General features: G+C 39.0%; 2 protein-coding genes across 2 annotated transcripts; one reads left to right on the top strand and one right to left on the bottom strand.

Moving 5' to 3' along the window:
* Positions 1 to 31,325: 31,325 nt before the first annotated feature.
* Positions 31,326 to 43,776, bottom strand: LOC124163813 (lipase member H-like). Its single transcript, XM_046540907.1, has 6 exons — positions 43,637 to 43,776; positions 42,116 to 42,264; positions 39,629 to 39,886; positions 37,871 to 38,056; positions 33,421 to 33,586; positions 31,326 to 32,589 (listed from the first exon to the last, which is right to left on the bottom strand). The coding sequence occupies exons 1-6, from the start codon at positions 43,774 to 43,776 to the stop codon at positions 32,529 to 32,531; spliced, it is 960 nt and encodes a 319-aa protein (XP_046396863.1). The 3' UTR covers positions 31,326 to 32,528.
* A 16,683-nt stretch (positions 43,777 to 60,459) lies between these two features.
* LOC124163570 lies at positions 60,460 to 87,702 on the top strand. Its single transcript, XM_046540559.1, has 3 exons — positions 60,460 to 60,615; positions 74,642 to 74,925; positions 83,830 to 87,702. The coding sequence occupies exons 2-3, from the start codon at positions 74,672 to 74,674 to the stop codon at positions 87,074 to 87,076; spliced, it is 3,501 nt and encodes a 1,166-aa protein (XP_046396515.1). The 5' UTR covers positions 60,460 to 60,615; positions 74,642 to 74,671; the 3' UTR covers positions 87,077 to 87,702.
* Positions 87,703 to 116,044: the final 28,342 nt, after the last annotated feature.

Below are 116,044 nucleotides of genomic sequence, written 5' to 3'. Positions count from 1 at the left end.
AAATCGTATTTCAATGTTTTTGGTTAATTTCCATTGTTAAGGTCTGAAACTGGGGAAACACATAATTTTTGATGCACATTAAGTGCATATTTTTTATTTTTCAAAATACCTGGGGGCACTTTTCACCATCATAAACTGCTAGACCCTTTAAATTTTATTAGATACTGTTATGATATGGTTTTATACTTTTTACGTGGACATGAAACTATCTTGCGCAATATGCTTAGTGCCAAAAGCAGTCATTTGAATACAATCGTTATAGTTTTGAATGTTGTCCAAGACGGCAAGGGTGATCTAACCTAAATAGAGGGGAGCAAGCCGTCCAAGTTGTATCACATAAAGGTTAAATAAACCAAAATTTCGAGAAAATAACAGCAATTTATTAATTTTGAAAATAATTTTCCCGTTTGTAATTGTTGTGGTGAGGGGGATTGGTGGACGTGAGAATGTTTTTCCTAATGTTATCTGCCACTAGTTGCTCCGTGCCGTTCTTCTCCCTCCATAGCGATATTTCACAGTCCACTATCAAATTTTTCACTCGAGTGTGGGACAACTGTCTGTGTGGTGCGAACTTCATACCTTTATTCAGAATCTCCTCTTCTGGGGTGGTGAAGTTGTGACTTGAATAAAGGTATGAACCACCACAACAATGTAACTTCTTCCTCCACCATTCACAACATAATAGACTCAGTAAAAAGTAAAAACCTAGTGATCGCATAATCAGATAAAGGGAACTCCATAGTGATATTGGATAGAAATGTTTATGTCGATAAGTGTTTAGATTTCATTAGAGGCAACGAATTCAAACTTCTACACAAAGATCCCACGAACTCATTCCAAAAGGAAACCCACGACGTGATCCACAGGAGCGACGGATTGTTCAGCTACAAAGAAAAGATTTGGCTATTGCAAAAAAATCCTCTCCCGCCCCGGTTGTATGGTTTGATCAAATTACACAAAGCTAACTTCCCAGTCCGGCCAGTGATCTCAAGTACTCCTTCACCTACTCATAAACTAGCAGCAAAACTGAACCACCTGATTAAAGATTACACGAAATTCATCCCAAAGTATGGCATAAAAAACTCATTAGACTTGATTGAGAGAATCAAGGATGAAAAAGTACCACACAATGCCAAACTGATCTCCTTTGATATCAACAGTTTATTCACGAATATCCCAAAAAATGAAGTGCCACCAACCATTAGAGACCACCTACAAAATAACCATGTCAATCCCGTATTAATTGAAGAAATATTGGAACTTACTTACACATGCCTCAAACAAAACTACTTCCTATTTGATAATAATTATTATCAACAATTAGAAGGACTTGCCATGGGATCACCCCTTTCACCCCTGCTCGCAGAAATGTTTCTGGACAATTTTGAGTCAAAATTATTTGATTCGAATCACGTTCTAATTAAACATGTTCACTATTGGTACAGATATGTGGACGACGTGCTATGCTGTTGGACCGGCACCACTAGGCAGAACGATTCTTCACATTTATCAACTCCCAGAACAGCAATATTAAATTTACTGTGGAAGTAGGAAATAATTCAATTAACTATCTAGATTTAAATATTCAACTAAATGAAGGAATACATCTTTTTGATATTTACCGAAAACCCACCTCCACCGACGTTACCATTCCCGCGGACTCATGCCACCCCTTCCAACACAAGACAGCAGCGTTCCATCATTTAATCAATAGACTCATCAAAATTCCCCTCAATAAACAGAACTACAACAAGGAATGGAAAATCATTCAACACATTGCAAAGGTTAATGGCTATCAACCAGCAGTAATTGACAACATCCTCAAAAAAGTGCGGAAGAAACAGGCCTTATCAAATGGTGTCCTCTCTCTCTCCCATCCATTGGTGCAGGATTCCCTTCCTAGGAAAAATTTCTCATTCCGTTACCTCTTGCTTCCCGAGAGAAAAATACAGAATCGCCTATTACACCCCCTCAACTCTCAAAACATTGCTGCCCAACTGCAAAGATCGTTTCCCACCAGAAAGAAGAAGTGGAATTTACTGCCTGAAGTGCGACGATTGTGACATGAAATACATCGGCAGAACGGAGAGAAGTGTTAATATCAGAGTGAGTGAGCATCGCAACTGCTTCAAAAAGAAGAAAGATCAATCCAACTTCGCCAATCATTTATTAGATGGTAAACACAAGAGTGATTTTAAGCTGGATATCCTACAGTCAGAAAGAAACAGGAGGAGACTCGATGCCCTGGAAACGTTGGAGATTATACAACATTTAAAGAACAACACCCCCCTTGCCAACGAACAAGTTCTCCCCTTCCACTCCCCTCTCTTTTCCATCCCCATAAATGAACTCCTACAGTGACAAACTTTAAATTTTCAAGTGCCTATCCACCTGTGTGCCGTTAAAATTTCCAAGAACAAATACTAAGCAGTGCCTTTACCAAAATTCCCCCAGTGACCCATGTCCTTCCACAGCCGGACTCAACGACCATCCATAGACTATTGTCATTTAGAAAACTCAATGTACCCCGCTAATCCTCTCTTTCTTCCCCAACACCGCCACCTTCTTTAGCTCTCGTCTCCTCATCCACTTTAACCCCGCCCTCCCCTGGCTGGTCAGATACCTATCCTCACAGGAAAAACCCTCGTCCCAAATCAAGGCTGCCCCTTCTCCCTTCTCCCCCCCCCCCCTCTCCCTATTTCAGTCCGTGTTTAACCCTCACCCCCGCCTTCCCACTAGTCCTTTTCCTTTCCGACAGATGTCCTCACAGTCACTGGTGCACTTTGTGTATGATGCATGCAGGTTCAGTCACCTGAGGATGTAACTAACGTTGTAAGTTACGAAACCCGGGTCGTGACCTTAATTAAACAACAGTGAATCTTACAAAGTTTTATTTCCTTTATTCCAGTTAAGTAGTAAGTATCTCAATAAATCATTCCATACAGGCGTACCTCGAATTTTTAGTCCAGAATTTCGGAACTGTAATATTTTAGCCTGTATAACTTATATTTAAGTACCTAATTATATTTTTTATCTAAAATTTCGACAATTAATCTTACGTGAGAATACCAGTGAACAATGGATGAAATTTCGGATAAGGTTTTCAACACTAGATATTCAAGATGCGCCTGCGTGGAATGGTTTTTTTGAAATACTACTTTACGGGTAGGAGAGGTCGATATTAGGTATAGCCCTTTCCGACGTTTACTTGCCTGGTATAAAGGACAAACGCCACGTCGTCCCTCGTGGCCTCCACGTAGTACGCTCTACCGTATATTCTCCCTGGGATGGGCTCGTCGTTCGCGTCAGGGAAATACATGATCTCTGGCCATGGATCTTCGGCGTCCGGCTGGCTTATCGCTAGAATTCGTCTGGCACCTGCGTATATATAAAAAGAAGGCAGCCATCACTCCTTACGTGAACCAAATTAGCAAACAACTTCAAGTCCAGGCTCGAAGCAACCAAAAACATACTACTTACAGACATATGGGATTACGATCCAACAATCCCCACCACATACAAACTGCCTCAGCAAATCACTCGTCTATGAGTCTATCCTATGTCTTTCTTTCCTGTAGATTTAGTCTTGATCAGTAAAAGGTATTATAAATGTCTCAACGTATGAAGGTATTACAAATGTTTCTTTCCAAATATTGTGTGTTAAAAAAAATGAAAATGATAATGATGAAAAAGAAAAGAAAAAAATGAAAAGAAAACATGAAAAAAATATTTTAAAAATACTTAAAACAATTGAGAAAAAGAAAAAAATGACAATTAAAATTATGTCAACCCAAATATATGTACATATATCAAAAGAAAATATATATGTAAATATATTGTTCAAAGAAATGAATAATGAAAAAGAGAAAAAAATATATATGCATATTCATCATAAGTATTATAACAAAATTGTTAATTTAACACATATTCTAATGTAACCTAAGCCTATTAATATATGTACCTAAATATATTGTCAATGTATCAAATCCAAAAAATGTTATTGTTAAATTACTCATTTATTAGTTAAAAGTTTCTGCTCACACAAACAGAACACTACCCCCACAACATAAAAAATTGCGCACAAAACCAATCAATTGTCATCTGGCTGGTTAGGGTGAACTGGTCCACCGGGACAGCGGGAACGCGCCTGCGGCGCATCAATTAATGAGTGGACTCCTTACGTGATGTTTTGTTATCCCCCACGTGGACTGCATCGACAAACACAGCAATCAGAATGCCTTCAATGGTTTACCAGCTAACGTTTAGGAACCAAGACTTTTTTCCGGTTCGATGTGTCTGTGGGGATTTTTACATTTTTTACAACAGAGGGAGGAACTGAATAAAGTAAAGATTGCATTGCAAAATTACTTAAGGCCGTTTTACACGGGGCACGGAATTGCGCAGGTTAGAGCTGCATTCATTTATAAAATGGCGTGGAATTGCGAGAATGCATGAACGAAATTAGAACAGGGGCTATTTTGCCGTCTCGCATCCACGCATTATCGCATGTGTTCTGGCAATTCACCGCTTTACACGACGCAATTTTGATTGCGCCATCGCACGCACGTCAGATTGCGCAATTCCGTGTACCGTGTAAAACGGCCTTTACACGACGCAATTTTGATTGCGCCTTCGCACGTACGTCAGATTGCGCAATTCCGTGTACCGTGTAAAACGGCCTTTAGATAATTTGGTACTTGAGCACCAAAAAAAATATCACAGACGACTAATTCGGGAGGCAATTGAAATTGAGAAATGCCCCCAGGTTTTCAACCGAGTGGACGGCGTAAAACTAAGCCAGACGTGGAAGAGAATCTTCCGAAAGAAGCAACGGCGAGGATGTTTCCAGTTCAGCTATTCACGGCGCTCGCCGCACAAGGACAGGGCTGAGGTTCTTCTGACGTCAGCGTCACCCTCCTCCCCCACTACTCCGGTGGAGGGAGGAGGATTCACGAGTATATTAATTGAAAACTTTTTCCAATTCCTCATTCATCGCCTGATGATGCTACCTGCAATGGCCGCGAAGGCTCCCGTGATAAAGCGCAATACGCAGTTGCTTCCGAGAGCCGTCGATAACAATGAATCTCGCTGCGAAATCCTACGTTTCAAGCTTGAGCACCAAAGCCTTTAACGAAGCTTTGAAGCAAATTTGTATGCAATCTTTCAAGTGCGTAGCCCCCCAAATTGAGTTTCTCTTTAAAATTCAATGCAAAAACGTGTGCATTTATAGCAATATATTTTTTAATGGTAAAATTATATCTATATTCTGAAAAATATGCTGAAAATTTATTGAAATGACGTACGTGGATAGTTATTGCATATTTTTTATGCATGAATATCTTATGCCGCGTATATTGTATTTTCCTGTATTTTGCATTTGTATATTGCATTATATTGCTTTGTTTCAAATTATTGATTTATTTTTAACTATAGTTATGAGGTGTGCAAACTTTTTACTATTCATCATTAATCGTCTGTACAGGTGAAAATTGTACCGAACTGATATGATAGGACGTAGCATATTGTAAATATGATAAACAAGTCTGCCTCTATAAATTTAAAATGATATTAAACCAAAAGCAGATAATTTCCACTGAGGTGCATAATTCCACGTTGCACTTAGAAACTCTAATTCTGTTCCATTTTTGTCACATATGGTGAAATAGAATATTTATTAAAAATAACGCTGGAATTTAAACAACGAATTTAATTTCCACTGCGCGAAGTGAAGGAAAAAAATCATACAGTTTGAGAAGAACCTGAAGCATGGCGCTCCATTTCCTATTTGCCTCTTCAACCGAACAAAAAAGACGACATTCAAATCTCGGCGTCAAATTTCGCAGCCTCCGCATGTTACTGCCGGCGTTAAAAATAATTTATGCCGCTGTACTTTGAAATGCATATATAGGTTTATGTGGATACTAAGATAGGGCGTCATTTTAAATAAAATTTCATTGTAATTCTGATTTTGTTTTTGTTTAATGACAAAGTCAAAAATGTTGACACGTCAGTGCAATAAAAAACTCCGCGCTCGATAAAATTAGCCGTTTTGTCCACTTTGTGAACTTTGAAACTCAACCTACGGGAAACTACAGTCTACAGCATTTATCTTCCACAATAACTTGTGAACATAAATGGGTGTATGAGTCATTTCTAGTAGCAAACAGACCTAAGTTAACATTATAACATGAAGTTACTGTTTTCCTTACGTTGGGCCAAAGTTATTTCATTTACTGCCCGCCAGAATTAAAAAAAATAAATCCTCAAATGTAATGTTAAGACTTGCTAAAGACTGGCTTTTCTCGCAAGAAATAATTGAAAATTTATTTTGACGTTATTTATTTAAATCACTCATGTATCATTTGCTGCATAATTATTTTTTTATTGGCATACATATTGTTATTTGATGATGGCTCAATTCTGGTCCTGTGACTTTGGAGACCACCTAAAGCTCCTTCTCTTATTATTCTTTTATTCAGATGTAAAAACAAAATGTGGGAGCAAATGAATTATTATTATCATTATTATTATAAAATGGCTTTGGCGTATTTTCAAAACGCATATTTTGTTGTTAATTAAGGAAAATGTTTAAACACTTTCTATTCCTACACCCTAACCCGGAAGAAAAAATTGAGCTGGTATAAAGTCTTTTCAATTTGTTTCTAATTTTTCTGTGATCCATAAACTATACAAATATAATTATTATTGAATGTTAATAAATTTATTACTGCCATGTTGCCAAACGGGGCCGCGTCGTGCCACTGCCAGTTCCCCGGAAGAAAGGCTCTTTCAAAATATTAGTCTCGGTGACAATTAGACCCACCTGTCGCTCCAGCTTCCATGGTGACGCAGGCGGCAACCAGCGTGATCCAAAGCGTGATTTTTCCTGACATCTCCGCTTCTTATTCTTCAAATGACTGCCAAATATCGTACGGCTCAAGCCACGTGGTCACGTATCCTGCTGTAAGGTCTTCAGGCCGGCCCTCGGGGTATGACACTTGAATAATCACTGCTCTCGTCTCTTAAAGCTCCTTAGATTCCTTTTGTATCAACGTACCAGTGCGTTTTAATTGGTCGACGCATTTTCCGGCTTGACATTAAAACCAATTCCTCCAATCAAATGAATTATCCTCCGATCACTTCTAATCAGTGATCCGTGAACTTCAATAACCCAGTCATCTTTGGATGCATTCTCCTTATCAGCTTTACCCTCAATATAGCTATATCAAGGGTATAGCTATGAGGGAAATCAATAAGGAAAATGCAATAGAATCGCGGACGCGGTGGACGGGAAGGATCCCACGGCCTTTCGAGAAAGGCCGTGGGATTCAGCATCAGCAACGCAGTGGTGGCCATCAGAATCGGAATTCAAACTACTATCGTGGCCGCGGTGGTATGAATAATAATAATAGAGGCATTTATAAAACTAATTTTACACATATGAGAGCCAATACTAATTTAAATTACCAAACTGATGAACTAAATAGCGAAGAAATAACTTATAATTTTGTAACTAAAGTTAAAGCGTGCTATATTGATGGTAAAGCTGATAAGGAGAATGCATCGAAAGGTTACTGAGTTATGGACTCAGGTGCATCTGAACATTTGGTAAGAACTGATACTCTATAGCTACTAATAAAGGAATTCTTGAAAAATCAGTGAAAATACTCATTCCCAGAACCAAATATGTCTAATTATCAAAGATATGTGACGAATTAAAGATTTCACAATTTCTGAAAAGAAATGTGACATTCATGCTTCCACAATATCAAATTGTAAGATTATAAACATTAATTTCTTAGATTTTTTGCTGGTTGACCAATTGAAGTGCAATTTGCTTTCTATTTCCAAACTTGAAGACAAAGGTAATAAAATGTTCTTTGATGATGGTGAATTTACAATTTTTTCTAATAAACTTAAAAGAGTTGTAGGAGGAGTTGGTGCAAGAGATTGTACTCTGTATAAATTAGAGTTGAATCTAACTGATCAGAGTTATAAGGATACATAGTGAGAATAAAGTGATCTCGGCATGTGATGTTATATTTAATGAAAATAAGACTAAATTTAATGGGAAAAATTATGTAGAACTCCAGAATGGAGTAAGAATGAAAATTTAGAAGAAAGAGTTAGTCAAACTAAGAATGAGGAAGAAGATCAAGGATTGATGAGCAAAAGAGTAGTAAAAAGGTCTGCTTATCTTGGAGGTTATGTGACGTAAGCTTATAATGACTTTATAATGACTCAGAGAGAGGATCAAAATAAAAGAGAACACTGCTTGTTGACTCATTTTCTTACTGGTGAAAGCACTTAACCTCTATCCCTCGCGATTGAAGAAAATATTAGTACAGATTTAAATGCAATAGCTTTTTCTGAGAGTCTTCCTGAAACGTTTGATGAAATAAAAGGTAGGAGTGATACTAAGGAATGGATGAGGGATGTTCAAGAGGAAATTAATGCACTTCACAAAACTAAAACTTGGGAATTAGTTCAATGTACACCAGATAGAAAACCGATTAAATGTAATCATAAGTTAGTAGGCTACACTACAAGTCAACTAACCTATTAACTACTAGTTATTGAATCCTAACGCTGCCGTTATAGTTTCTTATCGATCGCAGACAAAATATCATTTTAAATCTGTTTGTTCTACAATCGGTCTCTCTTATTTTATTTTTATGGCCTGTGCAAATACAATTATTTTAAAATACGTATTTGAAATACATTTGTAACTCGAATTTGGTATTTCAAATACACTGCCGCAATGTATCTTGTATTTTGTATTTCTAATTTAGATTTTTTTTTCACATTCTAAAATAAAAAATATATTTGTGAAGCACTTTTAAAGTGGTTCCGATAACTCTTCTGCATTTTTGTAAAATTCAGCCAATTAGTTTTACATAAACGCCGAAACAAAGTAGATACCTACTTCCGCCTAGTGACTTATACCACATCTATATATGAATTTTCTACATTGCGAATCTAAAATAAAATTCTGCTCATACTTGTAACCATGGATATTACAATAGAGTATCCTCAAGTTTGCCTCTTAATGTGTTGCCGAGCACCGCGCAGTTAAATAAGTTTACAGAAGTCGCCACTCGCGTCGCTGACGGACACATTGATCCGAGTTTCACGGGGAAATATGGTATAATTAGGGGTGTCAACCGAAATAAATATTCATGATGATGTTATCAAATTCATAACTCTTCCATGCTATTCCTCGCAATTAAAACTTCATAATGCAAAACATTGGAAAAAAAGTGTATCGCATGGCACTCATCACCGCGGACATTTTTGAAAATCGATTAAAATGCAATCGAAACGGCAACACAACTTAACCTCCTGTGGGATGGAATTGGGCCTCCTCTATGCGGTCCCCTTACCAGTGGCTGGTACAGAAAAAAATCAAGGGGGACGCAAAATATATATTGAGCTACCTTTCCTTTTATCGTAATGAAAAATAAGTCCCATGCAAAGTTTAAGAATGATTTTTTAATATCTTGTATGATGTTAGGCACGATGAGGTGAAATTTCTTAATATAAGTGAAATTGGACATTGCAATATTTCCACTGAGTTTTATTTTTGGCACTACGCGTTTCGTTGCCACAAACAACATTATCGAGTGTGATAATGTTGATACTGTTACACTTGATAATTTTGTTTGCAGCAACGAAACGCGTACTGTCAAAAATAAAACTTAGTGGAAATATTGCCATGTGCAATTTTACTTATGATTTATTTAGACTGATTATTACCAGGGATGTGATCCGATACGAAAAAGCACCTTAAAGCACGAAATTTCAATAGTTTCGGACCGCTGCCACTTTAAGGCACTAAACCGAAAAGGCACTAAACCGAAATTGCACGAAATGGAATGGCACGAAATCTCCTCAAACCCGAAATGGCACTTTACGAAAAAAACTGCCGATCCGAAAAGGCACCATAGTTTCGTGCCATATAGTTGTTTTAGAGGGTTTGGGCATCGGATGAAGACGTAGTTAAAGAGATAATTGAAGTGGTCCAGAGTCTGTGGCGTCTGGGGATAATGAGAGGGAATACCCAAGGGGTTAAGGACAGACGAGAAGCGCAAGGGAAGGATAAAACAAGGTGGAAGGGGGTTGGGGTTTCCAACGCTAGAAGTGAGCGGCTACGGATAGGAGAAGGCGAAAAATAAACCAAGTATGAGAATTGATATTGGACACTTTTACGGTAGGATAACGGTCTGGGGAAGTAGTATCTTTATTTGAGAATGGAATGTTGAGGAGACGTGGGTGGTTTTAAAAAAGTTGACCATTCAATGAATTAATTTTATGAGACAGTACAATACAATATTCCCCTAGAACGTCCAATCTTTTTTTTTCCTTTCTCTCTGGATGAATTACCTCTAATGCAAACTTTGAATAGAATTTCAGCATCCATGTGACTTTGCACTGCACTCCTTTGCAAATTCACATGTATGCTACGAGTTTATCAGCTGTTTTGCAGGGAGAAATGAATCTTTTTGTGATTGTCAGCAGCTGTTATGCTCTAATTCTTTCATTCAGGTGGCGACCTTTCTTCTTACCTGTCCGAAGTAGATCATAAATTTGAGCATTTTACTTAGTAAACACCCCATCGGAGAAGGTGGGAATATGTCTGTATTTTTGCACAGTAAATTTCCGAGAGTTGTTCTCGGAGTTGAAATGCATTGTATGGTAAATAAATACTGTGGAAAATGCAAACAGTTTTATTGTGGTAGACCAGTTGCCAACAAACTGATAGCGAAAAATAACTCTTCTCTTTCACCCTTTCTTGAAGAAACTATCCCGTTCTTGATGCCATCTCTCATAATAGATACATAAAAAAATTATTATGCAAAAGTTATTATTTTGCTTTCCCAGTTAAATATTATGAGGTGGCGAAAACTTAAACTCGGATGCTGTTGTGTCGTACGAAAGTGGATCGTGAACAATCAAAAAGCGTGATGTCATTATTGTTGACACCTTTTGTGAAAGTTCTTCCAACAGTTTGACAGAGCCCTAATTAATAGTTCACACAATGAAAAATTAATCCTGATATTACAGTGCCCTAGTGACATAGTGAGCGCTCATAGAAAAATTAGCGCGGAAATCGGGTAAATTAACGGAAAAAAAATTAACTTAGATGGATTGTATCTGCGTAAACAGCGCTTTTATTTTCTTTATATAAAAAAATAATAATTGACTGAATCGTCTAACACAGTAGTAGCCATCCATGGATGAAAAATAGCATGTTTATTATAAAATAAGATCAAATAATATTAATATATATTATAATAATGTTTTCAGAACAAATTAAAATTTGGGATTCTTTTTTAACACTTTCGTGCTGGAGCCCCATTATGAGGCATTATGAGCCCCTTGAAAATCTTTTGTACTCCGCTGTAGCGAGCACTCTCGCGTCGAAGGAAAGCAAAGGTTCGCAACTGCCCTAAGACAGGGACGCAACTCAGCGGGTCGCCGATCCTTTTCCTCTGCCTCAGTCCCAGACCCTCGAATGATTAAATGACTCCTTCACAGTGCTAGTCCACGGTCAATTGACTGAAATAGTTGTGTTTTATATTATCAAGTATTTGCTGTTCCCATCGATTATTTAATATAAAATGAATTCCCTGAGTTTTTCTGAGCGTGAAGAAATTTTAAGCGAAGTTCTAACGATCATATTGACGGATTTAGAATATTTCTATTCCATATCGGATGACTTGAAATTGAAATGAACTCCGTTGAAATTAACGCTAGAACTCCGATTGAAATTTCCATGTAATAAGCGAAAAATGAGGAATCCATTTCTAACATCAGAAATATAAGGTAAGCTACGAATATATTTTTGGAACAAAAAACGCAAATAGCAGAAGATGACCCCGCAGAGGAGATAGAAAAGGGTCGTTCAGTTCGAGGAAGGGCTGGGCTCGAAGGGCATCCACTACAAATTGACGAAATAGCGAAAGAAAGCGGACATAAAGTGCTGAGAATCCCCCCCCTATCATTGTCATTACAACGCTATAGAGTTAATTTGGGCTCAGGTGAAAAGTTACGTTGCGGAACGGAATAAAACTTTTAAAATTCGAGATGTGATGACATTGACTCAAGAGGCTATTTCTGAGGTGAATGACTCGAAGTGGAAAAAAGTGGTCCTCAATATTTCTCGAGTGATTGAAGAGGCGATCACGACCGAATGTGTTGTGGAAACCAACGTGGAGCAACTAATCATCAGTCTTAACGGGGGTAGTGACAGCAGCTCCGAGAATACGTCTGATGAATCCCGCTCTTCAGAGGACTTAGATATATCTTCCCCCACGAAAAGGTATAGATTTTTCATTTCAATACTAAATTTCTCTACGCATATATTTTTTTTCATCCACATAACCACTTTATGAATGACTTTCCACTCCAGATATGTGCGTGAGTGAGATACCAACAGAACTCGAAGGCGTATATCCTTTAGAGTGATGAGTAGTAGGCGCAGCTACGTTTCTGGGTTGTCCTACGCGTCGATTAATCTTCGTGACGACAGTTTCGCCGGCGTTGCAGCAGCCGTTTTCAGGTTTGAGAAGAGCTTCAAGTGTGATGTGTCTGTTGCTGGCGCCGCAGTAAGTAAACCAAAGAAAAATTCCTAAGAAAGTTTTTGTTTCTCGAAGGAAGGGATTACTCTCAATTATGTTGCGTTTTAAAAGCATAGGATAAAACGAATAGAAGGAAAATTACTTGCTTTATTTAATGTCAAATGAGAAACTGCATTTGGTTCACTGGAGTCTTTTCTATGATTGGTTTTTTCGTAGAGTTATCATTTACACCCCGGCATTTAAATTAGCAGCATTTTTCTATAATTACTTCAATTGCCAGTTCGTTGGAGGGAAATTCGTGATATTTGCGCGATCGCTATTTTTCTCCATGAGGGCAGAGTAGTAGGAAAGAAAAGGATAAAAAGGTAATGCTGACCGCGACTCTTTCGTTGGCCTTACACGCCCGTCTTCCCTTCTGGCTCCTTTCTTCAAGGAACCCTTTTGTTTACATGTGAGGTGGGCGTTTCCCTTTCTGACCTGGCAACGTTGCCCCCTACCCCTTCTAGCTATCAACGGACAACTCTCGGCGGCCGGACTGTAAGCCGGCCTATTGTGTCCGCATCCGTCCCTTTCGCCATCGGACCCATCGTGGCACATACGCACGGCCAGGCACTTTAACCACTTTTTCGGATAATTTCGTCCCACCCGGCACGAAACTATACGACGCAGAAAATAAAGTGTATGGGATCCTATATAAACTTTTAAAAGTGAAAAGTTTCGTGCCAGCCTGGTCCGAAATGAATCGGATCGTTTAGTGCCCGGTCATCGAATCATCGAGTCATTTACGATTATTACACTCGTATTACACGCATGTACAAGACAATGCCATCTAATGATATAAAAAAATTACAATGGTGGTTCTACAATGTTAGGCAATGCGGGCGGCCCCGCAAGCGGTGAGGGGCGCGCGCCCCCCATGTTTATCCGCCACTGCCCCTTGTTTGCAACCTCAAATTTTACTTCGCCTTTTCGCGCGTGCGGTCGGCTTCAGTTCTGGCCGGCAGCGGCGGAGAGTACGGCGACGTGGCAAGCGTGTGGATGCGATAAATTCAATTCTCCATCTCAATAATCGATATAATAGTGATAGAAAATAGTCGAGATAAAGTAAAATTAATGAAAGGGCATAGCCGAATAAGAGGGTGAAAAGTTCCCCCTCCGGGATTTTTCCCGGACTTAGGGCATAGGATTTGGGATCAAAAAGGACTAACCTCCCCACACTTCCAGCCCGCTAGAGGCCCACCACGGCCGGCTATCTTGAAAATTCTATTTCCACTGTTTTTTTTAATATCTCGGGGTAGAAAGCATACTTTTCAAGGCAGTTTGCGGCATTTGAGGGCTTTGTTAATGGAGCAAATACTCAATATTTTTCACAACTTTTCAGTGGCATAAGAAGAAATGAGGTCGATTTGAAAATTTCAAACGCTAGTTTTCATAAAATATTTTTGAGAGGGCCACAAAGAAAAAATGTGTTTCGAAGGAGTATTTAAATGCCTTTTGGCTTATGTAATGAAAAAAGAATATTTAGGTCGTGGAACACCGCTAAAAAAATAAAATGTGCGATTTTAGCCATTTTTTGCTGTTTTCTCCATGACCTGTGCCCCCATAACACCCGTTTCATACCATCCTGCACATATTTAATCATATCACTAACTTGCTATATTAATACGTTTTGTTAAGAAAATACGTTTTACTTCATAATCATATTACGTTCTGACCAATTTTTTTCAAGATATCTAGTGTTTTTTTTCTGTGCCTCCTATCCCAATTGCAGATGAATCAATAATATTTCGTGTGGCCAAGCTGTAAGCCAAGTAAAGTTACATTTACTTGCAAGTCACCACATGTTTTCCACTTATATTTTTCGTGGTTAATTTTTTCCAGTAGTAACTGCATATTCTCGTTAGATTTTTTATGTCAGTTCCATGACCTAACAGTATTGAGGGGAGCTCTTTGACATTTTGTAAGGGAATAGCCTTGGAGGAGTTAACCTTGGAGGTATCAATGAAAAACGCCAATCATGCTTGGTACTTTGAGTACCTGTCTTGGTGCTTGAAGAGTACATTATTCTTATCCAGTAAGTTAATTTAGTTTATATCCTTGATTTAAAGTAGTATATAACTATTCCTCATGCAGCATAATGTGCATGTTGCTTTAGCTAAGCCAGTGTAGGTGGACGTCATATCGTATGCTTTCAGGGTTGTAGCGAGAGAACGAAAAGGAGGGCATAAATTGTGTTATTTTTGTCTATGCATTGTTTGTACGGTAAAATATTTCTAAGAAATAACAATCTTGTCAGCAGCGCAGTTAATTAAGAATAACGACTACGATATGTACGTAAGAGATTTAAATCAATACTTTAAATTTAGCATAATGCATAAATTAAAATTAACTGTATTTCATTGAAAGCATACATTATCCGATGTAAGTATTATGCCTTTCGAGCCTTCTACAGCTAGCAGGAGTCCATATTAAAAACAAGGTCGAAGGGCTCCGCCCTACAACAATACTATAAAACGACCGTTGTCAGCAGGCCTTTAAATATGTATGGGAGGTTAGGAAGTGGAGGCCATGGATCATCGACGGCCCTTGCCTAGAAATAGAGTTTGTTTGTTAATAAAAGAGTCCGTTTCCCTACTTTAAGCACACGGTTTAAGTCCATTCTCCGTAGTAGTTTATGGAATGCACTCAAAGAAAGAAGCCTTTCAGTGCACCTCTTGCAGTGCCCAGCGATTGCATAAGAAGAGTCATTCGTAGCAATATTTATTAATTTTCAAATCCATGAAATTTCGCTTTTCAGCATCATCAGGTGGTGAAAAAGGTCAGCATCATCAGCACCTGATGATGCTGAAAAGCGAAACCGGTAGTATTAGTAAATTTTAAAATTGTGGAAATTGCTCCTGCTTTTTCATTTTTAATTGTGTCACGTTTCCACTCCATCTCGCCTGAAACCTCAGACTATAAACTAAACGGAAGTCAAAAACAGTAAAATTTCAATAGTTTCGTTCCCAGGAGCGAGATGTAGGAACGAAACGAACTGGATTTAACCCGGGAGTGGTCGCCGCGGGTCGCTCCGACCCGCACGCAACTATTTATATCTGTCCTGAATGTACAAAGTAACGAACGGTCTTCACTTTCCGTGTAGCTGCTTCTCTAAAACCCTCCTACCATACCCTGTTGAGTTTCTTCAGTTTCCGCTCGTTTGTTGACCTAGTCGTGCATGTGCGGGTCACCCTGACCCGCAGCGACCATTAGCGTTGTCAAAAATTGTGGTTTGGACCTTAGGGTTGGGGTGAGTGGAGGTCGCGATGATGGATGTATGAGTTGAGGACTGGGTTAGGGGCCTTCGGTGGGGTCGGGGGTGGAGGCCCTGGTGTGACATGACTTAGTGCAAGGGCTGCACCTTCAGAGACAGAGACAAGGGGGCAGTGTTTGGCGTGACATCAACCGAGAAGCATCTATTCTGTAATGTGAACCATTTCTATTGTTAATACAATCCACTAAGTATCTTTACGCGTCTTTCATTTCATTAAAGTTACCACCAAATATGGCCGAGATCGTGACTGTAAAAACACCACAGTTGAAGAAACTATAGCCCTGTTGGGTTTATTGTATTACGCAGGTGTGTTGAAGGCTTCACATCTGAACGCAGAAGAGTTGTGGGAAGAAGTGCGTCTATTCAAATGTGTAATGTCTTTGAATCGATATAAAATTTTTGCTTCGAATGCTAAGATTCGATGATAAAAGAACCCGAGTGCAGAGGATGGAAGTGGACAAGTTAGCAACTTTCAGGGATGTTTTTGAATTTGTTGTAAAGGATTGTAAATCAAACTTTTCTGTTGGTGAGTACACAACAATTGACGAAATGTTGTGGGCCTTCCGTGGAAGGTGCGGTTTCAGGCAGTATATGCGGAATAAGCCTGCGAAATATGGTTTGAAGGTGTTTTCATTGGTTGACTCACGAACATTTTATGCACTCAACATGGAAGTATATCTTGGAAAACAACGCCCGGGACCTCATGAACACACAAGTCAAACACCATCTCCAGTAGTAGTCAGGCTTGTCGAACCATAAGTGGAAGCAACAGAAACGTCACTTATGATAACTGGTTTTCTAGTACTGCCCTTTCTAATGATCTCTTGCAAAATCAAAAACTCACCACTGTTGGGACAATCAGGAAAAACAAAAAAGAGATACCTCCAGAGTTTTTGAGAACTAAGAATCGAGAAGTACACTCGTCAATTTTTGGTTTTGCCAAAAACTTGACAACACTCGTATCTTATGTCCCGAATAAGAACAAGGTTGTTCTATTGACCTCCACCATGCATCACAGTAAAAGTATTGACAATGCCACAGGAGAACAAAAGAAACCAGAGATAATAACATTTTACAACCCCACAAAAGGAGTTGATGAAATGTGTGGCAATTACTCTGTCGCCAGAAAGACAAATTGTTGGCCCCTCACAGCATTTTACCATATTTTAGACATCATAGGACTAAACTCTCTCATCATTTGCTACTGAAATAACAAAGAAAGATAACTTGTACGAAGGAAATGGCTCAAAGAGTTGGCTACGGAACTAGTTACACCTCACCTTAGAACTCGTCTTCAAGGATCTCTGTCAAAGTCAACCCGTATCAATATTTTGGACATACTAAAAGAAGACATTGTTCGCCCTCCAGTAGAAGTCCTGAACAAGAGAAAGCGGTGTGGACTTTGCGACCGTCAAGGCAACAAGTCGGCTCACAACTGTGCGTCATGCAACATCCCTGTCTGTGGCTAACACTCCAAGCCCACTTGTCTCAACTGTATTGACATGGAATAAATGGTGAGTTTTTTTATATTATACACATAGGAACTACACAATATTTTTACACCTGAAAGTTTTGATGTGCTTCTATAAAAAATAAATTTGTGTATCTAATCAAGTTGTGGGTTTTGTAGGTTCACGCGTGGCCAAGATACCTCAACTATACTGACTTTGGGATGCAACTAAACCAATAACTGGACATTTGTAGTGACATAAAGTTGTGGAAGTATATATTAGTTCTTATTGGAAAAATATTATGAAGTAATAGTTGAAGTTTTCTTTTAATCTATGTGATAAACCATGGCTCATTGATATTTCGTTTTTTTTTTGAAGAAAATATGTACAACATTTTCATGCTTCAATAACTTGAAAACTTTTCCTTATAACAATAAGCCATATATTAATCTTTTATTTCTTTATAACCTATGTTCAATATTAAAGAGTAAAAAATTATTGTAAGTAAGCTAGTTAGCCGTAAAATTACTAAAAAACTTATACTATGACAAAAATCTCATTTTTTGTGATACTTTTTCTTTAATTCCGAAAAAAATATAAAAGCAATAAAATGTCTTTTTTAAACACATGGTTTGAGTTTATATACCTTGGAACTGAAATGTATAAAGCTATAAAGTAAACAAAAATGTAAATTAAGCTTTAAAACAATTTCTTTTAGTGCGGGTCAGAGTGACCCGCAGCGACCACGTAAGGCTACATGTTAGGCGCGACTACTCCCGGGTTAAATCCGGGGAGCTGAACTCAGGGTCAAAACGAAATCGGAGTCAAAACTACTTCGGGTCGACACTATAAACTAACTCTTGGACGAAACGAAACACAGATTATGTTTCGCACTGGAAGGACCACGGGCTTCACCTTCGAACGGTTTAGTTTCGACCCACACACCGAGTACGAAGTATGGTTGAATGAAGTAGAGGTTCGGCCTACTGCCATTAGATGCATGGGGCACTCATATTTTTACCACAAACAGGTGAACGGTGAACGCAAACTGGCCAATCGATTTATAAGCTCAATGCTTTAGCCTCTTTACACGTATGTGAAACGTAATGGGTCGAAACTATGCCCTCTTATTGCCCACCACACAACTTTTGGAAACGAAACTTAACCTAAGCCTCGTATTTTCGTTTCTCTTCGGGTCGAAACGAAACATTTTCGTTTTTTTTCACTTGCCATTCCTTCCTACCACCCATCGCCAGTTTGCCTTCCTTCCACCCTTCTTCATCTAACAATTCCAGAAACCTCCTTCTACTACACTCTACCACTGAATCACCACCAGCTAATTGAAAGGCATAAACAGGCTGTCATCCAAAAATCGTGTACCTTGAAAATGGCATTCTGTACTGAAACCTTGGTCGGAAGAGTGCCGAAAGGGGGCAAAGTGATTTTATTTTGGTAAACATGGAGATATTGTTAACTCATGTCATGCCCTGAATATACTGGGAGAGGTCGTGTGCTTGCCCATCGGCGTGACACAATTCTGAGGTCAGGGTGGATGAGACTGAGTGACAGATAAGAGAGACAGATACGCCAACGACTGTGGAAACGAAACGCATGTGGTATCTTAAAAACCGTAACTATCTATACATTATTTTAAAAAAACATCGTATATTCTTCGTGCAGATATGGTAATTTTTGAAGTTCGTGTTTTTTTTGTTGCCCTCACTTTTTATACCATACAGCATGTCCACCCTGGTTCACTTTTCATAGATGCAATCTTTTCATAACTTTATGTAAAAACGTTTGAAAAATTCGTTTATAATGAGCAATACGTTGTGTCCGAAATCGCACACTCATAGCTAGAGATGCGTGAAAATCGCAAATGCGATAAATACGATATGGATGCGATGCGCGCAGATAAATGCGACATAGATGCGATGACTGGAATTTTATGATATTTTTACGCAAATTTGCCTTTTCGACATCAAAATTCGTACATTTTGTGCCGAGCGCAGTTTAAATGCTCCGCCGACACTCACCGCTTAAAGCATGTGAGCGACTGGCCAGCTGCTATAGTTGGCTGGGACTCTGCGTGGCCGCGAACTACAAGTGGGCGCGGGCAAGCTACACCTCCGCCACTATATGTCTTATTACTTAATTTATTATTGTTCTACAACATAATTATTTAAAATATTCTGTATTTTGCCATATAACTGTGTTTCACTACATCTTATCGTCATCTCCCTCATTATGAAAATAAAAAATAGACGCTACAAAATGCGATAAACTATTATTGAAAGTGCGATAAAATAAAAAAATAGAGTGCGATTTTCACGCATCTCTACTCATAGCCTGTCGAAGAAAACTACGAACTCCTCAAATATATAACCTTCACGTTTGTTATCTGATCACCCTTTCATCATAGTAGGCGAAAACTGATCTGTATAGCGGTTATCTAGTTATCTTCAAGCGCACTCTATCTTTTGTTTAATTTCTGCATAGGTCGAAAAATAGGTACACTAACGTCGACCGAAACTAAACGGTTGTTTGCTCGTAAAAACCATATCGGCCATCAATTAAGTTTTCTTCTTGCGTACAGTATCTATTGCTTCGTGGAGTTTTAACATAGGTGCTTCAGAATCCGCAGCGGCGTGGTTCAGGAAGCCATGTTTGAAGGTTGTTCGTCCGTGCATTTATTGTTTCCGTCGACCTAGGTAACCATACTGACCATCTGACGTAGCTTCCTTCTCGCGCGTGCTATCATTTTCTCGTTACATTTGGCTTAAAAATAATCGATGTTTAAAATTAATAGTGCTTTTTGATCAAATATGGGACCCATCACGAAACGCTGACTATCACACTTGTAAAATCAATTTTTCATTTTCGAATCATTAACACCCTCTCGATGAATTAGCGCTCTAATTTTGACCTTGTGAGATGGATGCAGCAATTTTCTGAGCATTCACAAATTAAGAGAACGACACTTTATGATTACTGAATAAGAGGTATTGTTGATATCGCGATAACTACACTCTAATTATAAGTTTGTCTGTTAAACGTGCTTTCAAATTATTGCACACTCCAAATGTGAATAATTTTTTTCTCAGAGCGTTTTTTATTGCTCGTTTCGTTGGTGTCATCGGACGTGCGTGACTCGGATTATTCTTTGATAAACCTCTTCCCCTGTGTCCTTGTCTAAAGATCTAAGGTTCAAGTAAAACACTGTCTTGTCATTTTCAGTATTCCGAGTGTTTGTATTTTAGAGGACCCATTTTCGATTTACTGCTCAGTTCGCACTTCCTGCTAATCACACCAGAAATACAATATCAGACAAAAAGGTATTTAAGATGTTCTGGAAATCTAAAGCAATAATTATGTTAGTTACACCGTCAAGGCATTTTAATCAGACCTTACTGTATTTGAGTAGCCGTTATGTATCGCTTTCACCGTTTTTTGCAGAATGTGAGTGTGATAGAGTACTATTTTATTATTCTCTAGGGGCTTCGGCGACTGCCTCGCGAGGCGTCTACTTTCCCTGTTGCCACATTCACTTGCTGTTCTTCTTTGACTAACATATCGTGATTGCTTTTATTAACTCTATTCTAGCTACAGCCAAATAAGTCAAATATCGTTCAAATAAATTATGATTTATAAACTAAATTTTTAGCATGCTTTACTGTAACTTGGAAAAGAGTGAAATTGGGGATGAAGTACAAGAATCTTATAATTTCAGTACTATGAAATGATAATACCAGCCAATGCCACGAATAATTTACGTTAATTTCGCTTATTCGACGCATTTTTTTTTGAGAAACCAATCGAGTTCACTCCGCGTGTTTCATCTGTTCTCACTTACCTACCGATTCGATCGATAGATTTTTCTTCCTCATAGGAAAATCTACTAGGATTGGTGGCATATTAATTGCGTAAGCTTGGTTTCGCTGTTAGTAGGGCCCGCCCGCCTTTGTGACGGTGCGGGAATCCTCGCCCCTTCCCTTCCTTTCCTATCCTTCCCCTGGAGGTATCGTCGGGCTCTCATCGCGGCGATGCCTCCATTCCTTTTTCCTTCCTCTGTCCTCCCCCTCTCGAGAGGCACGGGCGTATAATCAGGCCCGTATCATAAAAGTCCCCTCGAAGCCGGCCTCCACCTCATTGTCGTCAGGAGGAGGAGATACGATATCATAAAACCGACCTCAACCTCAAAAACGTCGAATTTTGAGGCCAGCCTCAGCTCAAACTTTGAGGTTAGATTATTGTCGGCTCAAAGCGTTTGAGGTGACTTCCGCCATTGCGAGAAGATGATGATTATTCATCCACGATTATTAAACTCTTCCGTTATTTTGTGCCAGCATCTTGCCTTGCTTAAAACGGACTCCGCATCCGAGCGCTTACACTCAATTACGTCCTTGTACTTGACCACCAAATTGCACAAAATTTCCTGCTCCTGCCTGGCCATGCGCTCCGACTTACAAGGGGAATACACGACCTTCGGGTGGCCGATTGAGCTCAAATTTTCTGATTCGGCAGAGCACGGCTATCAATTAAATATGCCGAAGCAAGACGACGCACTTCTCAAAACTTTTCGAGAAAAAAGCAATTAAAATCTTAAAAAACGGGTCTACGGTATATATCCGGTATTTCCTTACATTTACTTCAAGACAGCGGTGGCCCAGTGGTGACGGTGGTTGACTGTGGATGTAAGGACTGGGAGTTCGATCCTCACTCACGGTACTTCTTTTATTTTACTAAATTCTTCGTTTGCAAGTTTCGGGATACTACTCGAACAAACGGAGAACGTGTTCTTTCCTCCGCCGCATCGACTGCCCTGTATTTTTGACGGCATACACGTGTCATTCATGCTTACGAATAATTTTCTCAATTAAAATCCCAATGAAAGCATAATCCGTCGATAGGGTGGATTTCCCTCCCAATTAATAATTTAAATGTCATTATTCTGACCCCACCCCTACAGAAGACAATTTACACTTGCAATACCCTAATATACCTAGAGAGAACAAATAAAGACAAAATCGCCCTTGGAAAGGCTATTATATAGCCCTTGCTTCATTTTATACCCCTTTCAGCACTTATTATTGTTTAAAAAAATGAATTAAAAATATTTTCATTGAGCTAACGAAGATAAGAAAACAATCTTTAAAAATGCAAACAATAAAATCCTTGAATAATAAAATAAAAAAAGGACCGTGAGTGAGGATCGAATTTGCCATCCTATTACATCCACAGTCAACCACCGTTACCACTGGGCCACCGCTGTCTTTAAGTAAATATAAGGAAATACCGCATATATACCGTAGACCCGTTTTTTACGATTTTTAATTGCTTTTTTCTCGAAAAGTTTTGAGAAGTGCGTCGCCTTGCTTCGGCATATTTAGTTGATAGCCGTGATCTACCGAATCAGAAAATTTGAGCTCAATCGGCCAACCCAGTCGTCAGGTCGTGTATTCCCCTTGTTAGCCATTTCTGTTTCTATTGTTGATATTGGCGGGTATATCCCCGGCCGCATTCGGTATATCGCTACTGCGCATGTCTGCGCAAATACGATTCGAAAAAATGAACATGGAACAATGCTGGAAGACTGTCAACTCTGAAACCAGAAACATCGTCCTCAACAATGCGTCATTTCCGCTGGCTCAAACCCCTCCTCCTATGAGCCGAGCTGGAGGAGACTTTTATGATATGATGCGATCGAGGGATCTCCTCGTCGAGCTAGGCCGGCTTCAAACGAGACCATCCTCGACTCAAACTTCGAGGGGACTTTTATGATACGGGCCTCAGACTTGGTTCCCGGTCCTCGAGAGGTATCCTGGCGGGGCCCGCCCTGGGACCCCCGTATCCACTGTTCTCACTTCTAAAACTCAATCAAATGCATCAGCATACAAAGACGACGTACGAGAAACTCAACCACGAATTCGACGTATGTCTTAGCCAGCGGCTCCCATGGACTGGGGTTCACTTTGTCGGGGTATCTACGAACCTAACCGATGCACTTGCTTTTGCCCCCAGTTTGAATTCGTTAACACATTATAACCCAATGTTGCTTCCAAGCAACATCAAACATTTATTGGATCTCAGTTCTATTTCAGAAGTATCTAAACTACGTGTTATTTTGTGGTGTAAAGCTTAATGACGAAATATATAGCTCCCATAATAATCAAGATTGAGTGCAAAATTTTCAAGCTTTCGAGATGAAAAAACTTGAAATTTGCTTTCTTCGTAAATCTTCCATAATAGGAAACCGTAAATAGGATGGTTTCCTATTATTTTTTTATTGCCTAAATCAAAAGATTATTACTCCTGGAGTACGCATTTCACGCATTTAGATTTTTAAATGACGATATCTATTTTTCGCGATTAGATGAAAAGTCAAAATTTTCAAGCGCGCGAAAACGCGACGGCTAAGTATTAATGCTGGGAAAAGCCCGTGTGACGTCATCCTGGTTCCCGCTGCCGCATTGTGAGCTGACCTTGGGGCAAGGATGTGTGCGCCGCTGCGATGCAGGCTGCTAGCAGGTAGCAGAGTACCCTGCTAGCAGGTACTTAAATAAGGATTAAATAAGGATTATTAATACCTTATCAAACGAAGGAAGCTTCCGACCATAGGCAATTTTAATAAGTGATTATTAAGAGATATTTCCCTGAGATATGTGCCTCATGCATGCATTAGTAATCTCAGACGATGTAAAACTCCTATCTACTCGTATAGAAACTAGGTCCCTATGACGTCACGTGGTGTAGCATCGCATGGGCGACAATCTAGCCTTTTTCAAATGCGGTTAAAATTGACCATTGCCATTCGGCTAAACTGGGATATTTAGAACCAAATAATTTGTATATTATGAATACAGTGAGTCCTCGTTCTACGTCACCCCGTTTAACGTCATTTCGCGATAACGTCACGAAAATTTTACGACCGTGATTCGTTTATCGCCCCTTCGCTTCGCGATAACGTCACGAATTTTAAATTTCGCGCGAGAAAAAAGGCGAACTGGCAGGCGTTACAGGTTGTTTGTTTCGTGGGCGGTAATACGGTCAGTCTATTCAAAGTGTAAAACGGTGTGTATTGTTAATTGCGATTACGGTTTTGGCAAATTTTAGCATCAGAGACATTTCCGCGACAATGTCCAAGAAAACAATGTTCACAATAATTTTGGTTCCTGTTACTGCGACGATGTTTCAGCGATGATGATGCCCAGGCGACGCCCGTCCGCCTCAAACCATCTCTTCGATTTCATAATCCCAGTTTGCCCGCCCTCGCTCATTTGCGCCATTTTGATTTCGTTCCTGACCGGTCCGAAAAGAAATTCTCGTAGCGAGGGTAAGGCCATGGACCGGAGCACCGGATCCCCGGTCTGTAGCGTCTGGTAGCATTCATTGGACCGCGAAGCCGAAAAGCAAGTGCGGGAAGGTACAAAAATGGAGAAGGATTTACGTCACTGCTGCTATTGTCATCGATGAAGACAGGAACTCGTATTTATGCCATAGTTTGGCATTCCCATCGTAAAAAATGCCCCAGATATGATACGGTAAATTTTTTTCGCGTAAGAATTGTGAGGTCTAGGAACCGATATTCAATTTTTTCATTGTTTTTATGGGATATTATGCTTCGATTAACGTCATTTCGTTTATCGTCACATTTTTCAGGAACGGTAGGTGACGTTAAACGAGGACTCACTGTACACTATTGTTGGGTAACGAATCGCAATCAATGCCTTTCGTTTTCTTTGATGAAGGAAACTACCCTACTCTAGCATTGCTTTGACGTAGCTACCCATTTCGATCTTCTGTCAGCCGTCCGCTATATATCAATGCTCCAATAAAATGGTATTATATCCCCATTTCACATTTACAGGGACTCTTCTACTCCTTTGCGTGGCCCGAAGGAGAGCACGGAAGGGTATATTTTACCAATCAATACTCGCCATTATATTGGGTTGCTTTTTTGGTTGGTTGCACAAATCTAGTATTTTTTATTGTTAAAGGTACTACGCACGTTCCGACCAAACCACCGAACTGTCGGGACCAACTCCGTTGGCACCGACGGTTCGGTGCAGTCGGGCCCGACGCGTCGGGCGGTTGGTCCTGTCAGACCATCCAACCGCCGACCGCCCTACCCCGATTTCGGTGGCGTCGCAACGTCTGTACCGTTATCGGCTAATTTTTTCTATCGATTTGAGGTTTGATTTTTCCAATCAACTCCATGAAACGTACTTCGCCCATCCTCAAGTAATTTCGGAAATCATTTTCATCCAATTCTCGAAGTAAATTCATGTGGGTGAAACTTCAAGCAGCCACTTCTTGGCCCATACTCTTCTCTTTTTTATGTCATCAATGAGAAATTAATTGGCTAAAGCCGAATACTTGGCAAAATCCGAAAATTACGGAGCCATTGATACCAAAAGTCGAAACCAACTTCACTCCACGCGATCACGTTCCACAGGGGTCCCAAATCGAAAAAAGCAGGCCAAAATTAATAATTACCGTAATTTTACCTAAATAGCAACAAAAGTGGAAGTCTCTTCCTGATTTTGATCGTCTGAATCTCATTTTGGTATTATTTTTACTATATCTCTTCATTTTAACATTTTTTGAGCTGTAATTATTTAAACAATTATATAAAATCTCGATATAGATGTCATTGCGATTGGCGATAACTTGGTGTTAATGGAGAGATTAAAACGGTATAATTTTAAGGTATAAGATGTATAAATTATAGCTAAAACCCATTATAGAATTTACGACGTCAAATTGGTGAGATTCGAACCCGCGATCATAGTCGGTGAGATACCAAAATCGGAAAAAATACTCACACTCACTCATTTTTGGCTTCCATGTATTTGATAAGTCACATTAGATGAAATAAAATGGCTGATATTAAGAACATTGAGGAAATTAATGATCGAATTTCAATAAATTCGCTTTCATGTATCACAAAAAACGAATTATAAAAGAATCGTCTTCCGATATCACCCCATTGGACTCATTGTCGTTCTGCGAATCACTTAAAATTAGCAAATTTTCACCTCACCTGATAGGCTGACCTCGTTATTTTTGTAACTCCTGATGTAATTAAAATGTATGATTCAGATATTTAAAGGAGTCCTCGAAAGATATCTTCATTATTTAACATTCTTGAGGATTTTCTTGTTCGCTGCTCTCGGAATTTCCTCATGTCTATGTTCCTGGCCTCCAATGCTTCCTCCGTTAAAACTTCAATTGTACGAAAGGATTCTTTGGAAATTGATGTTCCATGTATTAGCACTTTATGTACCATTAGTAGCATATAATACCAACCATAATCGATGTACAGCTCAGCTATTTCCATGCAATACTGGCTGAAGGCTTCATTATTTATCTCATCGCCGCAGGATAGAGATTTTAATATCACTGAAGGTCTATGGATAAGTCTTTCATCGATACCTGTCGTGAAAATTGCAAATCACATTAATAATTATATTTCATACACACAAAGCATTTGTTCGTTGATTTTTTAAACTCGTGGAAACGGTTCCAATATTTCTTCCTTATTGATTAAATTTTATATTTACACGTAATTTCATCTTATCTGAAATGAAATCCTGAATTAAAGCTCCACTTTAAAAATATGATGATTGAGATTAATGAGTGATTATTTTTATACACTGCATATATTCGCCGACTGTGTATACGCTGTAATCATGTACTTGTTACATTTGTTGAACACCCCGGTGTAAAATGGCCAATAGGAGCTGTATCCGGTGGTTTGAGAATAAAATAAAATAAAAATAAAATAAAAGATATACAAGCTTATATAGACTTGCCTCTGAGTTTCCGGCGCATCCTGAAATTTGAATGCCAAACATTGGCAAACCTAGTGCTCTAATTATCTGGACAGAGAAGTTTCCCGAGTTAGCCGTTTTAACACAATTCGAAGCACAGCACTTGTTCACTAAAAAAATTATTAAATAAAACTGAGTGGGAAATATTCACCACATCCATGCAATGGCTCTGGTAAGGGAAGCCGTCATCCTCATTCCATTATTATTTTTTTTAAATGCACTTGCAAGATGCACGCTCCCTTGGGTGGTTTAGGCGAATTTTTCCCTCCGATTTCCATCTTATCTACGTCTATGGGCTATTTAAATGATCCTGTGAACAATTCTTGGCATAAGGGAGCATTTATTTTTCTTAGCGCCAAGACCTGATTTCGGAATAACATGCTGACAACGCTGTACAGCATGTAAGGGATCTCTTCTCTATAAAAATATCAGGAACGTTTTGAAGAGAAAAGCATCTTGTGGTCACTGTAAGGTTCTCGCATAGTGACTTAAGTAGTTACTTTTGATCACTCACAATTTTTCTCATTAAGAGCATGAAAACCGGCCCACAATGGTTTCATGAATATTTGAAGGTGAGTGCACAAACGAGAAGTGTGCATACGATAGGCGTGAAGCACTTGATGTGCGTAATCTTACAGGATGTAGAATTATGCTAAGAATACACCATGCAGGTTCGACCACCGGTACAAAAATATTTTAGCGATAATGCCATTAGGTCTTCCGCAGGCCACCGGCCAGCCGCCCTCGGCGGAGCGGTGCACCGCTCAACTTAAAACCCTCAAGATGTCGGATAGGCAAGTATAGGCAAGATTTTTTTCTCCATCTTGTTCTAAATACTCTTCCCAAGGATTCTGCATAGAAATCTTTGAGGAGCACGGAGGAGTACAAAACTATATCGACACATTTGACTAAAAATAGGCCCAAAAATAGCTAACATTATAAATAATTAAATATTGTTATAAAAAATTCTGAAACGAACAAATAATACTATAATATTGTGAAAAAATATGCAAACTTACCGTATTAAAATTGACAGATGAATCCCATGAAATTAAAATAGTCATTTATTAAGTTGAATTACCCTAAAATCGACTATTTCTACGCCTCGGGCGTTTTAGGCTGAAAATGCCCAGGTTTGACGGGTTACACAGGTCAACATAATAATCTCACAGACCTATCAGGTACGAAATATTTTAGGCCATATCCTGTAGAATCCAAATATATAATTCAAAACTTCCTCTTAAAAAGTCGAAAAAATGACTTTTGGCCAGCTTTTTTCGATTTGGGACCACTCTCAAGTAAAGATTTCTCCCTTGAAACTTGACTGAAACTGGGCTGAAACTACCTTGAAACTCACTGCCTTGCTTCTATGCTGAAACTGCATTGAAATTGAAACAAACCAGTGGAGTTTGGAAGAGGGATGGCAGTGCAGTAGCAGTGGGTTAAGAACTCCAGCTACTCCAATGAAACTCCCTTGGCCGACTAAACTGAAACTCCCTTGGCTAGCTACACTGAAACTCCCTTGGCCACCAACTACACTAAAACTCCCTTGGCTACCAGCTAGACTGAAACTCCCTTGGCCAGCTAGACTGAAACTCCATTGGATAGTTAGCCTGAAACTCCCTTGCATGCCAGGCTGAAACTCCCTTGTTTGGCTGAATACATTTCCCCTACCCAATCCATTCACACTCCCTTGTCAAATCATATGAAACACAGTAAATTAACAACTTGCGCAACCCAGCCAACAGTGGATGATCACATAACAGATTTCACCCACAATTTTGCATGCATGATAAAATATAAAGGGTGGACAGGTGATTGCGATCAACAATAGTTATAACTGCAATGACCACAACATTTTTCAAGACACAATTTATTAGAACATGAAAATACATCAATAAATTAATAACTGTTAAAAGCACATACAAAAATATTACAAATGAAAGAAGTCATGGAAGTTGGATGCTCCTGCAATAGAGAAGAAACATGACTGATGAGAGTCACAAACGACTTAACTCAAAATCAAATTAGCAAAATTGCACATAAAAAACTCTCCTTTACTTGGCTTATTAGTTATATGGTGCATTAATGTGAAGCATTCAAATTATAGAAAGCAAAACTTAAATTATCACTAGGGAAGCATGCGCTTTGCATCATAGTTCAATGAAAAACGAAGCGATGACTCGTTACTTAGGCTATGTGTGAACTCCAAACGAAAACCACGCAAGCTTCCAAAACTATCAGCAGTAACTAATAAGTATAAGCAGTAAATATACATTGCACTATAGCGAAACCCACCCGCATTCGTTATTTCTTCGAAAGCCCACTCGAGCTCACTGAGTCCGGTCCTCCGCAGGATGACTAACGGACGGCGCGGCATCCGCGGCATTGATGACCGGTCGGTGTATTATCCTCCTCGTCTGCGGTATCCATGAGGCAGGAAAAGTGGACGGCAGTCGCCAACGTGTTGAAAGAAGAATTCGTTATTGGCTGCATGACCCCCGAAAAAGGAGCTTGAAATCCTTAAACGTGCGTGGATTAAAACACGAATTCAATATCAGCGTTCTCATGGCTAAACATGGAAGGAATAAACATGCCACCAGAGAAGTTAAAACGCTCACCTCCAATTATGACTGCAGTCACCACCACCGACCTCGTTCTCCCCTTCACCTTAATTTCGATTAATTCTTGCCGTTAACAACGGTCGAAGTACCGAGAAAATATTTATGACATCAATCTTTCCATGCCAAAACCCACGCTCACCACTCGTCTTTCGCTCCTAGCAACTTAAGAGAAATAACGGCAACGGACAGCTTGACGCGCGGGAAAAGATATACGTGTTGCCAACAGCTAAATTAAAAAAATACATTGCCGCTGAAAACAGGGGTCGCGTATATGTCCGGTAGAAGGGTTCCGTATGTTGGCAAAACTTACGATGAGTAGCACACGCACAGCAAGGGAGAAGCAGTTCAAATTCATGGGGGAGAGGGGATACCCAAACGCTGCAGCAGCTCTGTGGCAGGGCAGTTAAGACATTCGGCAAGAGAGATTCAGTTGAGTTATTAAGTTGGCCTGGCCTTTGAGCCTACCGTCCAGCTCAGTGCCAGGAGAGCTCATGTGCAGCAAGGGAGAAGCAGTTCAAATCCATGAGGGAGAGGGGATACCCAAATGCTGCAGCAGCTCTGTGGCAAGGCAGTAAAGACATGCGGCAAGAGAGGTGCAGTGGAGTCAAATTCGGCCTGGCCTGAGCCTATTGTCCAGTTCAGTATCAGTGGGGCACACATGCAGCAAGGGAGAAGCAGTTCAAATGCAATGGACTTGCAAGGGAGAATGGTATCAGAGTTTCAGTTGAGTGCTCTTTTTCTTGTTGAGGACAAGGCAGTGCAGTGCAGCTACAAGGTTGTTTCAAGGCAGTTTTAACACATTCAGTGGAGTTTCAGCCAAGAATCAGCTCTGTTTCAAGGGAGAAATTTTTACTTGAGCTGTGCGTTGTGTATTGAGGAATACTTGGTAAGTTGGTCGGGTGGATTGGTTTGGACGTCTTTAGAGCTGGCCCCGACAGGGATGGTCTGGGAGTTCGGTCGTGTCGTATGGTCGGGTCTGAACGTGTGTAGCGCCTTTTTTAAGCTACAGCAAAAAACAACAGTGGTCTTTCTTACCATTTACATCGCCAATACCTGTTCTATGTAATTTATTCGGGAAAATCTTCTCCCCTTCTTCCTGTCCACCTGTCCTTCGACGACGGCTTTCATCATGCCTCTTGAGGTAGCCAAATAACTTGTCCAGTCATGTACTTAGGGTTTTTAGAAGACTTCTCTCTTCTCTCACTCCTTTTAGTATTTCCTCATTGCTTACTAGGATGATACCAGGGCCGGTTTTTTAGTGTGAGCGTACAACATTCAAGATCAAAAATAACCTGAGTTGTAGTAGGGATACTCTCTGGAGATACAATTTTTAAATTAATACAATTACTCTAGTAATAAGGGTCAAAACTTACATATCATCGTGAAATTATCACGTGCTTGCTTGTATATGTTGAATGTGATATTTTTAGTGCTTAAAAATCAATTATATATAAATACTCAGAATAAAAATGTAAATAAACCATTACGGTATACTTAGTACACTAAGAAGAGATATTTTGGGGTATTGGTATCCGGGAATTTTACGATATATACTTATTTCTACAATAACTTTATGGGATAAATCAACCCTCAACATTTAGTCCTTGTTTGAATAGAACTGAACATTGGACTGAGCGCTTAGCCGCCCTTTTTTGCTTGGCGTCCTGCGCGAGCGCATACTTTGCTTACCGCGTAAACCGGCCCTAAATGGTACCCGAGGAAAAGACAAATCTTGAAATGGGTATACACTCCCTATGCTTAGAAATTCCTTTTGATAGCGTAAGTTTTTTAAGTACTTTTATTAAATGTTATGTGGAAATCGAGCTTCAGTTAGAACCATTGGGTCTACCGCGGTATGAAAATATTTACAATAAGAAAACTTATGCGGGTTAACTTTTTCATTAAAAACACTCAAGGTTAATGCAAGGGCTGAATTCTCATCAGCATAGTAATTGCTTTTCATCACAAATTTTCAGTTTGGTTTCCACTGCGCATGGTCCATTCATAGTCACACAAGATCGATGAATTTCGTCAGAAGTTGATTTTCAGTACTTCCCATACTCCTGATCGATTGAATAGTAGTAATCGATAAATATCACCTCCTTAGTGCTAAAAGGGTGCTGGAACTTATCACTTATTGATGATGGAGTACCTGATTGATTATTTACGTGCACAAATAAATACGTGAGTGCTAGAGTGATTTTAAGAGAATTAAAATGGTTGTTCATTTACTACAATGATAACAGTGAATGCCCTCATGGAACCAACGCAACCAGACGTCAGAATTGCATTAATAGAATGAGTGCATTGAATGTTTTGTGTATAAAAAAGAAATAATTTAACTTTTTGGAGCATTTATCGTGAAATCTATCTTTATACCTTTATTGCGACGTTATTTTTTTATATAACACGGAATCATGAAAAATTAACGATGAAAACAGCATAAGGATTGGTTAATATTAAATGATTGCTAATTATTTGGAGCGCACTTTGTCGTATTCATTTGTTTCATGCGCAATTCTTCCGTACTTTGATATCGCAAACCTGAAATTATTAATTACTCCGACGCACTCTATGTTTGCGAATGGAGCGTCCCATGAGAGTTCATAGTAATATAAAAGCGTGGAACGAAGTATTGCACACTCCAACATGGCGAAGACAGCAGTAGGTACATCTTCTATCACCTGTTGTCAGCCGAACACCATTCGCTTCCGTTCAGCGAAGAACTAGCCACCAAGAGCGAAAGGTTTTGCGCTGGCAGTGTTCAGGAAGTAGTTCCCAATGATCCTGCAAAGAAAACCGTGTGAGGTTTAAGCCATTTAGGTAGGTGTTTGACACCACAATATGAAATATTTTTTGTGCGTTATGGCAGGTTACATTTGTGGAGAAATGACACACTGTTGTCACATTCACTTGCTGTCCTTCTTTAACTAACATATAGTGATTGCTTTTATTAACTCTGTACTAGCTACAGCCAAATAAATCAAATATCGTTGAAATAAATTATGATTCATAAATTAAATCTTTGGCATGCTTTACTGTAGCTTGGGAAAGAGTGAAATTGGGGATGAAGTACAAGAATCTTAGAATTTCAGAACTATGAAATGATAATACCAGCCAATTCCACTAATTGTTTACGTATTTTACGTATTTAAGAAAGGACGGAGATTAGACGCCTTGGAAGAGAAGTATCTGGTTAACGGCCACCTTTACACTTCTCGCTCCCCCTCCTCCACTTTCCCACTTACTCATCCTCCCCTTCACCCACCCCACCCACAGTGACGCCTAACCTAACTCCAAGCCCTAACCCTACCTGCCCCTAACCAACGGCTCCCGGTAATTTCCCTACCCAACCTTCTGCTATATATACTGTCAATTTACCTGCATTTTTCACCTTGATAAAGTTACTCTGTAACGAAACCATGGTCGGTCTCAATAAATTACTATAGTGGAAATAGCAAAGTTGTTGATCCCTCTATTCCTGCGATAACGGATTTCCACCAAGTTACGCCCGCTACAATTAATTATATTAATTATGTTCACTTATATTTCACTTATTCGACGCATTTCTTTTGAGAAACAAATCGAGTTCGCTCCGCGTGTTTCATCTGTTCTCACCTTGCTGGAGCCGGCATTCCCATGGGAGCCTTCAGCGGAATGTTGCAGTTTCTGCGATTCTTGAAGTCGTCGTAACTTGTGCAAGGCAGCGACATGAAATCGGCTGAGTTAATGGACTCGGCGTAGAACTGCCAGGCGCGGCTGTGCGAACAAATTCCCAGCTTCACTGCGGTTGGAAATTGGTGCATAGAAGGGAAAAAGGTCATGAGTCTTTTTTTTCTATTTTCTTTTCATCCCACGGTACTCATATCTGAGATAATTTAGAAGACTAGAAATGAAACAGGAAAGCAAAAGGTTTTATGTCTACTTTGAATCCGATTAAAAAGAAAAGTTCATCTGCATCTACATACTACCCCACAAACTGCCTAATAAGGCGTTTGGCTGGAGGTGTTAGGACATATTGTTATTTTAAATACCTTTTAAAATACAAAATACACATGCATGGACACTAAGAGATCTTAAATAAACATAACCTGCCTTGGCATTTCCTTTTTATTCCATGACGCTCATATTTGAGATAATTTAGAAGACTAGAAATGAAACTGGGAAAAAGAAAAGTTCGCCTAAATGAACATACTACCCCAAAATCCGCCTAAAAAGGCGTGTGGTAGGGGATGTCAGGACATATTGTTATTTTAAATAAAAAATAAAAAATAAATTTCTATGTGAACTAAGAGATCTTAAAAAATATATATGGCCCACCTTGGCACGCTATGGATAGTTGCTGACATCAAGAAAACGAATATTACGAAAAGGAAGTCATTTCTTCATCAAACTGTAAAAGAAATGTTACCAGAGCTATTTCAAAAGTATTTTACGGGTGTATTTTTTATTTTATAATGGGAAAATACCAAAAATATGCATTCCAAGCACAGAGTACAAGATACATTCACATCGTGTAATTTTAAAAACCAAATACGTATCACAAATGTATTTCAAACATGTCTTTCAAAATATTTGTTTTTGAAATCCTGCCCAGCCCTAACTCCGATCAGAGAATAGTGAGGAGTTTCACGTATAAACGTTAAACACGGTAGAAAAATGAAGTCGATCGAGCGCTTGGCGGGAATACCAGGGTTGTTCAATAAGTTTTTAGAAAAAGGTAGAAAAACAAATTATTTTCGGTCATTTTTTTTATCTTTCAAATGTAACTCCTTTCAGCTCTGTACATTTTTAATAGCATTTTTTAAAACCATTTTTAGCCGTCCAAAGAGTAGAATTTCGGGATCTCCTCAAAATATGCATTATTTTGGGCGATTACCTGCTCCATGGACGTATATTTTTGTCTGCAAAGCTATTTCTTTGAGTTGAGAAATGATAAAGAGTCGCAGGGAGTCAACTCTTGCGGATACGGTGAATTTTGTAGCAATTATAACTTTAGTTCCGTAATTTTGGCCAATACGACTGCATAGGTGTGCAACCGTTCATTGTCTTGTTGAAGGAGGAACTTTTTCTCTTTAAAATGAGAGCACATTTCTTGATTTCTACCAACAACCGGTCCAATAACGATGCATAATACTCTTCTGCTATCGCTTTTCTCTTTCATAAGAAATCGGTGCATATTATTCAGCATCCATGCCGACATTTTGTCACCATTGTGTCGCTAAATGTCGCTACCGGCCCATTTCCCCATCTTTATTTTTCAAGCCAATAATTTCGTCATAATAATTCCTTCGCCTTCTTTGGAATCTGTTCACCTTCGGAATTACATTGTTTCGACCTTTTTTGTCTCTCTAGTGTAGTGATGAATCCATATTTCATAAAAAGTTAGGCATTGACGGGGAAAATCTTCAGGAATACGGCGGAAAAGCTCCAAAACAGCCTCGGAGTTGACCACACGATTTCGTTAATTTTCCACGGCGAGCAAACGCGGAAGCCATATTGCCAAGATTTTTTTCACACCCAATTTTTCGAGAAAACTTGAAGTGATTGTGTATTGCGATATGCCTGTGGCCTCAACTATATCGCGCACGTTGATCTGTATATAACTTAGAATCATATCATGGATTTTTGTCCCATCATTTCGGGGGTAGACACTTCCTAAGGGCGTCCGGAACCATGTTCATTGTTTTGGATACACGGCCACGTTTTAATTCACTTACACATTTGTAAATAGTGCAAACACAAAATCAGATGTGACATGAACTTCATACAGCTCATCTTTGATTTATTTCTGCTTTAACCCTTTTAAAAACAAGTATTTGATCACCGCACGAAACTCAGTTTTATTCATTTTTTTTAAACAAATGAAAGTTGTTCACTACAATCGGCACCAACGATTAAACTATGGTATGAATTCAGTTGAAACTCAAACAGCTGACTAATCAAGAGTACTGCTTCCTGGGAAAAATTAATTTTTGCTCTTAAGTGTGTATTTTCTCGTAAATTCTAAGGACTTATTGAACGACCCTCATACAATAAAAATAATGACAGCGTGAGACATGGTCTCACATGTTGCACCTTAAACCTTTTTATTTACTGTTATGAGAATCGAGGAAGCCGCCTCAATCGCATCGGCCTTATCACCAGAGGGAGTTCGTTGACCTATGCCCTTGACCCTGAATATTTAGAGCAGCGACTCTTCCCTCTTCCCGCTTCGTCTTACATGCCGCCTACATATTTTATGCGCAAGGAAAGAAAAGCACCAAGTGATGGAAAAGTGAAACCAGTGGCGGCTCGTGAGTCAAATGCAAGGGGGGGACACACTCCACCGGGGGGTCAAAAGTTTTGAATATGTTAGTGATTTTTTCAGGCAATCTAGGTTCTAAATTTGTGGTCGAACCATATGTTCCGTTTTTTTCAACGAAAATACTTAGTTTTCCTAATGAAGCTTGATTAATAAATACTATATGCAGTACACTCTTGGTCATATGGATCGACCTAGTCCGGACTCTCGATTGTACGGATAAATGATCTTAAAAAATAAAAATATATTTTCTGGAATATTTAGCAAATAAAAACGAAAATACGTAACTTTATTTTATGTTTCCAATGACGTGGGTTTTATTATTAGTAATGGAATAAAGAACCTGGAACAAAGGATCGAGCTCAACCCCCTAGGCCTATACTAAATATAAATCAACAACAAAAGCCCTCTAAAGCACGAAACAGTTTCGTTCGGAAAATTTCCAATAATTTGTACAACCTTGCTGATTGGTCGTGTGGGTCCAAAGTTAAACATTTTCTTTTTTTCTATTCTTGTCTGGTAATGGAGTTGTAGACTGTGCACGTACGGTGGATGGTGTCTCGGATTTAAAATATTTAAATGATAAAGTCAAAAAACATAAATTGAGTGAAAAAATATTAATGCTTGCATTTCCGTGTTCGGTAAAGTTGACAAAAGAGTCCAATTAAGGTCTGTTCACTTTATCTTTGCGGGTGAGCTGGTGTGGCTTAACCGAGTTGGGGTGAGAGGAGGGAAAGTTTATCTACACGTGACTTTCCCTCTGCCAATCAGCAGACAGTAGGCGTGGTCTAGCACTTCGGAACGTCAGTCGCTCTCAGACCTCCGTCGTGTCAACTTCGTGAATCTGCTAGCTGTGTTGCCAAATCCTTTTCCCTTGCACTCCCCGTTTATAAGAATGTTACGCCTATGTATGCCTTTCACCAGCGGTCTCGCATTTAGCGGACAATATCCTGGCTTCTGAGATGGGATTATTCTCAGTACATTGTATGCATTGTTTCGCCGCCGGGCCCAAAATATCTGTGGCCGCGTGTGAGTCACACCTTTTCAGTGAGACACAAGGGCGGCTATGTACATTTGGCAACGTTAAGGTCGCTCCTGCTCTCTCTCTCTCGGTACTACCCCTTCCCCTTCAGCGAGGCCCCTCCCCCTTCAGCGAGGCCCTCCGAGAGTGTCCGGGATTTCACGAAAGTTGACCCGCAGAGATAAAATGAACAGATAATATATAGTGCGTACAGATTAAGAATTCAAAAAATAAATGAAGAAGTGTAAAAAAAACGTTAAGTATTAAGTAATTAGATAGGTAGATGCCAATAGTATAATTAAGCTTTAGTATATCTAATAGTATTTTTTAACCGAGCTTTATTAGGAAAACTGGGTATTTTTGTTTGAAAAAAAACGGAACATATGGCATCACAAATTTAATACCCAGTGCCTTAAAAACTCACTGAAATACTCAAAATATTCAAAAATGTTGACCCCCCGGTGGAGTGTCCCCCCCCCCCCCCCATAATTTGACTCACGAGCCGCTACTGACACTGAGGGGCAGGCACAATAGTTCTAGCACGCGAATTTCACCTGATTCGATAAAGAAGAGCATATAGTTTAAGTGTTGAATAATTGCACGGATTATGCAAACTTGGATACTATCAACTAGCAATCGTAAATACAAACGCAAACGTAGAACAAACCAACCCCTTTTGGCCTTCTACTCGGTGGTCGTCAGTATGTTATCCTCCATTCACACCCTTTGCTTTGTTCACTCACTTCTGTCCAAGGAACAGCCTGGCTGTCTCGAGCCTCCGTTGGGGAAGAAATCCACCCTGCCAATGGGTGAAGTGAACCCCAGCCACCCTGCGCAAGTATGGATGATGTCAACGAACTCGCCGTCTCCGCGGTCTATCCTGGTGGAAGGGTCGTTCAACTTGAAGAGGGGACCAGCTGGGTCCAGACCTGTGATAGGAGACAGTAATGGACTATTAACGTACGAGATATTCTTATATATTATCTTGTAATATAGATTAAAATGTTAAGAGACCGGTATTTTCTCTGACAGTATATGCGTGGTGATGAATTTTGCATATTTGGTATCGGAAACGCCGGTGATGGGGGCAAAAAATGCCACGAATTATCCTGGTTGGTTTATATAAACTTCAGTGTTGAATTGTATCGCGTTATTGCCGTCAATTTGGAAAGATAAAATTTTCCTTTTATCGCTATATTCTCCCTTGCTAAAACGTTTTCAGTGATATACCTCAAAGTTCAAAATCAAATTCCGGCCATGTTTAATGGAGAAAGTTAGCTCGGGAAATTACAGTGCCTACAGTCACGCAAAAATTATAGTAATTCTTTAAAGTCCATTGCGCGTCATTGATTAAGGCTATTTTACACGGGGCAGTGGCGTAGCAGTTTTAGGGGATAAACTCCCCCCCAGAGCTCAGAGAAATTTTTAAGTTTATTCCATTTTACTTAATTGGATTGGTAATACTAATATAATAGTGTAATGATTAATAAAATATCCCTCAGAAGGCCGTAAAACTCACCATTTTGAATCGTTTATCTTAAACTTCCGCAATTTTTTAATCTCGCACCTACCGCTTCTCCTGGTGGGTATACCACACCCCCACACACCCCGGTATTAGTTGCACCTAAACCACCCCCAGCCTTAATTCCTGGCTGCGCCCCTGATGTCTTGTATCTTATGGCTTCTGAGGCAAATTGCCTTGATAAGCAGTTGTAAATTTTTGGCTTTGCAGAAATGTTGAAGTGTAATTTGTTAGTATGCGTAGCATTTTTATGGCCGTGTGGTGTGCATATGGGAATCCTCTTGCTTCTTGTATGCTGGTGATTGGTCACCCCCTGCCAAACACCCTAGATGTTGCACGCAGGGTATTCTGTAGGTGTAGATGCGTCACCGCATCTCCCATCCTCCTTGGCCTCGCGAATCGGAATCACGTTTTTCGATGTTGTGTTGACTCTTTTGAGCGATTCTTAACTTTCTTGAGTGCTTTTAACCATATATATTAACCGGCTGCCGTGTCCTCATTTTTGGCATACTAACTAGGGATGGATGGATCCAGGATCTTTTCGGATCCGGATTCGGATCGGATCGTTGATTTTCGGAGCCGGATCATTCGGATCGGATATTTTCGGATCCAAATGTATTTTCCTGCAATTCCTGCTATTAAACGAAGTAATAATTCAAGTTTATTCTGGGTACTTACAATCGAAGGAATGATTTTTAGATTTTCATACACATTTTAATATTTTACAAATAAAAAATCATTTTTATAGGCTTTCAAGTTGTTTTTTTTAACATCTTTACATGCTCAGGACCTAACTGTTACGCTTGGGTTTGGAAATGAAAATAGGAAAATAGGAAAAAATTTCGGATCCAGATCCGATGTCTTCCGCGACTTTGGATCCGATGTATCCGATGAAGGGCAATATCCGCGGATATTTGGATCCGAGGTATCCGATCCGACCATCCCTAATAATAATAATATTCCTGGTTTTCACACTCACCGGTGATGCGACCAACTTTCCTGGGCTGATTCCTGAACGCTTTTCCCGCGATCCCCATAACGTGTGCGCCCAGGCTGTGGCCGATCAGGTGGATGTTTCCGAGATCAACTCTGCCCCACACTTGCAGGAAATGCACGAATTCGGCCACGATCCCACCAACGGGGATCGTCTGATGCTTCACGACGAAGTAGTTAATGCTTGAGGCGATCCGCGACCAATCCACTGCAATCAAGTTGACCTCGTGGAAACCCATGTACACTGCATATGAAGGAGGGAAAGAGAGTAGAAAAATATGAAGTCGTAGCAGCAATACATTTTATCAACATGATCTATCTAAATATTTATTGTATGTGTTAGAGTAGAATGTTAGGGAAACGAGGGAAGGGAAGGAAAAGAATAGGATTTTTAGATAGATTGAAAGAGAGTAGGCCTTACAGTGAACTGAAGAAGGCAATGCTGGAAGGAAAGGGAGGGTCCCAGATCACTTCTTTAATACTCCATGGAAACCTACCTTAATCGGTAGAATACTACCACTGGCGCAGCGAGGGGGGGTTTTGGGGGATAAACCCCCCCCCCCCCAGGGCTCAGAGAATTTTAAATGTTAATCCATTTTACTTAATTGGATCAATATTACTTACAGAATAATGTAAGGATAATACAATTGTCCCTCAGAAGGCCGTAAAACTTACCATTTTGAACCATTTATCTTAAATTTTTCTGGGGGAGTGCCCCCCCGCACCTCCCGCCTCCCCTGGTGGGTATTCCACACCCCAAACTCCCCAGTATTAGTTGTGCCTAAAACCCCCCCCTAGCCTCAAGCTGCGCCCTTGAATACTACTATATGTATATTAGGTTTCTAGCTAGTAAGTCTGTCCGCATTTTGTGCAGTCACCTTTTAGAGTCTATCTCAGTCGTACCAAGTGCTAAAGGGGTAAAGTTCAGTGCGTTGGACGCAGAATCTCTGTTCTCACAGTTAGACTTGGTCCCAGTGCTGTAGCTGTTTGGTTTGATTTGACTCGTACGTTAAAGGCAAAAAGATGAATTTTTTAACTACTCAAACAAATAAAAAAATGTATGATCTTAGGTTTTCCCGGCGTATCAGTTGCAGAAATGTTTCTCGGGTTTTCCACCGGTTGATGTCGTCCATGTCTTCCGAACGGAAGATCCCCTGAGGATGATCAGCAAGTCGCGGATCGAAACGTCGGGAGACATGGACGACATCAACCGGTGGAAAACCCGAGAAACTTTTCTGCAAATAAAAAAATACCTGTTTTTCTCACGTGCAAGTATTTGTCACATGCATTATTAAATAAATATGTGGACGAGATTTTAAGAAAAGGAAGCCGTCAACTCAGAGTCAAACGCCAAAGTTATCACATTATCTTCAAGTTCCTTTGAGATATTTCTACATATTTGTGCATATATATCCGAACAAATAGGTACGAAGACAATAGGCCATTGACATTTCATGCTACAGAGATGACAGCAGATTCACCACGCATTGGTAATTTGCAAGAAAATGGAAAGAGAAGAACATAAGAGTAGCCAAAATAAGGGAATAGTCATCCAAAATAGAGCATGACAGTAGAACCTGAGGGATAAAATGAAAAATAGCAATGAATTAAATTTTGTTCGCTACATGTTTATTTTTCATTAGCAGTAGCTGTTAGCTACAGCAGTAGCTGTAGTTTTCAAAAGCAAATTTACAGGAAACTTTGTTAGAGGAAAACCTAGCATGTGTTATACATAACAGTCAACTTACGCTTTCCTAGTATTCCATCCGAGAATATTAGCGATTTGAAAGTACTATATGAATAAAGAAGGCTTGTGCTGCTAGTGCCACAGTCAAACGCCAAAGTTATCACAATGTTCTGCTCCAAGAGCCACAAAAGAAGGAAGTAGGGGTAATCAATAAACCGATGCCCTCTTTTTAAATAGCCGCCGGGATCTCTGTTACCAGCATCGCAAAACGAAAACCACTACACCGACTTCGCCTAAATTACGCAAATATGTTTAGTTTTACGGCTTTTTTATTCGTCACTCCGGGTCTTACGTATCTTTTGTAATTTATAATATATGTTTATTTAGGGTTTAATACTTAGATTGTGAATATTTAGTCAAGGTGTGCCGTCAACAGTTCAGTGTGCAAAGATTCGAAATAGTGTTGCAACTAGTCAAGCTGTCTGCTGTAAATATCTTTTTAAAAATCATTTTTGACGTTTGCATTGTACTGAGGTGCAAAATTGTAGTCGCATTTCATACCTTATCATGTTTTCTTTTGTTTAATTTTTTTGGCGACTCTTTTGCGTAAATAATAGGTAGTTCGATTACAACACTTAACTTCAGCCGATGCCGCTCTCATGGAGAGTATACTCTGTGGCCCTAACTACTTTAAGAGAGGATGATGATGCGACTTGTTTGAATTTTTATCTTCAAAATTCCATCTGATAATAACACATGCCTTCAGGGAGGAGAGTGAGAACTCACTGTTCTTGATGCCCTGTACGCAAAGGGACTGGGCCGACGATTGAAAGCCGTGAGTCACGAAAACGGTTGGCTTCAAGCGGTCGAACGATGATCTCCTCAGCATCTCTGCGTCTCCCAACTTCAGAATCTCACCGGTTGCTGGCCCTCGCCTGTTCCGAGAGAAAAAACACAATGATGTAGAAAAACCCATTGGCAAGGACAGATTCCGCAATAAGCAATGCATGTTGCAAGTAAAAGGTGGTTCCTTAATCTAATTTAGGGTGCTTTCCAACCGCGTATCTGCGCTGATCTGTTTTAAACTGTTTAGCCCAGGGCGTGTTCCAATCGCAGCTGTGATGTCATCTGCGCTAAACAGATGGAAACACATCCCGCACCGTTGTTCGTCTTGTGATGGCGGGAAAATATCTTGCTGACGGAAAATGAATTACACCATCTTAAAGATAAATATGATGACCATTTGAGAAAAATAAACAACGATTTGGTCTATACGTCTTAAATAAGTTTAACCTCGTAATTTGGGAAATATAATATTTTCTTTGCAAACATAAAGACTCATTAGAACAAAGGACAATAGCAAGAGGAGGCTAGATTTTCTCGAGTAATTGTCCTCATTAAAAAAATTAGGAATGGAAAATATAAGCTGAAATAAAATGTTACATTGCTTAGATTCTAAGCAGATTAATTTCATTAACTTATATGGATACCCTATAAGCTGGGCGTATTTTAGACCAAATTTCCTTTAACGTTCATGTGGCGTTAATTGAATTCCATTAATTGTAATTCAGGGCTGGAAAATTACTATAGAATCACTTATGGGAGGGAATTACGCGTCAGATATGCGGTTGTAAGATAGTTATGTTAATTTAACACTAATTTATAAAATACACTATTCTGGTATAGATTTTTATCGTAGTTCAAAAGACTAAGTTACGAACCAAAGTGTAATGAGTAAATTAAAAATGAGTTGCTTGTTACCTTTACCTATCAATAAAAATGTTTCCAGCAAGCCGCCGAATGGTTACTAAAAATTTCTTCATATACAGCCGACTATTTCCTTTTCACTTTCTGAAGAGGGATTTACTTCCATGATTTCCAACATAATTCTCGGGAAACTGTTATTGGACATAGAATTTTGAGCAAAGCATTGCATTACTGAATTGAAGACAGACAATCAATTTCTCGGATGTTTCAAAGTGGCTAAAAATGCTCTATCATTCTGCTTTGAGTAACTCTAGGAGTTTTCCCTTGAACCTTGGGGAAGAAGCGTAGGCCGTGACACACCGCACAAGCAGCTAATGCGTGGGGCCTTGAAGCGGGGCTGGACGACGCGGAAATGGTAGTCAAAATTCACTCCACAGTCAACTGCCTCAACGGTTATGCAATATGGGAGTTTAATTTCAACAAATAAATTAGCATGTTAGAATTTAGCAGCCATGGAACATCCTCTGGACCTTGTGATGGGTTCTGCGAAGTTTTTAGATCAGAAAATGTCCACAGTGCGTGGGCAGGATTATCGGTCACTGAGATTTGATCCGAGAAACCTCCGAGTCGTTGCATGATACTTTACCCATTACACCACCGGAACGATTGTTCCCTGAGGCAGTTTCAATACCTAATATGTCGACCTCGTCCACAGATGTCCCGACGAGAGTAAACTCCATTCTAAGTGAGTCGTGGGTGAAGCATTCTTCGGAGGATATTGGGAAGAATTCGTAGCTGGATCTCTCACGGGTTTTCGTAATGCGGCAGATATGATTATTTCCCCGGTATAAGGGGTACATAGCTTTTAAAATTTCCGGTTGTAAGAAAGCATTACTGGGGCAAAATTTTGGAAGACAAGTAGCCGCTTTCAGACGCCAATGAGCTTTGCATTAATTTTTTTCACCACTGTACATGAGAAGTTAGATGTCGCAAGGACAGTACAAGTATTCCAGAATGTATCGACCGTTTGTAACCGTAATGTAGTATCTCAAAAAATCATTACAATCTGGCGTATCTCGAATTTTTAGTCCAGAAAATCGTAACGGTAATATTTGAGTCTCTATAGTTTATATTTGAGTTTCTGAAATTTCGTCGATAAATATTACGTCAGAATACCAGTCAACAATGGACGAATTTTCAGATACGATTTTCTGGACTAGATATTCAAGATACGCCTGTATGGACTGATTTTTTGAGATACTACTTTACGGTTAGGAGCGGCAGATATTTATTTCACGTCTTGCCTCGTGTACTTGCCTGGTGTACAGGACAAACGCCACGTCGTCCTTCGTGGCCTGCACATAGACCGCTTCACCGTATATTTTCCCTGGAACGGGCTCGTCATTCGCGTCAGGGAAATACATGATCTCTGGCCATTGAAAGTCGTCGTCCGGCACGCTTACCAATATAGTTAGGTGGTCATCTGCAGATGTGAAAAGAAAGCACTCATCACTCCCTATTTGATGTTTTGCTGTCTCCCACGTGGACTGCATCGGCAAACACAGCAACCAGAATGCCTTCAATGGTTTACCAGCTAGCGTTGAAGAACCAAGATTTTTTCCGGTTAAATGCGTCTATAAGGTTTTTGAGATTTGTTACAGTAGAGGGAGAAACTAAATGGAATAGAGGTCATGTTAAAAAATACTTAGATAATTTGGTACTTGAACACCAAATTCTAACAAAGCTTTTAAGCGATTTTTAGGAAAATTTAAAGAAACTTATGCAAACGTTCAAGTACTTTGCTCCCAAATTGTGTCACTCATTACCATTAAATGCAAAAACTTGTGCAATTATAGCAATATTTAAAAAAATGGTAAAATGATGTCTATTTTCTGAAATATATATTAAAAATTTATTGAAATAACGTAAATTGCATACTTTTACTGCATGAATATCTTATCCTGTGTATATTTCATAACTCCTGCTTCAAATTATTGATTTTTTTTCCTTTAGCTGTAAAAGTGTAAAAAATATATTATTCTCAATTAATCGTCTGTGAAAATGAAAATTGTACTGAACTGATATGCTGAGACGTAGGTATATTGTAAATATGATAAACAAGTCTGCCTCTATAAATTTAAAATGATAGAAAACCCTAAAACAGATAATTTCTACTGAGGTGCATAAGTCCACGTTGCACTTAGAAACTGTAATCCAGTTCCATTTGTATAAAAAAATGCTGGAATAGAGTATTAATTAAAAATAACACTGAAATTTAAACAATGAATGTTAATATCCACTCCTGGTGACTGAAGGCGAGAAATTATGCAGTTTGAGAAGAACCTGAAGTATTGTGCTCAATTTTCTATTTGCCTTTTTAAGCAGACTAAAATACGACATTAAATCTTGGTGTAAACTTTCGCAGCCTCCGCTTGTTAATGTAGGCGTTAACATGATATGCCGCAGTACTTTGCAAATTTATGTCTGGGCTTGTGTGAATGCTAAAATCGGGAATTATACGTCATTTAAAATAAAGTTTCATTTTTAATTCTAATAATGTTTAATTTTTAATTCCGCGCACCATAAAATTAGCCGTTTTGTCAACTTCGTGAACTTTGAAACTCAACCTAGGTAAAACTTGAATGTCAACAATATTTGTCTTCCACAGTAAGTTGTGAACAATAATGGAGATATATAAAATGTCTTTAGTGTATTTTCAAAACGCATATTTTGTTGTTAATTAAAGAAAATATTTAAACACTATCTTTTCCTACAGTTTAACCCGTAAGAAAATAATGAACTGGTATAAAGTTTTTTAAATTTAATTGTAGTTTCTCTATGATCCATTGCCTAAAAAAATGTAACTATTATTCAATGTAAATAAATTCTAATACTGCCATGTTGCCAAACGGGGCCGCGTCGTGCCACTGCCAGTTCCCCGGAAGGAAAACTGTGACGCGTGAATAAAAAAGCGTACAAAGTTACTTGTATGGGTGGACTGGGGATACCTCTTTCAAAATATTAGTCTCGGTGACAATTAGACCCACCTGCCGCTCCAAATTCCATGGTGACGCAGGCGGCGACCAGCGTGATCCAAAGGGTGAGTTTTGTCGACATCTCCGGTGCTTAATCTTCAAAGGGCTGCCAAATATCGTAGAACTCAAGCCGCGTGATCACGTATCTCGCTGTAACGTCTTCAGGCCGGCCCTAAGAGTGTGATGCTTGAACGATTACTGCTCTCGTCTCTTAAAGCTCCCTGGGTTCCTTTTATATCAACGGTACCAGTGCGTTTTCATTGGTCGACGCATTTTCCGGCTTGATATAATTTAAAAGTAATTCCTCCAATGAAATGAATTATCCTCGTATCATTTCTTATCAGTGATCCGTGAACTTCTCGAAAAATCTCGTGGTTGTTTACTTTCTCCTTTTCTCTGAAAGTAATTTTTTCTTATTTTGGTTGGAATGGTCTAGGAGTATCGTATCGTTTTAAGGAAAGTATATATTTCAAAAACCCAATAAGAAATGTTTGTTTCATTGGATGATATTCCCTAATGACTTAATGATGCAAGATTAGGGATTCACGCGAACGGTCATAAATAAAACCATTTAATGAATTAGAAGAAAATCAAAACGGCTCGTTCTGGCTACTTAGTTATCAATTTCATAGTCAGAATCAAACAAGGAAAGTGTTCCAGCCGTACGTTTGACCTATTATTGCACTGAAAAGTGTTTGATCCTTCCTATCATGCTAGGCATAAATTCATACCATTCAAATCTTTCGAAGACAAATCTCTCGCTAAAATTTCTTGAAAGTCGAAAAAGTCAACCTCATTTGCAAACCTTACATTGGTGATGCCTGGTCTTTCAGACTTGCAATTTGACCCTGGCCACCACTCTGGCTCCCTGGACATTTTTTAGGCCCTCTACAACCACTATGAATTTTTCAGCTGAATTAACTAAACAGTTGCCTCCATTCCAACAGTAATACAATGACTTACAATTAGTTTACATCCCGGTTGGAAAAAATTAGTGACGTGGGCAGAAAATACATCTACATAATACCCCGCAAGCCGCCTAAAAGGCGTGTGGCAGGGGGTGTTAGGACACCAGCCGTTTACAGCTAAAAATGAAGCGCTCTAACGAAGTTGGGACTAGCGTTTATTAAATTCCTTTATGGTTCGGGGGAAAAACGAATTCCCATATCTATCCGTTCGGCAAAACATCTCTCTTAATTTATCGCTTCTATCGGACCTGGAAATATAGTGTGGCTCTAATATTATGTTCTCTGTGTCGCTCTTAAAGATATCCATTCTCAATTGTTCAAGCAATCTAAGCCTAGCGCACAGCCTCCGAGTCTTCAGCGGCTCCCAGCCTATTTCGCTTAACATTTGCGTAACGCTGTCTGTACGCCCGTAGCCAGGGGCACAGCTAGGAATTAAGGCTGGGGGGGATGTAGGTGCAACTAATACCGGGGTGTGTGGGGGTATGGAATACCCACCAGGATAAGCGGTAGGTGCGAGATTAATAAATTGCGGAATTTTAAGATAAACGGTTCAAAATGGTGAGTTTTACGGCTTTCTGAGGGATATTTTATTTATCCTTACACTATTCTATTAGTAGATAATATCAATCCAATTAAGTAAAATGGATGAAACTTAAATATTTCTCTGAGCTCTGGGGGGGGGGGGGGGTTAACCCCCCAAACCTCCCCCCCCTCCCTACGCCACTGCCCGTAGCAGTTTTTGACGAAACGTGCAGCCTTCATTTGTATTTTATTCAGTTCGCGGATTAAGGCTTTCTGCACCGGATCCAATACGCTCGCTGCATATTCAAGGTGCGGTCGGACCAGAGTGAAATAGCACCTTTCTTTTACTTTCTCATCCGAAAATATTCCCACAATACGCTTGACGAATCCTAATTTCTTAAGGGCTATGCCGCAAATATTCTTTATATGCGTTCCCCACGTGAGGTTCGAGGTTATCGTAACTCCCAGACTTCGTCTGTTGCCTTTATGTTAATACCATCCACTGCATGAACATGGTTAGAGTCAGACGAATTCCGCAAGAAATGTACCGCCATGCATTTGCTCAGATTAAGTTCAAGTCCCCACTCTTGGCTCCACAAATGAACGTTGTTTAAGTCAGATGATAGAATTTCATAGTCAGAGTGATCAATAATTTCGCCATGGATGACAGCGTCGTCAGCAAATAAACGTATTTTACTGCTAATGCGGGAGCAGAGATCATTAATGTATATAATGAACAACAGGGGGCCGATTACGCTTCCTTGTGGAACACCTGATGTAACTTTTACAACATCAGAGCTAATTCCGTCAAGAAATACTTTTTGTTTACGATCTCTGAAAAAGCCGCGTATCCAGTTTACAAGTGTTTCGTTTAATCCGCATGACTGTAATTTGTATAAAAGTTTGTTGTGAGGTACAGTGTCGAAAGCTTTCTTAAAATCTAGAAATAGTGCGTCAACTTGTCTTTTCGATTCACCAGATTTTATAACGTCGCGACGCGTCGTGGGGAAAGAGCGCGAGCTGTGTTTCGCATGATCTACCTTTTCGGAATCCGTGCTGACAGTCATGGGGGAAGTTACGTCTGTCCAAGAAAGTCATGACATTGCTAACGATGATATGCTCAAGTATCTTGCCTATAATCGATGTCAATGAAATCGGACGGTAGTTGCCTGGGTCATGTCTGTTTCCCTTTTTGAATATGGGTGTAACGCTTGCAATTTTCCAGTCTAGCGGTAACTTCCCTTCGGAGAGAGACTTCTTGAATATGATCTTTAATAAAAAAATAATCTCTAGTGAAAAAATCTCTAACAAAAAGGTCGACAACATTGTAAAAGGACTGTTTTTAGTAAACAAGGTTTATAGTCAATTAATAGGATAGCAAATTAATAGGATGCCAGTTGCCATGTTAATTTACTGTTCTTAAGGTACAGATGTTGACAGTGCCGGATTTACCCAAAGTTACGCTACAGGCATCTCTCCATTGAGCGCCCCTCCTCACTTGAGCCCCCCACCCCCACCCGATTTTTATGATAAGGCAGAGCCACTCGTAGGAGGTGACAGAAGGCGCCCCTTGGACTGCGACGCCCCTAGGCACTTGCCTATTTTGCCTTTCGGTAAATCCGGCCCTGGATGTGGAAGCATAAACTTTTCAAGGAACGGCGGATTCCGGTTTTTGTGAAATATTTCTGATGAAGTAGCTGTGGGCGAAGTCGGAATATATTTGGAAATTAAATGGTTTTATTTTCTTACATGATTCTAATTTTTCAGTTTTACTTCGTATCAGTGGGCTTAAACTTATTTTGGGTGCCCTTACGTTACAAAAGGCAAACGACCTTTTTAAGTGACTTTTCGTAAGAAATGGATTGAAGCCTGCGTTTTATACCTCACGTAGATTAGCGAGTTTGGTCAAGTCGACAGTTTCTAGTTTCTGCTGTTTATTTTAGCAACATGTCTCAATTCGGGCCTTCCTTTTTATTTGCTTCCAGTAAACTGATTACATATAAACCTTTAGGTGAGCATTTTTTCCATTGGTTTTCATAAAACGTTTTTTGATGGATATTTTGAAATGAATTTTATATTTATTCATCATACATTGGCTTTGAAAATTATTTTTCTATTGTGCAAAATTATTTAAGGTTACTTTTTACACCTCTCAGAAACAATTCACGTTCACTCACTTTAACCTAATATAACCTGTTTTTTCGAGGTATATGTCATAAATATGAAATACAGCTCTACGAGAACTTTTTGGGTTGTATGTACGTTAAACTAATGGCCGATTTGTAAATTTGGTTAATTCGATAGTTTCTCTTGCGAGGCAGAGGTGATGAAGTTTATTTTGTTAGCAATATGTTCCAGTTTGGGCCTTCTTGATTTGGGCCTTCTTGATTGGGCCTATTTGATTTCAGTCGCTTGATTATATTGATATCATTACCTTGGTATTCTTTCCGTTGGTTGCCATACAACTTTCCTTTAGCAGTACTGTCAATCGTTATTTTTAAATACATTTGATAATTTCCCATGAATTGGATTTGAAAAGTTTTTCCCTATTCTACCAACGTTTATCATGCCTCTTTTTAAATTTCTCGGAATCAATTCACATTCACAGCTTTATTGCACCAACATTACGAAATCCAGCTCCACGAGATTTATTTAATTGCACGAACTCCTAATGCATTTGATGTATGATAGTAGTTTGAATGAAGTCAGCAAAAACGTAAACATTATCTATGGAACCTTTCAGCTTTCTCTATATCAGGCATCATCACTTACCTCGCCTTTTTCTTTGACTTACAATTAGTTATTTTCATTGAAATGGTATTTTTTAACCTATTAATCAGATTTTACAACGCAGCGTTGAATACTAGTTCATTCTCATTGCAAATTCATGTGGAATTACTTTCACCAGATTATATTTACTATGAAAGAAGTTAGACTTCTTTTTGCATCTCTAGTACAATTATCTGGAGCAATTTTTACATTGTGAGGTGGAAGGGGGGTGATGGATCTGTGAAAGAGATATTAGCGGTTCAAACGGTTCCTACCCTAGCCGACCACACCCGTTCTTTTCGCTTCTCGTCTCTCCTTAGCCCCTTGGTTTTCCCCACTCATGACCCACCCCCTCCCCGTCGCCTCACACTATCTCTTGCTGGACAACTCATGCCTCTATTTCCTCCGTCTTTTCTATTCTTTCACCCGGCACCCGAATCTTCCCAAACAATCCGTTTGCCCTTTCCATATAATCCCTCAATGGAGTTCCGAAAACCCTCTCTCTCCCGCCCCTTCCATTTTCCTTCCTCGCGGTATTCCCCGCCTCCTTCCCAGGGACATGCGACCGAAATGTTTTTAATGAAACTGTGGGAAAGGCACGTGTGTGGGGAAGGAGAAGGAGAGGGCCTCATTGTACGCAGGGCGAAGGTTTGAACAGAGGATAATACAAACAAACAAAGGAAATTGGGAAGCCCAGCCGTTGGAATGTTGGAAGGAAAGAAGCCGCGACACGTTCACTGCTTCTGCACAGTGTTATGCACCGCAGGTGGCGGGGGAAAGGGCAAGGGTTGTTCCGAGTACCTGGCCTCCTGCGCACAGTGATCGGAACGGCTTGTCTGGCTGGAAAAATTGTGTTAGGCCCCTATACTGCACGCAGAGCTGCCTTATTTCTTGAAAAATTATTTATTTGTTTGTTTATTTAATTATTTATTTAAATATTTATTTGTTTATTTATTTATTTAATCAAGTCCAAAGCAGCACGAGGCCAATTACAGAGGACTCTTAATAGCAGGAGAAACAATTTAATATTAAGCAACGTAACCAATAACGAACAAAAGATTTTCTACAGTATTTACCAATAAAAAACAAAGAATAGTAAATTTCATCGGGTGGTACGAGGAATAGGGGGAAAATTACGATAGTGATGGTGCAAGATGGACGGGGGATGAAAAAAAGGATCAAAATTTGGAACACTTTTGGCATAGGAGTTAATGGAAGAAGGGAGTCTGAATTGAAAAGAACGTTTAGAGACATAAAGGCGGGGGTGAAACAATGAAATAAGTCACTCGACCTTGTCGTGTGCGAAGGAACACTAAGCGGAAAAAAAGAAAGAAGGTCAGATGATCTGTATTTGAGATGAAATTTGAGAGATATTTATTTGTATAAAATGTCTTCATTATCAATAACTTTACTTAGTTGAATGATTTAAAATCATTTTATTGCGGCCTAAGGTGAAATCAGGGTAGGGGGAGTTATCTCTGATTTTCATTATGTTGAATATTAATTATTAGGTGAAATTATTTTCCTTTCAAGCAAATGAATCCCTAAGCAGTCAAATATTTTATCATCTTCCATTTGCGTTAGTTTAAAATAAATTTTGCCATCCTTGAACAAGGGTTCACGGCAATGGGTATTAGTCCCTTTCCATAATTTTTTTTGTGGAAGAGTGCTACCATATTTTATTTGTTTAAATATGTCGAACTTCCACCATATAACGCCTGGATCTGTTGAAGTTAATAGGGTAGTTTCCTTCATCAAAGAAAACGAAAGGCATTGATTGCGATTCTTTACCCCCCATTAGTGTATTCGTGATATACAAATTATTTGGTTTTAGAAATACCGGTTTAGACGATAAGCAAGGGTCAATTTTATCCTCATTTGAAAAAGGCCAGATTTGCGCCTATGTGATGCCACTCCCCGTGACGTAACAGAGACCTAGTTTCTACACGAGAGGATAGGATTTTTTCATCGTCTGAGGTTACCAATGCATGCATGAGGCACAGAGCTCAGGGAAACATCTCTTAATAATCACCCATTAAAATTACCTAAGTTCGGAAAGTTTTCATCGTTTAATAAGGTATTAATAATCCTTATTTAAACCAAGCGCTACCAGCTAGCATGGTACTCTGCTGTTTTCCCGGCATTCATACTTACCCGTCGCATTTTCGCGCGCTTGAAAATTTTCACTTTTCATTCAATCGCGAAAAATAGATATCGTCATTTAAAAATCTAAAAGCGTGAAATACGTACTCCAGGAGTAATAATCTTTCGATTTAGGCAATAAAAACCACCCTCTTGTCAGGAGCAAATGACGTAAAGACATTCTAATGACATAAAATTTACTATTGCTAACCCGAATTAGTCCCACATAAAGCCAGTGAAGTCATAATATTCATTTATCGAAGGCAATAGAAGATTCATTACTTCGGGTGGGTAAGGGGCATTCTTCACTTTGGCAAGGTTCTCTGGATGATATTACGGGGTCAGCATACATTAAAAGTATGTTCAAGCGATCTCCATTGACCGTAGCGTTGGAAATTTTTCTGGCGTTTCCTTCCCTGTAGCGCCTGCATAATATCCTTAAGTAATGCCCACCAAAAAGAATATCACCTGCATGAATTAGTACTTTCCTCAATGAGATGGCATATAATACTATCCTTTAACTCCACGCACATCCTTGCCGTTCTCAGAGCATATTTATGTAACTCTTCCGCGTTTATTGCGCGTGTTGATGCCACTGTTGTCGAAACAACGCCTTATCTTTTCATAAGTTACTTGTTCCTGGGTACTTTTTTTTTCTTTCTGAAAGGGTAGTTTAATTATCGCCTGTATTAATTTGCTATTTCCTTACGTCAATTGTCTATGATAAATGAAGCATATACGCAAAGCTCCTTACCCAGGTATGAAGAGGTGAAAGACCATACTCGAAAACATCTGCGTTTACGGGTCGTAATAGTAATTGAATGAAATTGTTCATTTGGCAAGGAATTGTTATCCAAACATTTCAAGTCTGCGAATATTTGCCCGTCAGAGGACTTTAAATTATCTTTAAGTTATACAGCTTTACACCAAGGGATTGTTAATTGCCACGGTGTTAGCGTGTGACAGTGATAATGCATCACGGAATTCCCATTGACAATGAAACATATTTCGCGGTAGGTCAGGACACTGTCTTTACGCGGATAGTTTTAGTGTCCACTTCTTCAAAATCGTATCATGCTATTGGTTACTACTAAAAATAAGTGTTTGCATCAGGTGAAAAAGCAACCGTAACAATGTAGGTTTGATTGAAACAAAGATACCTGATATTGTGGGGCATTTTTCAGAGGTTACCAACATGTAACGTGCATGAAGTAGCTGATGTGGGTTTCAAGGTAGTCTGAGTGTTTTTCTAACAAATTTTCTGAATTTATAATATATTTTACTGGTAAATTATCGTGTCTCCTTTGTTTGATCCGCTTACCTTCGACGAAGGATTTTTTCCGGCTACCATTGCGTCGAAGTCGGGTTTTCAGTTGGAAAATCTAAGGTCACGGATTTTACTCCCGGCCTGTTAGAACCAACTATTCCCGCAGTTTGATTGCATTTATGCTTCCCGTTGGGGCTACGCGTAGTGACCACAGCACCCATATCTTCATACCAACTAGTAAACTAAGTGATATAATCACTCAGCATCTAAAGTAATAATAATTTAAATGTACATTGTAAATTTATTTTGTAAAATATATGCAAAAATATGTTCACATGAACAAAGTAATCACATATTCCCTTCCAAGAACAATGTGGCCTGATTCAGTTTCAAATTGCGCGCGTATCTCACGATTTCTCGCGTGTATCTCAATTTTAATGAACCAAGACGCAAGTAGTCGTAACCTATTTTTGCACAACACGTTGTATATCCTCTATCATCCACAATATTGCGCTATAATTGCACCGGAGTCATGTAAGTGTTTTTAATACGAACACAGCACGCCGATTACAATTCTGGTTAGTTAGTTTTCAACAATGACATTCTTCGGATTAAGGATAAATGTTTTATAAAGGATACATTAAATATTAAGATATTTCTATATTCTTATTATTTCATGACAATATCTTATTTCCATGCTTTCGGTGTCATTAAAGCTGACGCATACAAGTCTTAACCATCACTGGAATACAAGACCAGTCCTACGTCGAACTAATTAGGAATTACTGTGGATAACATAAATGATAAATCCTTAAAAGCAGCACGTTATCTTAAAGTAACTCGTTACCTCTTGAATTTGCGCGTTTCCCTGTTATTTTCCCTAACTTAAAAATTCCCGACTGAAAATTGATTTTGTCCAGCCTGATCGGCCTTTTCGACTTCGGCGCCCTGGTAACCCATGTTGTAGAATGGGATGGTTTTCCCTTTTTAGGTGTTCTATGTGGATAATGCCGTAGGTTAGTGGCGTAACTATGGGGGGGGGGGGGTGAGGGAATGTATCCCTCCCAAAGCCTCAGAGAAATCAAAAAATAATTTAAATTTCTTGTCTGGATTTGATATATACTAACTTCGTCTGCTTAAAGTTAAATTTTAAGTGGCAAAATGATGTACAATGCATTCTCAGGCATGTTATTTTTCAAAATTTTTCCTTAAATATCCGTTTCCAAGGGGGGTTGCACCCATTAATCCCTCTTATATCCCCCCACAGTCCCTACATCCCCCACGTCCCCCCCAAAACCCCCACGTCCCCCCAAAGCCCCCTCATCTCCCCTCAAAGCACATTCCTAGTTATGCCAATGCCGTAGGGGTACAAATGGTGTCGGTGCTGCATATGGGAAGGGGGCTGGTTGGGAAAATCCGTACTTTTCGGGAGACACGCGCGGACAATGCACCCACGGGGAGGTGGAAGGGAGGTCAGCGACGTGATGGATCTGTGAAAGAGGTAGTTGCGGTTCAAACGGTTCCTACCCCAGCCGACCACACCCGTTCTTTTCGCTTCTCGTCTCTCCTAAGCCCCTTGGTTTTCCCCACTCATTACCCACCCCCTCCCCGTCGCCTCACGCTATCTCTTGCTGGACAACTCATGCCTCTATTTCCTCCGTCTTTTCTATTCTTTCACCCGGCACCAAAATCTTCTCAAACAATCCGTTTGCCCTTTCCATACAATCCCTCAATGGAGTTCCGAAAACCCTCTCTCTCCCTCCCCTTCCATTTTCCTCCCTCGCGGTATTCCCCAGTTCGAACCACCTTCCCAGGGACATGCGACCGAAATGTTTTCAATGAAATTGTGAGAAAGTGCCTCAGTTTTTTTCTACCCTACCGCTGGATTTGGCAGTATCTGATTTACAGCGGAAGAGTACACATCGCTTGTGATCGTCGACGTGGTTCTAGACGGTGGTTAGTGGCTTCAGTGGTGCTTCCGAGTTTATCGAGCTTAGAAGTCTGAATCTAAAGTATTGAAAAGTTTTCGTGTCATCTTATATTGGCTTGGAGTAATTCCCTGAAGTGAACAGTTTGTTAACGCGTGATTGAAGATTATTTTAGCTTCGGGGTTTCTTCAGCCGGAAAACCAGGTAAGTCTGCATTATTGTCTTATTTTTTAAACACATATTTTAGAATGATAACGCGTCGTTATAATTCACGTGACGTTTTTTCTGTGATAGAATAAGGGCCGCTTAACAGCTCTGCGTTGCTTCGACGCCACAATAGCTCCCGCCCCGCCAGCAAATTTTCACCTTCGCAGCTCTGTTTTACGAAAGCAAATGAAAGGCAAAAAGCGCAAAAAGCAGGCAAAAAGCGTCGGCTCGCAAAAATCGGTCCGGGAGCATATCATCTTATGATTTCGAGCCAAACGCACAATACATATGTTGTTTTGTGCCTTTTTACGAGATTTATTTCTTCAAATATTCTTTTTAACCATAAATAGCATTTGAAGTTAACTGCAGCTCGATTCCGTAAATGTGATATCTGTGCTTCGCGTGCTTCGAACCACAGTGGAGTTCTCACGCCTCTCACCGTGAAAGACGTTTAAGCGATCCTGCAAGCCTGTGTCGTGAGATGTTTGACGGATTGCGAACGATCACTTCAGTTTCTTATGCTGGTAGCTGTGCGGATGCGAGGAACGAATCAGAATCTCCGACACAAACTAACTTCAGCGGCCAACTGCAACTTCAGTTACCATAAAGAAACATATACAATTCCGTGGAATATTCACTCCCAAAGTAAATAATACTTCTTTACTCAATTTTGAGTGAGGTCTTTTCTTTTAAAAGTACATATTAATGATAAGTTACGGTTGCTTAATTATTTTATAGCTATAAACTGTATATTACCTCTTTTATATGTTGTCAAGTGCTGCGTATCAAAGTCAGTTGTCACGTAGCGGGCTCGTAATTGCACAATTAGCTCTAATTTCCTCATAATATGGAGCTAATGCTTACGCGGAATGAGAACAAGTGTTATTTTATTATTTAATAATGGTTTATTCTCGTATGCGTTTGAGCTGTTCTCATCATTTCAGTACATAATTTTAAATGCGCTGTGGTGCGTATACATATATGTTGATTGTGCAAGCACATGCCACTATTCACGATTTATACTGATGAAAATGTTTCTGGCGCGAATACGAGTAGATTATTAACAGTTTCTGCTAGAGGACGAGATGTTTACATGTCTTAGTATTTCTATTATGTCAACAGAAAAACGAATCATGTTGGCCGTGTTACTGAACGGCAGCAATAATGCATGGAAGAGATGTAATAGATGATCAATGTTTATATTAACGTACTAAAGTATGCCCCGGCAAGCCATCTAAACGTCTATGAATTAATCGTGGTGTGAACTCAGTGATCCATCGCCAATCTCGCGTCTCGAAGGGATTGTTGATAACGCGTATCTGCCGCCGAAGTATGTACATCTATTGCCTCCGTCGACATTGGTGCTCATGCAACAGTAGCGGAGGTATGTAAAGAGCCTCCATTCTCGTTAATAAAAACAAATCGAAGGCTTGAACTTACGAAACAAATATTAAATAAATCTGTTTACATTCAATACCGCACAATACTTATACCGTTGGTTCTACTCCAAATTATTATGAACATTAAGTTGTGAGTATTTTACTTGTACATTCTAGAAGATGCACAAATATAAGATAATTGTCAAACCCTCAGCGCAAGGTTCCCACCAACTTTAATCGCAATGAAGGCCAATCAATTTAAATAGGACGCGATATAAATTAACCTTTACGCATTTCTTTTATTTGTTTTTAAAACATATTACTTATGGGAAGTGACAATATGAAATAGCCACCATCGTAATTAATGAATAATGTGCTATTAATTATCAATAACAGCGTAAATTCATAATGAAAAATTAGAGCGCATTGCCGCGACGAATCTACCACGGGCCCTCTTGGACGTGAATACTTTCACGGACGCGGCTGTGAGAGTGACGTCACTAAAAAGTTTCAGAATCGCTCCAGCGTCAAAGCCGTGAATACATTGACGAAATCCGCTTGTGACGGCCATATCACATTTACAGAATCGAGCTGCCAGGAATATTTATTTATGATACCTGTTGTTCAAACATATTGTCTTAGTCATGTTATCTAAATAGCTTAAACTGAGCAGATCATGAGGGCACAATTATCAGCTATAAATTGGAATTTAAACGACCGTAGTCACCAACAAGGAGCTCTCCCGCTGTGTTTTGCTTGTGATACAATTGACGGGTATATGTTATGCTAATCTATGCTCCTCAGTGATTGCAATTGCTAATTTAGGGTTAACAGGAGGGGAAGTACAATGGGAGTGTGGGGGAGAGTAGACAAGTCCGGACTTGATCCTTGCAAAGTTCGGAGGCGACTCGCTTGGCCTTATTTCATTTCACACCTTGTTTCGTGTAATCAGTGCCTGCGGGCAATTTCTTCTTGTAGATGAAGGATCATCAGTGGCGCCGACTCCATGGGGCCTGAGGGGACCCGAACCCACTCAAAAATTCGTTACGGGGGAGAGGAAAAGATGTGTCAGGCTTGTCCATTTTCCCCGGAGTGTCGAGTCATTGAGAGTCGAGGTTTCGGTGTTCTAATGTTGATCATATGAGTCTCCTAAAATGCAAAACAAAATTTAACACTCACTATTTATAAAAATTTTCGGGGCAAGACCCCCACTTTGGGCCCCCCTAAAATTTTTTTAAATCATCATCCCAGTGGCGTAGCCAGGGGGGAAGGTTCAGGGTGTCCAGACCCCCCCCCCAAATATAAAACTCAATAGTTTTTCTTCATAAGATAAAACAAAATATTGAAAAATCATGAATTTACAAAATATATTTTAACAAATGAAGATTTTTTGATAATGAAAAGTCTGAAACCCAATACTTAGTACCCCGTTTTTCAAAAATTTTCTCCCCTGGTTTTGGACCCCCCCCGAACGAAATTCCTGGCTACGCCCCTGCATCACTACTTGTAGATGTAGAATCATTAAAGTATTCCTCCTGTTAAAGTCTGGTTACACGTTACGCTAACATGTCTGTTTGCATGAATGATTTTTGTGGAAAGGAATATTTACGAATCCAAGATCCAAAGGAGAACAGGTTCTATTTTCCGCTAATGCGCTCACGCAATTTTGGTGGTTACACGGTGTATTTTCTTGTTCATGCTTACGAAATTTTTTTGGTAGATAGTGGCGTAACTATGGAGGGGATGAGGTGATACATCCCTCCCAAAGCCTAAAGGCCGTTTTACACGGGGCACGAAAAACGACGCAATTTTGATTGCGCCGAGTATAGCGGTGAATTGATAGAACACATGCGAGAATGTGTGGATGCGAGACGGCAAAATAGCCCGTTCTAATTTCGTTCATGTGTTCGCGCAATTCCACGCCATTTTTGTAATTAAAGCAGCTCTAACCTACGCAATTCCGTGCCCCGTGTAAAACGCCCTTTAAGGGGAATAAAAAAAATATTTAAAACTAATGTCTATAGACTATAGTGTTGACGTATGAATACTGCATCTGCTTAAAGTTGAATTTTAAGTAAGTAAATGACGTAAAAAGTATTTCCAGTCATCTCATTTTTCAAAATTTTCCCGGAACCCCAGTTGCCTGGAGGAGGGATCATCCCCTATGCCACTCCATCAACCCTTCCCCCCCCTCCCAAGGAGTGGCGGATTCAGATGGAGGACGCAGAGGGCGCACGCCCCCCCCCTTGTGGGGCCGCGCGTATTGCCAAACATTGCAGAACCACAATTTTAACTTTTTTGTAAAGGCAACTCAAGGTATCTTTTGCGTCCCCCCTTGAGTTTTTCTGCTGCTGCCCCCAAAGGATATTCCTAGTTATGCCACTGGATAGATATGTATGGTCTTTATTATAAATAGAACTCGTGAATATTTTCCGGTCATGGCTTTGCAGTTGAACTGCATTTTGGAGGCTGAATATATTAAAGAAGGACAATTAATGACAAAAATAATATTGATGATTTGGCGCCGCTATAACTGTTGAGGAATGAGTTCTAGGAGGTGGTGATAATACGGTATTTATTCAATTCAATTGATTATCAGGTTTGGTAGGGGAGGGTAATTCATCGAGCCCATGGCCGGTCCTTCAGATTTACTTATATTTTTTTTACTAGTACTTTACCGTCATTTTTTTACGTGTAAGACGATATTTCTGCATTCGACAGGGTCAAAAATTTTATGCGAACGGAGAAATTGTTATGTTCTATTGACAGTCTCTTTGCGACCATACGCTCGATATAGGATCAATAATGTAAACATCATGTCAGTGTTTTACGGTTCGGCGTAGATTTGATGCAATATGGCTACTTTTATCAGGGTCCAAAAAGATGACGCAACTGTCCGAGAAGGGGTTCGGAGGGGGAAAGGGAGAGAACAGGAGGGGGTCCGTCTGACCGTGGGAAATAGTAGGATATCGAATCTTAGATTATGTCATTTAAGCCTATACAGAAGATACTATTTTAAAAATGTATATCATGAATATTATAAAAATATTTTAATTTTCCGATATCAAATGGAGCAGTGGCTTCATAATTGACGATATTCTCAGCCGTATATCGATTTAGCTGACCATCGATACTCTGTCCAAACATATATCGCAAATTCCCCTCCTCCTCATTTCCTGATCGAGACTTGAAGGTTCGCTGGAATTGGCTGCGGTTCTACGTGCGACTTGGATCCGCTGCATAACATTTGCAATTGGTGTTCGTGTCCCTTAATTGTCATTCACAAAGGCTACATTACGGCATTCCTATTTTCCGTGAAGAAGTCATCTGTCTTCCACTGGCTGTCAAAGTCGACCAAAAAGGTAACTTCGTGCGACAGTGTCCCGGTAGTATAGCGTCGCTGTTGAATGCGAATTGTACTTCCGTTGTTAGCCTATTTTATTACTTGGTAGTCTCGTCTTGTATCTGCCGATGTTTAACTGGGATATGTTTGGTGTGAATGTGCGTCGAGTTCAATTCTTTCCTCAAATACAGCTTGCGACAGCTTGCCTGTGAGCACGTGTCCTTACAACATGTCAGCGGTGGAAGTTAGCGCATGTTTTTTTTTATTTCTATACAAGAGTTTCTATTTTCATAGTTATTCATGAGCCCTTTTTGGAAATATATGTCTTTTCGAATTATGGGATAAATCGGTGAAATTTCTACGATATGTGTGTGAAACCTTCGATTAAGCCGTGTGCTTTCCCACACAGCACATCGTTGCCAGAGGACGTCCGCTGCGCGTCCGTCGCGTCCTCTCAGTGTCCGCGGATTTTCAGGACAGCCAGAGGACATCCGCCGGCTGTCCTGGCCATCCGTCCGCACACTGTCCTATCTCGAATGTCCAGCGGACGTCCAGCTAGTGTCCCATTACGCAGGGTTTGGGAGTTTTGGTTTCCTCTTAAAACACTCACCTCCTCAAGGAGGAACTCCGAGAGAAAGTCTCGTGATCCTCCTCCGAGTAGGGAGTATAGGAGAAGGGAGAAAGAAAAAAAACTCTCTCTCGTTTCTGAAGCCAGAATACTTCCTCCCGATCGAGGAAGAGGAAAGTTTTCGTGGAGGAAGAGATATTTTGAGGATTATTTTAGGTAACCAAATGTAATCCTCTTGTTGGAGTGTGGACTCGGAGGAAATTATAAACTATTTAACGAAAAAAAAATTGACATTTTTACCGCTTCTATAGTTTAAGAACAACAAATGTACGCTATTTTTAAGTTTTATATTGTTTATAACAATTAATTAAGTTTAAACAAAGTTAGCAACAATTTAAGTAACATTTACGAGCGTTAAAAATTTCTACATGCCTCACGGGTTAAACAACAACAATTGAACGAACTTATGACTCTCTACATTATTTATAACAATTTTTAAAGTTTAAATAAATTTAGCAACAATTTTAGAAACTTTCAAAAAATTAAAAATTTCCGTATGTTGTACGGTTGAGAAGCGTTGGATGAACAATAAACCCGTACTTTTCATGATTATAAAAATTACTTAAATTTAAACAAATTTAGCAACTTTTACAAAAATTAACAACAGGAATAATGGAATTTATCGATTTTTACTGAAATTTTATATTATGTACCAATGTCCTGCGGACGTCGCGTAGCCGTCTCGGGGACATTCCATTCCTACAGGTTAAATGAACTCTTTCAACTTATTGATTAATTAATATTTACTCTCTAGGGATTAAAAAATCTCAGAGGCGATTGATTGGAAAGTATTTTAATGAAACATAACGCTTTAAATTCATTTTAATTTTTAATGGTAAGAATTCTCCTAAAATTATCACGGCATCGATGGCCTCATTCCCAGATTAGAAATTGTAATTGTCCAATTTAAGGATAGGCAAGTAGAAGAAGTAGTAGAAGATAGAAGGTAAGTACTGCCGTACCTTTACTTTATATCGAAATTCTAGTTTTTTTGGTGGCGAACGAATTTTGAATCTACCGCTACTCCGCGATTCAGGAAGGTGTTCTACCATGGTTCTCCACATTCCTCCGTTCCTCCTTTCCAACAGAGGTACCGGAACGGAACACCGGAGACAGCATGGTGGTTTGGCGGTTACAAAGATGCTGCTGCAAGTAAGTTTGATGTGACTTCTAAATAATTTTTTCTTGGCGTTCACTGGCGGCAGTATAGTGTTTCCGCATGCTCCTTATATTTCTTATAACTCAGCCTGTAACATCTCGAGGAAAAATATGGCTCTGCTTGGAACAACATTACCGTCTTGGTAAAACCGTTACTTGGCAACTAAAGGTAGCGTCTTTTTCCGTTGTTCATGGTGAAATTTTCGCTTTTGTTCCTTGTTTACATGATATAATTTAAAGTGGAAGTTCTTGTACTATAGTCTCTGTACGCGAGAACGTATAGGAAATAATGTAAGTGCTAGCGCATAAAATAGAACCTGTTGTTTTGATAGCGTAGGCTACGGCTGAATTTGTTGGAAGTCCCAACGGTCCGTTTGGTTCCGTTCCTAAATCAAATCAAGTAGGGTTCTTGGCAATAAATATAACTAGGAATTGTACTTACGTGTAACCGGGGGATTTTGCAACACGCATGTATGATTAATAGGTTTCACGTAAATTATTAATTCTTTGAAATCGGACTACACCGTGTGATTTCTTTCGATATGTATAGTTACGCACGCATCGAAAAAGAACAATAATGTTATGATAGGATAACCACCAATGTTTAGCCTTTTTACAAAAAGTTTTTATACTCTTTATCTGTTTGATGGAACTAGGTTAATAATTAAAAATTTTAGGTCCTAAATAAATAAATGATCTATTATGTCAGTAAAGATAAGGCTTAGGGATTGAAAAATTACAATGCCGACGTAACTTTTATAGCGTTTATTATATTTTTTCTGCCAAACTTTGCTAACCTAATAAAATATAAACTAATTTAACTACAAACTAAGTAACTGTGCTATTAGTCATCCATGCATTTAATTTAGTGGAAACTATAGGACGACTGTAAGAAACTCGGGATGAATCTAAACAAGGTCTAATTGTAAGTGATATATTGTGTAAACAAACCTTAAGGCTATGTTTCATGGTTCATTTATTTGCTCAAACTGCTGCATGAAATCTTATACCCAGAAAATAGAACTTGTGCATCTTTTCGTACAGCCATCGGTACACATTTTGGTTTAGAGTATCGTGAACCTGATATATTTACCTGGAGGCATTTACTGACTATAGCTTTCATGTAGTGGAGTTTGTATGTCTCTCTTCTTATAATTGTCTGTATACTTATTTGTCTTCATTCTTTACAGATGTTGCATTTAACCAGGACGATACAGCCACCAATTCTAGTGTGGAAGTTACAGTGAAGAGTTGGCTGGAACATGCTAAAGCGAGGCATGTGAGAGAGGTGTAAGTATTCGTTTGATTATTATATAGGTTTGAGCAAGGAGGAATAATTTTGGTCTGGATACTTTTTTGACAAATTGCTCCTGTAAAGGGAGCTCATATAAAGTAAATTTAAATAATTATTAAACATCTTGTAATACAAGGTTCACCCTTCCATGCTAAAGGTAGAGAAAATAGTATTGTTATGTATTATTTTCAGATGCAGATTCCACTACCAAGTAATTCAAACATTTGAAAACAATTTTTGTTCTGCATATGGGAGGTATAATTACCAAAAACGTGGTTGAAAAGGATCTCATGCTCTATAAAAGTTCGATGTATAGCACCTGTAGAACTTAAGAATGGGATAACTTATTCAACAGGGATGGTAGTTGCACAGTACTACAGAAGCTACTATTTTCTAGTAGCTCTAGCTAACTAAGATGTTTTGAAGTAGGTATTTTTGTAGGAGCTATAGAAATTTCAGTAGCTCACAGCAGGCCTTAGCTGCTATTCCCCTGTTATGTCTCTGTCGAAATGTGAATATTGCCAGTGAGCTAGGTTGTCACTTTTGCCTTGATACCAGACTACATTAGAAGATCTATTTTAATTATTAAGATTGGAAGAATTCGGAGATCTAAATCATGGAATGGCCTTAACTACAGCAAGTTTTTGCTAGTTTTTCAAAGTTTCTATTTTTTTAAGTTGCATCTCGGCCAATGCAGCTAAGTGGTTTGTGTGCCAAATCAGTGTGGCTGTTTTCACACTAATCCCAAGAGATCTAGTTCACTTAAACTTCCTCCTTTAAATTTTCTAGTTTCCTTTACTCCTATATCATATTCAGCTCTTCTGCATTAGTCTTCCTTAGCTCCAGCTTATGTAACACTTTTCTTCACCTCCACAATTCACTCTAGTGTAGTCATAATCTTCAAGGGGAGACCAATTGTTCAGAAATATTATCCTCCATTTGAATGCTTTTTCCAATATCTTTTTCGAGACCTCTACTAAGCTGTCTGGCAAGGATGGATCAAAGAATTTTTTTCTAGATGGTGCACCAGGGTCTAACAGGCAACAGTCTTCTCATATTTGGGATTAAAATCTAGTTCAACAATTGTTCTATGAAAAATGTTCTTAATCATAATATATACATTACTAACACATTAATAATTGTACTCAAAATCTTTTCTTATTTTAGAACAAGAAAAAGTCAAAGAAAAGTTTGTAAAATGTATTCAGCCTGTAATGGACAGGTTTCCTAATTTTGAAACCTTAAGAATGTTAAACATGTGACTAATAAGACTGTAGCGTCCTGTCTTATGTAATCTGCTTGTTACGTACAAGATACAATTTCTTGCTACAATGAAATGTTTATATACTTCATTATTACAGGAGCAGTGCAGGAGAGCAAGACAGCCCCTGAAAAGGATGTGGAGGTTGCCATCCAAAGCTGGCTAAGGCACGCCAAGGAGAGGTTACAGGGGAAGAAGAAAGTTAAATAAATCGTATGTAGTTTCTGGCATTGTACTGTTTTAAGAAGCCAAATAAATATTGTGCATGAAATTGATGCCTTATTTATTTAAATTCTTGTCTGGACCTATTATTTATTAGTATCGAACAAAATGCAATCCTAACCTAAACGTGTCCTGAAGGTGTCCAGAGCGGACAATTTCAGGTCGTCCATAGGCCACCTTTTTTACTGACATGCGGACTTGCAGCGGACATCATTTTGTATGAATTCGGCTGTCCGTAGGATGTCCATAGGCCACTTGGCGGACAATCACCGGATGTCCGAAAGGTGTCCGTGTGCTGTGTGGGTTAGTCGCGCCGTGAATTTCATGTGAAATTCCAGGTCTCACTTACTGTGTGTGACATAAGGATGATAATTATGAACAGTGTTAAGCCACCATACATGGCGATTAGAGCGCTAGTACCCAACCATTAAGGCCTGGTTACACGATACATTAACACGTACGGGCTAATGTCTAAATGTATGAAAGCGAGAATGAACGCCAAAATGCACCGTGTAACCACCCAACTTGTGCGAATGCATGAACGGAAAATAGAACCTGTTCTAATTTGGTTCATGCATTCGTACATGTTCCGTTCCGGTCCACCAAAATCATTCACGCAAACGTACATTAACTTGTACGTGTTAATGTACCGTGTAACCAGGCCTTTAAAGTAGGCACGTAACCCGCGGAGGGCACAAAATTTTTGTATCACGTCTTTTGGGGTCACATCGGGGCTTAAAAGTAACCCCCCACCCCAATTTTTTTTCTTTTTTGCACAATATATTAAGCCCGGCCTATTAAAATACAACACTATTTAGCATATGGTCAAATGTATTAAAGATTGGTGTCTTTATCAAATTCATATTTCCAGTTTCGCGGAAATCTTCGAATGAAATAGTGTACCAATGGTATTTGTAAAGGGAACGGTTGACTGACAACAGACAAATTTTAACCCCCCTATATAAATTTCTGGCTACGCGCCTGACTAGTCGATTTCGAATCCCCTCCGTGGCTCTTTTTCGTTTGTTCAATTTTTTGCATTCACCCAGGTAGATTGTTAATGAATTGTAAGGGTTGGCCAAAGAGTTTTTTTTCACTACCTATGTTTAATGTTTTGTTTTTCAGTTAATGCGTTAGAAAAACATTTGCAATTATAGGCGGATCTAGGGGAGGACGGACACGGGGGCACGTGTCCCCCCTCAGACACTCAAAAAATGTTCAAGATTTTTTTACGGACCCATTATCATTGCGCTCGTTATGTATTACGAGGTATCCTTCCCCCCCAGCCCAGAACAAATTCTTGGATACGGCCTTGCTTGTGCCCCCTCAGAAAGAAATCCTGGATCCACATGAAGTTCACAGGTTTTTTCTGATTCCATTTAGATTTCACGGTTTAAAAAAAAAATTTAAATCATGTTTCGTAGGACATGGGTACGGAAATCACAACAAACTTTTACGTGCAACTCGTGCGGGAAAGAGTCGAATGTATTCTTGTGTAGTTTAATCCATATTACCCATGGAAAATCACGAGAGATAATTTCCCTCGAGCAATTGAGCAAACATATGTCATTGGAAGGGAATATGATCGACGATTGGGTGGATTAATTATTTTGTGAGTGCCGGTTTCAAATCTGTGTGATATCTGTGGACACTTGTGCGCGGCATATATTTTTAATTTGTCTTGGATTTTTTGAAAATTCTTACTCAAATGTGCTAAGGCCTGTGTGCAAGGGGGCAGGGGGACATGATTGTTCCTAGACCACTCTTTCACACCCGTAAATGAGGATAATAGTAAGCTATATTATTTTTGCTGGTTAATTATTTGAAATCGTTTGCTACCAGGTGAGTGAAGGGTGTGATTGGACCTAAAATTATTCCTGATCAAGAAAGTACTCATCAAATGTTTGCTTAATGATGGGGTGAGAAGCCAAGGAGTACAAGTGATTTTTTTTTTCTTAACAGAGTTTGGTACAGAATTTGTTAACACTGAGCATCCCGGCCCAAAAACTGCAGGTCATCATGTGTGGTGGCCGCTTTTTCTACTTCGCAAAAATCTATTACAATATTATAATATAACTCATCATCATCGTCACTGGTCAACAATCCTAGGATTGGTTTGATGCAGCTCTCCACTCAAGTTCTCCTATCAGCTAATCTTTTCACATCTACGTATTTCTTCTCTTTCACATCTCTCTTTACTTGTTCCATATATTTTGTTCGGGGTCTTCCTTTTCCATTCTTGCCTTCCACTTGTCCTTCGACGATTGTCTTCATCAGGCCATCATGTCTCAAGATGTGGCCTATAAGGTTGTTCCGTCTTCTTATTAAGGTTTTCATGAGGCTTCTCTTCTCTCCTACCCTTCTTAGGACTTCCTCGTTACTAACTCGGTCGATCCATTTGATTTTCATCATTCTTCTGTAGCACCACATTTCAAAGGCCTCTATCCTTGCTTTCTCCGCTGCGGTCATTGTCCATGCCTCACTTCCGTATAGGAGCATACTCCAGATGTAGGTTCTTATAAATTGTTTCTTTACTTCCATATTTAAGTTTCCCGCTGTAAGCAGGTCTCTCTATTGGTGGAATGCTCTCTTCGCCTGGGCTATTCTGCTGATAATTTCTTTCTTGCTTCTCCCGTCACTAGTTATCTTGCTTCCCAAATAACAGAATTCATCCACCTCTACTCATTGATATCTACTCATTACCCTACCCATATTAACCAGAATATTTTTCAAATCCTTCTCTGTTTCTGCTATAAGGGCTATGTCATCGGCAAATCTTAGCATGCTAATTTTTTCTCCATGGATATTCACTCCCAATTCCTTTTCTTTGATTTCATTAATGGCTTTCTCAATGTAAACGTTGAAAATTACGGGTGACTATGTACAGCCTTGTCGCACTCCTTTCTTAATTCTTCCTTCTTCACAGCTGGGCCCTGATTTTATCACGGCTACTTGGTTTTTGTATAAACTGTGGATGATTCTTCTGTCATTATAAAGAACCCCAATTTCCTTGACAAGCATGACAATTGAAAACATTATATTTCTGCATGCATATGCTATATATAGGCTTTGAGTTGAACTAACTATACCAAGGAAACAACAAGGACACACAGATTACGTTTAATGATGGAATAACTATTTAAATGTTGTGTGAAAGAACATTCAGTCAATTGACGTGAAAAGCTGTATTTAATTTGTCTCACCATTCTGTAAGTTGATGTGATTGGCGTTTGGACTGTAAGTGTTAAAAGAAATTTACAAAAAGTAGGTATGGCCAAGGAGTATAAGTGAATCTCTTGTTCGGTGCTGACATCGAGTGGAAGATCAAATGCTCTCCTATGTATTAGTTGATCTAATTTGCCTTCTTTGCCTAATTTCTGTACATGACTCTGTGTTGGAGACAAAATCACATTTACACCTTGGCATCTCACCCCCTCAAGTAATGATTTATGTGGAGAGAATTAAGCTGACATTGTTAATCCATGGTTGGAAATTCATTTCTGACTGAATATCTAAATTTACTATGCATAGTCAATTTAATTTAAAATTGTGAAATTTAGGAAATAAGGAGTCAAAAATTTTGGCAGAAACCTAGATTGTTGCTCTCCCCTGTATCTATAATTGGCTTATGTATTGCATTATTGGTTGATAGTTTTTATCTGTCTGTCCTCTCATGAAACTTATATTAATATTCCCTCTCACTCTTTTTAACATTTACTGTGCTCACCTCAGTATTGTAGATCTGTACCTCGGTGCTGGCAATTTTTAACGCTTTGTTCTGTTAAAAATTCCAATTTCTGTTTTCACTTCCGGAAAGCTCAAGCTGATGTACCCTTGTAATTGTACTGTGTAGTAATATTATCTAGCGATTCGATCGATGGATTTTTCTTCCTCGTAGGAAAATCCACTAGGATCGCTAGAACATAAATTGCTTATGCTTGGTTTCACTAATAGTAGGGCCCCCTTCGCTTCTATAGCGTTGGGGTGTTTTTCCCTCGTCCCGTCCCTTCCGTACCTATCCCTATCTCAGAGGCGTCGGCGGGCTCCCATGGCGGCGGCGCCCCTTTCCTTTTTCCTTCCTCTCCAGGGTTCCCACTCAACCGTGAAAACCTTAAAACCATGAATAAGCTGTGAATTTAGTCTACCATGAAAAAACCCGGAAAAAGCCGTGAATTTCGTCATATAGCCTTAAAAATCGCTCAAACTTGATTGTAGAACTACCATTGAAAGAGCAAAAGAAAAATTGATGTGTCGATGTTTCATGTTTCTAAGTCAGTCATACGTAGGCACTGTCCACGCATTTATCTGCGCACGTATATTCTAAGCGTAATTATTGGTCCGTGTGCCATGACGACGTGTACCAAAGCCAGAAGACTGGTTACCAAAGTGTTCATTAACCCTGGCGAAAATTCAGACACTTCCTAATTTCCCTGGCATCCTGGTCCCTCCATTTTCCCGCTCACAAACTTAAGCCGGAGCTGAATTAGCGACGCCAAGAGAGGTAGCACTTCCATTGCTGCCTTTGCATTCGCGGCGTCTGTCGCGTTTGTTAAATTTTTAGTTAACGTGCGGCCGATGATCGTAAGGCGATCAATATTTCTGCCTAAAATGGTTTTTCTACAGACCATGAATTTGAAGACATCTAGACCGTGAAAACCTGGAAAAAACCGTGAATCTTATATTTCAGTATGGGTGGGAACCATGCTCTCCAGCCCCTCCCTGGGTGATCAGGCGCATAAGCCACGGGCTTGGTTCCCGGCCCCAGTGCGGTATCCGTCGAAGGGTTGGCCCAGAAACCTCATACTCTCTGTGTAGTAATATTATTCAATATAATAATGTATAGCAATTTTTACAGAACACTAAATATTGCATAAGTATTACCATTTCCTGAGGAATGAAAAACATTCATATAATGTCTAGTATAAGATTGAAAGTTACTCAGAACACTGGTGTCGATCCTGTAGTGTTAGTTGGGGAGGCCCCTCAAATTTTGATGTATTGGTTATTTATCATGTGCCCAAAAAATTTAACCTTGTAGTATTTCTCGTGACAGGGTATAAAAAGGGGAAAAAGTGCTTTAAAATCACAATAGGGTGGTTTCTTATTATTTTTTTATTGCCTTAATCGAAAGATAATTACTCCTCGAGTACGTATTTCATGCTTTTAGATTTTTATATGACGATATCTATTTTTCGCGATTAAATGAAAAGTGGAAATTGTCAAGTGCGCGAAAACGCGACGGCTAAGTATATATGCTGGGAAAACTCCGTGTGACGTCGTTCTGGTTCCTCAAGTGAGGTGACCTTGGGGGGAGGCTTTGAGCACTGATACGACGCAGAATGCTAGCAGGTAGCAGAGTACCCTGCTAGCAGGTAGCGCTTGGCTTAAATAAGGATTATTAATACCTTATTAAAAAACTTTCCTTAGGAAAGTTTTTTTATAAGGTATTAGAGGAAAACTTTCCGAACTTAGGTAATTTTAATGGGTGATTATTAAGAGATGTTTCCCTGAGCTCTGTGCCTCATGCATGCATTGGTAACCTCAGACGATGTAAAACTCCTATTTACTCGTATAGAAACTAGTTCTCTGTGACGTCACGTGGAGTGGCATCGCATGGGCGCCAATCTGGCCTTTTTCAAATGAGGATAAAATTGACCCTTGCCATTCCTCTAAACCGGTATTTCTAAAACCAAATAATTTGTATATTACGAATACACTAATGGTGGGTAACGAATCGCAATCAATGCCTTTCGTTTTCTTTGATGAAGGAAACTACCCTATTTCCATTATTCATTTTTTTAAATATCCGGAGGAAGACCTTGGGAGGTACTTTACATCCACAGCCAAATTAAACCGTCTATATTTTCTCGTAATGGAGTGAAAAATGTTTTAAGATCACAATTTCCATGGTTCGTTTATTTTCCTGGATTTGGCTGCAGAATGAAAATTAACATTTGTTTGGTAGAATTTTGTAGGCATTAACGTTTCAAGGTGGTTCACAGTTAGCTTGTGAAAATGCCATTCCAAGTAAGGTGGACGAAAGAGTTAAAAAGTAATTAATTGAAGTAATACTTCTAATTTTAGCTTGTAATAACAGGTGTGCATGCCTCAATCATATCCTTAACTCTACATATTTTCCCGTAAAATGCATGTAACTTTTTGATTGAATTTCTTACTTGTCAATGTGTAGTAACAGTTATTGTACGAATACTTGTATGCCAATAGTTTTTGCAGAAAAACAGCTCCATGTTATTTATGAGGATTAATGATGAGTACTGTAATATTTTTTTAAGATTATCTAGATTCAATTCATTATTAACTTTCTCTTCACCTACCTACATACATAAACATAAATATTCTGCCTAAAATTTTTATCAAAGATAACCATAGATAAATAGTTAAAATTCAATAAATACAATTTAATAGTTACAACCCAGTCAGCACAAAAGATAATTTAGACAGAAATTATTTTGGTAATTTGGGGCAAATTTACCCTAGTAACCTTTACCCTTTCTTTACCTCGTAATTACTTACATGCAGAATTGCCAACAATGAAGTATAAAAAATATATATTGAGGCATTAACTTAATTGTATGAGGTTGAGAAAAGTAAAGTTCAATATATCCACTGCAACATTGTAGTGATATTTTTCAAATTACATATTTTAGATTTCATTTTGCATTTAGTTTTACATTTTACATTATGTACACACTATCGATGAAAGGCTATTGTCATTAACAAAAATTTCATTTAAAAAAATCAAGTATTTAAAAATTACCTGATTATTTTCGTTAATAAAAGAGGAGAGCTCTAATTTTCATCGGATAATTATTTTCATTAAAATAATTTTATTTAAGATTGAATTCACATCTTGATGGTTGGCTATTCTGGATCCTCAACTACTATTTGCGACTAGTGGACTGTAACGTTGGCTACGAGTGGACAAATAAACAATGAAGGAAAAACATGAACGCGACTGCAAGTGCCAAAGTAATGTGCCTGGCAATTATAATTTCTAATTATTACTGGAGCATGAAGTAAACTAAACTAAGTTACCTGATATAATGCTGAAAATAGTAAAATTTAATTCAGGGAAAATTTGACCAGAGAGTTACATCACTTTTTGTTGTGACGCCATGGTGAGACAATATACTTTTTAATAACCTATATAGCTGAAATTTGGTTCCCTCATCCTCTGTGAAAGTGTAATGCTCTTTATTTAAACTGATTCCACTGAAAAATTCAGGTGAAAAAGTTTGGAAAAGCAGTTTTTAGGATTCTCGTTTGGGCAAATTTGTTTCCTCGTAATCATGCCCTATGAGGAGTTTGGTGCAGAAGCTGTTGTCACCGAGTGCTCAACGAAAGAAAATTTGTTCCAAGTTTAACATTTTTATTTTAAAAGAAATCAAATCGGAAATTCCTCGTAAAACATAACTGTTATTTATTTTGGTCATTTCTCTTTCTTCTGGTATATGTCCTTATGAATGTGGGTTCTATTTTTGTTATTATTTCTCTTTCGCCAAGTGGTTATTTCCTAGTATAAATGTTGTATTTGTATATTTAGTCACTTTTCGTCGTTCAATAAACAGTTATTCTTCAATATCAATTTCGATTTATCGTGCATATGAACACTTATAGTGCACTAAAGCTATGTGCTGCTAGTTCACAATCGCACAGATAGAGAGAGTGTCGTCATGTTTATTTTTAAGCTCCACTGATGGCTATGATGTCGCTTCGGGAAGTTATAACCGGAAAAGTACGAATTTTACCAATGGTTTACCTCCAAATTACCCAAATTTTACCACTTCAATTTATGTATATTTTACCCGTTAACATGCAGGTTACATCTTTGACCACAATTTACCAGTGTAAAATTAGGGGAATAATGGGGTAAAATGTCTTTTGTGCTGCCTAGGAATATTATGCTGCAAATTGAAAAATATTAGTACGGAATGAATTGTAAAGATTAGGCTTTCCACTCCATCATTAGTCTATTTCCTTTGAGTGTGAACAATAGTTTTGCATGTCATTCAAACCAACCTACGTAGTTCTTTCTCTTAATATAAAGTCATATCATATTATTGTTTCTGTGATGACTTCCTCCATGGACTTTGGGAATATCCATGGCTACACTTTTTCAAAATTCAAAACAAATACACAGCCTTAACTACCGGCACTGAAATTAAATGCGTATATAATGCCAAAGAGACACAAATGAAAGCAGAATGAGGTCATGAACACATTCATTCATTGGAGGAGCAAGAAATTTATTAATAACTATCATGAAACACCTTACATTGAATTGTAACAAAATAATTATATCCATCTCTCCAAGGTCAGCATCAATGTAACACTAAACTCTCTTCACACAATCACTTCACAGCAAAGATTGTAGCTGAAAATGCACGGGAAAGTTAATCATAAATGTATAGACACTTGCAAAAATAAGACATCCATCTCTGTGCAGTAGATACATTGGCATTGGTAATGATTTCAATGCATCAATTTGTACCGTCACTGCAACACACTATCTCTCGCAACATCAGTAGTAATCACTGCATTCGAGTTTTGTCTTCTCACTAGTAATGACTTCATGCAAAATAAGATTTCACGTGAAATAAAATAATTAAAAGCAACATTTTTCTTCTCCAAATAATGATATCAACTAGTTGACGTGGTCAATAGTTCACTCCGAAACATATGTGTTTAGTCACAAAATTTATCACTCATTCCCACTACTTTGTTAAGAATACAATAATTGAAGGCTTCAAATAATTTACGCAGCATTCCCGACCTAATTAAAGAAAATAATTAGGGAAAACAACAAAAATAGTCAACACTTTTCTTGTTTACCACTCCATCGCTAGCCGTGCCAAGAAAAATACTGATGGGATAGAATAAAAGATTAGCAACATGCGCCACTTGGTTCACGGAATAGGTTCATAGGAATTCCCTATGTATTTCGATGGTAGCTAGCTGAAGCGTGGAGTCCCGAGGGCGCACTTCGCGAAGCTACCGTGGTATCTAGATTAAAGCAACGGAAGTAGCTTCACAGCCCATAGAGGATAAGGGTTGGAGCCTAACAAGCTACTGGTAGCTTCTGCTAGCTCCTTCACCGGAGCTTCAGCGTTAGAGAATACAAGTGGGAGCAAGTAGCTTAATTAAGCATCTCTCCACCAGAAAGCTACCGCGCCTCGAGTTAGAGAATAGACCCCCTGATTCCGCTTTAGACCAAATTCAGTCATATCAGTCATGTTTTTTGCCAAGAGTAAATCAGTAGTATGAAGTTGACTTATCAAGAAATGGAAAAATATAGTTACCTTTATTTTTTAAACTCTATCTCTATCAAAACTTTAAGAAAAAATTTGTGGGAGACAATTAAAACACAGATGGTGGGTGGTATGTTGAAATCATTGGAATATGATTTCTTCGGTTGATGTATTCTAACTTGTTTTATTTATTAAATTTTTCGCTAACTACAGATCTTACATGCAGTCCTGTTGCTGGCTACCATGGAGGAAGATAAGTGCCCCAGAGACAATGTGAAGGATGCATCACAGGCAGAAGTAATTGATTCCCAGCCAGTAGACTGTTCTCAGTTGCACACAAACTTGTTGGCAATGCTTGCATTAAAGTTCATGCTAGAAGAGGAGATCACAGACTTGAGAATGATTACATTGAAGACAGTGCAAGGAGTCAGCCAGTCTCCTGTTGACAATGTGGTCTTCACTTGTAAAAGGCATAAGGATGAAAGCAAACAAGAGCGGTGAGTGAAATAGGTTTTTATTTCCATTAATGACATCACAGTAAGCCCTCTACTTACGAACATTCGACTTGAAAACTTTCCGAGACATGAACATTTAAAAATTCAAGCGTGGCCAAAATTTCAAATTTGGCTCCTTTGAGGTTGGGTGATGCATTGTGGTGTGGATTAGAGCAACTCACACGTTGAGCAAAATAAAGCATCAATTAAACTGTTGTGAAGTCAGGAATTGGTCAGTGTGTAGCATCTGTTTCCTTCCTGCGGGCAGCAAAATATTTTGGCTACAACCACGATGCACGCGCTGCAAGGTTAGTTTGTTACATTACAACACAACGCGAGTTAATGCAAATTTATAAAGCTGTGTTGCATTCTGCAGGATGACTACCCTTAAGGATGCCTTGTTGAGATATTTCGACTTGCGAAAAAGGTCTGGGAATGCATCTTTTTCATATGCTGAGGGCTTACTGTATCTATTAGATGGGTATCCTTAAGTGCCTTTTTTATCAGATGCTTTGGCAAGAGAAAACTTTTCTGTAAAAACATGTGGTCTATCACACTGTGAAGGTTATATGCTATCTAGTGGTGACACTTATGTGCCTTTTTTATTAGTCAGAAAATATTTTCTGGGCTGAGATGGGGTCTGAATGGAGAATGCTAGTGGTGTATTTCAATTCGTTGGGCAAGAATGGCTGTGAAATTTACATAAATTCCATAGGAGCAATGTCCCCAGGACTGGGAATCATACCCCAGACCTTCAGTTTTCTGACCAAAGTGCATTTAAACAGGTGCATTGATTCCCATGACAAGTACCCAAAGTTCATGGTGCCAGTTGTCAACCCTAGAATCGCAGTCAGCGGTCCTAGGGTTGACAACAGCGGACCTGTAAGTGTTTCCTCTCGTTGTGGTGGTGTGTGTAAACAATTTCTTTCGTATATTCTATTTTTAAGTATGTATTTTGAACTTAAATTTGGCAAAAATATTCAGGCGATAAGTAAAATTTTGAAGCAATATAGTTTTTCAACTTAAACACAAACTTCGTTGGGCAAACTCTGAGGTAATCTGTGCAATGATCCTGTGATATATCTGCATTGCACTAAAATAGAAATTGAATAGTAGCATGCTGAAAATCAGTTGTGAAATCAATCTGCTAATGTGACCATTTGAAATTCAAAAACTAACAAAATACCGCTGTGGTACTTCTAATGTTGAGCTTCTGCGATCTGTCTAGGACTAGCTTCCAAGAACCCACTAACAAAGGTGAACCTCTAAGGTGAAGGTCTAAGGCCGTGCTTGACTGTAATTGTGGTATATATTTTGTCGCAACTCCCACGACGTCCTGGGGTGATAGGGAGGCCCATCCCGGCACACGCGATCAGGTAATCATGGTGTGGGGTAAAGAAATTGATGGGTATTTTAAAACACCCGGGGGGTTTATTGGTTTCCCATAGGTATTCATTACAGGGCCCACTTGCGAGGGTGGGTGATGGCCACGGCCCACAGTGTTCCCAAATCGAAAAAAGCTGGCCAAAATTAATAACGTCGTAATTTTACCTAAATTAGAAACAAAAATTAAAGTTCTACATTGATTTTGATTGCCTTAATCTTATTTTGGCATTATTTTTACGCTATCTCTTCATTTTAGCATTTTTTGAGCTGTTATTATTTAAACATTTTTTAGAAAATCTCGATATAGATGTCATTGCATTTGGCGATAACTTGCTGTTAATGGAGAACTTTAAATATTATAATTTTAAAGTAAAGGATATAGAAAATTGTATTTAATAGCCATGATAGAACTTACGACATTAAATTGGCAACATTCAAACCACGAACATCAGCATAGTCGGCTAGATACCAAAATTGGAAAAACTACTCACACTTATACATTTTCGGCTTCCATGTATTTGAAAAGTCACATTAGATTAAATAAATTGACTATTATTAAGGAAATTGAGGAGAATAATGCTTAAATTTCAATAAAATCACTTTAATGTATCCCAAAATAACAAATTTTAAAAGAATCCTCGTTCCATGTCACCCCACCTGACTCTTTGTCGTTCTGCAAATCACTTAAAATTAGCAGATTTTCACCCCACCTGATAGGCTGGCCTCATTTTATTAGAACTTCTGATGTAATTAAAATGTATAGGTCAGATATTAAAAGGAGATTTCGAAAGATACTTTTATTATTAAAGACTCTTGAGGATTATCTTGCACAGTGCTCTCGGAATTTCCTCATGTCTTTGTTCCTGGCCATCAATGCTTCATCTGTTAAAACTCCAATAGGAAGAAAGGACTCTTAACAAATTTCTGTTCCATGTATCAGTATTTTATGTACCATGGGCGGCATGTCATACCAACCACATAGCTCGGTGTACAGCTCAGCTGTTTACATGCAATATTGTTTGAAGGCTTCATTATTTATCTCATAACCACAGTATAGGGATTTAAATATCACTCCGGTGTGAGTCTTAACCTTCTGATATTTACTAGGAATGGTTGTATCAATTACCTCGAATCCAAATATCAACAGATAATGCCTCTCACCGTGTACTCCGCATCCAAATTCGTGGAAGAAATTGAATCTGAATGCAAAATTTTAAATCAATGCCTTTGTGAATGTAATGACCTATTAGAGGGAGTAGAAAGAGTTCCGATCCTCTCTTCGCATGTATGCCGTTGTTCAACGATGCTTGTCCTACTCACAAACAATTTTGTTTAAAAGCTCTCGGAGTATTGCTATAGAATAGCAGCCGTGGAAAATATTAAGGCAAAACACGACAGGCACATAGCGTGAATCTTCCCAAGAGATAGAACAATCGGGGGAATCTCAGTGCCGTAGGATAATAACCACATCATAGATTTCACGGAAGCACACTCGGCCATCCATCAGCCAATGCCTCGGCTGTTTTTTTTTTCTTTCCAAGACCCCACAGACCATAAATCATTTGCCTCAAAGGAAAATATCAAGTTACTGGGGAATATGGAGACATGTTTCATCCCTACCCCGTCTCACCAACTGAACTTTTTCGGTCTACCAGGTTCAATTCTCCCAGTTTCTGGAGACCAAATGCTAGGTGAGTCACCTGCTGAGCTCAAATATATCTCAATAGAAAGAGTTCCGATCCTCTCATCGCAAAGGCTGTTGCATCACAATGTTTTTCCTATTCAAGAACAATTTTGTTTAAAAGCTCTCATGGGAGTATAGCAATAGAATTTCAGCTGTGGAAAATCTTAAAGCAAAACACGACATGCACATAGCGTGAATCGTTTCAAGAGATTGAACAACAATTTGGGGAATCTCAGTGCTGTAAGATAATAGCAACGTCGTAGATTTAACAAAATCACCCTTGGTCCTCCATCAGCCCATGCCTCTGATGATATTTTTCCTTTTCAAGAACCCACAAACCATCACTTGCCTCAAAGGAAAATAACTAGTTACAGGGGAACAATGGAAACATATTTCATCCCTACTAATGAATGTAAGAATGCCAAAGGCTGATAATAATAAATTAAATCATGAATTTGAAGGTTTACAACCCTTATGAAGATACTGGAGAACAAATTGCGGGTTGCGTCAGGGCAAGCAATTGAGCGTACTAACCAGGAAAGCGCAATTTTTTCAAACGTACTAACCAAATATGTACTTGTACCTGTATTTTGTTCGGATGGTACCGGGACCAAGAGAAATCGCTGTACTAAGGAGGAACGCACTAACCAAGTTCCACTGTACTTGGAAAGATAGATGTTGACTATTAACCAGGTATTGTCCTTCAAAACTACATGTTTCTCGATGAAGCGATTACTATTTGCAGTATGAATGCCGCGGTATGTCCACTCACAGCAGTAAATTGAGCGCACCCTACGGAGAAGAAAACCCCTCATGATCTTTTCCATGTTTATCTCTGAGGTACTGACATGACGGCGCAATGCTTTCAAGTAAGAAACGCAAACAGGAAAATCGTAAAAATATGTCACTAAGGGAGAAACTCCCCTTCCTCCCGCTTGTTTTTGGCCTTGGTTTTGAGATGACTGAAACGCTGAAAACCAAGGACATTAATTTGCGACCGGGGAAGGGAAAAGGGATGATAAGAAGTTTTTGTAAGAGACGCAGCCCCATTTTTGGCTGCAATTCTTGGAAATTAGGTGCGTCTCACACACGTGCTTATACGGTAATTGCGTTCAGGCTCTTGTGCACAATATTTGAGATCCCTGCGTGTCCCTGGCTAGGTTGTTAGCGAATGTTTAAAGCATGTGCTAACTTCCTACTTGTCCTAGAACAAGAAGGCTCTGAGAGTGGTGCCAGGAGGTGGTAAGTCGAAACACTGCACAGAGGAATTTTCAAACACTCCGGATTTCTAGTTTTCGAGGTTTCTGGATACCGTATTCGAGGTCCTCAACTGTATTTCATCACTTTTGAATGAACAGTGGTAAAACTCACATTAATACTACAAAAAAAATTCTGTTGGAACAGGAACCAAAGAAGTCAACGATGACTTTTCCGGTAAGTGTGCAGACCACTAAGCTTTTTTAGTTCCTTGATTGGAATTGGAATTTGAGTACTTAGGCTCATAATGCCACATGTTAAGGCCTTTGGGGTCCATTGAAGACTGGAGTGGAAGGAATAAGGGCTTTCAAAAAGCCTCTTACAATGGTGAACCCCATTCCAGTAGATAAGTTTCACTTTGTGGTGTGTGGTATATGGCAAGCCTGCCAAGTGAAGGGTGGTGAAATTCACGAAAATGCCTTGGGGAAAAATTGTCCTTGATGGTGAATCAAACCACAGGTCTTTGGCTTTCCGGGCCACTGTGCAGACTCTTAAGCTATTCAGAATCCTTGATTCTCATTGCAATATACACCTAAGTTCATAGTGCTAGATATTAGAACGTTAAAATCAGGTTTGCAAGTTCAGAAGTGACAGTAAAGGGGCACAAGGGCTTCCGCTTAGTGGTCTAAAATGCCTAAGTAGCAATAATTCTCTTATTTTTTATATTAAATATTTCAGAGAAAGAAATGTTGTTGTTTTGCCTTGTGTAAACTTGTAATCTTCCTAATTTAATCGATACAGTCGAATCCGGATTTAACGTCTTTGCATTGAACGTTTTTCCACATTTAGCATTGATTTTTTTGGGTCCCGATTCATTCCCTATTAGAACAATGTAAAAAGTATCCGTATACACCCATGTCTCGTATAGCGCAATTTCGATTAGCGCAATTCGATATAGCGCAAATACGTTCCTCGCGGAAACATTGCAACGCAGTGTAGCCTAATCAAAAATCTTAAAGGCTTTCGTGATAAAATGTGAACTTGCGTGAAGTACACACGAAATTTCTATCATTTTACGCATATTAATATTATTGCTTGCCTCAAAGCTTCTTTTTTGTTTATATATTAATCGAAATCCATTGCTGTGCAATGGCCAAAAGTGTTACTCATCATTGGGTCCAGATAGCCGGCCTACCGAAGTAATTTATCTCTTCTCCTTAACAGAATGATAATAAATAATTTAGATCGTTAATTAAGCGTGGGGCTAGTGGAAATGATTTTTTTTCAGCAATACGGTTTGAGACGTATTTTTGCCGTCATAGGTTATCGAGCGATTGACTTCCAGGTAGAGGGTCTATGCCGTCTACGCTAAAGCCTTCAAGGTCATCGGTATTTACGTGGGAGAAATGGAGCGGTGGCCGAGTTGCGCATGAATAGCATCAACACATAAAAGGGTCCGCTATAGAGAATCAAACACAATGGCTTCGTTCCCTCCCCGCAGTCATAGGCCTTCTGCGTCTCAGGAATACAGTTCAGCAGTGGAAGGTGATTTAGATAGAGCCATACAGAGTAAAAACCAAGAGAATATGGCAAAAAATAGGAATGTGTGTAGAAAAATCAAGAATTTATCAAGAAAAACTATAAACCTAGAAGAGGAATTGAAAGAGGTCAATTGCTTTGAAAATGGAGAGCGTCAAAGCGATATTGCGCGGAAGTTTAAACGCACGATGCCTTATTCTGAATAAAGACGAAGTTAAAACATCAGTGACCTCAGCCGCACCAACTTCAAAAAAGCGGTCTACACATACGGAAAGTTCATAGAGAATCAGTACAAAGAGACGAGAGTGGTAATCGCTCCGAGACATTTAGTGAAAGCTCCGGTTGGTTCCAGAATTTAAACGGCAAGCAGGTATTTTCAGTGCAGCGATATCAGGTGAATATGCAAGTGTTGATAGCGCAGTCACCGCAACATTTTCTGATGAACTCCAAGCTGTGATTGAAAGTGGCTCCTTTCCCCCTCAACCAGTTTTTAGTGTTGACGAGACGATATTGTTTTGGAAAAGAATTCAATCTCGTTCATTCATTTTCAGGGAAGGAAAACCTGGGTCAGGTTTCAAGGCATTTAAAGACTGTTTCACGTAGCTGCTAATGAATCGGAGGACTTCAAATTAAAATGATTTATCATTCATAAACTCCGCTAGCTATGAAATGGCATTCAAAGTAGCATTTTCCTGTCATTTCGATGAGCGACAAAAGGGCCTGGGTGACCCAATAGTTGTTTTTAGACTAGTTTGAAAAATCGTCAACTGCCGGCAACGCATTACGAACCCCTGAGATAGCAGATGTTAGCCCACCCGCACGTCAGGAGGGAATTTCAAAAGCACGTAAGAATTTTTTTGACGTGAATAAAAGTCTTCAAATGCATGCATACTATCTTTAAAGATGTTTTAAACTATAAACATTTATATAAATAATGTTTTCTAAGGCTATTTATGGGAATATATATGTTTTAGAGGAAATTCAATACCCAAGACCTATGCTACCAGGAACGCATCCCTATCTTCCCAATGTTAAAACGCTCTCGTATAACGCAAATTCGTATAGCGCAAAGACCCCGAGGAACGCATCTCTTGCGCTATACGAGACATGGGTGTATAGTGTTTCTGCATTTTGTGTTTTTCCACAGTTATGGTGGTAAAATTTTTCCTGAACAAATTTATTTTGCCTGATTTAACGTTTTTTTGTTACGGTTCATGCAAATGATTGTCCAAATCTTCGAATTTCTGCTCATCAACAAGAAGAGTCTCATGAAAGTTTACCAAGAGTGGATAGAATCTACCGGGGAACTCTTCTTCAACTCCTTTCTTCCGCAAACGCAGCGCTGGGACTTCTCGTAATTCTCGTAATGTTTCGCTCCCCTTCTGATCCAAACACCAGGCACTTTTTGTATCAGATCCGATCTAATGGAGCAAAGTCATCCCTTAATAATCTAAAACTACTTTATCCTTCACTTCTTGAACTTGACTTCGATGATATGTGACGACTGATGACACGTTATCCTCCGAGGGCCGCTAAAATTATGGTTTTTTTCGTAATGATTTCAAATGATGGCTTATGCCCTTTCAACTCTACTCCCTACGGGCAGTCCATTGCTAGCCCAATATTTTTCAAGTCTGCTACTTTCCCTTTTCAAAAGAGGAGGTCCAATATCATTTGCGCAGTTCACTGGAAGTTCTTTCTACAATCCATTCCAATGTCAGTTTCCACGGAGGAACAGCAAAAGAACCGAGGAAGTGATTCCCCTGTCATGATCGTGAGTGAGAGCATTCTTTCCCTACCGAACAACATTATTTTACATTGTAATTTAGATATCCTGGAGCCCATTTACCGACATGCGGCTGGTTGATATCGCTGTCAATTCAAAGATATTTATCTGGTGCTAATTTATGTCAAAAGAGAATGACAATCTGAGTTTTGACGAACTATCACAGTCCATGACTCTAAATAAAGCGCTCATGCTGGAAAAAAATCTCCGCTTACAGTAAAATAGAAGAGCACAGTAAAATATGAAAATCTGGCAGGTATCCCTTGGTGGCTGACTTCGACATCATAACCCTGACGAAATTGCCAAACTCCAGAGGCACTGGCAATTTTTCAGATGAAATCCAGTTCTGTTGAAGATTAAACCTTTTCACTTTACAGAGTTTAGCTAATCGTTATTCAAGGTCCAATCAAATTTCATTAAAAGCTGCTGAGAAACAAGGTGAGTCGGAGTCAAGGTGATCAGTGTACCGCGTAAGCAACTTCTCCCGGCTCCATTCGACCTGCATGAGGCCGCTGATATATGACAACGAATATGGTGTCACTATCGAGTTGAATCACCATCGACTTGTACACATACTAGAAATAAGATTGTCCTTTTTTGGATGACCTCGAGGCTTTTTAATGACTCACAAATCCCTCATTTCGCCGAGGCCCCAGAAAAAGTTAAGTTGGCAAAATTCCAGAAAACCTCCCTTTCACTAGATATTCGGTAGTTTAGAATTCGGGATTAGCGATCTTCTGCTGTCCCTTTATTTCACTCATCTTTATTGATGCAATGACGATTTTTCGAGTACCTACTTACACCTTTTCTTATTATATTAGAATAATGCTATAGTCACCAAGCTCATCGAGACAACTGAAATTTGTGTAAAAATGGAATCAGTAATTTCCATAATAATATTCTGTGTGGGAATGCTTATAAGTTGATGCTTATTATAATTTTCTTAAAATATTTCATTAAAGCAATTGTCATCCTCTCATTACTTATTTTTAATACCCATTTTTAAAATCTGATTCCTGAAAAGTATTATCCAACCTTCATTGGGAAGAGAACACTTGATCAATGAATATTATGCTGAGTGCAGCATGTTTTAGTACCTTAAAATAATATTTTTTATTCATACAAAGCCATTCCAATCATTACAGACCCTAAAACCTGAAAAAAATGGCAGGTCCTCATTTAGTGTTTTAAATTTTGTCACCCCTGAAAGGCGTTAAATCAGGATTCTACTGTATATGTATCTCGGACTCATGTCTGCAAAAATCTCTATCAAATTCATATTTGTAATAAAATTCTTTCCATTAATGTCTTTCAGATCTTGCCTTATCATGCCATGTCATGAACTGTCATTGGAGGGAAAATCAGAAACGGCTAATCAAGACCTTTGTAGTTATTTCACGGAGCTTTTCAAGAGGTATACCACTCTGATGGAAGAAACTGATCAAGGCTTCAATCTGGGAAATATCCAGGAAGTTTTAATTTATTTTAATAATTCCAGTGGTATGTACTCACAAAATATGTTGCTGGAGTCAGAAGTTAGAGATTTCATTTTTGGTTCAAAGCTATTCAAGTGGAAGAGTGATTTTGGCGTGAGGAAAGAACTTTTGGCTAGAGTCTCAATTCAGCTAAATCCTAATGTTTTTGTGAACTCTTTGGAAAATTCGTGTAGTTTTCCTGAGTCAAGCATATTACAATTTCATGATAAGGTTGCTTTCGTAAGAGGTCCTGATCCAATGCAATTGGTGACATCAGCGAAACTAGTGGTTGATAAGTATGCTAGCAATATGGACTCTGATAGCACGGTTGAAAGTTTGATGGCAATTATAAGAAATCTGTGGAAGAACAGGAAAGTGGAGAAACAAAATCTCTTCACTAGCACCGATTTTAAACAGTTGTTTGCAGAAGTTTTTTCCGGCTTGGGGAAAGGAAATAAGGTTGGCATGAAGTATAATTTGAGTGGTCCAGTCTCAGATTTTGTTGGTAGGGAAAGCCAGCTGAAACAGTTGATGGAAATTCTTCAGACAGAGAACTCAAGTTCAAAAGCTAGTTCTTGCACCAAGGTAGTGTTGGTTGGATTGGGTGGTGTGGGTAAGAGTGAGTTGGTCAGAGAATACTGTAGAAGACACTTTATTTCACATTATGATAATATTCTTTGGATAAATGCAGAGAGTGCTGAAGCTATTGAGGCTTGTTTCAAGACTCTGGCATTCCAGGAACTGGGAATTGAGGCTACGACCTCTGGTGGTAAATTAAAGAGTATCTTTGCAGTCATTCAGGAGATGATTGGGAAAATAAGAAACCAGCGGACTCTGTTGGTATATGACAAAGCCAGGTCACTCAAGATAATCAGGAAGTATCTTCCTTGTAATGCAAAGTTTTGCAATCACAATTTTCCTCACATAATCATAACCTCTCAATTTCAAGACTGGGAGGGTTTACCCATGATCACTTTGGGCTGTTTCAAACCCGAGGAAGCTGTAGCTGTTTTGAAAAGGTCTCTTGGTCAAATGACAAGCTGGAAGGAAGAGGATGGAAAGGTTCTCTGTAGGGAACTTGGGTATTATCCCCTTGCCATAAAGCAGGCCATTTCTTACATTCACGAAAAAATTGTGCAAGATGGACCCAAGGACACTGATAGGGTACTAAGATCGCCCATCACGGATTATCTTCAATTGTTGAAGGAAAATTGTGAAGTTGTGTTGGACCATCCATTTAAAAAAGGTGTTGTTGGCAATGCGGAAACCACCTTCAACACACTATTGAACACCATAGATCATCTCAAGAAATCCCTTAATGGTCAAGTTGCCATCACCTTTTTGAACATTGCGTCATATCTGTCCCCAGACAGCATTAATATTGAATACATGTCAAGAGCGGATCCGAAGTACAGCTTTGGAGTTATGGAGAAGAGCTTCTTACTTCTGTCAAAGCTGTTTGTTATGTCCATTGATGGGAGCAACGCCAGAGTCCATCGGCTAATCCAGTTGGTGAATCGTATCAGGCTAAGGAAATTGGGTTTAGAGATGGATGTGCTGCGAAGTACTATGAATCTTGCTCTAAAAATGGATGCTCAACATGTTATGAATGTTTGGGAAATTTTTAAGGAATATCCACTTTTGGTGAAAGAATATGCTTCGAGTCTTGCTGATGTTTGTGAGGACCTTAATTGTAATAGAAACTATGAAACTGCCTTGAATTTTTCCCAGGCAGCACTGCCCATTCTCACAACCCAGCTTGGAGATAGTGCAGAAGAAGTGATAAGGTTTGAAACTCATAAGGCTCAGTGTTACTTTGTTCTTGGACAATATGATGATGCTGAAAGGTTCCTCAAGGGTCATTTATATAAATGGAAGAATACGACTTTGCATGGTGATGATCCATACTTTCTTGGAATGTTTTTGTGGGGCTCTTTGTTTGAAGTTCGGGGTAGACTCGATGAAGCTTTGGATATCTTCAATGAGTTATGCTTCAGAGAAGGAAATCATCCGCCTAGAATCTCTCTTTTTAGGCTGAAAAGAATCACTTTAATGCTTAAAAAAGGTGTGTTTGATGAGAAGGAGTGGACTTTTATTGAAGAAACCAGTCAATTAGCCTACAACACCATTCGTTCTCGAATTGAAATGATGGGATATGACCAAGGCGCGAGTGCTTCATTATCTTCACCAGGAATTCCAAGAGTTTTTTCCAAGTCAATACTTGGAAAATTCAATAGTGCATTAGATGATGTCATTATAATGGTCTTTCATTGCTATCAAAGTTTGCCCATGAAGACTGATAAGTGGGAAGAAGCGTACAAGGTTTCTAAGTGGTGTTTAGATGTCTTGTCTAAGTATGGCCATAATTGTCGGTTTATTGTTGAAAGGGGAAGACTGCAGTTGGTAATGATGCTGGGTAAACTACAGAATCTAAAATTTGTTTACAATGAATTGATGGAGCTCTCATCCAAGGTTAATGCTGATGACAATGAGGAAGCTTACTCTATTGTCAATGCGATGATGGGAAGAGTTTTTTGTTTACTTGGTAGATTTGATGAAGGCATACCCAAACTTCTTAATTCATGCTTCAGCAGGTCTCGTGACGTTATCATCGATGATGCATTAGAGTTTTTCTGGTACACAGTGAATGAAGTGTCTATGTCTGGAAATTCCGATAAAGTGTCCTTCATTGTAGACAAAATGCTGTCCGAAATGCTTAAGAATGTTGGTGAGAAAGCATTGCCTTTGGTTTTCCTGGAGAATTGTGCTAATGTATGCAATAAACTGTTTCTTGAATACTCAAGGAAGCTTGAAGCAATGAATCTATTGAAACGCATTTATCAGTGTCTGAAAATAAAGGTTGGAGAGAACCATCCTGTAACACTGCAAGCAAAAATCTTGTTTGCTATGTTCTATTTCGGGTTTGGTAAGAAGAGAACAATAAAGAAGGGAATTTTGTATCTTCAGGAAGTAAGAGATTTACTCTTGGTCATGAGTCATACTAAGGATCTCACTTACCTAAACATGCTAAGGGAAGTTGACGTGAATCTCAGACTGTTCATTCTTGCTTTGGAAGCAAATTCTTAAATTTAAAAATGTTCAGTCCTGCTATTTGGTAGTTGATGGAGGCATCGGTTTTTCTGATCAAAATTTATCTTTTCCACATAATATTTAAAGATTGTAATAGAGATTGAAAAACTTGCACAGCCTCCATATGATACGCACACTTACCCATACCTTTGTCCATATTCCATATTGTGTTCAAAACATGTTATATCTCATTCATGTTGAAAACATTAGGATTACTTTTAACGATAGCTCCTCAATTGGGTACTTTAGTAATTCTGAATAATGTCACCCCCTGCTGCAATAACATGTGAATGAAGTGAGCATCTTTTAATGTATCATTCATTAATTTTCAGTCCTTCTATATGTAATCAGTGAATAAGGGTGTTATATTTTACCATATATTATGTGTCGTCTTAATTTTATTTTACCTGATGTGTGAGCTAGATATGTTTTACTTATGTGTACATTCAAATCAAGTTTTGTGAAAGTGATCGAGATAGCCAAATTAGTGGTTTTTGTAGTTTTTATATTTTTTAAATCTTTTTTATGGAAATTTTTATACCATTTCACTTATATTGCATTCATCTATTGATCGAACAGGAAAGCTGTACTCTAATAGATCCTGTGAAATAAATTTAATTTTGGAAAAATTTTGTGGTTTTAAATCATTTTGCTATGTATAGGTGGAATCATCACAGAAAACACACTTTTGGCTAAATGTATATGATTTAATCTCACTAAATACATGAAGACTTAGTAACCTGTGTGAAAATTTTGCTCTTTCATGCTATCAGGAAATAACCCTGCCAATCAAAAGTGTTTGGAAAATGTTGCGAAAACATTGCGCTGCAACCAACATGGAGTTGCTGCAATGTAATCGCAAGGTTGCAAAACCAGTCAAAAGTCCTCTACCACATTTTTTCAATGTATTCGCAACTTCTGGTGAGACATATTTACAACAATAATGACATCCTACAATGCACTTGCAACAATAATGCACCCCTTTCAAATTATGATCAAAATATCCCTTAAAAGAAAAAAATTATTTATATATGACATGACAGATTTTTACACTCATTTCATCATTCCTTAGATGCCTTAAATTCGCATGTCTCAGCCAATCTATCACGTTCTACTCTATATCCTTGTGGCTATAGGATATATGCCAATGTTGGCTTCAAGTGAAAGCATATTAAATGAAAGATTTATCCTCTTGCTAAAATATCATGCTATAAAATTTTTCAGACCAAATGAGTGTATCAAGCGACGTTGCCTAACAAGAAATGTTGCCTAACCCTAGCTGCTTCCTGCAACCTCATGCAACCCTTTTGCAGCGTTTCCGCAACACATTGTGGTTAATGGGAAGTATGTTAAGGAAAACTGTGTTATTGGGTTTTAAATAGAGATGGTGTATCATGTGATGAAAGAGATGTCGAACAATAAGAATAATATACTGACGGTCGTCAAGGGGACAGTAATCCAAAAGTGCCAAAATTCAGCATTTTTGTGATTTTTTCAAAATTCACTGTACATCAACTGGAAAACGAAATTCAAATGCAAGAATAAGAATGTTTATTTATTTTTCTCTCCAGTGTATACTTCTATACCTGACCATTATCACTAATTTAAATATGCAAAAGAAAAAAAGGTCTGCAGGCATTAATAACGAACTTAACATGTATTTCCTATGGAAACCATTAATGGTGAAATTTGAGATAGTAATTTTCATCGAAGCTGGTGAGTAAACGTATAAAATAATATCTCATTTATCACTGAAGGTGCAGTATTAACGGAGTATTTATGGAATGACAGAAATGGACCTTTATGTAATATTAATGGATTACTCAAAGTATAATGATTTCCTCGCGGCTGAGCTTTAAGCCACCGAGTGCGTCCACCGGGTTGCGGATGGTGGGTCAACCTCTAGATATTCGCGATTCCAGCCCGGAAGACGCCAACTACCGGCGAAAAATGTAAGCAGCGCGATGGTGATAGAGTGAACTGTTTACGTGTAACTCATATGCCGAATATAGGCTGTGTTGTGCCTTATAGTAATCCCTGACGCCTGTTGGCTTCTTGCCTGACAATCATCCCTCTTAAATAGATCTTTCGCTAATTGTCTCGCATTTCTGTCATACATCCAAAACTGTATATTTCATGTAACTCTTAACTGTAACGTTACTGAATTTTTTTAATCACAGCTCAGCCTCTCACGTATTCGAACTTTGCTTGCAGTCTTTTCCATTATTTCGTCTCGCGAATTAACTGTAATAACCTCTTAGTAAGTCTCGGGCATTTATAGTTTAATTTCTTCATTCCTTCGTCTTTCTTTTTCTGTCGTCGTACACTTTCATTTATATACTATATTTCATTCAAGAGGAAAATGAGCGGCAAGGCAACTGTCCTTCGGCGTCATTGACGCGTTTTTTGGTGGAAATTCTTCCTCAAGAAATATTAATTAGGGAGAATGTGTCGTCAAAGCTAGGCGTAGGTATAGTTCCTGTTGGCGCTAAGCTGAAGAGAGAGGATCGCGATCCAAAACACATTCATTGTATTTTGATATCCTAATTGGAGACGTGATGCTTTGAAATAAGTTGAAACAGTTCATTAGATTAATAACTTTTCTTACCTAATAACATTCTTCGATTGAGAACTCAGCGTTAACTTCGCCTCATAAAATCAAAGATTCCTTATAGTTTTCAGCACTTTATCAAGCACGATCATTAAATTATCTACATTAAGGTTAATATCCCCATCTGGAGTACGATACACAGATGACAACAATATATAAAGAAATAAACTTTACAATCGAAAATTCAAAAACATTGTGCATGGGAATCACATTTTTACGGCTAATTGATTGAAAAAAAAACAAAAACATTTCTAACTCTTGCAAACGTTCCTCCATTTTCAATCTCAGTTCTGCAGAAGTAGCTTCCCACCAAAAAAACCAAGTGATATTAATAGTTAACCCTCCTTTAGGGCATTCATATCATATTCTTTGTAACTCCTCAAAGTATATAATATTTGAAGTAGAAATCATTTTTAAAAGTACCTAGTTAAAATATTTTCTATTTGTTAATCTCCCCACTGTGTGAGCAAAATAATAAACCACTACCTTTGGTGATAATAATGTATCTTATTGTAGCCATACGTCATGTAGGTACCATTTGGTTCACTGTGCTTCTTATATATGCTCCTATTTCCTTGCTCCTTTTACCTAGAAGAAGCTTCTCAGTATCAATAGGTACTCATATAGTTCTATGATAGTTGTTCTGCAGACACTCTGATACTGATAGTTGTGTGTTGATTAATATAATCTCAAATAATGACTTGAAGTCAGGTCCATTCTTATAAGGCCAGCAGAATACCTTAATATTATTTATGTCTTTTTGATGAGAAGTGCTTATCTATAAGTCTCTGACGAAGAGTAAGGTGGATTGGAGATGTTAAATTAGGTGGAAGTGCAATATGGATATGGTGGCTGAGTAAGCCAATGCAATCATTTCTTCCAATTGCACCGCCTCCTTCATCACTCCATCCACTCAAAGCTTATTTCACCTCTCCACCAACATATTTTTTGGTCTTTCTATGGTCATTATGAACTAAACATCCAGTTGACATGCTTAAGTACAGACCTGACCTAATGGTATCATGCAGCTGCTGTACTAGTGAGTAACCATTCCAGCCCACTAAATCCTTTCTTACTTCCTACTCACTGGCCCCTTTACCTACAAATTACTCAAAATAGACTCAACTTCAACGATTCTACTCTCTAATGTTGACTAAGCAATTTTGACTTGATGCTTCCTATCATTGGTGGTGAATACAAGTTACAAGTGGGGATGGCAATAAAATATTTAGGGAGAGTTTACAGTTACAGAGAGGTCTGAGAAGTACAGAGTTTTCTGATTATTGGTGGGCAATCCTTATCCCTAATTCCTACAACTGCTTCACTTTTTTAAATTGATGTGCTGAAATTGGTAAATTATAATGCAACAAACCCCAACTGAACTGATAATACAGTCCTAATTATAAACATTAATGACACCCCTAAAAAGCCTATTTGGACCCTACATTAGGTATTTAAAAAATTAATTATGTACAATCACAACCACCCATGCACTGGAGAGGAAAACTGTCTCAGGCAGTTCTTGAACCCATGACCCTCAGCTTGCAAAGCAAAGCCTTTGTCCCACTCAACGAGGCAAGAATTATTGTGTTTAATTTACAAATACCCTTCGATGGCTGTCACTCAGTGTGACTGGACTCTTATCAAGTGATGGTGGAGTGGATAGATTGAATAAAGTAAAGGTGCAACATGCAGACAATAACCTATATTGACTCAGGATCAACTTTGTGAACACAACTTATTTTAACATTAAAGGATAAAAACAAAGTTTTTCTTTTCATCTATGATACAGTGAAAATTACTAAATTGGACTTAAATCTTCTCCATACTGCAACACTTTGTTTACAAGTACATACCTACCTTAACAGCAACTTTTTTCACCACTCCACTTTTCATCATTACAGCCCACTAACTACCTACTTTCTGTCAATCTCCTCTACTCTGTCCCCCATTATTCATCAAAATTAGCTGACAACAAGTGACCAGGTAAAATACATTCCATGAACTAAGGTACCCGCAATATCACAGAAAATTAGGATGGCCTTAAGCAAAATTGAAGAAAATTTTATGTGAATTCATTTCTTTAATTATACTTTTTGGACATTTTAAAAACAGGATACAAGGAAGAGGTAGCTAGAGAGTATGTACCAAGGTTATGAAGATTACATGAGTGTTGACTCTTAAGGAAGAATCAAGTGATGGGTTTCCTACTTAGATCAGGGACGTAAACTTGGGGGGGGGGGGGAGAAAAAACATATGTGGTACACTACATAGAAAAGTGGCTGGTGGATAACATAAGGGCTTCGAAGTCAATATAAAATAGTTCAGTTAGCAAGTTCGTTCATAAATACAAAACCATTGAACCATTAAATAGAATGTTGGCAACCACAAACCAATGGTTGCCAACACTCTATTTAAGAATCACATGCGAAGAAGATACACATGGAAAATGCCAGGAGACAAAAGAAGATTTCAGCTAGGCTATATTTTAGTGAAGCAGAGGTTTAGAAACCAGATAAAGGACTGTAAAAGCTACCCGGGGGCAGATATAGACAGTGATCATAATCTAGTGATGATGAAATGCCATCTGAAATTCAAGAAATTGAAGAAATCAGCAAAGAACACCTGGCAATTAGAGAAACTTAAGGAGCCAAAAAATCAACAGGCCTTTCAAGAAGTAGTGGAGCACAAGATAGGACTAGATCAGTCTGAAAACTCAGTTGAGAATAACTGGACTACCATAAAAAGTGGATTTCAGGAGGCGGCTAGAGAAGTTCTAGGGATAAGAAAATGTGTTAAGAAAAAGCCATGGATCACGGATGAAATCCTAGACCTCATTGAAGAAAGGAGAAAGTATACGAATACTGAGGAAGGACAGGCTTGCTACAAGAGAATAAGGAATGAGATTTGCCGCCAAGCGAGGAAAGCCAGAGAAGCGTGGATGAGGAACATATGTGAGGACGTACAAAATAACCTCGTAAAAGGGAAAGTGGAAGCGGCCTATAGAATAGTGAGGAACCATTTCAAGGAACGAAACACAAAATGTAATAGCATAAGGGACAGGAATGGAAACATTCTAATTGAAAACGAAGACAAAGCCGAGAGATGGAAGGAATACCTGGAGGAATTATACAACGGGAGCAAACTTAGCTCAAAAGTAATCGAAGAGGAAAGTGAAGTTGAAAAGGATAATATTGGAGCAAGCATCTTAAGATCGGAATTTGACGCTGCAGTAAGAGACCTGCGAAAGAATAAGGCCCCAGGAATAGATGAGGTTCCAGCAGAGTTATTAAAAAATGCAGGAGAAAAGGTCTTAACTCAACTGTATAAAACTATCTGCGATATGTACTCAACAGGAGATTTACCTAGTGACTTTGAGAAGAAAATCATCATTCCCATACCCAAAAAGAAGAGAGCTGAGAAGTGCGAAGAATTTAGGACGGTCAAAATTCTGACAACACATGCGTCGAAGATTCTGACAAGAATCATTTACAGGAGAATTGAACGAAGAGCAGAAGAATTCCTGGATGAGGACAAATTCGGATTTAGGAAAAGCAAGGGCACAAGGGAAGCAATTTTGGCTCTTAGGATGATCATAGAGAAGAGAATGGAGAAAAACAAACCAACCTTCATTGCATTTGTCGATTTAGAGAAGGCCTTTGATAACGTGGAATGGAATTCAATGCTTAGAATTTTGAAAGAAATCGGCGTACTCTACAATGATCGTAGAATTATTCATAGTTTGTATAAAAACCAAGTAGGTATGATCAAATGTGGACCAAATGGTGCAGAAGCGAGAATAAGAAAAGGGGTGAGACAAGGTTGTGCGCTTTCCCCCTTAATTTTTAATGTTTACATAGAGAAAGCCATCAACGAAATCAAGCAGAAAGCTTCGGGTGTCAATATCCACGGAGAAAAAATTAGTATGCTGCGATTTGCTGACGACATAGCAGTCATAGCCGAGACAGAGAAGGATTTGAAGAAGACGTTGACAAACATGGAAAGGACAATGGCCAGATATCAGCTGAATATCAACAAAAAGAAGACTAAGATATTAGTTTGCAGTAAAAGAGAGGAGGCTGAAACAAACATCAACAAAAAGAAGACTAAGATATTAGTTTGCAGTAAAAGAGAGGAGGCTAAAACAAACATCAACCTAGGAAAGCATAAGCTTGAAGAGGTGAACGAGCTCTCTTACCTGGGAAGCTGAATTACCAGCGATGGACGGAGCAAGAAAGAAATACACAGTAGAATAGCGCAGGCGAAGAGGGCTTTCTACAAAAAGAAGAATCTTCTTACAGCTGAAAATACCAGCATAGAAGTAAGGAAACAATTCATCTGATGCTACATATGGAGTATGTTTCTCTATGGAAGCGAGGCTTGGACGTTGACAGCAGCAGAGAAGTCAAGAGTGGAAGCATTCGAAATGTGGTGCTACCGAAGAATGATGAAGATAAAATGGATTGACTGTGTGAGTAACCAGGAAGTGCTTAGGAGAGTAGGAGAAAAGAGAAGCCTCCTAAAAACATTAAGCAGAAGAAGGGACAACTTAGTTGGCCACATTTTGAGGCACGATGGTCTGATGAAGACAATCGTTGAAGGACAAGTGGAAGGGAAAAAGGGCAAGGGATGGCCCCGAATGAGTTATATAAGACAGGTTATAAAGGATGTAAAAGAGAATAAATATGTAGCTATGAAGAGATTAGCGGATAGGAGAGAGAAATGGAGAGCTGCGTCAAACCAATCTTAGGATTGCTGACTAATGATGATGATGATAATGATTTCATCCCAAATGATATTTCATCCCAAGTAGCAAAATCTTGTGATGAAAATATATTAACATATATTGTAAGAACATTTTAAAATTATCTTGAAAACATATTAACTTAACTCTCTCTGTTTCAAGTTGTAAAATATTTTTAAATTTTTCAAAATGATTTAGCATAAGTTTCAAACATATCTAACTCTTGAAGGAGCTAAACCCCTATGATAAAATTGTATAAAAATTTTGTATGTATTCCGTACAGAATTTTATACAGGTTGTATACCGTCAATACAGGTTTTCTACAAGTAACATACAAAAATGAGTGTACATTTTATACTAATTACGTATTGGCTGTTTACGAATTGTATACGGGCACATTTAACCCCCTTATTACCCAATTTTGCTTATAAGCAACATCAAAAATGTACTTATTATATGCTCTGTTTAGGAAATATGTAAACTAGGCATTATTTTGTGTTGTTAATTGTAGTGACGAAAAATTCAGCTGCCACGATAATTATGATTGATTGCAAAATTTTCAACTTTTCATCATGGAAAATCTTGAATTTTGAATTCTCCCAAAAGTAGCCCTGGGTTAGAAAAGGTTAAGAGTTCCATTTGAAATCCATAAATTAATATGAAATTTTAAAAAAATCGTGAAATAACTACATAAAAACGAATGGGGATGAGTTGTAATAGTGATTTCAATAAATCATAAGAGAGGAAAGAAATTGCCGACACCGGGATGCGAAACCAGGGACGCACTCACGTCTGGGACCTGCGCCCTTGACCGTTCCGCCACCACCGCAGTTCCGTCGTCTCACAATCGCCTCAAAGGTACGAGAATTTTGAAAGTTTTATTTTATAACTTTGGTGTGACTAAGATTATGTACCAATGAAAATTCATATGAGGGTTTTAAAATTATTTAAAAAACATTATCTAATTATTTTAAAATTATGTTAAAATGATTTTAAATATTGGCTCATTGTGTTAAAATGTATGAAAAATAATTTTGAAATACATAATATTAACTTATAATTTTTCTATGAATTACAAAAAGTACACTGTGCAAAAAAAAACGCAATTACTTCCTACATATCCATGTACAATGGGGGAAACATGTATCCCAACAAATGTTGTGCCGCCACTATCGCTCCGTGGGTCTCCTTTCCAGTGGGTTGTTATTCTTTGGACAGTGTGGGAAATTCAATCAAGGCAAACCATTTTCTTTCTTCGTCGTCCAACTATGCGACCGACCATGGTCTCATAGCAACGAATTTCTCAGAGACGTCTCACCATGGTCTCCAACATCGCATATGTGTCAGAGATGTAATTGTGAGACGTTCAGAAAATTTTTTTAAAACTTATTTAAATGCCATCAACCCCTTACATACCTATTTTTCAGTGCATTTGTGTAGTTGTGATAATTAAAATCACGACATTTCTTACAGTTGTGACAGTTAAAGTCACGACTATTATTTTCAAAATGTCACCCATCAAAAATTTATCGCTATAAATGACCGAGAAAAGTAGGCCATAACTGTATTTAATTTGCATTTAATTATTTTTTGCCTAATTTTAAAGCATAAAGAGTAATGAGCATTTTTAGAATCCGATGTGGTGAAAATGTTATTGTATTCATACTTTTAATAAAATTTCATTTAAAAATGAAATGTCATATTTTTCACGTATTTTTAACATTGTGTTGGGGATAACTTAAATGTTTTCACATAAGTAGGTACGCGAAATGTTTTAAACCACATTATTGAAGAAAGCATCAACTTTAATTCTCAAAAGGAAAGTCCTGACTTGCCACTCCACCTCCACTATCAATAGTTATGTGAGTGAGTCCACATATGCAACCGCCTGATGGAAATATTTTAATATTTGTACCCAAAACAATGGAACATGTTTCATAATTCAGATTTTTAAGGAGGTTTATTTGTATTGCAATTATTTTTGTCAATTTTGAGGGTAATTTTGTCATATTCAATCCATTTTCATTTGTTTAAAATATCATTTTTTTCACTAATTTTTTACTTAATACTAGGTTTAAAGTTGTTAACGACGCTTCCATGTATTCATGGATGACTACACAGGCGGCAACATTCTACGAAGATAGTATGCTAATACTTATGCCACGCTATGACTAATACCTGGAAAATCACGGGATCTTGGTTGAAAAATCGTGTAAGAGTGGTTGAGTTTGTGCAGTAGCGGATGCAGAAAAAACTCAAAGGGGAGGGGGGGGGGGGGGGCACAAAAGAAATCTGTAGCTACCTTAACTTTTATCGTATTAACAAAATCAAGTCACGTGCAACGTTTTAGAAATTTTTATTTAACCGTTTTTGTGCCGTTTTGATCCATTGGCCCGGGTAGTATATGCGAAGAGTGTCAAGGGCCTATCTATCGGCCGGGCTTATTTTGCACTGATGCCTTTTATTTTTTGAGCTTTGTGTAGATTTTGTCTCTATTTTTTAGTATTTATCATGCTTTAACATACCCGTAAGTACTGAGAGTCAACAAAAAAAAATAGTTTCAGAAAATGCATAATAGGCTTTACATAATTTTTTTAGTGCAAACCTACAAATTCAGCGGCAAAAGGCCTGGCATTCTTCAGCAAACCAGGAAAAATGGGCTGGCACTAAAAGGGATAAACTGATGATACTCATATACAAGACAATGCAATGTTATGATTTAAAAAGTTACAATTGCATTGGGGGGTACTCAATACCAAACCCCTCGGTAGGGAGGCGACACAAACAGCAATTATAGCCGGGCTAAGTATTTTGCCTTGAGCGGACACTGCCCATATGAAAAGACTAACCTGCTCACTGAGAAGCGCTTTCCTTATTTTATCCTCCCGCCTTAGCTCATTGTGCTTGCTGGGGTAGCAGACACCTTTGTCCACAGGGAGTCTTTATTAATAACCGGAGATAAGGTAATTGAGGTAAATTTAATAATTTTATCATAATTTTTAATAATTATTGTCTATATGTGATACATGAATTTGAGTTAACGTGTCCGTTGAACTATAATTTATTTTTGTAGGCACACTTTGTTTGAGGCCTTCGGTTATTGCTTATCAAGTATAGTGGGATAATGGCAAGCAGAAAAAAAACCATACAACTTGACACATCCGAAGGGTAGCAATGTATTCCATCGTTTTGTGAGCATTAAAGATGAAATTCCTAATGGCATAACTGAAGAGGGATTTACCACAACCAGTTCCAGTTTTGAGATTATGAGTAATTGATTGATCGGAGAGTGTCTTCGCTGGGAAATGGGGCTTTGTGGAGTGAATAGTATTTAAAGTACCCTCTAGAGATGGTCCTGTATTCATGTAAACTTTTGAAATTTAATTTTATCATAAGCACATTCGTAGACCACTTATCAACTCATATTTTCATTCATGGACTTCTTTTTCATGACTTTCCAAATGGTATATTTTGTGACGGATACTCATGCTTTTGTTAATTACACAGGGGACCGGGGAAAAATGTTGAGGTACCTTCAAACAATGGTATAAAATCAGGCAGATATGAGAATAAATTTGAATGCCATTCAAGAGGCGATGACGGATATTTATAGGAGTCTGGATGGCTTTGAAGGAGGCTCACACCGTGTTGCATTACACGAAATGGGGGAGATCTTTCCAATCAGTTCCTTGGAGCAGGGGTGCAGCTAGGAATTAAGGCTGGGGGGGTTGGTGCAAGTAATATTGGGGTGTGTGGGGGTATGGAATACCCATCAGGATAAGCGGTAGGTGCGAGTTTAATAAATTGTGGACTTTTAAGATAAATGGTTCACAGTGGTGAGGTTTACGGCTTTTTGAGGGATATTTTATTAATCCTTACTCTATTCTATTACTAATATCAAATCAATTAAGTAAAATGGATGAAACTTAAAAAAATCTCTGAGATCTGGGGGGTTTATCCCCTCGTTGCGCCAATGCCTTGGAGGACCTGATGGAATTGGAAAAAAGTGAAAGATAAGAGCTTTGAAAGCTCTGTGGTGAGTCAATCGTAGAATTGCTTTCTCGTCACTTTTGAAATTAAAATGATTAATTGATTTCTTGTACTGTCATTCAACATTCATTCCTGATTCAGATTGCAGACCTATCTACACATGGAGGGAGTTACCCAAAAGGGATTGTGATAAACATTTTGAGCAGATGCCTCTCAAAGGAAGTAGCTAACCCCTTTAGTTGTGAGGAAAGGAAGCAGAAGGAGGTATTTTCCACTTTGGGATTTACCAAAATAATGTTTCGTAAGTTTCATGACTCTGTGATTCATATAATTTGCTACAATAAATAACAATTTTTCGTGTACAGAAATGGCGGATCTAAGAGGGGATTCGGGGACTATAGCCTCCCTTGGTTGTCCAATTTACACTAGATAGAACGGTAATTTTTTTCGGAACCCCGCTACTGCTGGGACCCCCTAGTGATTACCCCTAGTGTTGCCGCGAGACGAGACTTGCGCCAGTCTCGTCTCAGTCTCGTTTTCTGACCTCGGGTATCGTCTCGTCTCGTTACCCCCAAAATAAATTTAAAAAGCCGTTTCCTTAGCGTACTTAATCGCTGAATCGGTACCTCGAAATAGGAAAGCCATTAATATGAATTTTAAATATATATTGATCTGACTCCAATCAGGTCAGTGCATGTAAAATTATTGATTTTATTGATACTCAATGAATAAACTCATAGCTCGAAATGAAAAATTTCAAAAAGGGATCGTCGACACAAATTTACTACAGAGAAATCCACAGAAGGCTTAAGGTAGGATTCCAAGGAGTACTTGAAAAGAAATCTGGGGTCCTCCTTACCATCATCCACTTCCCTCTTCAATTCACAATAAGGCTTACTCCCTTTCATTCTATCTAAAAATCCTATTCTTTCCCTTCCTCTCCCTCGTTTACCCAACATTCTACCCTCTAACACTGTTTTCAACATCCCCTCCCCGCTAAGTACTCGCTCCATCCATACCTTCTGTCTCCTCCGTATCTCGTAAATCTGCCTCTCCGCTCCCACCATGTCCAGCACTTCATCGTTCCTCCTCCTCTCCGTCCACTTCACCTCCTCCATTCTTCGCCACACCCACATCTCGAATGCCTCCACTCTTTTCTCGTCCTCCTTCCGAAGTGCCCATAAAATATATATTGCGCTACTCTATGATAATTTTTCAAGCAATTTTAATAAATATTTATTGTTTTATGCATCTCGTTCTCTAAACTAATTAATAGATTTTCAGTTTTCAATGATTTAAATGTAGTTTAGATTTAGCTGCGAGATCTCTAGCAATCCATGCATTTTTTTTATAATTATATGACGTATTTTAGTGATTAGGGGTGGAAATTTTCATAATTAATTGGATATTTTCGATAAGATAACCCGTTTCGCCTACTTGAAAATTCATAACTTCGCCCATTTATTTGACTTTGTTCTATTATTACCGAATATTTCATATAGGCACCCACATTCTGTTGTTTGAAACGTCAATATGAAAATTTTCAAATGACTTTACCTAAGTAATTCTGCTTTGTATGACATGATTGGAAGCAATTCATGCATAAGCTCACTGCACATTGTTCACACCAGTACACGCTGTCTCTTATTTTCCTGTGATTAGCACAAACTGCACACCTCCTTCGGGGGTTTTCTTCGCAGCAGCATGAATTCTACTAACGAAATGTCTTTCGGTGAGTCTTGGTACTAAATTGTCAAAGGCGTGAAGGCCATGTCCATACCAGGGGCGGTCTAGGGTGATTGGGGGCCCTCGGCTGGCGCTCATGATCCCCTCAGCGGAGGATTCACCCGCCTACCCCACCCCTCCGGAAAATTTTAGGATTTTGCATTCCCGGTAATGGATTTTTAACGCTATTCTGGCGCTAAAAATAAGATAAAGTTTTGTAAGAAAAAATATAATGAAAAGTAGAAACTTCACAGCTTAATATAAAATTTAATTATGTTTTATGGTTCTATTATCTATATACTGAATTTGCTACTTGAAAATGCCCTAAAATTAAAGGACCTCTAAAATAAAATTTTCAAATAACGCTTTTAAAGAGCAAAAAAATTTCAAATATTACGAAGCAAATTTTGGAGCCATAAAAAGACATTTGGTGTTATGCGTTAACTATGTCTAATTAATTTTTTCATGGCATATAGATGTCACAAGTACGTCGCTTTTATCCATACTCGTTGGCTATTGTTTCAAAGTGTAGATAAAAACTTGTGCAAAAATTGTTTTACTAATTTTGTAGAAAAATTTAAACCTGTATTGACAAACATCTCAAACTGTTTTTTTAAGGTTAATGTTTAGCGATTTGTTTCAGCTGGACTATTAAAACTGTCGGGGGGAGAAAAAAACAACAGGTTACATATTAGGATACATTTTTTTATCTTTTAACTTATTTTGATTTTGATATTTATATTAAAAACCTGATGTTGAAAAAGTATTTTTATCAGTAACTATCAAATATTAATGGACCCGATCGACAATTCAATTATTTTTTGTGCTTTCCTTCTAAGTCATTATGTGTTCAGGGACAGTGGCGCACGAGGGAGGGGGGTTTGGGGGATAACCCCCCCCCCCCAGAGCTCAGAGCAGCCTGCGGGGTAGTATGCAGATGTATACCACCATAAAACTCTTGGTAACAAATCGGCCTATTACATGTGTACGGTAGTGTCTTTATTTATCAAAGAATTTGCCAAAAACTCCCGTTTTTTAGTTTTAAAAATCCCAAAGAAGCAGGGGAGAATTCCCCAGACCCCCGGTCCCCCATCCTTTGGTCCAAAGTTAAATCCGCCTTTTTGTATCAGGCGTATCACTGTAGGTTGTGAAATAGTAGATTGTTTCTTTCCTCTGTTTGCGTTTGGCGCAATACGTATATTGAAAATAGAGACTAAGCGCTCAAAACATTAAAATACACGTACAAAACGAACTAAAAAATAAACTCAATTACGGAGGGAAGAAAGAAACGCACGGAAAGTTCACTCGATGCGCGTCTTAAGACGTTAGTTTTTAAACTATTAAAATGAAAGTGCGAATATTCCTACGTACCTTAATCTGTGTTTAAACTCTCACTGAGTAGTAAATCAATACAGAAACCACTGTTATAGTTCAGACTAGCAGTGAAGTTTTTTGAGATATTATTAAAATAAAAGAGTTTCTTCTCTTCATTTCTTTTCTGCGCACCGCTTCTGTAAACACGTTCCATGTTAACACTTCAAAGAGGATGAAACTCTCTCCCTAACCAAACCAGCGTACACTGAACTACTAAGGTGTACTAAGGATTACGCGATCTATCTGAGGAAAAATAGAGAATATTTGTGCTGTGCGCGCGCAACGTCCCCCTTCCAACATCGCTTCCTTCCCTACTTCCGCAGACAGTCCTGGGAGAACTACTTGGCACTGATTCCCACGGTATTTGATACCCCTTAGTCAAAAAATCATACAAGTAAGATGTGTAACTATACCCAGACATTGTAATCTGATATTTTTCTCCATAAATGAATTGGGGTATCGACTATCCAGAAAAACCTACGGGTATATGGGGTTTCGCTACGGAACTGGAGGCTTTGGGAAGAGCGGACTAGGGAAAAAGTGGAATGTCACATGATCCGTAGTGGTCCCCAAAATATATACTGACATATGCACGGTCACACTTGAGGTTGCCACTGTGGTCTCATCCCACGAGGGATATTCACTCGAACTCGTCGTCGTATTTGGCCTGAGCGTGGGACAGGGGAGGGAGAAGAGATGCCATCAGCGTCCCTGCGCATGCCGGCCGATTCATGATATACGCGAGCGTTGCGTGGGGCCCGCGAAGCTCGGGGCCCCCAGAGTCCTCTTGATGGCAGTTCTCTACACAACTCCCTCATAGCGTTATGAGGGTTATGCAGCATGACATTATCGGCGATCCAGAGTACTCTGGGCCCCCCCTAAGCTCGGGGCCCTCGGCGATCGCAGACCAGCCGACCTGGCCAGACCGCCCCTCGTCTAAACTGTCCATATGGAGTTGCATATTTAAAAAATATTACCTCATCCAGCTGCACGCGAAGTGATAATAGGGCCATTTTATTTTTCGTATTTTCCCAGTGAATAACATATGAATTTAGGACTGCGGAATTCAATAGTCTCCTAAATAACTTCATACACCACTTATTATGGCGTTTTCTTTCCATTTGGTACGACTGTAATGACAGGTCCTTGCGATCCACCGTACCAATGAATTTATTATAAGCTAATGCACAAACAAACTTCCAAACCTCTTTTTTGCCTTTCAATACTATTCCCATTTCATAGGATCCCCAATTATAAATAAAAATAACCACACACAGGAAGTACACCTGACGAGGATTTCAAGACACTGCCTGAAAGAACACCACGCAGCATGAACGGTTCTGAACGCAGCATGAACGGACTGAAGCGCGTGGTTTCGAAGCTCCATCAAGAGACGAGAAAACATCTCGATGAGGTCATAGTATACACTGACTGTTTAGAAGGAATCATATATTCGTTGATTACTGTCCACAAAAGAAGAAAAAAATAAATGCAGAGCGAAGCGCATGGACTCTTCGCTTAGGACTAACGATTCGGACCAAACACACTTGGGGTTCGAGGTGATGACACACATGGAAAAGAGTGAAGGCTCTGAGCTTATATGGAGGGTATGGTATCTCAAGCTAAAGTAGCCGACCCTTCTTGACGTCTCACAAGCCATTTATAACATGGCATAAAATCACTATGAATATTTTATTGGAAATAAATAAACATTTCTTCAAAAAGCAGAGTAATTAGAAACTTGACCGCAATTCGAGGGATCTGGGTTCAAATCCCGGTCAGGGCGAATGATTTTCCTCTCGGAAATTTCGCACAAATCTGCAAATACATTTTTTCTAGAGGTTTCTGGCCCCTTTTAAGGCCCTTTTACACGGTACACGGAATTGCGCAATCTGACGTACGTGCGAAGGCGCAATCAAAATTGCATCGTGTAAAGCGGTGAATAGCTAGAACACATGCGTGGATGCGAGACGGCAAAATAGCCCCTGTTCTATTTTCGTTCATTCATTCGCGCAATACCACGCCATTTTAGAAATTAATGCAGCTCTAACCTGCGCAATTCCGTGCCCCGTGTAAAACGGCCTTTAGAATGGACTGCATGCTGCTGAAATAAGATTTCCCTCCGCTAACTGGTGTTTCTGGAGAAAATATGATGAATGGAGTTAGAATGAATGGCAGATAAACAAATGCCGATCAGATGATCCAGAATGGACTTTTTGATTAAATGGAATTTTGGATAGCAAAGTAATCTAAGGAAAGTCAATTGTACTTAACCTTTTTAATCGTAACATCCTCTACACAATTTAGCGACATTATGCCACATATCCTCACAAACCTTGGAAGATATATCATACAGGAAGAGGTATATAGTTATTTCAATTATAATCCGTATTTCTGCCGAGGTAATGTGCTCTGTGCAATTCGAACTATTAGAAGGATTGCAAGTGCCGCTGAGCGATACTTTACATACATGCGATTATTATCCAAGATATTTTTTTGTCGCAGGAGTAAGCACTGAAAGTTTCCTTTTTAGAAAATAATTCAATTTTTGCTGGATAAATTTTCCAAGGTTATTATCGCAGGGAAAAAAAGAAAAGTAGTCGGGCATTAACACTCCCTAGCATGGCTCAGAAGTCAGGCTCATGCATTCAGAATCTTTCAGCAAAAATTCCTTTTATAGTTAGTTAATTTATCGAAAAGTTATTGTTGAATTATATTTCAAGTTTACTCAAGGACATAGTTTTGGGGATAAAGCTATACCAAGTACCAACTAAGGACATATATCTGTATTTCGAGACTTTCGAGAGTCTCATTTGTCTCGTCAAAAAGTGGTCAATCCTGAGATGTCTCGGCCACACCTCGAATGTCTCATGATACGCCTCAGAGGCTTGTCTGAGATGTCTCGGCTACATCTCGAATGTCTCATGAGACATCTCAGAGACTTATCTGAAATTTCTCATGAGACGTCACTTAGACAATTTTTTTTGGACATGTGGAAATCTCAGAGAAGTCTCAGAGTCGTCTTTGTAGCTCTCAAGAATGACTCTGAGACATAAAATGTGATGTTCGAGATGTCTGGGAGACGTATCCGAGATGTATTTCTACCATGTGCACTGAGTCTCCCGCAACCCAGAGCATGACTCGCGATGAACTGCGTGGAGTTGAGGCGCATTCGACGGCATCATGTACGCACATAGGGAACGTTCCTTTGAATTTTCCGGTCGCGTACCTCAACGAAACGACAAACATCACCACGGGCCACAGCAAACTTTCTTTTGAGGTAAACAAGACAGTCAACGAGCAGACTCGATGGGCCACGTATTTGAATGTATTTGTTTTTAAGAAGTTTTAGTTTCTCCGGAAGGACTGACGAGCACATTTCCAGAACTCGGTTTTCTTTGGAATAGACAAGGATATGCTCCTATCTTGAATTGAGATGCCTTTGCATGGGCGTACGAAGTAAGGGGCAGGGGTGGGGCAGCTGCCCCCCCTCCTAGAAGAAAAAATCGCAAAAGTCTTAGAAGCAAAATCAGTACTGAACTGAAACGAAAGTATTCAACAAATTTTCTTTAAACCCACGAAAAATGAGATATATATGTATATGATATGTAACTAAAATAAAACTATTTTTTCAAGGAAATAATCTCATAAATCCCATGGCTTGTCCCCCCTCCCCTAGACCATGGCTTGCCCCCCTAGTTATGATCCTGGGTACGCCCTTGTGCCTTTGTGAGCTAGCGAGAGAGGTAAAAGTAGTCGGCTTGTTCAGGGTCGGTCTGAGGTGATTGGAGGCCCTCGACTGGGGCTCATACAGGGCCCCCTTTACCGGGGGATTCGGGGCTACTCCCCCGGAATTTTTTTTTTACAAATTTGCATGCCTGGAAATGGATTTTGACGCTATTCTGACACTTAAAAGCCATACGAAAGTTGAATGAAAATAGCATTTTCTTAAGAAAAATGAGAATTTCACAGATTATAAAATTTAATAATACATTCCCAGTCAGCACAAAAGGTAATTTAGACGGAAATTATTTTGGTAATTTGGGGCAAATTTACCCCAGTAACCTTTACTATAGCCACTAGGTGGCTATACCTTTACCCTTTCTTTACCACGTAATTACTCGCGTGCAGAATTGCCAACATTGAGGTATAAAAATATATAGTGAGGCATTTACTTAATTGTATGGAGTTGAGAAAAGTTTAAAATAGAAAAATAAAGTTCAATATATCCACAGCGACACTGTATTGATATTTTTAAAATTATTTTCGATTTCATTTGGCAAATAGTTTCACATTATATACAAGCTATCGATGACGGGCCGTGGTCATTAACAGATATTCAAGTTGGAAATAAAGTAATAAAAACTTAGTTAGTAAGGTTCACTGTTATTTAATTGTGGGCACGACCGGGGTTTCATGACTTACATTAGTTACATCGTCAGGTGACTGAACTAGCATGCATCTTATATTTATACACAAATCAGAGTCCTCTGGATTGACAATAATACACTACAAAGTTAGGAGGTAACTCGCCCATCCTCAAGTAATTTCAGAAATCGTTCTCATCCAATTCTCGAAGTAAATTCATGTGGGTGAAACTTCAAGCAGCCACTTCTTGGCCCATACTCTTTCCTTTTTTATGTCATCAATGAGAACTTAATTGGCTAAGGACGAATACATTTTTTGATTTTCCGAAAATTACGGAGCCATTGACACCAAAGTCGAAACCAACTTCACTCCACACGATCACGTTGCACAGTGGTCCCAAATCGAAAAAAAGCTGGCCAAACTTAATAATTACCGTAATTTTACCTAAATAGCGACAAAAGTGGACGGCTCATACTGATTTTGATCGTCTGAATATGATTTTGGCATTATTTTTAATATATCTCTTCATTTTAACATTTTTTGAGCTGTTATTATTTAAAATTTTTTTAGAAAATCTCGATGCAGATGTCATTGCTATTGGCGATAACTTGGTGTTAATGGAGAGCTTAAAACAGTATATTCTTAGGGTAAAAGATGTATAAATTATAGTTAGAACCCATTATAGAATTTACGACATCAAATTGGTGAGATTCGAACCCGCGATCATCAGCATAGTCGGTGAGATACCAAAATCGGAAAAAATACTCACACCCACTCAGTTTTGGCTTCCATGTATTTGATAAGTCACATTAGATTAAATAAAATGACTGATATTAAGAACATTGAGGAAATTAATGATCGAATTGCAATAAATTCGCTTTCATGTTTCACAAAAAACGAATTATAAAAGAATCGCCTTCCGATATCACATGTATTCAACGGTGTTCGGCGAGATGTTGTGGAACATAATAATACAATGGTAAATGAAGAGCAAACTTAGTGCATGTCCACAGTAATTTTATTTGGTACGACGCGTTTCAGCGACCTTACTTCGCTATCATCAGGTACAAAATGCCATATTTTCGTCAAGAAGTCATATATATATACAATCATGCAAATGGGAGGGGTATATTTATGAGTCGGCGGAAGTGGGAGAGGGTTTGGGGGGGGGGGGGTAAAGGATGGGGGAAGGGGGTGGGGAGGTGGTTGGGATACGTAAGGATTTGGGGTTCGGTTGAAGGTTTTGAGAGGGGGGAGGGCTAACAACGGGGAATGACTCAGGAACTCAATGTCATTCAAAAGGTTTTCCTTGCGTTTTCTCCTGGTAATTTCCCATTGCTCGAGTGCGTCGAGCCGACGTCCTTTTCCTTCGAAGGCCAGTATTTTAGGTTGGAAACTGCATGAATGGTTCTCGTTGATAAGGTGAGTGGCTAGCTGGGATTTGGTGTCTTTCTTATCAAAACATCTTTTGTGCTCTGCTGTCCTTACTTTGAAATTCCGACCAGTTTGTCCTACATATGTTGAATCACATGAGTCGCAGCTGATTGCATAAATGCCGGATCTTAAAAGAGGGTCCAATTTATCTAATGATTTGTCAAATAATTTTTTAAGCGTCACTAGGGAATAAAAACAGAATTTAAAACGGTCTCTCGGGAAGCACTTGGAAACTTTGTATGACTCTTTACCTACGTATGGTAGCTTCACCCACTTCTTTGTGTTTGAGGTCTGCTTAAGGTCTGTGATTTCTTTAATGGCTTTTTTCCTTCGTGAATTCTGCAATATCCTTTCAATTAGATACCCATCGTAGCCGTTAACAGAAGCAATGTGATGAATGTGGTTTAGTTCTTTGGCAAAGGACTCCCGTGAAAGTGGAATATTCATGAGTCTATTAATCATTGAGTGGAATGGTGCCATTTTGTGACTGAGGGCATGGCACGAATCAGATGGAATGACCATATCTGTAGATGTCGGCTTTCTAAAGATGTCAAATATATGTTTATCCCCGAATATAGATATTTGCAAATCTAAAAAACTTAAACTTCCATCTGTATCTTTCTCCATCGTGAAATTAATGTTTTTATGGCATGAGTTTAAAAGGTTTAAAAAATTATTGGCTTGCCGTAAGCTTCCGGTCCAACAACATAAAATATCGTCGACATATCGAAACCAATAAAATACGTTCTTTACAAGTGAGTCATTGGAGTTAAAAATCTTTTTAAATTACTAGCCGAAATTTTTATGGACAATTTTGAAAGAAATTTGAAATACATTCTTGAGGATTTTCTTGTTCGCTGCTCTCGGAATTTCCTCATGTCTATGTTCCTGGCCTCCAATGCTTCCTCCGTTAAAGCTTCAATTGTACGAAAGGATTCTTTGTAAATTGCTGTGCTATGTATCAGCACTTTATGTACCATGAGTAGCATATAATACCAACCATAATCGATGTACAGCTCCGCTATTTCCATGCCATACTGGCTGAAGGCTTCTTTATTTATCTCATCGCCGCAGGATAGAGATTTTAATATCACTGAAGGTCTATGGATAAGTCTTTCATCGATACCTGTCGTGAAAATTGAAAATCACATTAATAATTACATTTCATACACACAAAGCATTTGTTCGTAGATTTTTTAAACTTATGGAAACGGTTCCAATATTTCTTACTTATTGACTATAATTTTATATTTACACGTAATTTCATCTCATCTGAAATGAAATCCTGAATTAAAACTCCACTTTAAAAATTATGATGATTGAGATTAAAGAATGATTATTTTTACACACGTACTGCATATATTCGCCGACTGTATATGCACGGTAGTCAATTACACTCACTAGATGCGAGAGGGAGATATTGATATACTTCTGGAGGGAATTTCATTTCCCTCTGAAGCCAGCATTTGAACGTCTCTTTGAAATGCGCATCTGTCCTTGAGCTTTGATTCCATTTTCTCAGGTATTTCGGGAAAACATTCTTAGCATAGAACGCGTCATAATATTTTTGGCATGCTTGATTTCATTCAATCGAAATCTTTTTTCCAAATATTCCACGACATATACCTTCTTCTTCGCTTACGAATATTCTTTTCTCTCTGTATTTTTTTGTAAACCGCAAGGTACGAAAAAAATTGCGGCACCCGTAATTCAAATTTAACACTTGTATATATGGCTGAAACGATGAATGTGATTTCTAAAAGTTGTCTTTTTTTAACCAATAATAAACCGGAAATTATGAGTTGACATTGATTAAAAGATATACAGGCTTATATAGACTTGCCTCTGAGTTTCCGGCGCATCCTGAAATTTGAATGCCAAACATTGGCAAACCAAGTGCTCTAATTATCTGGACAGAGAAGTTTTCCGAGTTAGCCGTTTTAACACAGTTCGAAGCACAGAACTTGTTCACTAAAAAAATCATTAAATAAAACTGAGTGGGAAATATTCACTACATCCATGCAATGGCTCTGGTGAGGGAAGCCGTCATCCTCATTCTATTATTTTATTTTAAATGCACTTGCAAGATGCCCGCTCCCTTGGGTGGTTTAGGCGAATTTTTCCCTCCGATTTCCATCCTATGTCTATGGGCTATCCTACGTCTATGGGCTGTTGAAATGATCCTGTGAACAATTCTTGGCATTAGGGAGCATTTATTTCTCTTAGGGCCAAGACCTTATTTCGGAATAACGTGCTGACAACGCTGTACAGCATGTAAGGGATCTCTTCTCTATAAAAATATGAGAAACGTTTTGAAGAGAAAAGCATCTTGTGGTTACTGTAAGGTTCTCGCATAGGGACTTAAATACTTGCTTTTGATCACTCATAATTTTTCTTATTAAGAGCATGAAAACCGGCCTTCATTGGTTTCATGAATATTTGAAGGTGAGTGCACAAACGAGAAGTATGCACACGATAGGCGTGAAGCACTTGATGTGTGTAATATTAAAGGATGTAGAATTATGCTAAGAATACACCATGCAGGTTCGACCACCGATACAAAAATATTTTAGCGATAATGCCATTCGGTCACCACTCAACTTAAAACCCTCAAGATGTCGGATAGGTAAGTATAGGCAAGATTTTTTTCTCCACCTTGTTGTACATACTCTTCCCAAGGATTCTGCATAGAAATCTTTGAGGAGCACGGAGGAGTATAAAACTATATCGACACATTTGACTAAAAATAGGCCCAAAAATAGCTAACATTATAAATAATTAAATAATGTTATAAAAAATTCTGAAACGAACAAATAATACTATAATATTGTGAAAAAGTATGCAAAATTACCGTATTAAAATTGACAGATGAATCCCATGAAATTAAAATAGTCTTTTATTTAGTTGAATTACCCTAAAATCGACTATTTCTACGCCTCGGGCGTTTTAGGCTGAACGTGCCCAGGTTTGACGGGTTGCACAGGTCAGCATAATAATCACACAGACCTATCAGGCACGAAATATTGTAGGCCATATCCTGTAGAAACCGATTATACAATTCAAAACTTCCTCTTAAAAAGTCGAAAAATAACTTTTGGGCAGCTTTTTTCCATTTGGGACCACTGTGCGTTGTGTATTGAGGAATATTTGGTAAGTTGGTCGGGTCGGGTGGATTGGTTTGGACGTCTTTAGAGCTGGCCCCGACAGGGATGGTCTGGGAGTTCGGTCGTGTCGTATGGTCGGGTCTGAACGTGTGTAGCGCCTTTTTTAAGCTACAGCAAAAAACAACAGTGGTCTTTCTTACCATTTACATCTCCAATACCTGGTCTATGTAATTTATTCGGGAAAATCTTCTTCCCTTCTTCCTGTCCACCTGTCCTTCGACGACGGCTTTCATCATGCCTCTTGAGGTAGCCAAATAACTTGTCCAGTCATGTTCTTAGGGTTTTTAGAAGACTTCTCTCTTCTCTCACTCTTTTTAGTATTTCCTCATTGCTTACTCGAATGATGTTTGATAATAATCGAGAGAGAGGCCGCTAGGTGTCGGCCTATAACACAAGACCTCCCAGGTTATAGAGGAGGAACTGATTGTTGAGTTGTATTGTCGTATGGGCAAGGCAGTACGCGACAGTACGGTGTTGTGCGTGGTGCGACGCGGACCGCGAGCCGAACTCATCGGGGAAGAGGGGAGAAGGCAGAGCAGCGGAAGGTAGGTGGACATCGGGGCGTTCTCTCTCTCTCCTATTCTTATAATCATAATACAGTCCATTTTTTATCTTTTCTTTTGGGGCGAATTTTCAAATTTCATATTTGCGTGAAATTATATTGGCCCAAACATTTGTTGGTCCTTCGGGCCGAATTTTATCCGGAATATCTCATGGTTGGATCTGTGATTCAATAGTGCTATAGCTATTTATTGTTTTTGTGATAATGAAAAACGGAAAGGGAACAGCAGGTGAAGTTATGGATGAAGCACGTGGTCAACGCTTCCTTAAGCTGAAGAAAGCTCGTAGGGACACGTTAATTCAATGTATTGAAAGACTTTATACCCTCACACTAGGACAACCAATTGATATTTCGATTATTAAAGCAAGGTACGAATGTCTCGAGGAAAAATATAGCTCTTTTTTGGCACTTTGCGATGAGATTCGTGAAGACCTAGTTGAGTATAACATGGAATTCGGTGAGGAATTCAGCATTTCCAATCGCGTCGAAGAGCTATATTACGAGATCAAAGCGGCGGCAAATCAGTTGCTACCAACGGAAATTAGTAATGCGAACACGGAGCCGTCTAATGTTGCTCAAACGGCCAGGCTGCCCAAGATTAATATTCCTTCGTTTGACAGTGCTAAGTTGGCTAATTTCAAACCATTTCATGATGTTTTTCGTAGCCTTATACACGATAGCACTCAATTGACTGACATCGAGAAATTCCATTACTTAATAAGTAGTGTTAAGGGAAATGCAAGAAAAATAGTAACGGGTCTTCCACTTGTATCCGAAAATTACCCGATCGTATGGAAAACATTGGTACAATAATATGAGAATAAGCGAATTCTAGCTTTGCAATACGTAGAGGCAATAATAAATGTCCCTAATTTGAACCATGACTCAGTCGAAGGTTTTCAGTCATTATTCGAAAATTTGTCCGAAAATGTTACTGCTTTGAAGGCCATGAATATCCCAAATTTAGCTGATTTCATCCTTTTTGTTCTGGCAGTAAGAAAGCTGGATAAAAATTCGCGAAAGCAATTTGAGATGGAACACCATGAAATGGAGTTGCCACTTGTTGAGGATCTAATGAAATTTGGCCAAAAGCACGTCAATATACTCCGATCAGTGGGATCGAGGTCAAGTGCTTCTTCAAATCCTAGGTTGGCTCAAACTAAGAGGAGCTTTACCAGTCCAAGAACCTCGCTCTTGGCAGCAAGTGAAAATATAAAGTTGTTCGCATGTCCTAAATGCACGGAACAACGCCGTTTATATTTATGCAAAAAATTTATCTCGATGTCGGTAGATGAAAGGAGGGACTATGTAAAGTCAAATGGTATTTGTTTCAATTGCTTAGGTGGTAAACATAAAGCAAGTGCTTGCCGATCACGTATGTCTTGCCGTAACTGTGCTAAGGGGCATCATACATTGCTATGCACAACCAAAGTTTCGGAACCCAATTCACGAATAACCTCGCATGCTTCCAGCACAGCTAGCAACGATTGTAAGGTTCGGGAAAAAAATGACACCAACGACATGTATGAAATTACAGCACATAGCAGTGAAAACAGTGTGTTGAACGAGATAGCTTGTCCGACGAGCCAAATTATTTCTCAAAACTCAATTATATTATTGGGGACAGCTATTGTTGCTGTAAAGTCGGCATCTGGCATGTTCAACAATGTGCGTGTTCTGATTGATTCGGGGTCGCAAGCCAGTTTCATCACCACTGCTTGTCAACAAAGGCTGGGTCTCCCGCGAAAACAATCCATGGTCGCATGCAACGCCACGCCACGCCGAATTTTCCAATTTTTCTATCACACTGTTCCCAGCCTTGAAGGCTGTCTACAGTGAATTTCAATTTTTTTCATGTCTAGTAAATTTTAATCAGTAAAGTCACAGTGTGGCAGTTTGTGATAGTTAGGGGGAGGGGATGTGGTGGGGGACTAGAGCGTATTTCGGGGTTTTATGTTTACCGATTTCATTTGGAGAATAGTTCCATAGATTCTGGAGTAATTCATTTTCGGTGTATTCTAAAGAACGCTCGAATTTTGGGAGATTAGCTTTCAATTCCATTAAGATTGGGACGATTTTAAGGTCCTTCCGTAGATCTTTATTACGTATAAACCAGGGAGCGCCTACTAATTTGCGAAGAATTTTATTTTCAGTTATCTGGATGCGGTTTAGGTGGGTTTTGGCTGCCATGAGCCAAACCGGCGATGCATAAGACAGAAGTGGTTTTAGCATTGTGTTATATAGAAGCAGTTTGGTCTTCAACGATAAAGCTGACTTTTGGTGTAGTAGTGGTCCAAGCGAACAAGCAGCTGCAAAAGTTTTCCCTGTTGCATAGTTAATGTGTTGCTTCCATCTCATTTGTTTGTCCAGGATTACACCAAGGAAGGTGGCTTTCTCTCGGCGGGGAATTTCGGTGTTGCCGTAAAAGATTGGCTCTCCTATGCCCGCTCTAGGACGTCGGGAAAACGTTACATGAACACATTTTTTCGGATTGGCCGACAATTTCCAAGTATTGGCCCAGTCTTCGTAAATATCAACTTGGCGTTGAAGCAGCTCAGCCGTCGTTCTTGGGTTTGAACCCTGGGCAATAAACGTGGTGTCATCAGCATAAAGAAGGTTGAGGCGCCGGGAATGGTGGGAAGATCGTTTATGAAGAGATTAAAAAGGATCGGGGAAAGGATTGCTCCTTGAGGAACACCGGAGGAGATGGGAGCAGTATTGGAAAAGGAGGAGTTGCATTGGACGTAGAAGGTACGGTCGGATGTAAAGGAGCGGACCAGTTTTTGAAGGAATATAGGAATGGGAAGGGAGGACAGTTTCAGGATTAGGCCCAGGGTCCAAACCCGGTCAAATGCAGCTTGGAGATCAAGAAAGACAGCTTGGGTAATCCAACGATGGTTGAAACCTCCAATGATAGTCTCAGTCAGGCGAAGTATCTGATGCACGGTGGAAGTATGGCGTCGAAAGCCAGCCTGCTCCGGTCTGATGCAATTATGAAGGGAGAGGTGGGATTGGATTCTGGAGTGAATGACAGTTTCGAAAAGCTTAGACAAGGTATTCAGAAGGGAAATGGGACGGTATGAGGAAGGGTCAGTTGCAGGTTTTAGAGGTTTTAGGATCATTATAATTTTTGCGCATTTCCAGGAAGTAGGGAAGTATGAAATTTGGATTAGGAAATTGAATAGAACGGCGAGGAATGCTATTGCAGGAGAGGGAAGGTTTTTGAGGAGTTTATTGGAGATTGCATCAGGACCTGGAGCAGATTTGGACTTCAAGCCATCAATGATGGATTGGAGTTCGCTTGCTGATGTTAAAACAGGCTGGTCAATCGGGCAGTATTGTAGGCTCAGCCAATGTTGCTCGGCTTCATCTTCTAAATCCGAGGGAAGATCATTAGAGAATCTTTTTTCAAGAATGGAATAAAAAAGAGCAGCCTTTGCTTCATCCGGGGTAGCTAAGTCGTCGTCGGAGCTGAGCGGAGGAGAAGTGCGCCTTGGGTTCTTGAGGGCTTTGGCCATTTTCCGTACAGAGTTGTCGGTGACAGAAAGCGAAGCGACTTTTTTGTGCCAGAGAGCTTGTCGATGAAGTCGGAGAAGAGAGTTTACTCTGTTCCGAAGAGCTTTAAATTTTTCATGACTTTCTCTTGTTCGTAGAGACTGCCACAATTTTCGAGCTCTATTTCTTTCCCGGATGGTGGAAAGAATTTCAGGTGGGAGAGCTTCATTTGTTCTTTCTTGAGGAATGATAAATTTTGAGTTTTCTGCACAGGAACGAATGGTGTCCGTGAGTTTGTTGATGCAGGTATCTGCGTCGGAGCGGGAAGCCAAAGGAAGTTGTTGTAGCTGGTGGATATTATCTCTGATGAGCCGGGAGAATTTGTTGAAATTAATTGCCGTTTTTGGAGGAGGAATGTGGGAGGACGGGGAACAGTTTAAGGAATAGAGAAGGGGAAGGTGGTCAGACGCAGAGGAATCCAAGATAATTGGTTGGGTAGTTGCAGGAAGTTTGGAGGCAAAGGCAATATCTAAGATGTCGTCCGTGCCGTTGTTACAGTAATGCGTAAAACCAGACGGAGAAAGGATGGTGGCAGAACGCTCTCTGGCAATAAGAAAAAGTTTGCGGCCAGTAGCATTAGTGGTAGAAGCTCCCCAGTGCGTGTGTTTAGCGTTAAAGTCGCCTCCAAGAAATGCACGTTCTGCAAGCAATTTGTTTAATTCGCGAAGATCGTCGGAGTCAAGCTTTTTCGGTGGATGGTAAATGGACCAAAAATTTATAATTCCGAGTTCAGTAGAGATGCCCGCGCCAACGGCTTCTGATGTCTTCAAAGTTGGAAACTGCAGCAGTTGAGATGGGATTGTTGATTTTACTAATACAAGAACACCGCCGCCAGATCCGCTTCCTCGGTCGCGGCGATATTGTTTGAAACCAGGGATGAAGATGTTTTTATTTGGATTCAGATGAGTCTCTTGGAGTAAAGCGACGTCAATTTGATTTTCTTGCAGTAGGTGCCGCAGTTCATCGGTTTTTGTAGGAATTCCATTAACGTTCCATTGAAATATCCGGAGTTGTGAAGCTTTTCGTTGCCTATCCATCGCTGATTAGAAGTAAGGCGCCTTGGATGATTTCTTCTAATAAAATATCTGTTTTGGGTTTCTCTGAGGGAGCGATTAATTTTTTAATTAGCTGAGAAAGCCAGGAGAACAATTTAGACTTGACAGAGGGAGTGAATAGGGAATTAATGGTTTCTTGGATTGTGGCAGGTTGAGGAGCAGGAGCAGGAGGGGGGGGAGCGGAAGTCATAAGCGAAGGAAAAACTGAAGTAGAGTCGATGGCCGGTGCAGCAGGAAGGACGGCAGAGCGGCGAGAACTCTGGAGACGTTCGGCGTAAGAGACGTAAGCAGGGCATTGGCGATAGTTTGCTGGATGGTTCTGCTTGCAGTTCGCACAGGTAGCTGGGTCCGGTTTGTGAACAGTGCATTCCCAATGCGAGTGG

The sequence above is a fragment of the Ischnura elegans genome, chromosome 8 (assembly GCF_921293095.1).
Source record: "Ischnura elegans chromosome 8, ioIscEleg1.1, whole genome shotgun sequence".
In the NCBI taxonomy this organism is placed as follows: Eukaryota; Metazoa; Arthropoda; class Insecta; order Odonata; family Coenagrionidae; genus Ischnura; species Ischnura elegans.
The sequence above is the reverse complement of the archived record's forward strand: the minus strand, read 5'-3'. Positions and strand labels throughout refer to the sequence as shown.

What these genes read in the sequence shown, in the direction of transcription:
- LOC124163813 (XM_046540907.1), bottom strand. Translation starts at nt 43,776, where the DNA reads ATGGAGTTTACTCTCGTCGGGACATCTGTGGACGAGGTCGACATATTA. An exon ending in GTTTCTCGGATCAAATCTCA is followed by an intron (nt 42,265 to 43,636) that starts GTGACCGATAAT and finishes CTCTCGGAACAG; the next exon opens with GCGAGGGCCAGCAACCGGTG. An exon ending in GAAAGTTGGTCGCATCACCG is followed by an intron (nt 38,057 to 39,628) that starts GTGAGTGTGAAA and finishes CTCCTATCACAG; the next exon opens with GTCTGGACCCAGCTGGTCCC.
- LOC124163570 (XM_046540559.1), top strand. Translation starts at nt 74,672, where the DNA reads ATGGAGGAAGATAAGTGCCCCAGAGACAATGTGAAGGATGCATCACAG. An exon ending in GATGAAAGCAAACAAGAGCG is followed by an intron (nt 74,926 to 83,829) that starts GTGAGTGAAATA and finishes AATGTCTTTCAG; the next exon opens with ATCTTGCCTTATCATGCCAT.